The sequence below is a fragment of the Platalea leucorodia genome (genome assembly GCF_965183815.1).
Source record: "Platalea leucorodia genome assembly, chromosome: 10".
NCBI classification, from domain to species: domain Eukaryota; kingdom Metazoa; phylum Chordata; class Aves; order Pelecaniformes; family Threskiornithidae; genus Platalea; species Platalea leucorodia.
In genome coordinates this window covers 25,268,815-25,391,278 of record NC_138832.1, presented here as the reverse complement: position 1 = coordinate 25,391,278, position 122,464 = coordinate 25,268,815, and the positions used below count along the sequence as shown (strand labels likewise).

The window sequence follows — 122,464 nt, the reverse complement described above, 5'->3', positions numbered from 1 at the left end:
AAATCCACCCTCCCCCGCCCCCAAATACAAACAAAAACAACCCCCACGACCTTGTATTTTTTGCCTTTGGGAGCTCATCCCTGTCTCAGCACGAAGCGCAGACGACCCGTATCCCGATTTGCACGTGACGAATCCGTGTTCGGAAGAAATAGCCCAGATCCGTAAGACTGGTGTTATTTTGCGGGTTTTAACAATCGCAACGCAATCGCATCGACCGACGCGTTTGTGACAAAACTCATTAACTTCTAAACGCAGCACCTCCTTGGGTAAAAAAACGTGTTTGAGACTGAAAACAAAATGATGATTCAGAGCTCCCACTCCTGATGGAGCCGTGGGGGAAGGAAGGAAAGTGAAGACAAACAGCAGCAACATCAAGTGAAATTCGCCTCCAATTCCGAGCACGTGCCTAAGAGACTCTGCAAGTCCACACCTCAATCCTAGGAGCGACTAGCCCTTTTCTGGAAGGACAAACTTCCTTACTTCAAAGTCCTAGACCGAAGGCTCCACGGAACAGAACGTGGACCGAGCCACAGGACACCGTGCCATCCACGCCCGAACGGCAAAGAAAAATCACGGAAAACTAAACTTAAGTATCAGTTCCCATCGAGCTTCATTCCTTACGTTTCCACTGGCACCTAGGTGCTCAAAAATGAACTCTACTGACACCGCGTATTACTAACAATTTACTTCTGCGAATCAAAACAAAAGGCTATTTCCAGCTCGCCCATCCAATTAGCACGACCAACCAGAAGTGAAACACCGGAGCCTAAAGAAGGGAACAGGCAGCTCTTCATTTCTCCTAGAGCAAAGTCTGTTCTTTTGCCTGGAAGGCAAACATCCGTAACGCCCAAGGGAGCACTGCAGGAACGAGGTGCGCTCTCTTACCTGCAGTTTGTCCTCGGCTTTTCTGCACGGGCAGCAGATTTGCCTTTCCTCTGGCTTTGATGTGGCGCACCCGTGGCGTCCTTGAACCGGCAAGTGTTTCTCCCCGCTCCCGCAGCCCCAGACGCGCCATTACCTGAGCAGCGAGCGGAATCAAGCACGCAGGATTTTCTGCACGGGACGCAGAAGGTGACACTGGAAAGGAGGAGGCAAAAAGAGAAGCGGTTTGCCCGGCAGCCACGACCATAGAAACTACACCTGCCGGCATGGCCCGGGGAACCAACGTGGCCGACCAAAAGCCCCGGGCTCCAAGATGCCGCGAGACGCAGCCCTCCCTGCTTTTGGACCCTGCGGGGACACCGTTCCCCACGACACCGCCGCACGTGGAAGCCCCGCCGAGCCCCCAGCGCGGCTCCGGGCAGCCCCCGCCACCGGCTCCGGCCGGCGCCCCCCCACCGGCGCCGACCCGGCGCCCCCCCGCCGCCCGGCCCCGGAGCAGAGCGGCTCGGCGCCCCCCCCGCCGCCCGGCCCCGGAGCTCAGCGGCTCGGGGCGGCGCCCCCCCGCCGCCCGGCCCCGGAGCGGCTCCAGGAAGCTCCGCCCGCCCGCCCGGCTCCCACACGGCACCGCACCCTCCCCGCTCCGTGCCTCCCACCGCCCTCCTCGGGGCTTTCCCCGCTCACCTCCTCGCTGCCTGCAGCCGCAGCCCAACGACCGCTCCGCTCCGCTCCCCTCCGCCCCGGGCTCACCCTGGCCCCTGCGCGCGGGGAACCTCCGCCCACCGCGCCATTCCCGCCCCCGACGCACCGCGCATGCGCTGGCGAAGCTCCGCCCTCCCCGCGGCAAACCCCGCCCTCTGCAGCAAAGCTCCGCCCTGCACACACCACGCATGCGCCAGCGAAGCTCCGCCCTCCCCGCGGCAAGGCTCCGCCCCACGTGGCAAAGCTCCGCCCTGACACAGCGCGCATGCGCCCGTGGAGCTCCGCCCTCACACGGCAAAGCTCCGCCTTACCACCGCAACGCTCCGCCCCCCGCGGCTAAGCTCCGCCCCCGACACAGCACGCATGCGCCAGCGAAGCTCCGCCCTCCCCGCGGCAAGGCTCCGCCCCACGCCGCAAAACTCCGCCCCGACACAGCGCGCATGCGCCCGTGGAGCTCCGCCCTCACACGGCAGCGCTCCGCCCCCCGCGGCTAAGCTCCGCCCCTGACACAGCACGCATGCTCGGCCAAAGCTCCGCACTTCAGGGCAAAGCTCCGCCCTCCCACTGCAAAGCTCCGCCCCCCATGCACTGCGCATGCGCCAATGAGGCTCCGCCCTCACGCGGCAAAGCTCCGCCTTACCACCGCAAGGCTCCGCCCCCCGCGGCTAAGCTCCGCCCCTGACACAGCACGCATGCTCGGCCAAAGCTCCGCCCTTCAGGGCAAAGCTCCGCCCCCCCCGCGGCAAGGCTCCGCCCCCTACACACCGCGCATGCGCCGGTGAAGCTCCGCCCTCACATGGCAAAGCTCCGCCTTACCACCGCAACGCTCCGCCCCCCGCGGCTAAGCTCCGCCCCCGACACAGCACGCATGCGCCAGCGAAGCTCCGCCCTCCCCACGGCAAGGCTCCGCCCCACGCGGCAAAGCTCCGCCCTGACACAGCGCGCATGCGCCCGTGGAGCTCCGCCCTCACACGGCAAAGCTCCGCCTTACCACCGCAACGCTCCGCCCCCCGCGGCTAAGCTCCGCCCCCGACACAGCACGCATGCGCCAGCGAAGCTCCGCCCTCCCCGCGGCAAGGCTCCGCCCCACGCCGCAAAGCTCCGCCCCGACACAGCGCGCATGCGCCCGTGGAGCTCCGCCCTCACACGGCAGCGCTCCGCCCCCCGCGGCTAAGCTCCGCCCCTGACACAGCACGCATGCTCGGCCAAAGCTCCGCCCTTCAGGGCAAAGCTCCGCCCTCCCTCTGCAAAGCTCCGCCCCCCATGCATTGCGCATGCGCCAGTGAGGCTCCGCCCTCACGCGGCAAAGCTCCGCCTTACCACCGCAACGCTCCGCCCCCCCGCGGCTAAGCTCCGCCCCCGACACAGCACGCATGCTCGGCCAAAGCTCCGCCCTTCAGGGCAAAACTCCGCCCCCCCGCGGCAAGGCTCCGCCCCCCTACACACCGCGCATGCGCGGTGAAGCTCCGCCTTACCACCGCAAGGCTCCGCCCCCCGCGGCTAAGCTCCGCCCTGACACACCGCACGGGGTGGTCTCCAGGGGCGGGGCCTGTCGCTAGGGGTGGTGCCCTTCCCCTGCCGGGGAGCTCCAGGGGCGGGGCCCGTCCCTAGGGGCGGGGCCGCTCCACACCAGGACGGGGGCGTGGGCCGGGGCGGGGCTGCAGCGGAGGCCGAGGCGGCCGTGCCAGCAGCAGCCAGCACCTCCCGGGCGGCGAGAGCGGCGCTTCCTTACCGGGAGGCAGCAACGGCTGCGGCGGCATCGCCCCGCGGGCGCCGCGCTGTCGCATGCCCGGTACCGGCCACCGGCACCGGGGAGCACGTGGACGCCACCGCCCCTGCGCGGCTCCCGGCCTGCAGTACCCGCTTTTGGACGCCAGGCGGCAGCACCGAGGCACGGCCAAAACGCCCCACCGCCCCCGGGCGCCACCCGAGCTGCAGTACCCGCTTTTGGACGCCAGGCGGCAGCACCACACCGAGCCCCGCGCTCCGAGCGCTCCCCGCGGGGACAAAGGACTCGCACCCCGGCCCGCCTTGGGCCGCCCGCAGCCGCCGCCGCCGCCTTACGGGGGGGGGGGGGGGGGGGGCCACAAGCCTCGCCCTTCTCTGCCCCTGCTCCCGCTCACAGCCCACGCAGCCAGAGCCATTGCCTCGCCCCCAAAAAGCACCCAAGCGGCTCGAGCATTTCAGTCCTCTGCACTTGACAGCTCGCAGAGGGCTGCTGGCCCTTTCTCTCCCCGCCCCTCACCCCAGGACCCAGCCGGGGGAAGCAGCGCAGGGAACCTGGTCAATACCTTTGCCTTGGCTCGGCTTTTTTGCCCCCAGAGTAAGCCCCCGGGATTGCTGGATTCATCTGCAGGTGGCATCAGGGGTGGGAGAGTGACACCAGCGAGCCAACAGACCCTGGAGAGATTTTATTAAAAAAAAAAGAAAAAAAAAAGCGACACTGATGACATCCTGAAGGCACGCGAGGAGATACTGAAAGCTGCTTTGTGTGAGAGGGGCAGCTACGATTATCAGGAAGCGGTGCACGCGAGCAGACCGCCGGCAAGCGCGCGATCTGCGAGCGAGCGATACGCCGGTGACCCTCGGGCTCTGCCGCGGTGCCCTCCGCTCATCCTGCGCACGCCCCGGGCTTCCCGCGCAGGGCTTGCCACTTAAATAAGACCTGCGCGATGTTACTTACCACCCTGCCCTGCGGCACGCAAAGGAATTAGACGTGAAACAGGGAAAGCAAAGAGGCCCGTCGGCTGGCCGCACCAGATGGCCGTAGAGCCCTGCCGGTTCCCTCGCCGCTCTGGACGGCAGCGCAGCTCTGCGCTCCCTGCCGCTCCCGCCAGCGAGCGCGGCGCCTGCGCTTTGACCGCCTGCGGCGCGCCAGACTCGGGAGGCTGGAGGGGCTGGTCCGCCGAGGCGGCGGCTGAGCCGCTCGCTTCCTTCGGCTGCCTCATTTGCCGCCTTCAAACAACCGCTTCCACGCTCCCTTTCTTTGTTTCAGACCCCTCTCAACATCTCCTGGCCTGCAAGCCATTTGCAGCAAGCAACACGGCTGAAATACCGTGCTGCTAGAGACCTAGCTGTCGTCTTGCTCCCACGTCCAAAGGCTTTGGGAACCTGAACCCCCTGCTTGTTTTGGCATCGAGACTGCGAGGCGAGAAACACGCCTGGACTCCAACAAGCCAGACGCCTGCCCCGTCGCTCAGCACAGTGCTACGCGGCTGCCCGACCGACACCTTCTGCCGCTAAAACCAGAGCGCGGTTCCCTTCTGAAGAGCCACCGGCAGCGCGGAGAGTCCCTCGCCTTTCCCTGCGCCAGGTCCCCCGGGAACAGCGTCTCGCTCGGACCGGAGCGTGCGGCAGCCTCCGGTCGTCCCAGCCCCTCGCCCGTCCAGAAAGCGCCTGCCTGTAGCAGCGGCAGAACCGCTGCTGCCCAGGGGGGAAAGGAACGGCTCGGGGTGAAGCTCCCCAGGCTGCCCGTGGCCCGTGCGGAGCTGGGGGTCCAGAAGCAAAGGGGTTAGGGGAGGGGTGGAGCAGGGGAGCGGGGGCGCGAGACTGGAGGGCAGGGGACACGGGGGGCACAGCCCAGGGAAAAAAAAAAAAAAAAACCCGCACGGGGGGAAAAACCTTGTGTGGGGGGACGTTCGGGTGGAGAGCACTCGGGAGGGCGGAGAGACACGCAGAGGAGGACAGGGGGGAGGAGACGGACACGGACGGACGGACGGACGGCGGCTATGTGTGGGTACAAAGGTGCACGGGGGGACACGGGTGGGGATGACCTACACCAGGGGGTCCACCCGGCATAATCCACAGCAGATAACTCACCTGGGATAACCCGCAACGGATATTCCGCTCCGGAGAAGGAATCCACGCCAGATAATCCCCAGCAATGCCCCTCAAACTGTCCGCGGTTCACCCCAGATTTGGCCCAAATTGGCGCGGGTTTTTCGTTTGGGGTTTTTTTGTTTGTTGTTGTTCTTCTTTTTTGTTTTTTCTTTTACATCATACAAAACTTGGGGGTTTCTGCTTTTCCAAAATATTCAGTTCTGGGGTTTTCCGGCGCTTTTCCACATCATAACAATGGGTCATTTTTGGTTTTCTGCGTTAAAATGCGGGGGGGCGTGGGGGGTGTGAGTGTGTGCGTGTGCGGTGTGGTGTGTTTGTGCTTGCTTTCCAGCTGCACAAATCCAGGCGGATTCAGCTTTCCTGGGAGCCCCAAACTGTGTTGCTCTTGGATATTGGATATTTTGCTCTTGGACTTGCATATTTTGACACTTTGATATCTTCGACTTCTCTCTTTAGACTTCGGTATCTACTTACAATCCTACCTCTTTAGACTTAGTTATCTGTTTACACTTCCATAGAACCTTTACTTCGATTACACGGGATACCTACTTAGGCTTACTCGGTGACACAGGGTAAGCGTAGGTACCTCTACCTATCCAGACTGACTTCTGTTTTAAATTCCTTCACCTACATCATCTCTTTTTGCATTTTAAACTCCTTTATTTCTTAACATAGAGACAAGTTCTTTTTTATTTTAAAACCCTATCTATTATCTCCATTGAGATTTTTTAATAATTTCTATAACATAGCAGGTACAGGTTTGTATTTTGAAATCCTTTTACATATATATATACACACACATAAAAACGAATATTATTTTTCAATATATATATATAAAGGCGAGAGATTTTTCTCTACTGCAATGCCTCGCACCCGTATTTCCAGTTCTTCACATGGTTAATCACACACACACACACGAGTTTTCAGGCATTTTGGGACTGTGACCCCCCTTCTCTGGGGGGAAACCTCCCCGTGACACCTTCATCCCCCACTCACCTGCTCCTCTGTTTCATCATCACGCCCCCGCCCCCCGTGACGTTGGGGGGCCCCAAATGACATCATCACCCCCCAGGCCCCTCCACACGCCTCCACACTTTTTAATCACCCCCCCAAAAAAGGCACAAAACAAGGAAAACAGCTACTTTAATAATGCCATTTACATATGTAGGCGCCCCCCCCGAAAAGGGGAGCTCCGCCAGAAAAATAAAATGGGGGCAGCCCCCCCAAACGGCTGTAGCCCCCCCCGGCCCCCGTCCCGCAAGCCGGCGGCTGCCCCACGCCGCGGGGGGAGCCTGCCGGGGGACGGTGCCGCACCTCTCGCTCAGGCTCTGCTCTGCCGTGCTCCCCCTCCGTTCCCGCGCTGGGACGGGCTCCCCGGGGCAACGAACCTCCCCGCTCCCTCTTGGCCCGGGACTCGCCCCACCACGCAGCCCTCGCTGCCGCACCCGCGGGGCACCCGCCGGAGACAGAGCCGGGAGCCTCCAGGCACGGGGCCGGCCCCTTACCCTCGGGACGCTTCACGACAGGCAGGCCAACCTGGGCCAGGGGGTACCTAGCGAGCATCACGAGACGCTTGCAACAAGACACCTGAAAAACAAAAAGCCCAAGCGATATTTCAGCATGTGAAAAAAATAGCACAGCAGCGAGTAGAGGAATTCACTCAGAGCAAGGGAGAGGAGAGCAGTTGAGCTCAAGGAGGATTCGAGGTAAGCAGGTCAGCTCCAAATACAAGACATCCTTTAAAAGCTAGAGCGACCTGAACGCTTCCCATCAGCATTAAGACTAACCGGTACGATTCCGAACACGTTCTTCGCATACAAGCACACGCTCTTGCCGGCGTTGGAAAACGTCTCACCCCTTCCTTACGGCACGGCTGCAGGGAGACGACCCTGCGAGGCTGCAGGACGAGGGCGTACCGCAATCAGAATCTACGCTTACAGGTCCGCCGCAACAGCTACGGCCCTCGCAGCTGCTGCTGCACATCTTGCTGGCTCGGTCGACAAAGCTGGAAGCGAAGCGTAACGCTTTCGAGGGTAAAAGGAAAAGCAAAGGACAAATCGCAGCAATTCGCTTTGTACAGGCAAGTCACTGAACTCTTCTAAAATGATCCAAACGACAATTACAGCCACGAAAGAGGAGTTCAAGAGAGGAAAAGGAGAGGTCGGGCAGTAAAAGAGCTCTGCAGGCTGCCACCAGTCAACATTGCACTCTTTTTTTTCTTTTAAATCCACCCCCCCCCAAAATACAAAGAAAAAACCCCATGACCTTGTATTTTTTTCTTTGGGAGCTCATCCTTGTCTCGGCATAGTGTCTTGTTAGAGCATGAAGTGCAGATGATCTGTTGCATTCATTACATTTCAAGTGGCATCTAGGTACTCAAAAAGTAACCACACTGGCAGCACGTATTACTAACGATTTAGTTATGCATCTAAAAAAAAAAAAAAAGGCTCTTTCCAGCTCGCCCATCCAATTAGCACAACCAACCAGAAGAGAAACACCGGACCCTAAAGAAGGGAACAGGCAGCTCTTCATTTCTCCTAGAGCAAAGTAACTCCCAAGGGAGCACTGCAGGAACGAGGTGCGCTCTCTTACCTGCAGTTTGCCATCGGCTTTTCTGCACGGGCAGCAGATTTGCCTTTCCTCTGGCTTTGATGTGGCGCACCCGTGGCGTCCTTGAACCAGCAAGTGTTTCTCCCCGCTCCCGCAGCCCCAGACGCGCCATTACCTGAGCAGCGAGCGGAATCAAGCACGCAGGATTTTCTTCACATGATGCAGAAGGTGACACTGAGAAAAAAAGAGGCAAAAAATCAACCTGTTTGTCACACCCAGCCAACGGTGAAAACACAGGGGAGGATTCTGCCAGAGGGGCTGCATGGAGCCAGGCCGTGCACCTCGGCACCTCCGGCCAGCCGGTTTCTCTCCCCTTTGCCAGGTACCAGGGAGACACCGCCGCCTCGTGCTGCTACTTCGCTCGCGGCCCCTCGCAGCGCGGCTGTCCCAGGACAGGCGGGGGACCCCCACCTCACCTCTGCCCTCAGGAACGGTACCGGGAGAGACCCTCCATGCAGAGAGAGGCGCATGGCATGGATTTAGTTCCCGAGGGAAGATGCTGGGCTCCCCACTGGCAGAAGGATGACTCGCCTCCCTGCTGCTCGGAGCTCCTTGCTGGGGACAGCTGTGCCATGCCAGGTGTGGAGTCCCGCCGACAGATGCTCCAGCAAATAGACCCTCCAGCTAATTGCAGCTCCTGCTCATTATACCTGTAGGTAACTTTGCCTCTGGCTAACGCGTGCTCCAGACAGTGGACACCCTGTCCCTCTCCACAGCTCCTGCTTGCTACAGTTCTGGCTACTTGAAGCCCCAGCTCTGCGCTGAAGCTGCAGTTGATTTCAGCTCCTTCTCCTTACAAGCTCCAGCTATTTGCAACAGTCTGGGCTTTTGACAAGATCGTGAATCAATCACTGTCAAAACTTGAGGATTAGGATTAAACATCATAGTTGTACATTGTAGAAATGTTAATTAGTTTGTATTATTAATTAGTTAATAACTATTCTAAGCAGTGCACAAAGAAAAGCTGGACTCAAACAGGGCGTGCGGGGCCTGGAAAGTGCCCTTTCCCTCCCGGAGACCACCTCAGGCATTGAGTTCAGCCTGGTGCATGCCAGCCTCCCAAACTTCAGGTTCCGACACGACCAGACCCCCACTCTGCGGAGGGTCCACGCACCCTGCCCACCCTCTGCTTTCCTCTGCAGCCCCCAACATCCTCCCACCCCCCTCCAAAACCAGCCAAATGCTTCTGCTTTTGGCCCCCAAACCAGCTCACTTAGTGGCTATTTCTGAGCCCAAAAACCCAGCTGCTGAGCCTGTTCTCAAGTCCCAAAAATGCAGGACTGGACCTCTGTTTCTGAGCCCAAGGCCACACAACTCAATTGGTTTCTGAGCCCCAAAAATAGCCCCATGACCCTGTTATCAAGCCCCAGGACCAGAAGACCTGGTCTCCCTGCTCAGGCCCCGAACCAGCTCACCCCCTCTGCTTTCCAGCCCCCTTTGCAGTCCCCATGTGCACTGCTGGGGGGGGGGGGGACACCGTAGCCACCCCTCAGCCCTGCACCCCCGGGGCCTCACACACAGTTTTGGGGAGTGCCTGGGGACTGCGGAGGGCCCGGCCCTACGCCTCTGCAGGGCAGCACCAGCACAGACAGGGCATCGCTTTACTATTGCCGTTTCGGGCTTTATTTCTCCGGCATCATCAGCACCGCACTCCACACCCCTCAGGCTGAAGGACCGCCGCGGGGAGCCGGGCATAACCACACCGCCTCCTCCAGAACTCACTGCAGCTCTCGCACTCGGCACTGCCGGGAGAATTGGCCAGTTCAGACCCTTCTTCCTCCTTCTCTCCTCCCTTCCTCTTCTGTCGCTCAATTGTCCTCCCGTCTGTCTTATGACTCTTATGAGACGAGGCTTCCTAGACATGTAGCCTCACTCACTTGTGCACTACGCGGCTGTACCATACTTTGGGTTATGCATACAGACCCTGTGGTTCATGTTGGTGTTCTCGCCTGCTGCTGGGTCCCTTGGACCCCCCTCAAATTTTTGGGGGGAGCATCCAGATGCCTGGATCCTCCCCTGTCCCTCCCCCCAACAGTGTGGTCCCCCCAGTGCTCCTCTGTACCCAGAATCCTTCGCCCCAGGATGGGGCAGGGAGATCCATGGCCATGAGCAGCCAGTTTCTCCAGGAGAATGCTGTGGGAAACTGCGTCAAAGGCTTTACTAAAGTCCAGGTAGACAACATCCACAGCCTTCCCCTCATCCGCTAAGTGGGTCACCTTGCCATAGAAGGAGATCAGGTTAGTCAAGCAGGACCTGCCTTTCATAAACCCATGCTGGCTGAGCCTGATCACCTGCTTGTCCTGTATGTGCTGCATGATGGTACTCAAGATGATCTCCATGATCTTCCCCAGCACCGAGGTCAGGCTGACAGGCCTGTGGTTCCCCAGATCCTCCTTCTGGCCCTTCTTGTAGATGGACATCACATTTGCTAACCTCCAGTCAGCTGGGACCTCCCCAGTTAGCCAGGACTGCCGATAAAGGATTGAAAGTGGCTTGCTGAGCACTTTGCCAGCTCCCTCAGTGCCCTTGGGTGGATCCCATCTGGCACCATAGACTCGTGGGTGTCTAAGCAGTGTAGCAGGTCGCTGACCATTTCCCCTTGGATTACAGGGGCTTCATTCTGCTCCCCATCCTTGTCTTCCAGCTCAGGGAGCTGGGTACCCTGAGAACAACTGGTCTGACTATGAAAGACTGAGGCAAAGAAGGCATTAAGTACCTCAGCCTTCTCCTCATCCTCTGCCACTACATTCCCCCTGCATCCAATAAAGGACGGAGCCTCTCCTTAGCTCTCCTTTGGTTGTTAATGTATTTATAGGAGGAGCCAGGGGCCTTGGCTGAGGAGGGGGAAGATGACAGTGACACAGAGCTGTCCCAAGGGGAAGACAGCACCACCAACAGCATCTAGGTCATTCCCTTGGTGCTGGAGCTCTTCCAGGACCCCCGCGCTGGTCCCCAGGAGGAGCCTGGCTGGCCCAGCAGCATGGGCACAGAGGCAGCAGGAGAGGCAACCTGCAGAGCACGTCTCCTGCCCCAGCAGGTCCCACGGACAGCGAGCCGGCAGCTTCTGCCCTGGCCAGAGCTCCTGAGGAAGAGGGGCACCACGCACCTCTCGCTCCTGTGGCACAAGAGGAGGCAAAGGCACCAGCTTCTCCTGTGTTTGGTGAGCAGGCTACAGCAGCAGAGGCAGAGCGCCAGGCGCCTGCCCCGCACAGCCCCACAGCCTGCGCTGCCACTCTGCGGGACACAGCCCAGTGCGTCGTGAGCGAGGTCCTGGGTGAGGCTGCAGCTGTGATCCAGGGACCTGGCCAGCAGCCAGCGGAACAGCGGGACCTGGCACACAGCATGGATGCAGTGACAGCAGCAACAACACCTGCAGCACCTCAGGTCACCGAGTCTGCCTCGGCTGGAGAGCCTCAGGGAGAGGCCAGCACAGCCCCTCTCGTCCCAGCGGCACGTGAGGATGGAGAAAAGATGGTTTCTCCCATGTCTGGAGACCATCGAGAGGCCAGCACAACCATTGGATCCCCGGCAGCACACGAGGCTGAAGTGGCGTCTTCGCTGCCTCAAAACCCTCTGGCAGATGCTGGCACACCCCACCTTGCCCCAGCAGTGGACAATGAAGGAGATGCAGTGGCTTTTCCCTTGGCCTGGGACCCTTGGCACCAGGTGAGCCAGGCGTGCGTGGCTGGCACTAGGCATGCTGAGGCGCCAGAGGCAGGCACAATGCCCGAGCTGTGTGTGGCACTTGCCTTTGCTGGACTTCCTGGGGTCCCTGGCCCCCCATTCCTCTGCGCAAACCAAGGCCCTCCCAAGAGCTGCCTGGCTGTCAGCGTCATCCTGACGTGCTCCACCTCCGGAGAAAAGGCACTGAACAAGAGCAGCCCGCGATGGACCTCCCAGTAAAGAGACACCAGCCAGGCTCAGGACGCCAAGTGCCACCACCCCCGAAAGCCACCAGCCCCGGAGCCCAAGCAACCGGGCAATGCGCCACCCACCCCTGCCGCTGGTCACAGAGCCTCCCCTCTGCTCAGTCTCACGGCCGGGGGCAATCCCAGAGGGCCTCAAGCCTGTCTGGCACCACTGGTCTGGGGAGAGCCCAGCTGGCTCTTCCCTGTCCCCTGCTCCTCCAGCGTGTCCCAGGGAATGATGTCCAGGAGCATTTGTGTCAACACCTTCCCAGGGATGGAGCGGCCTGGAGGTTCTCCCACCGCTCCTCCTTGCCTTTCTGCAAGACGGCTCTGGCAGTTGCTCATGTCGCCAGGAGTCTCCCCACATCAGCCAGCCCTTCCAGAGAGCAGCAGAGCGTGGCTTCACACTGGCACGGCACGGCTCCCCCCAGCCCTGGGATGCTCCCCAGCCAGTCACACAGCCATTTGGTAAACGGTTTAATTAATATACTGAAAGGACCACTGCTGGCCCGAGCTGGAGTTCACCCGCTGCTCTGCTTGGCCGCCAGCCTCTTGTCTCTCTCTTCAGCAATGGTCAGGCGGATGCCCTTTCCACGGGGCAGGGAGATCCACGGCTTGTTGCCCTGCAGCAAAGGAGAAGCAGCCACCTCACATCATGAAACCCGGACAGGGGCAGAGCTCTCCCTCACAGAGAAAAGCAGCAGCAGTCAGCCCCTGCCCACACTGGGCCACATACACATGGCCCTGGCATCGGCCCAGCAGGAGCCCCTTAGGAAGGTGCCAAAGGTGTACAGGCCTACATCTGCTTCTTTCACTCATGGCCACGAAGAATGCACTTTGGCCAAAACCGCAGCACCCCCCTTTCCTTCCCAGACAAAAGAGCCCATCGGGGATGGCGAGGGAGCAGAGGCGTTGGGGCAGCAGGTGCTCTCAGTCAGAGCAGCTGCCCAGGTCACATCAAGCTCTGAGCACTGATGGTTTAAAAAAAACACAGGGCTGCTTCTTGAAAACGGCCCCATTCCTAAATTTACAATGCTTCCCCTTCCCAGAGTGGTCAGCGCAGTGCAGGCAGAACCACAGGGAGTGGAGCCAGAACTGGCGCCAGCACTGGAGCTTCACTGCATGGGAAGGCAGCTGCCTACAGAAGACACCAACGCCTCTCTGCTTCAGCCAGCAGCCCCCAACAACAGGAGAGAACCCACCCGCCTTGTGTCCGCGCAGGCTTACTTTGCCAATAACGAAGATGTTGGAGAGCCTGGTGGCAAAGCTATTGCCATTGGCGTCCTTCACGTGAACCACGTCAAATGACCCAGGGTGTCTCTCCCGGTTGGTGATCACCCCAATACGGCCCAAGTTGGCACCGCCGGTCACCATGCACAGGTTACCTGCAGTGAAGGGAGACGGGTGTGACAAGAGCTGGCACAAGGTGCTGTGGTGAAGCCCTTCCACGTGGGCTCTTTGAGGAGCACCGCTGGAGAGGGCAGGGACAGAGCCGCAGTGGCCCCCAGAGCGGCCACCGGAGCACCTGGTGACACCTGCGTCCCACAGGAACCCTCAGGAGCCCCACAGCACTCTGGCCCCAAGGCCCATACCAACCATTCCCCACCACCCTCTCGCTTGTGTCAGCACCAAGGAGGCGACCCTGTACCACTTGTTCCGGCACTGCTCATGGCTCTGCAACTGAAACCTTCTCGCACAGCCAAGAGCCAGGAATCTCTCTAGGGCTGCCCAGAGCTTTCTGCTCACAGACCTGTGAGAGCCAGGCTCAAGCAACCTCTCCACCAGCTCGCTGCTTCTACCTGGTGCCTGCTTGCTCTCAGAATCGCTCCAAGTCCCTGTGCCAAATGCCCCCCACTGCCAGCACGTGGGAAGAATCCCTGCTCCAGCTGCAAGTGGAGATGCCCCAGGGAAACAACCCCTTTCCCAAGGCTGCCACCACTGTCTCTCTACTTTAGAGCAAAGACGTCTCACATTTGTATTTCACTTCCACACTGCTCTCCATGGTAGGGAAGAGTACAGTGTTTTAAGTGTGATGCAAGACCTACCTGTGTCAAACTTGATGAAATCTGTGATCTTGCCTGTCTCCAGGTCAATCTGGACTGTATCGTTCACCTTGATGAGGGGGTCCGGATAGCGGATGGTGCGGGCATCGTGGGTGACCAGATGAGGGATTCCTTTGGTACCCACAAAGATCTTCCTCACCTTGCACAGCTTGTACTGCAAACAAAACCCAACAGTGCTCAGCCGAGGCAGCGAGCGGCACCATGGACCAGAGGACTCTTGTCCCCCAGAGAGCCACCAGCCACCGCAGGCCTCAGACCCCAAGTGACACTCCAGGGCTCGCAACAGAAGCCCAAGCAGTGACTTGCCCAGCTCACTGCCCCAGCAATCCCACCCGTCGGGCTGCCACATGGTTATGCTACAGCCCCACCGGGAAACGCCTCCGCTTCAGGAACAGCTGCCCACCCCAGGTTTCGGCCTCCCCACAAACGCTGGCTGCATTTTCCCAGGAAAGCCTATGCCAGGGCAGTTTCCTCATTTTGCCCTGAAGCCCATGGTCACACAACAGAGGCAGAGGCTGCCTTTCTTCAGGACCAAAGAGAGATCTGTATCCCTCCTCCAGGGCACCTTGGTTTCCCTCCTGCCTTTCACCCCCGACTCCTTCTCAGCCACTTTGGGACTCACGGGACAACAGAGTGGTAGCCAGAAGTAAAAGCGTATCACGGGGCGGGCAGAGAGGCCCCAAACGTGCACCACAGCCAGCTACAGCACAGTCAGCTCTCCCCTCAGCATCACTGCATGCCCACACAGCCTGCCCTTAGGAAGGACACACGAAGGAGAGTGCAGACTCGCAGCTCAGGCATGACAATGTGCTTGGGTTAAGGAAAAATGTGTGGAAGTCGCTCCCCGACACCCAGGGCCAGAGGGCAGTTTTGTAAACACTTCCGTAACAGACAGAAGGAGTTCACGGCTTTTCCACCCCAGGCAGTACCATGTTTCTGACCACTGTTAGCTTGCTGAGCCCTGCGCTAAGGCTCGCCACACCACAGCAGAGCCACCCCTGCCCCAAAGCTCCCTGTGATGGTAACCCAGCCTGTGCCAACAGCGGTCATTTCAAGCACCAGACAATGCACCTGCATCATCTGGGAGCTGCTCTCACGTCACCAAAAGGTTTCCCCCTGCCAAAGGCTTCGGACCCCAACCCTGAAGGCCCTGATCTTCTCAAGGGTGGCATGGACTCAGCTCTCAGGGAAGAAAGCCAACAGCTCCTGTTCAGGAGATGCCAAAGAGGAAACACTGGCCCGACCAAACCCAATTGGGCCCACACTTACGCCAAGCTGAAGCCCCTCACCTTGGCCTCTTCAGCTGTGATGCGGTGAACAGCAAACCGGCCCTTGGTATCATACACCAAGCGGAAATGCTCGCCTGTCTTCTCGATGCTGATGACATCTGATTTCAGAGAGGGAAATAAAATAGCAGCTGTTATCAGCTACGTTACCCGACACTGTAACTCAGCACGAAGTTCACATTTAAAAAGGCCTAGGGACTGCTGAACAACACTTCAGGCGTGAATGACAACGTCAGTATCTCCTTCTTGACCACAGGCTCACACCTTTTACTGTGATACAGTGCAAATTAGCAAAAACTGCCAAAAGGCCGAGTCTGAACAGCAATTTACGCATATGCAAGCAGGCAGTTATAAGCTACAGATATCTGGCTTTGGTATTCATTGCAGTGCACAACTCCAAACCAAGTAACAACTGCTTATGCTTACCTTTTCTTCAACTCCACCAGGAAAGCATCCTTCCCCCCAGATCATGTCAGCCTCGCAAAACAAACCCCTGCCCAGTGCAGCAGAACTGCCTAAGGTACCTGCCCCAGCCCTCCCCGCTCACCCATGAAGCCCGCAGGGTAGGTGATGTCCGTGCGGACTTTGCCATCTATCTTGATGAACCTCTGCATGCAGATCTTCTTGACCTCATCTCCTGTCAGGGCATACTTCAGCCTGTTCCGCAGAAAGATGATGAGTGGAAGGCATTCCCTCAGCTTGTGAGGGCCTGTCGATGGACGGGGTGCCTGCAAACAGAAGCTTTCTGCTGGGTGCTCAAGCACAACAGCAGCATCAGTTGTCCCCAGGGAAAGAATGCTACTGTTCTGCAACTCTCGCAGCAGCACCCAAGGACAGCCGTGTGGAGCCTAACTGCTAAGTAGGCAGTGACAGGCTCCAGATATCTTTTTTTGGTGTTCACAGCACCTTTCCCCCAAGTCTTGCCAGCCTCACAAAGCAGTGCCCCCAACACAGTACAACCATCTACTGACCCACCCCAGCGAAGGAGAAACACCACAACAAGCAGGTCAAAAGAGAGCAGCCAACAACCCCACCGCATATCCCTTGCAAACGGGGTAAACACGAAAGCTGTTTGCAGGGCCCGTAACAGCAAGTACCCCCCTTCTCCCCCGCACTGCCCAGCTGCCCCAGCTCGCCACCCCCCGAGCAGCGCGCCTGAGCACGCCCGCAGACCCCGCCGGGCCCTGGCACCGTCTGGAGAGACTGCCAAGCCGCCCGGGCCCGCAGAGAACGGGAAAGGCCGCTGCCCCGGGCAGCCCGGCCCCGGCCCCGGCCCCACCCCCGGCCCCGGCCCCATCCCCATCCCCATCCCCGTCCCGCACTCACGAAGACGCCCGTCAGCTTGTCCAGCATCCAGTGCTTGGGCGCAGCCACGCGCTTCAAGTGCTTCTTGGGGCCGCGAGCCTACGGGACGGGACGGGACGCGTTACGGGCCGCCGCGAGGCCCGCCCTCCCCAGCCGCCCCTCCCCGGCCCCACCGGGCCCCCACCCCCCCCAGCCCTGGCGGCGGGCTCCCTCCCACGCCCCTCGACGCGGCGGGAGCGGCGGCGGCCCGCGGCGGGCGGCGGATGGCGGCGGATGGCGGCGGGGAGCGTCCGCGCCGCGCTCTCACCATGGCTGCGCTCCGCCGGGAAAGGGCCGCCGCTTCCGGTCCGCCGCTGATATCCGCGGGCGCGGCGGCCGCGCCGCAGGGGCGCCCCCTGCCGGCCTGGAGGCCCAGCGCCGCCCGGTGCCGGGACAGGCGCGGTGCCCGTCGCCCCACGCGGGCCGGGCCGGGCGCTCCCCGCGGGGCCCCGCTGATGTGCGGGGAGGGGGGCTCTGGAGGGGAGGAGGGGTCTGGAAAGCCCCCACCAGCGAGGTCGGGTGCCCCGTCCGCTCCCCGCTGTAAGCGGCCTCGACGGGGGCCCTCGTCCGCTCCCGGCAGCGGGCGGCTGTGTCGGTGCCGGGGGGGCACGGGGGGAGGGTGACGGGATCCCTCCCGGCCCTCGCCGGTGCCATGGGACAGCCCCCAACGTTGTGCCCATGCGGTTTGGGAGAGGGTGTGAGGGTGTCTGGGGTGGCACATCCCATCCCCTCCCCTCCGGGGCGGGGCGGGGGGGCTCGGAGACTCCGGGTGCCCCGGCTGCCCCGAGAGCCGAGCCGGGGGGGGACACGCGTGCCGGGCCACCGCCCTCCCCTCGCCCACGGCCCCTCCCGGGGTGGAGCTGGGACCCCACGCGGTCCCCCGAACCCGACTCCGGGCCTGAGCGCCCGCTCCCGAAGGCAGCTCGGGGGCCAGCGGTCCCCGGCTGGGCTCCCCGGGGAGGCTGACCTGTCCCTCCGGGGTACCGGGGCACCCCCGGCCCCCCGCCAGGCAGCCGAGTGGAGCGGCCCCGCACCGGGCGGCCCCCAGCGGGTCCCCGCAGCATCGCTCCCGCAGCGGGGCGCGGGCGGGACAGAGGTCCCATCCTCGGGGGTGACACGATGGGGACCCCGCGCAGGCGGCACCCCGGGCGCTGCCGTAAAGCCGGGAGGAGGCACGGGAGCTGCGGCGGGCAGATCCTCCTCCCACCCCGGGCCGCTTCCCACGGGGTCCCACGCGGAGAGGGACCTCCTCGTCCCCGCCCCAGCACCGAGCTGGATGGGGAAAGGGACGCAGCCGGGGGGACAACGGTCCTTCAGATTTTATTAGACAGCAGCTTGAGGCCTCCGCCTGCCTCCCACCGAGGCGGCTCCGCGCTGGGGGCGGGCAGCGCGGCCCCCCCCCCTCCTCCAGCCCCGAGGGCGGCCCCGCCCCACCCTCGACCGGGCCCCGAGCGCTCCCCGCGCCCCCAGCCCGCCCGCAGCGCCGGCCCTCGCCCCCCGTGGGGCAGCCGGGGCGCTCCCGCGCCCAGCGGCACCGGACCGCGGGTCCCCGGTGGGATGGGGCGAGGCGGGAGCCTCCCCCGCCCCCTGCCCCAGCCGCCCTCCAGCCTCAGCAGCCGGCCGGCAGGTCCGCGGGGAAGTCGAACTCGTGGTGGCCGAGCCAGAGCTCAGGCAGCTCGTCCGCCCTGTCGAGGCCAAGCTCCAGCACCAGCGCCCTGAGCACCTCCTCGTCCACCGGGTCCGAGTCGATAATGCCGGGGCCGGCGGCCGGGGCGGGGCGGCTCCCCGCGCCCCGCGGCTGCGTCCCCAGGCCCCAGCCGGGCGGTGGGCCGGGCTCCTGGGGGCGCCGGGCTCCCCCCGCGGCGCGGTGCTGGCTGTTGAGCTTCTGGAGGTGCATGCTGGCCAGGAGGTGGGGGCCCGCCTGCAGGGCCAAGGGGGCGGCGGCAGCCGGCGAAGCCCCCCCCGCGGCGGCCGGCAACTCCCCGGCGGCGGTGCCGGAGCGGTAGGGCAGGGTCGCCGCCACCTCGCGGTCCGTCGTGCCCCGGGGGGGGGACCGTAGCGAGCTCATCTCCTCCGGGGCCTGCGGGGACACGGCGGCGCTCAGCGGGGCGCGGGCTGCCCGCCCCCGCCGTGAATGGGGTCCGGCGGCGTCCCCAGCCGGGGGGGAGGCTGGAGCGGGTCGGGGAGCGGGGCCCCGGCTCCCCCCGCGCTTACCTGGGCGGCCCCGCTCCCCGCTCGGCTCCGGTCCCCGCACGGCCCGGGCAGCTGCCGCCGCCGACGGATTTATAGCGGCTCCGGTGCGGCCGGGCCGCGGGGAAACGCGAAGCGGAGCGGGGCCGGCGGGCGGACGGGGCGGGCTGGGAGGGATGGGACGGGGCGGGACGGCCCCCGGGGGCGGCGCCGGCAGCGCCTGCCCCTCCCGCCCCCGGCCGGCCCCGGTGCCCCCCCCTTCCAGGCTCGGTCCCTCCGCGTCCTCCCCGTTCCGGCGGGGACCCGCCATGTCACCCCATCCAGCCTGGACACCCCCAACCCCCGCCGTGGTCTCCCACCTGCCTCCCAGCCTCTTGGGTGGGAACCCCCACGTGCCCCCCATCCAGGCTGGGACCCCCACGCCTTCCCCCATCCAGGCTGGGACACACTTGTAACACCTATCCATGGTGGGGGGCAAGAAGGGGGTTCAGCTGGCGCCGGGGCTGACGAGGGTGACGTGGGCTGGTGCCCTCAGCGCGCCGGAGGGGGATTTGGGTGTGAGGGGGTCTGTTGAGGGGGCACTGGGGGTACCTCCCGAGCCTTCGTCCCACCTTTTGCACTTTTCTTGCTTTGCACCAAGCTGAGCTCCAGTTGTCTCTCCGCATTCGGGGATGTGGACAGAGATGGCAGAGAGGGTGCTTTACCCTGCGCCTCAGTTTCCCCAGCTGTCTCTGGGTGGGCAACCTGCCTGGTTTAGGGTGCCATATCCCTACAGTCCCATCCCCGAGTGCAGCTCTCCCTGCGCCTCACCTAACCCCCATTTAGTGACACGATGTTTGACACTTGGGGGGATTCCTATTGTTTGTTTGTTTTCCCAATTGTGTTCCTGAACAGCTCGCAGAGCCGTCTGTGCCTGCTGCCGGGACAGAGCATGCGGGGCCCTGAGGTGGCTTGGAGGGGGAAGCTGGCCAGCTTCTCTGCTCTCTCATACCCCACTTTTCTCCTGGCTGAACCATCCCCAGGGCTGATGTCTCCCTGGGCACTGAGAGCCTTTGCTGTGCCCGTGGCAGTGCCAGCCTCCTGCCAGCAGTCACCGCGCAAAGCCGGTCTCCCCCTACCCCACCGCAGCAGGCACTGGGGGACAGGGGGACGAGAGGGGGGACACGGGGGGAAGCAGGAGGGGGTCAGCAGTCACTCCGCAGGGACATGGGAGCCACATCCAGCTGAACTCCCTCCACGCTGGATTTCCTGTTGTTTGGATCAGCAGTGAAAAACAAGAGATCAAAACAAAGCCAGGCCAGGCTTGGAGTCCCTTCGTCTTGCTATTTATTCCAGCGTAATCTAATTAAAGCAACAGGAAATATGCTTTCCCACAGCAACTGGACATCTTTAAAAAGAAATAGCACAAATAAAAGCTCTGCAGGCCAGGTGAAGGAAGGGACAAAGGCAGCAGAGGCCAGGCTCCGTGGTCCCAGGCACCGGGAGGGATCTGCCCCAGGTACCTGTGCCCTTGCTGAGACGCCTTGCTGAGATGCTGAGCAGCAGCTCTCACGGGGCGCCATGGCATCTGGAGGTTCATCAGAGATCTCCTGGGACAGGAGCTGCCACCCTGCCCTGAATCTCCCTCGATACTCGGGAGAACATCCCCAGGGTCTGGCCCCTCCGCACAGGATTTCAGGAGCCCACCCATCGCCCAGGGTGGGGGGTCCGTGCTGCCTTACGTGATGGGGCTGGAAGTGACGGTCACAAACGCAACTGCAGATCTTTGCTTTCCAGTGCTGGCTGGACCTCTGCTGAACACGTGAAGTGCTATGAAAAAGAGCACTGGCAAGGCAGGGTGGGCGCAGAAAGAAAGGAAAGGGCTGGGAGTATTTCAAATACTTTATTTAAAAAAAATTTCCCAGTTAAAAACACAATGGCCGTGCCTTTCTGTAAGAGGCACAGCGCATGCCCCGGGCCCCAGCCGGCCCTCGGCACCACTCCCCGGGTGGGCAGCTCAGAGGCCATGCTCCTCCGGGAAGGCAATGCAGCGCTGGGCGCCAGCTGGGGAGGGTTCACAGCTCTGAGCAGCCCCTCTCTTAAAAAACATTTAAAAGCAGTTGTGAGAATAAACTCTGTGGTGTTAAAAAAAGGAAAGAGAAAGGAGCAAGGGAGGCTCTGCCGGCACTGGAAGGCTGTGGCGGGAGGGCCCACACTCCTGCCTGGGGAGAGCCATGGTGCTCGCAGTGCACAGCAGCTTTTCTTCTTTAAAGAGAAAAAAAATCAACCAACCAACAGTAATTTCTTCCAAATTTCTCCCGCAGCCACAAATTTCACCAGCTGCTCACATAAACACGCCGTCTTCCCCATGGGAAATGCTCTTGCGGAAACCTGAGACTTCCTTCTCCTCTAAACAACATGCTTCAGATTCCCTGCAAATAAAAGGAGGCAGAAAGGGATATTTCCACTGATATTTCAGCCTGACGGAGTGGCCTGGCCAGGCAGGGACAGGGGTGCCACCCCTATGCCTGACGGACCGGGCAGCAATACAGGAATCCCAGCCCCAGCGCAGACCCTGGTCCCCGATGGCCCCTCGCACCCTTCGCAGAGGCTGCTGTCCTCCTCCCAGCCAGACTTGGGGAACTACCAAAGGGAGACCTTGCCACTGCTTCCACTACGAGTTTCGCCTGCAGGCTGATCGCTGGTTCAGGATTCATGGGCCAGCACTGGAGGGGCACACACTCACTCCCTGCTGCCTTGTCCTTCCTCTGGGCTGGATGCACTGCCAGGAGTGTGCAGCATAGAGCCCTCCCTTCCAGCTCTGGAGCGATGCTGTTCCTTCTACCCTCCTGGACAGGTCAGGGGGGTTGGGAGGGACCTTTGAAGACCACCTAGTCCAACCCTCCTGCCATGGGCAGGGACATCTTCCATTAGATGAAGTTGCTCAAAGCCCCATCTTAGTCTGCTCAAAGCAGACTGAGGCCCTTCAGCTTGGAAAAGAGATGGTGGCGGAAGTGCAACAAGGGTCTGTGAAATCACAGACTGGCATTGTGAAGGTGAATAGGAACTAGTTACTTGCTGTTTCAAGAACAAGATAGCACTCAGTGAAATTACCCAACACCCAGTTTTACACAAAAGAAAGTAGCTTTCCACACGCCAGCCATGACACTCACTGCTGTGGACACCCAAAGTCTAAGTAAGTCTGGAAAAGGAATAGAGAAATTAATGGAGGACAGGTTCCTTGGTGGATCCTTAATGTGCATCCAGCAACAACAATGCCTGGCTTGAGAAGCCCTGAAACCACCAAATCCAAGAAGCTGGGTAAAGATACCAGGAAAAGGATATATAAAACCAACTGCCATGTTTCTTTTAGAAATGCAGATTTACAGACACATTTACTGTACATTTACAGATATACCTACTGAGCCTACCTTCCTGTAGTGAGCTACACACCCTCCTGGCTTTAGTAACCACCCTTGCGTTCAGTGACCTTTTTATTAAACATCAAGAAGTTAACACAAGAAGAATGGGTTCTTCAAATATATAAGCAGTAAGTAGAAGCCCAGGGAAGTCATAGGCCCATTGCTAACAACGGCAGGGAAACCAGTTACTAATAATGCTGACAAGACAGAGGTTCTTAATACCTTCTCTAGCTCTGTCTTTACCAGCATAGCTGGACCCCAGATCACAGGAACACATACCTACGGCAATGCATGTGTCCACCCACCAGCAGGGATGGGTGGTCTGTGACCTCTTGCAAAGGTTCAACCCACATAAATCTATGTTAACAGAAGTGGCTGACGTTGTTGCAAGGCCACTGTCTATAATATTTGAAAAGTCGTGGAGATCAGGGGATATGCCTGATTATTGGAAGAGGGCAACTGTCACACCCATCTGCAAGGAGGGCGCAAAAGAGGACCAGGAAACTACAGGCACATTAGTCTTACTTCAATCCCTGGGAAAGTCATGGAACGAGTCCTCCTAGAAACTATTACAAACCAAATGAAGCAGGTGACTGGGAAAAGCCAGCACGGATTTACCAAGGGCAAATCATGCCAGGCTGATCTGGTCATCTTCTACAATAAAAGAACATCTTCTGTTGACGTGGGGAGAGCAGTGGATGTTGTTTACCTGGATTTCAGCAAAGCATTTGACACTGTTTCCCACAGCCTCCTCCTGGACAAACTGGCAAGATACAGATTGGACGGGTGGTCTGCAAAGTGGGTAGGGAGGGAATTGGCTCACAGGCAGCACACAGAGGATGGTGATCAATGGTTTTTACTCAGGCTGGCAGCCTGTCACAAGTGGGGTCCCCCAGGGATTGGTACTGGGCCCCACACTGTCCAACATCTTCATAAACGATCTGGATGATGGGATTGGAACAACCTCCCCAGGGATGTGGTGGAGGCCCCATTGCTAGTGGTTTTCAAGATGCGACTGGACAGGGTGCTAGATAATCTCATCTAGGCTCCCTTTCCCATGAAAGGTTGGACCAGATGATCTTTGAAGACCCTTACAACCTGGGCTGTTCTACAATTCTAATAAGGACAAGGCCCTGTGCTCCTCTGCCCAGCCAGAGGAAAAAGGCAATGGCAACTTTTGCTAACAGGGACCCACAGCTCTGAGCTGATGTGCTACTAACACTGAGAATCCCAAGTGAAGCAGAAGACAGATGACGTTGTCCACGTTGAGCAGTCAAGTGAATGGTTCATCGTTCTAGTCAGCGAGAAAGACTCCAATGAACTTTCCTGAAGTCCTCTCTAAAAAGACCTGTAAGCCTGAAGCAGGAGCATTGGCTTGGACAACTCACTTTTGATAGAGTTAAGAATTTCTTCAATTCTCTGTGGCTCATTGCGGTCTGGTCTGCAGCTTGGTGTGATCTCCAGCACATAATCAGGACCGTACTCTGTGAAGAACTGCAGGGAAGAGGAGAGGAGAGTCAGCAGAGAGGTCTCTGGCTGGCTGAGGCTGGAGGGAGGGCTCCCCATGGGTACCTGTTTGTAAAAAGGCAAAAACATTTTCTCCATCTGAGGGGGACGTGCAGCTCAACTACATCAAAGAGGTGCTTCTGCAGTGTGTGTGCCCACCTGAAGTTTGCAACCGCTACCGATTCAAGGGCTTGGGAAGCCGAGTTCAGTGGTGCAGCCAAAAGCAGTCTCATGTCTATCCCAATGCTTTATTTGGGAAAGCTGTTGACACTCACTTTACACATGGTTACCTGCAAACCTGATTTTTTTTTAAGAACAAAATTCAAGTGCTGCCTATCCGATATCCTTCCTTTTGGCTCCCCTCCCCACCTTGCAGAGTGCTGCATTGACATGACTGTGAAACACCTGGAAAGAGAAAAATCAGTGTGCTTCAAGGTTAATAATGTGTCTTTCCTGGCTGAGTGCTCCAATAGTGTGCAGCTGAGCCCGAATAAGAAAATCTGCAGCATATGGGCCCTACACGATAACACAGAATCGCAAATTATTGCCAGCAGTTTTATTTCACAAGCACACAGTGCTGAGTGAAGAAGCAGACACACCAGGGTTAAAAATTCAGCAGTGAAGTTGCAATCAGTCCTGTTGCTACCCCTGGAGAGCTTCACCACACGGAGAGTAGTCCAGACTTAAAGCTATTGTACTAAAGGTAGGGAAATTCACAGCATTATAGTCTCCCAAGTGATTAATGATACACGGGGCTGGGGTCTTCTTTAAGGACGAGACTGGAGGTGGCAGATCTGGCAACCCAAGACCAACATCTCTGCACTAGCAGGGGCAATGAGGGCTTCTCCAAGTAGACCTCAAATGCCAGTACTGACGAGGAAAATGAAGTGGCTCCTGAATGCTGTAGGTTACACTCCAGTATTTGAAAGCAAACCTGAAATCACGCTGGGCTTACCAGCCTGTGAATTGCAGTGTTAAGGAGCTGCCCGCTCTGTAAGTACATCAGCTATTCACACAGAATGGGCAAAGCAGCTGGGTCAGGCATGCTGCCTGCCCTGCTGCCTGCCCTGCTGCCTGCCTGACTTTTTTGTGGGCCAACACAATATTCCACTGAAAAGGGAGTAAAAGGCAGATTTTGACAGCTGCACCAGCTCATTTGTGCAGTGCTCGGTCACTGTAGACCCAGCCAGCTGATTTAAAAAAATGGAAAAATCTTTCCTTTTTAGCGAGTCAGGGTTTTGATCCATGATTTCAACGCTGCGAGAATGAGATCCCATCTGTCCCCGCAAACCAACGCGGGGCAGCAGAAAGCTGCAGTATGTTGTGGCTGCTCTTAGCTCATTAAAAAATTACCATGACTATTCAGATCAGAGATGGACCCAGGGCCAGCTTGAACAGGAGCCATACCCAGCTGTATCATGCAGCATGGGAGCACATGGTTAGCTAATTAGCAGGCTAGGCCTCTTTCTTCCAAGCTTCTCCATGGTCAGCCCAAGGATCGATGTCTATTTTTCAAGCAGACTATTTTCACAGTTTTCTTAAGTAATCTCTTCTATAGCTCAACATTTTCTTTTCTTCACCTCTGCCTGGAGATCGCTTTGGAAAGGCCCTGCTGAAATACTGAGACGAGAGGAGAACACTGACATTTTTCCTGCTTAAAAAGACTGAAAATGGCTACAGAGGAAGAAGCCAATGTGTTTTGGGAAGTCCTCACTGAGAGCTGGTGCCTCTAGTCTGGTTTGAGTTAGCTCTTGTAGTGTGAACAGGAGACAGATACTCCCAGAGCATACAGACTCCACTGGCAAAACCCACTGACTCCAGAAACCAAGCAAGCTGGCTTATTTGCAGGAAAAAAGGAAATACACATGAAATCTTGACTGCAGCATCCGTGAAAGAGCACACGGAAAACGCACACCTCTCAGTAACTGGTCTCGGCTGCACAACCTGCTGGTTACACAGGCAGTGGCACAGCAGACTTTGTACCGTGGGTCTAGCACATACAACCTGGGAAACAACGAGGCACAGTTAATCCTGATGAAGGCATCATTTTGCACTTCCTCATCCTCTGATTTCTGTGGCATCAAGTGAAACAGAGCACCAATACAGTTTCATGAAACTGTTTTTCAAAGTCTATGTTAAAGGGCAAAAATACCTGGACTTTTGCACTGATGTGGTTTATGGCAGTTGAGAAGCTTTTGGTATTAAATAACTAATATCCTGTAGAGCAGCTTCATGTGTTGAGCCACCCAGCATGGATTGCAGGGCACAGTCATGCAGAAGAGCTTGGGGCTGGCTGGGTTTTACACCATCCCCCAGAAAGCAGGTCAGCAGGGCAAGCCTGGTAAATCTAGAACTGGCTTATCCAAGAGCTCTGATGCAGGTGCTCTGAAGCGAACAGCCCCAGCTGTTCAACACGTTCCTACCCTTCTACTACAGGTTCCTGTGCAGGTGGCAGGACAAAATACGTGTCCAGTCACCCCAGGTCACAGATGAGACACAAGGGCTGAGGCACAAACCAGCAGGGCACAGGGGCAGCAGCAGGAGCCCCTGCCCACTTTTGCTGCCTTGTGCTGGCAGGACAGCCAGGCAGGTAGGCAGATAAGGACAGGACCACCTCTCATTGCCGCAGCTAGAGGTGCTCCTTGTCTCTGAGGAAGCACTAACAAAAGAAATTATTTCAACCACTCATCAACTGATAAAAGCAACAGGCAGCATCTGGGAATCGGCTGAGTTTTGACCCACCACAGGGACCCAGAGAGGCAAATACACCAAAACAAACCAATAACGTTGATTTTCTCTTTGAGGTGGGAGGCTTAAGCCTTAATATTTCCGAAGACAGTACAAAAGAGCCACTTGTACAAGCACCTTGTATCCACTCTCTTGCAGCCTGGAGGGGATTCAAGAGGTGGTTTTCAGTACTTCAGAAAAGACTCATTCTGTTTCTTCATCTCTCAGAACAAGGAGGATGTTACAAGCAGGCAAACTCATGCTTCAGCAACAAAAAAAAAGTGTGCACTACTCACTCATCCATTTATTTGTAGCAGGGGAAAATCTCTCTCTTTCATCCCTGAAAAAAACCTGTCATTTTCAGGGATGAAAAAAACAGTGTTGAGAACCAAGACTCACAAGGAAAGCTAAAATTGCTCTCCTTAATCAGCAGCTCACCTGGAAATTCACAACCGCTCCCTTTTAAAACTCAGGCATGCCAAAACTGAGAGAATCACAAATGTCCAATGCACAATCCCAAAGCCCTGAGCAGGCCAAAAGGAGCTGAAGTTTAAACCAGAGGGAGGCATACCTGGGACTGCAAATCCCTTCCCTTCCATCAGCGGGGTGTCCCAGAGAAAGGAGCAGTGCCCAGTGTAGTACCACAACTGCTGAGTGCTTTGGTGGTCTGAGAGAGGGCGGGAGTAATGGTTCAGGAGATGGGAATGTGGCATGACTGCAGGAAAAGAAGTGTTGGAGGAAGAAAAGAGTAGGCATAGAGGCCAGGAAAAAGGGTGAGAAATAGAGAAAGGATAAGGCAAAGGGGGGGGGGGGGAAGGCCAAAACCATAATGTTCTTAAAGGGGAAGGATATTTTCTACTGAATAATGCCAGATCTGACAACAAGTACTATGCCAATAGCAAAAAAAGTAGGCATCTTATGAAAGTCTAAATTCTGTCCCTGATTTTAGTACAAACAGTTGATTGGTGGACACTGCTGCAGGGGGACCATGACCCACTGCACCATCAGCACTGGATGTTCAAAGAAATTCTATGTTGGTCCTTCCAGACATCCTAAGACTGTTTAAACACCATTACACTGCTGCTTAGTCAAATGCTTTCTGGATCTCAAGACCACAGCCATCTTGTTTTCAAGCCCTTCTCTACAAACTCATGAACAAAAAAGAACCACCAAAAGACCTCCGTGTTTCTGAATACTGACTTTCTTTCACAGTAACTTGATTCCAAGACCCAGAGCTGTAAAGAACATCCCCAGGCCCCTCAATGCTGGAAGAGAAGCAAAGTGCTGAATATAACTGGGTAGAATTTGGCCCATCATCACCAAAAAAGTATGCCAAACCTGAGAGAGCAGTACAATCTAACCACTTCACAGCAAGGTGCTTCAGCAATGATGTGTCCCAGGCCACACACTCTCATGAGTTTCCTTCAGGAGGTGAGCAGAGCCCTGGGGTTGTACAGCAGGAAAGCAGCACCTGGACTGCCTTCAGGCTGCTCACAGTCAGGAATTCTGCACTGATCTCAAAAAGCTGACTGGTTTGACAGCTCAGTTTCCAGGTTTCATGTTAATCAGAATGGGAATTCCTATTTAAAGCAAAGAAAACACAAAATCAGGAAGTACTAACCTTTGTTTCTGTGCACAGGCACTGATAAGCTATCAAACCACTCGTGGTTCTTTGCCAGAAGCAGCAGAAAAATACCTGAGAATCTGACAAAAAGACATCAGTCCTGTGTGCACACAAATACACACACACACACACACACACACAGAAAGCACATGCTGTTTTCCCTTCAGATTATCTTACAGCTGTGTAAATATTTCATACCCATTAGCCTCCAAACCAATTCTCCTCCTTCATGACTTCCCCCCCCCCCCCCCAAATCTGCTTCCACCAGTTTACCTTAAATATGCCAACCCATCCCAACAGCATAACGCAGGCAGCCTGGAGCATCTCATGGAAAGATTATAGAGGGTAAAATAGACTGAAGACAAAGACTCTAAAAATATGCAAAAACAGTCAGCTGTGCTTCTCTGGGAGTTTCTGTTAGGACGCTCTACAGGATTAATGCAAGATGAGGACGTCTCATTCTTAATCACAGAGAAACCGGCAGCCCCACAAAGTGCTAGCCTGGAACTTGCACTAGCAGCAAGGTGAGGAACTATGTTACCTTTGACTGGTTCCATCTAAGGGGGGAAAAAAGCCTTCTCTAAATGCAATGACTCATGGAGTGAGAGAAGGGAACAGAAGAATTCCCATCAAAGTGAAGGGCCACACATTAAATACATAGTAAGACACTCCTTCCCCTGAAAATCTGAAGTCCATAAGGTTTAAACTAACTTGTCAAGTCAAAAATCCAGGTGCGAACGTCACACGGGAATGTGCCTTGTCTAGGCTCTGGAGTAAAGCAATGGCAAAGCACTGCCTGGCATCTGACTGCTCTCTGTCATGCTCTGACACAAGAGGAGCCTGCTAGAAAAGACAGAAAGCATATTTTAAGTTCAGCAAATGGCAGAGCAAGATGGGCTACGGTTCCCAAGAGTGGTGTACAAGTATTATTCCCAACCGTGTCCTCCAAAAACTGTATTTGCCGTCAACTTATCTTACTGTCTTCTGCTCTGACAACTGTGACCAGCAAAGACTGGTCTTACAGATAGCTTTGTTGTAAAGCAGAGCCATGAAGAGAGGCCACAGAGCAAAAGGTCCTCAGTGACTTTAGATATCAACTCCTGAGCTGGCTCATCCCTTCTACAGGCAGCTTGCAAAGAGACATTTGACTTTTAACAGACTCAGGTCCCCTTGTAGAAAGCTCAGGAGTGCAAGAGCAGCAAGTTGCTTCCTGGAGCACTCAGTGGGCCGCAGGTGTATTCACATCTGTACCCGAGGCAGCTGGTAGAGACACTGCACTGAACTGCACACCCTGCCTGCATCCATCAGCGAACCTGCCCCATGGCTGGGAGACTTCTCCCTTGGCAAAGGTGGAGAACAAAAGCTTCATCCTAACTTTGTCCAAGACCTCCACAAGGCAACAGCCCATCTTATGGATGTGGAGTGGGATAAAGTTTGGTTTTGTTTACAAAAGGCTTTCCCGGTTCACTCCGTGGCTTTTTAAGCAGAGCCAAGTCTTGACATGCCCCTCTCCATGCTTCAGAGGAAGCCAGCATACATGCAATCATCCCCACATCCAAGCTCAAACGCAGCCAGGCAGGATGAGGGCCCCAGATGCACTGCACAACACAGGGACACCCTCAAGGGAAGGTGGAGGACACCTGCATCCTGGGCACTGAATTGCTTGATGGAGTTTGCCTTCTCCACATAGCCACCCACCAAACACCCAGACAAGCACTCCCATGACACCTCAGAGTTAAAAGCCCCAAACCAAACCTCCACTATTCTCACCCGGACGTTAAGTGTGTGGGGCCATGTGCTCTTCACCATGAAGGGGCTGGCAAGCAGTGGCACAAGAAGCCAGGTTTTTATGCCCTTGAAAAGCATAGAGGTCTCAGGAAGGCAAGCCTGAGATTTTTCTCCCCATCAGCATCTGCACAGGGAGCTGTGCTCTCCACAGTGACCTTTCCCCAGACCTCAAGCACCAGCATTTCTTGTAGTTGACTTATTACAGAGTCATCTCCCTCTGCTAAGGGCCTATGTGCATGTGCCATTGGACATGGATATTCTGACTGTGCTGTGTCCCAAAGGCAGGGTTCAGCAGCAGGCTTCCAGGAGAGCCTGGTACCTGTACATACCTCACAGCTTTCATCAGAAATCACACTTGTTTCAGTGCTACTGAGAAGCAGGAGGTTCCCAGCCCTGGAGGAACACTCTTTCCTCAGGCAGGAGCACAACACGATCCAGTACAAGCTGTCCCATGCTGGCCTTAAGACAGGGCTTGCACATCCACTCAAGAGTGAGAGGCTAGTAGATCTCAAACTCCTGCTCTTGTGCATGCCAAAGCCCGTGCCATGCCTCACCAGAAGACAGACCAATGTGCTGAACAGCTGAACCACAGGAAGCCTCAATGTGGGGGGTACGCAGGTACCTGGCAGGGACTCTCCCATGAGTTTCATCAACCAACTGGGATTCCCATGTCAAGGGGAATAGATTCACCAGGCACACATTAATACACACAAAGGCCAGGACATAACAGAGGTGGAGAATGGAGTTGCTAAGACAATAGTTGTGAAGAAGACACACACTGGCCCTCACATGCTCAGGCTGCACATGCCCTCTGCAAATGAGCAAGTAACAGCATTTTCCCAGCTGGCCCCTCCTGGTCCCAGGCTCTAACTGTCACATCCAACACAAAGACTAGCCTTTTCATAGCTTCACTGGTTTATCAGCCTCGGCTGATAATTTTCTGATAATGAGTAAAAAGATCCAGCTGGCAACATTTCCAGTTGACTGTTCTTCTGCCATGAGTGACAAGACCTTGGAGGACCACGGACACAAGGAAGAGTTATTGGTCTGACTAAAGCCGCCTCAGCCAAACATGGGGCCAAGTAACCAGAAATTGTTGCATTTGTCTCCACCTCGGAGACAGCACAAGAGCAACCCCAAACCCAGCTTCCTTCTCTTCCAAGAGACATTCAGGCACTGACCCAAACCACTCAAGCAACCAAGTGCAAATCAGCTGGAGAAATCACTCCCAGGTTTCCCGCACATCTGTGCTGCTTCCCATCTTATTTCAAAGTATGAAAAAGGCTTAAGCTACAAACCCAAAGATGCAGTTTCCAATGAGAATGAAAGTCAGCCAGAAAGGCTTTACCAGGGAAGAAAGGATGGGAAGAATCAAATTTTTACACTGCAAGAGGAGCTGCTGGAGTCTCCAGCTGGAGGTCTAAGCCCTGAGAGTTGGGTAAGAACAGCCTGGTAGCAGTAGGGATACTGGGACAAAACAAAACTGAGGGAACCAACCCGAAAATCTGAGCATTTCCTGCGATGGAAATCTTTTTTGAAAGTGGACATTTTCCTAAAGGAAGTGGTGGAAGCCCGAGTGCTTCCATTATCTCAAACCAGATAAAGCCCTTGAGCATAAACAAAAGGGAACATTCCTGTACTGGGTGCCAGTTTACTTTGAAAGGGGAGTTTTGATACCTAAAAGCAAGTATTTTTTTCCACGTCCAGTTTTCATGAGCCAGGCAATTTTCTAATTAATTTATTTTTTAAAATGAAAGTCCTGGTAACTGTTACTAGCCCAATATACCCCTCCCAGGTATCTTTTAACAATCCTCTCACACAGAAAAACGCCACCACATTTCGTCCACACAGTAAGACCTACACGCTGTAATACACAGGCTAGGGGGGCAACGGGCAGGGATAACCTGCCCACAACTCCCCGACTGTTGAAGAGTATCCAGAAGACAGAAAACTTGGATGATGCAGACGGAGACTGCATGCATGTGAATTCTATTACAGGGGTACAGACCTTTGCATCACTTGAAACCTCGGTGCTACAGACACTGGACCCGTCATCCTTGTTCAATGAGGTGGATGAACTTGTTCCAGGTAACTCAAGCCAAGGTGGCAGAGCAGGCTCTCAGGTGTAATTCCCCTGCCTCATTTATGGTAGGCAGGGTTTTAATGAAGAACGGTGGAATTAAAGCCCCTACCTTTAGTGTTACCCCCTGCAAGGTGCATACTGGATCACATCTTGGCATACAACCAGACGTCCCCACCTCGCTCCAAACCAGAGGCTCAGCCAATTCAGCCCTGTCAAGTACCAGATGGAGAGCAAGGAATTACAGAAACCAAAAGGATGGCCCCAAACGTGCCGCCTTGGAGAAGCAGCTACCCCCTTTCCTGCGTGCACTTGGCAAGTCCCGTAAAGCACACTATGCACAGTCAGTTGCTAGCCTTGCACTCTTCTTTTTGCCCAGGGTCTTGCTTGACTAGGACAGGTTTGGAGAAGTGCTGAACACCCACAGCTGCCCCCAGGACTAGCTTAAACATGTAAGTACCATAATAATGCTGAATCCTCTCACAAACCAAGCCTTACATGTTACCAGTGGGACAAATACAGAGACAGCAGGATACTTCTTGGCCATACATCACAGAAAACTGGAAGAGCACCCAGAGAAACTCTGTGTTCACACTGTTCTTTATACTCATTTCCCTGCATCTGCTATCGGCTACTGTGGCAGAGAGGAGAGGATACAGACAGACTGACAGCTTCCTGGACAATACTGCTCACCTGACATATTGAAGGAGGTACCATCCTCCAGATTGCACATTCCCACGCTATTTAAGACCATCGCAACACGTCAAGCAAGCAAAGTCTGGTGTCCAGGCCAAGGGAGAAAGAGAAACACTTGCAGTGGACATAACCATGACACAACTGTTTCTTGCAGCACGTGGGAAAAAAATCTCAGATCCATGGTTTGGGAAGAAAGCTCTTGTGGGCTGGGAAGTGGAAATGACTTTTGCTACAGAGGGCTCAACTCCACTTCCCAGTTCTCTTCAGCTCTGTGGAATAGCTGTTGCCTTTTGAGAATCGCTGTCTGCCGGGCCAGGCGCCCAGCTCAACACCAGCTGAGCCGCCAGCAGACACTAGAACATGCCCCAGCCCACAGGCAAGGAACAACTGAAGGGCTTCACTCACAATCAGGGCTTTGTGACAGCTTTCCTGTGCCCCCCCCCCGCCTCCCAAATGCAAATTGTCCCATTCCCTGCCCCAAGTCCCTTGCATCCCCTCAGAAAGGCCTGGCTGCCTGTTCGCTCACTTCTGGGAGCAGCGGCGGCAGTTGGTGGAGCGGGGATGGGAGCAGAGGTTGTTCAGCAGGTACAAAGTGATTTTTGTTCCCTCGACAGGGCTGAGCTGCCGCTTCTCCTGCTTCTAACCCTCCCGGGGTCCCCAGGAGAAGGGGCATGGGCAGTTCAGGAATGTGACTGTGTTCAGTTTGTGGTATCTTAGCAGGGCCACAGCTTGCCTCTTTGATCCCTGGCCATGAAAAGCGCATAAAAGATTGAATCCAAGAATGAAGACCTTTACAAACTGGCCTACAGGGACTCTGTCTGCCCCAGGACCTCCTCCCACAGTAGCAGTGCCCTGTATTATCACCACCCCCTGTGCTGGTCACTGGCTGGTGGTCCCTTTCATTTAGCTGCCAACACTTCCCTGCCCAACACATCGCGTTCAAAAAGCACTCTGCAAGCACCACTCTGGGGCCCCAGCACTGAATGTGCTGCAGGCTCACTGCTGCCTGGATATATGCAGTCAGCATCTCACACAAAACGCTTGATTCCTGCAAGCACAGTCCAAGCACATGATCACACAGAGGCAAAATCTCCCCAGCTGGGTGCAAAACAGAGCGACATTTAACTGTTCCCCAGTAAATAACCCTCAGGAGGGCAGCAGGCAGCAGCCAGAAGGCCAGGACTGAGAGCCCACTGCTCTGCCTGATGAGCCGGGGCACGTCAGGCCACCTCGCTCACACCGCGCACGAGGATGCTCTGCTCCCTCGGCCTTCCTCATTTTGTAAATCACGCCTTACAAAAAGACCTCAATGTCGTTTATGAAAGCGTTTCACACTAGTTTACTGATGCGTCATTCCATTTCCTCGTGTCCTATCGCTGGTCACCAGAGAGGAGATCAGCACCTCCCCCTCCGCTGCCCCACTTGAGGCAGTTGTAGACTGTGATGAGGGCACCCCTCAGCCTTCTCTTCTCCAAGCTGAACAAGCCAAGTGACCCCAGCTGCTCCTCGTAAGTCTTACAGATGCCCACGGTCCACTAAGATGCCCAGGGACATCAGTCTCGTGCTCTGGGTTTCTTCGCTCCCTGCCCTCCTTCCTCCGTTCCTGCTCAAAGTCTGTTAACGTTACCTTCTCTGGTTTGTGAGCATTTTTGGGGGGACTAAACAAGGCTAACGAGACTTTATAAATGTCTCATTTAGCACACCCAAGAAGACAGAGCACAACTGCACACAAGCACCATGGAGCAGCAAAGCTGTTCAAAGCAAACATGCTCCATCTGATTTGGACGGCAGACATTCAGACGCTGATCCAGCACCGCACGCTGTGCTGCACCGTCATTAGTGTTATGCTGTGTGTAGCGGCGTGAGAGCAACCATGGGCCGATGTACCCCACGGCTGCTGGGCACAGCTGCCCAGGCTCGGGGCGAGCTGCTAACCTAACCCTTCAGTTGCGCAAAGTTTGGACATCTCTGTTTCAATGCAAATGGCCTTGCCGCATCCAATATGAAAACGCAAGGGGGACCCTTACTCCTGGGCAAGTAAATACTATGCACAGCATTATGAAATAATCGACTTTAGGAGGAGGAGGGGGCAGGTAACTGCACCAGAGTTATATTAAAGAAAACAAAAATGATCCTTCAATGTTCTTGTCAAGATGGTTGGTTTCAAAAATTGTTGATCTTGGTTGTGGTTCAAGAGCTAAAAATACAGACCAATGCTGATGGGAAGAAGCAAGAAAACATTTAAAATTGATAATGCAAATCCTTTGAAAAAACTGTAAGCATCAGCCTATGGTTCTGGCTTTCAGGGTACTTGTTGATAGAAACTGCCTAATGCATTTCAGAACAGGATTATTAATGTAAATGAAAAATAGCATCTGGTGCCATTAGCGAGGCTAGAAATTAAGCTCTTGACCTCTGGCCAGAGGATGTGAGCTAGCACCCCTCTAGGAGAGGCAAAAACTTCACACCTGACTGGGGACACACACCTTCCTGACTGTGAAGCAGCCTGCAGTGACCACTTGCGGGCAAAAACACAAGTGTGGCAGCTGGCTTGTGCCTTGGTTCAGTGCAAGCCCTACACGGCTGCAGGGCATTGCATGCACATGGGTAACACATTACAGCCCTAAATCTCACCTTCAGCTGCAAGGTAGTCCCAACCACCAGCAGGCTCTGTAGCAGATAATACTGGGATAAACCTGTTGACAGGGAAGACTCCTCCCAGTGCCTTTTAATTAGCAGCTCATCAGTGCCTCAAAGCCAGGGAGCATACATCCATTTGTTCTACTACTTAGGAGCAAAGCTGTAAGGAAAGGTTCCTATGCCAACCTAAGGGCCGTGCCTCGGGGTACTTCACCTCCTGCTGTTCAAACACAACTTCACCACTTCCACCTGGTAACTGAGGGGCTTCATCCCTGGGGATCTGAACCCCACTGCAGTTCATGTACCCACTTCTTCCAGGTCCCAAAAGAGATGCAGATTCCCTGAAGGCAGGTTGCTGCTCCCTGCTTACTGACATGAATATTACCATCTTTTAGCTGGTACCTGATCCAGAACCGTTCAACTCGTACCAAGGCTGTTTCTTATTACCAAGGTCACTTTATCACCAAGGCTACTTTATTACCTTTGATGAAGCACATGGCCACAGGCTTTAAAATAATCAGACAACTTATCATATGCCAGCATCTCCATGCATTTGTTGTGGACCTGACGTATGCTCTAGCAGAGCACCGTGGATTTCTGACTTGTTCCCGACTCAGCTCCAGCAAACTCCACTCACCCCAGAGCTTTCTGGCTATGATGAACCACCACTCCAGCCACTTCACCTTCACCAGCATTCAATAAGCACTGCAGCTATGCTTCTGATACTCACCGGCTGCTTTGCTGGCTAACATCACCACCCCAGAGATGATTCTTATTAAACCCTCTCTGTGGTGCAGGAGTCAAGATGTGCCTGCTCATGGCAGGCACTTGGTTTTGCAAGCCTGCCATAAAATTTCTCATATAGGTGTCCAAGTGGGAACAGCAGCACTTGGTGACTGCTTCATGCAAGGCAGCCCACGTTTCCCCTCCCTCCGGCTCACTCCTCTTCAACTGCTGCACCACAGCTCCAAGAGACAGGCTGGGCTGATCTCCGGGAACTTGTTGCTCCAGGGTGAACCCTGAGCAGCTCATCTCACCTCATCTCCGGAAACAAAACCACAAGCACCGTTTCGCTGCAAGGGGAACCCAAACAGGTTGGCCACCAGCAGCACCACAACTCGCAGCCAGCTCAGCTCTGCAGCCCAAGTACCGGCCAGCCCAGGAAGGGATACAGATTTATAGAATCATAGAATACCAGGCTGGAAGGGACCTCAAGGATCTTCTGGTCCAACCTTTCTTGGCAAAAAATTCCTTTGACAAGGAGCAGCCAGAGCACACAGGGCCCCACTGTGCACCTTGTGACATCCTGCAATCAACTCATTCCCACGCTGCTCTTAGCCTTCAGGGCACTCGGTGCAGGAATCCACAACAAATACATCGTTCAGAGCAACAACAAACAGGCAAAATCTAACCACTTTCAGCAGTTAATTCCTACAGAGGGACCCACCCTTTTCACTTCCCACATATACGAAAGATCCAGTCTTGTTTAAAACCTGTTTCTGCAGAAACCTGGTTAAAGGATCATATTTAAGCATGACAGCTCTCAAAAAGCACCTTGTAGCTGTAATCACCAGCTTCTATAATGATGAATTTCCAGTTTCAATCCACACAAATGCTTTACTTCCTCAGGCATAGTGGTCCATGGTATCCTTAGACAAAGGCAAAACTGTAATTCTCCTCTGTAGCCACTGTAGGCTTTAACTGCTTTGCACATGCAGGTTTGTTTCTGTAGGGTCAATAACACTGATCTGCAGTTTGAGACCTATTATGAACCTATAGTTATTCCACCCAAATTCAGTCTAGACCGTGTCCCTCCAACCAGCTGTCCAGACCCGCTCAAGACTTTAAAAGTGCCAGCACTGGAACTGAGACAGCTCATATGCGATCTTGAACAGCACCTGACCCCATGGCCCGCTGCAAGACTGCTGGTCAGAAAAGCTTCAAAGTTGCACCTGGTACTTTCTGTAAGTCGATGAAAGCAGGGCTAAAATTTAAAGCCTTGAGAAAGGCCTGGCTCTTTCCTGGCAAAACTACGTGCACATCCTAAAGAGCTCTTTGAGCCAATAGATGACTCCCCCTCCCCATCCTCTCTGTAATTATCTGAGACTGGAGTTTATTGGAGCCTGAGATCCCTTGCAAAAAGATGCGGACGGCCTCGGGTTTTGGGAACAAGCACCCACTATGCTGCTAGGACAGTGTGTTATTGTTACGGGAGTGTTTCAACAAAACAGTATTGAGCGGCAAGGATGCCGTTTCGATTAGGTGGAACGACTCAGCTCTTGCACAAGTAGAAGGGAGGGTTTGTCAAAGCTTTACCTCGTGATCAGGGATCTCAGAGGACAGCGTTCTCCCAAGGATGACACCCGTCAAGTATGTCCAGCAGCGAGCTGTGTTGGCAAGGTTGTAGCCTCCTGTCTCCAGCAAGAATTGTGATTTTGGAACGGGAAGAGAGAGGGAGAGACTTTAGTGGAAGGAACAAATTGTGGAGGCAACACACACAGTTTACATGAATTCAGCTTATTTCATCCACTCAAGCTGTACCCAAAAACTGCATTTTGCACCTGCTGGCTACACAAGGGCAGGTCCGAATGGCACCGTATGCAAGGGCAGACCTCCCAAACTGAACCCCAGTTACACCCAGCGTGGCACGGGCTAGGCTGCTTCAGCCACCATCTCGGACCCAGCACAAGCCCCCAGCCCCGCGTGCTGGGCTCTCTCCTGGCAACAAGGAGGAGTGTTCAAAGGTAACAGGGAGAGAAGTGCAAGGGCAGCAGTGGAGACAGGATTCCTGCTTTTTAATGCCAGCCTTCGACCCATAAAGCATAATATACATGCCCAGCCATTCACCGGTGAGCTCTTCAGCACTGTCATGTTTGAGAGGACAAATATGAAGCTCATTAGTACAACTTGCAACTGCTTTACAAGTAAATGAGGTTGCACAGTCAGTATGGTAATGGTCACCTTCGTGGTAATGGTACGTGAGCCCACAAGGAGAAACTTTAGCTGAAAGCAATCCTGCAAGAGACTCAGAAGTAGTTTTTTTCCAGCAAAGATGACTAAAATAGTAAGAGAGAAAACCACTTTGAAAAGAGAGGGAGACCATATTTTCCAATGTTCCCTTCTCTTTGGGTTGTTTGTGGGTTGTTTGTTTGGTTTTTTTTTTTGCAAGTATTGACTCGTCCCCCAATTTCCACTTCAAATGCTTCCACAAGTTGCAGTGGTGGGACACTCCTTTGGTATTTTCACGAGTGACAAATAGTTGTGCCTCATTTTTTGACAAAAGTTTTGGGGTTTCTTTCTGCCTGAAAGGTGCCATCCCCAGCATACCCACAGACATGCCATAGCAAGACTGAACACTCATAACCTTTCCAAAACAAAGTGCATTAGGCACATCAAATTTTAGGCTTAACATGCTATACCTGATCTCCCCAGCCTCAAACAGGACAACAGCTAGAGCTGATACAGCTCCAGGCACAGAGGTGGAGGGCTCTCCCTGGCACACAGCGGCTTTTGTTGTTCTGAAATGCTCTGTTGCATAAAGCCTGTGCTGTGCTCTCCCCACTGGACAAGCAGACGGTTACGCAGCATGGCAGAGCTAAGCTAACCTTTGCTTTCGCTGGGTACCAGAGCCCTGCCGTACCATGCAGGCAGCCAGTCCTTTTCCCAAGCCCCAGCCTGAATCCAAATGAAATCACTCATTGCCAGATGCCTGAGCTCAGTTTGGGAACACAGCGCTCACTTCTAAAGAGAAGCACTGAAGGGCTGATCAGCAGAGATGGGAATCAGAGGTGCCATTGAGAAGCCAGAGTCAGCTCATCGGGGTCAACAGCCTCTGCTCTCCTCCAGAGGAGCCAAGCAGCCTTTAACTCAAGATCTTAGGGTCAGGATTGAGACTTGCACCTGTCGGTATCAAGGATTTCAGGTCTGTGTGAAAACAGCACCGCGCCATAGAGTGCCCTCCTGACGCTGCCCAGCAGCCACCCTGCTAAACTCCAGTCAGCGCCGAGCCCAAGGGCACACACGCGAGGAGGGCCTGCAGGAGGACAAACCCGCTTCCTTGTCAACAGCGGGATGCGCATGCACTCACCTCCTCCCAGGATGAGAGTTGCTAGCTGCCACTGCAGGACGTACTTCAGGCACTTGCCCACTCCCTCGGGCGTCATGTTGAAAGAGCACATGGGATCTCCGGCAATGGTGTCTGCCCCCAGCTGCAGCACAACCGCGTCTGGGTTGAATGCGGCGTACACCTCCTTCAGCACGCTGCGGAGAGAAGCAGCAGTGGGGGTTACCGCAAACATGGCTCAGAAGGATGCTGGTGGCATGGTCCTGGTCCCTCAAATCCACCAATGTCTCTCAAGGTTTCTGCATTCTCTGCTCCCACCCCCCCCATACCAGTTATGCTCCCTCTGCTCCCAGTTAGCCTTCTGCCTCCGCTACTCTCCTGCAGTAAGTTTAGCTCTCAAGGCACTCATCACAAGGCTGATGAAGGCAAAAGCACCACTGAGAACACAGGGGAGGGGGGACATCTAGTCCCGATCAGCTCAGCGGTAGCATCACACCACACATTTACATTGGCCACCGTGAGTGGAAGGGCTGCAAGCCAAATCCAGGGGCTTTTCTCCCCTGTTAAAGTCATGGTGAAGAGCAGGGTCTGGCAAAACAATCCTAAACTCTCAGACGCCTCTCACCAAGACAGGACAGGACAAATAGAGGAAGGCTCTGTCTAGGTTCTCACTCTCCTCTCTCCCATGTGGCTCTTGAGGCAGAAATACATTTCCCCCAGCTCTAGCAGATGCTGGGGTGCAGCAGGGCCAGTGTCCTGCAGACAGTTTATTAGAAGTATTCTCTCTTGCAGAAGGCAATTGGGCATGTCAGACGTTTGGCTTTGCTCCAGGAGATTTTTAGTATTATGAACACCACAAAGGGAATAATCCCGTTCCCAGCACTGTGCTCCAAAGCCCAAAATACAAGGCAAATAATGGAGAAAAACATGTTCCTTTCACAACAGTGCTTTTATTTTGCTCAAGTAGAAACAGATGTGATCCCTGAAATAAATGCTTTTGCCTTGGTTAAGGGAACCTAAGCATCGCCAGTTCTTATTTGATATGCAATTAGAAACCACTGTGGTGCCAAACGAGAGAGCTGCTTCCCCGTGACAAAGAGCTTGCATTTACCAGCACTCACCCCAAGAAACTTAGCCAGTCACTGCACCCAGACAAGGAACCCCACTGAGCTCGATGTGGTCTGCCGAGGCAGATGCCTGCAGGGCTGAGGCCATCAGCTCTACAAGCACCACAAATTCACTACTGAAATACAGGCACCACTGGGAAAAAACTCAACCAGTAATGAGAACAACTCTGGGAAAAAACTCACACACACACACACACACACACACACACACACACCCACCCACCCACCCACCCCGTGACGAAATATGTGAGCCTGGGGAAAAACAAGATTTCCACTCAGTATGCATATTCACCCTGGGTACGGCAGCACAGCCTGAACGTGCCAAGAGCCTGGCCCCAACACCCCAGGTACCCAGCAGGGCCAGGCAGCTGACAGCTACTTGCACCGCTCATGTTTTGACAGCTACCAAGCCACGTTGTCCACACAGTCCCACCAAGCTAAGCAAACTGAGGCATATGGTGAAAATCACAGTGCCAAGGAAAAAGCGGTCAAATTGGCATAAGCTTCCTTCTCGAAGTGGACCCAAAGTCATCCTCTATTCTGCAGATGTCAAGGACAGGACGGATGAGAGGGGCTTCCACCTCTGCCCAAGGCCCACATTGTACTACTCTTCCCTGGAGTAAGGAGGACTAAACCAGCTTTCTTCAGACACTGTAGGGCTTCTTGACACTCTCTGCTGCTGGTGAGGGCTTTTGTCGCCTGCGCTCAGACCTCTGCAAGCACATCTAGCTCCTGTGAGCTGTCTCTGGGTCCCCCCTTCTCCATTTCCCTCGGACACGTTTCTCTGCTTTTGCTAGACAGGCAGCTGACGCTGGCCAGTTCAAATAGCTCACTTTTTCCCTAGGAAGCTTTACATTCCTCTTGGATCCACCAGAAACGGACAGATGCATGTGAAATAACATGAACAGAGGAAGGTTTATCCCTTGCTAGCAAGGACTGAGGGTCCCCTGTCCCCTCACCAATCTCACAGTGCAAGGACAGACACTTCCACCAAAATGCAATCAGTATCATGAGTCCTTCTATTATTTCCCCAATGAAACTCACTTCAGGCCAAGGCTTCCTACTCTTTCTCAGCAAGGTCTCCCAGCGAGGACAGAGAAGAGTCTTTTAGCCCATCCCTGCAGGTTTTTGCTAGCTGCATGAGGAGTTTTAAACAAAGTTCACTCCCAGGACTTTTTATTTTTAAAGCACATTGCAGACATTACCTAAATGATAAACATCTCCTTGACACGACAGCATTTGTCTGTAGCTGCTGGGATCTCTGTTAATGCAGAAGGGTAGCTTAGCCTGCTTCTTGCCCCATGCTGTGCTCAGAAACAGAGTAATTCTTTCTGGTGTTTTAGGAAATCAGCAGAAGGACTGCTCTGCAGTCTCAGCTCCATCCAGATGTTGACGGACCCTCACACGCATGCAGGCTACAAGCTTGAGCTGACAATAAAGTCAAACTGACCATACAGCAGCAGGTAGTCCCTTCCACCTATCCTTCCCAGCCCCTTCCTTTTGCTTATGATGGACCTGCTCTGATCCCACAGTGTGCAACTTCAGAGACCTGAACTAGTAGAAAGTTGCTTAGCAGGGTTAGTTTTCTGCTAGGTTAACTCCCTGAACTGGTTCATGGCAAGGAAAAGAGGGGAAAGGAGTGGGCAGCCAAGGATAAGGCAGTGGGAACGGGACTCTCTTCTCCTTCTGGCAGCATGCCTCAGGGAGACCAGCTCAGTCATGCTGTCAGAGCTCCAAGCCTGCCTGGGAACTCCCGATACACCTCCCTGCAATGGCAGGCTAATCCCAGCTAGAAAACTGACTCTGCATCGAGATGCATCATGATCTCTCACCACCTCACAGCTGTGGATGCAGGAACTTCTGACTTGTGACAGCTGGCTCCAGTGGGATGGTATCCCCATCACTGTGGCCAGGGCACGGTGCGGCCAGCAAGGACCGTGCGATCTGGGCTGTGCGCTCATTTGGCACATGTGCAAAGGGGATGTTCTGCCCCCTTTCTGTTCCTGAACTAACCAACAAGTTCAGGGAAGCCTCATGAGCAATGTAGGGCCATGAAGACAAGGTGACCCCAGCGGTTCCTTTCTGGCCCTGGCAGAGCGGTGCGCCAAGGCAGGGCTGCAGTGGAGATGAACAGACTTCTCCAAGCTCTTTCTTTCAGCAGTATCCAATTCACTGCCCCCCCGGCCAGTCCCTGAAGGAAGCAGCTGACAGAGAAGTTGCCTTTTGTTACCCCCAGAGAGGTCAGAAGAACAGCTAAAACAGTCAGCAGCTGACAGGGAGGATGGAAGAGGATGGGCTTCTGCAACTGCTCAAACAAAGCCAGAACGGCAGTCAAAATTTCACAGCCCCAGTGAGATTGCCACTGGAGGAGGACCAGTGCCACACAATGTTTCCTCCCATCAGTGTCAGGAGATGGCCAGCAGCACGGGAAGGAGCTCCCCAAACTGGAGGGCTTTCCTTTACCTGGAAATACAGGCAAGATTGTGACTTACACCTCTGACCTCCAAAAAGCTGCATCCAAACCCCACCAAGCAATCAAGTTACATCTGCTGTCACCTTAGCAGCAACGCATGGGCCTGCCTGCTCCTCCTGCCCACGCTGCAGGCAGACAAGACCCAGAGCCGCCCAGGGCGCTGCTGCTCTCAGAGCCAGCAAGCGCTCCCCACACCAGCTTGCCTCCTGGCTCCCATGGGTCTGCCGCCCTGCTGCCGACTGCCCCGCTTTGTACACGTCCTGGCGAGACCCACGATATGCCACGGTGATACACCACAAACACCACAAGCCCCATCCGTAAGCTAAAGAAAGCAGCCAGACTAATTTTGTCAACTGAAAAGTAGGTTTGAGCTGGGGGTCGTGCCCAAACGCAGTGCACACATAATGCCTGCCAGCGCAGGCACTCAGAAAGCTCCATGATCCAGTCGGTTAAATTGGGCCTTTTCCCCAGGTTAAAACTTGGGACCTTTCAAAAGAAAGCAGGGGTCTGGAATTTCAGACTAGTTCCATGCCTACACACCGCTAACACAGCTCCCCTGCAGCACATACAACAACAGGCCAAACAGAATCCAGATTTTCGGTGGGTTTGTTTGGGTTTTTGTGTGTTTTGGTTTTTTGGGTGGTTTTTTTTTTTTTTTTTTTTTTGGGGGGGGGGTGGGGGTGGGGTGGGGTGGGGTGTTTGGTTGGTTGGTTTTTTAACTTTTTTTTTTAACATTCTGAACAATACTAAAGGACAAATAGCTGATTAGTTATCTCTTTCAGCTATAACTAATTGCAAGCTTATCAAGCAAACTACTACAGCCATTCAAAATAACTCAGATTTCTCTCTGTCTTTGGAGCAAAGATAATGCTTTTGAATGTCTCTGGATTATTTCTAAGTTTACTTTTCTGCACTTGCAATGTTTCTCACATCTTGCATTTTTTTTTAGTCTTCAAAAGGTTAATATTTAAACTCCAGGTAAAGTTACTGACATATTTTCAGAACCAATTTCATTCATTGATTTGAGCAGTTTTGGAAGGTGATCAAGCAAATCAGCTATTCTGGATGCTTACAATTAGCCAGACTCATCATAACGTTCTCTTTTGATGGAGAGACTACCTGAGCAGGTAGGCTCCCAGAAGGCTCTTAGTGGGAACATACCTTGGACACATCTCTGCACAAGCAGAGTATACTACAGAAATTCAGCATCCAGCTCTGGTGCTGTCACTCTCATGGCATCTCTGAAACTTTTCATCCCTGGCTGCCGTTGTCTTCAAATTTTTAAAGACATCAGATTTTCCAGAAATTAAATAAATAATGTCACACTTTGGCCCCCTTTCCTCACAGCAGCTATTAGTAACAATGTACTTTAATTGGAGCCTGTGTCATTCAACTTCCAAAAACAATAGGCAATTATCTGTGTGCCACACCACCTCAAAAGCAGGATAGGAGTTTATCTACTAGAACTAAAGCAATCAAACACAAGCACTGTAATTTATAGAGAGGCAAGTTCAAAGCGCCCATGCTCCGAGACGCCAAGAGCAAACCTCCTCCCCATTTATTTATATTGCTGTGCTGCAGCAGACCAGCCTCCACCGAGACTGGGAAGGCAGCTGTCCCGGGCACCAAGGGAGGCGAGACTGTTTTGCACAGCGTCTCCGTGGCTGTTTGCTCTGGGAATGCCTGATCTGGCAGTGTCTTGGCAAGGAGCAGAGGGCTGCCAAGGAGCAGGTCTCCTCTCACCAGCAGGGGACACAGGAGAAGAATACAAGGAAAGGCTCTGGGCAGGGTGCGGTCAGCCTGCAGAAACCCATGTCGGAGGGAGTCACGCACTCCAATCTCACCACGGGTTTGGGAGGCACAGGCAATCATCCTCAGACATCAGCTGGATGAGACACTCAAAGTCACGCCCATGACTGTCTCCCAGCCAGGACAGAACTCTTCCTCTTTGCCAACGAGATCTCAAAATTTCTTTGTAGATGCTTTAGTTACATGCAGCTTGGAACCTATGGTTGGCTTCGATGTCCTTCAACTGGGAATGCATGCAATGGGCTACTCCTGACTGGGCTCCTAACCCCTACTCAGCCCCTAAAGCTGCCCTGCCTTTTGGAAACACGTCCCTCAGCAGGAAGAGGGCTGCTCTACCACCATCAGCGACAAGCACCAACAAGCTAGCAGGAGGCACGGCCACAGCATGACTGCCCTAATGGGCTACAGGTCCGGAGAGGTTTCAGCTCTCAGCTGTTAGAGCTGAGAGGTGAATGTGCTACCGTGTCCTACAGCCTGATGTTCCTCTCCCCTTGAAAAGAACAAGCCCCGCAGCCCAGTTTTGACACGGGCAATGGCTTGTGAGGTCCATCACCAACTGAGTGACACAGGGGCCTGCTGGGAGGCAGCTCAATCACCAGCAGACATTTAGCCTTTCATTCTTCCAGTATAAACAAAAGGTGCTTGGAAAACACTTTTAGCTCAGCCCCAAGATCTCCCACAGATGGTCAGGGTTCAGAGCATTTATTTGAAGAAAAAGCATCTAGCCCTAAGTCCACAGCTAAAAAGTACATGTGCCTTCTCTTAAACACACAAGGCTGACCGGTGACAGAGACCCTCCAGCCACCCACAAATGCCTCTGTATATTCAGTTTGCCTAAGGATTCGGACAAAACCTCTGAGACCTCTTAAGATCTGTGTTCATTGTAATAAAAAACTGTAACAGGGGAAGGGGCAAGCCTTAAGGAAGGACTGTAATTAAAAATAGTAAATAAACAAAAATCTGCCCAGTCTCTGTTCTCTAAAATCCCATCCAAGTACACTGTATCAGAGCAAGAGGGCTTACGTTTCACAGATCTGGTAATATTTCTCATCCTGAATGCCATCTTGAATAGGTACATTCACGCTGTAATAGCGACCTTTCCCCAGGCCCACGTCTGTTACATCACCGGTGCCTGAAAAACAGAAACATCCCATGGTTAATTACGAGGGAAAGGAGATCAGCAGCAAGAGAAATGTGGGGGATGTCTCATATGACAGCAGAGAGCCAGGACCTTTGGCGTGTTTATGGAGAAGTCCACTTGCCACCACCAATAAAGGAGGGGTTGGATGGACTTGGTTCTTGCCCTCTGCCCAATTCTGTCATGCAGCTTTGAAGGGCTGCAGGTGGCCGCCCAGCAGTGGCTCTGCCCAGAGCTTAGTCACAACCAGAAAGGGGGAAATGCCAAACATGTACCTCCCCCCTCTTTCCTTCTCCTGGGTGAACACGAGAGGCAGCGAGACACCTCTGCTGGACAGAAGGGATAGGACTTGCCTTTGCTGAGGCCTCGGCAGGGATGCGTGAACCGAATTAGCACAAACCTCACAAGTTCAACTTGCCTGGGAAAAATCCTGGTGAAAACTTGTGCAGAGAAACAGTCATGACTTTTGAGGTGAAACTAAAGGCATCTTCAACTCCTGTCAGAAAAGGGAAGAGAAAAAAGCTTTCATGCATCATTCACATAAATGACAGAGTCTAAACATACAAACAAGCCACTTAATAAACACAGGGCAGCAAGCAGAGCAGGAACAGAACGGATGAAGCAGAAAACCAGATGTGCCTCAATAAATCCATCCTTAATCAACAGAGACCCGAATTCAACTGCAGCAAAGGTCACAACTGAAATAAATTTGGCGGGTCTCATGCTAATCAGTACTGAATGGATCTTAATACCTCAGGTCAATGCCAACGTTAGCAGCACTCGCCTGCACTGCTTGGCCTGCAAGGCTGCGGGAGGGAGCTGAGCAGGGATGCCTTGGCCAGAGCTTGGCTCTGATTAGAACCAGAGCTACTGGGAGCTCTCGCTTTTTCTCAGCACTGCTGCAGTTCAACATGCCTTTTCTTTTCCTTAAAGACATATTAAAATAGTGGGGGTGGGGAGGGAAAAAGAAGTAACAAGAAACTTAACAGAAACCAAATGTGGGGGGAAAACTGAGCAAAATGAAACACACCATAAAATTTAGGAGAGCAGGAAATGTTAAATGGTGTTGAAATAAAGTCCCTGAAGGAGAGAGCCGTTTCAGCAAGGCCAGCTCTGGCTTTAGTTTTATAGCGTCAAGCCTTCTTTCAAAAGCACCGTTTACTACTGACTGCTTCCCTCTTGCACTGGTGGCATTAAACAATTAAACACTGTCAGCAGCTGTTCTGCCAGGATGGGAGACAAGGGACTGGGGGAAGTTCTTGCTGGCAGAGGGGATTACTGGAATGGGAACACGCTGTTTGTTGCTTTAGGTATAAGACTGCTGCCCAGACCCTCAAGAGAGGTCTGATGAGCGGCACAGGACTAACCCACAAAGCAGGACAAGGCAGAAATGGACTGAGGGAACTTGACTGCACTGAAAGGAGGCAAAGCCATGGCTGTTGCAGCAGGTAAAGCCCTACTGCTCCAACAGGCCTTCACTTCTCCCATTCCTCCCCGAGTCTGTGCGGATGTGCTGTTTGCAGCCTGCGCTGGGCCTTACCATCCCCATGATGCAAATCCAAATCGATATAAAGGACACGGTCAAATTTCTGGCGCAGCCGCAGGATCCCCAAGACAGCGTCGTTCAGGTAACAGAAGCCAGAAGCTTCATCTCTGTGAAAACAATCTCTGTGAGGTCGAACATCACTAACGCAATCACCACTAATTTCGGCATTGTCACTTTTGCTTTGCAAGTCTCCACCTTGCAGGGGCACAGAGGAGGATGAAGAGCCCGACCAAGGCCCAGCAGCAACCAAGGGATGGGTCAGGAGCAGCTCAAAGCATGGCTGGGAAGCACAGAGAACATGACTGCTTGTGCCAATCGCTTCTCAACCCTGCGCTTGCTGGCAGCTGGTAAAGCACCAGTTGGCCCTGCTGCAGAGAGGCCCTGACCCCTGGGGGGCTTGGCAGGGTACCTCTGACCATTTCACTGTTGCACAAACAGAACATTAGCTTTCTTCATCTGAGATATTTTAAAGAAGTTCAGAGCCACTTGACTCAAACCCACTCTCGCTGTACCTCCTCTCCCTCTGCGGCAAGAGGACAGGCCGCTGGACAGTCCTGCTTGGCCATTTTCTTGTGAGCGCTGGATAGGCACAGGCAGGCAGCTACTCCATCCCTGCTGTCTGGGTGACAGCTCTCAGGAAGGTCCTGGCAGTAAAAGGCTGGTCCAAGGCAGTCACAACACTCTGCTGCTCTGTTCCAAAGTCTCGGGGTAGGAAGGTTAAGCCTCTCCCAAAAGCAACACTCTCCCTTCCTCCCCAGGAAAATGCAAACAGGATGCCCCACGTGCAGTCCCTCACAACACAACTCCCAGTTCAGCCAGAAGAGAGCCCCAGCAGCTAAACAGAGGACAGATGTTGCATGGAAAGATTTATCCCTGATGTACATCAGAGGGCAGCTTCCATATTGCTGGCATCAAAGGAACAAGAAAGTTTCTTAATCCCTACTCCAGACTTGCTTCGAAGTCAAGTCCCCATCACCGCTTGGCACTAGCCCATATGCACTCTTAGGTCAGTCCTGGATAGCTGATTTAAACCAAAGCTTTATAGTTTGCAACAGGAGTGTCCAAACCCCTCTTCCCCAGGCTCAGATGACTCCAGGATCTAAGATGTGCCTCTTGGAAATACTTCTTGACTTTCAGCCACAGCACTCAGCTCATTTCCCCTGACACTCCCCTGCTTAGCAAACAGCTGGAAACAGGGAGGAGCAAGCATGGGATGGCAAAACTGCACTTGCTCTCACTCCCTGCAAATGTCATGGAGCACAGATGCTTCCCAGTGACTCTGTTCATTTACAGTGATGCTGAGAACTGGGATGTTAGCAGGTATCCTGGGAATCTTCCTCAATTGTGATTACACACTGTACTCCTCCCCTCCTTCCCAGCCTGCAAGGAAGTGAACTATGTCATGTCTCGGGCACTCTCTCCATGCTGTAACACACAATCTCTTTCAAACTCGAGGCCAAGCAGAGCAGGACACTGGCTTGGACAGAGGCTGACCAGAGTCAGAGCTGCAGCTCAGGGCCAGCACTTGGGATTTCCCCCTGCACAGATCCAGGCAGCAGAGCTCAGACTGTCACTGCTGGAAGGGAGGGCAGGGCTGGGTCAAGAAAAGGCTCAGCATCTCGCCCTCTGCCCCAAAGGCATCCCAGTGAACTGGGAGCTTCAAAAGCCCCAGGTGACAGTGATTACCATTCCTACCTTTACGATCTTGGAAAGTAACTAAGCTACCAGACAGCAGGTCTTTTTTGACAAAAGGACATGTATTTTGCTAGGACGCAGCTCCTAGCACCAGGCACCTGCAGTTGGGTGTGACACCCAACTGGTCTGGCTGGACCTTCATGCTGGCCTGGCACCTACCACAGATGCTGCCTACCCTGCAGCATCCCACGCCACCTCACTGGGGTGACTGGGAAGGCTCCTTTGGGATCAGTAAGCATTAAATGCCTTTTTCAAACAGACTGTTTGCTTCCCAGAACTGTGCTAATAGCACAATAGTGGCAGCAACACTGCTAAGATTTCTTCTGTTACAGGCATTTTATAAACTATGCAATCAAGATAAAAGACAACAGAAGATTTTTAAAAAGCCATCCCTCCTGCAAAGAGCAAGAGGGCTCAGCTCAGCCAAGCTGAACTCTCTCCTTTCTCAGCAAGCCGTAGCTGAACCCATATTCAGCAAGGTGCTGACCAGGAAAAGGGTCCTGATGAGACCTTGCCATCACTGGAGTTTGCACACCACTGTTACACCTCCAGAGTTTCTCTGCCAGGTCAGAAAAGTCACTGGAGCAAGAAGAGAAACCTGTGCACTCATGTACAAGTTGTTAGGGTTAGACACATGGTTCATGCTAATTTCTGGGGCTCCCCAGGGAAACAGAATGGCACTGCAAAGGCCAGTTAGCTGGGGACAAGGAAGGGTGCTGTCTTGTCTGCATTTGCAGACAGGCCTCATGTTTTGGGAGATGGGGGACAACGAGTTAAAATAAAACATACATCCATGGAAAATGGGGAAGCCATGGAAACAAATTATTTTAGCACTACAGAATCACAGGATTCAGGGATGAAATTTTTACTTCCTCTCCTGTTGTTCTGGAAGATCACTGTTGACATTACAGCTCAGAGCAAACAGTCACCCACAGAGCATGGGCAAAACCAGAGGTCAGTCCTGCGCTGTTTCAAACCTCTTACTGAGAAACCAAAAAAGCCACACAAAATTATTTGGACAACATGTTGCCATGTTCCCATTCTCTTCCAAGCTGGGAGCGATGCCAATCGTTTGCCTCTCCATAGCCCTTCTCTACAGACTTTGCAAAATCAATTCTCACTTGAACTCCCAGAGATAACCAAGTACCAATGGATGGCGGGACACCTCTGAATATATCTGCCCCAGACCTGCGCTGCAGTCCATGATAGCACCAGGACTGGGCAGTAACCAGCCTACTCTCAGGCCTCTGCCCTACACTCTGCTTCTTCCCTATCTACCTCCTGCCTTCCCTCACTCCTCTCACACCTTGCTCTCTCTTCCAGCTGGATCACTGCACCCTGAGGGTTCGCAGGGAAGCTGGGGGCTAGGAGGCGGGGTTCAGACACCAGGTGAGAAAACACAAGGGAAGAGATTGTTTTCTTACTTCTTTGCATGATGCCACCCTCCAGGCCAGTTAATCGCTACCTTGCACTTGCCGTCCAGCAGGCACTGGGCTGCAGTGATGGTGGCTCCTCCCACGGCTGCCGCATACTCAAAGATCCCTTCAGTAGCCGGACAGTCATAACCTGCAGGTGAGAGTCTGTGCATCAGACACAACGGGTTTTTTCCTCTGGGGGAAGCACATTTTCTTTGTTTTGAGCTCTCTCTCTTTAACCGTGGCTCTAACTTTCTGTTCCAGGTGCAATGAAAAAGCCACGGCACAAAACCCTCACAACAGGTATCAGATTTGGACTCACACAGCAGATTTAGGGGGTGTAAGTAGGAAAAAAATTCTATTGGGTTTGCGTGGCAAGGTTCTTGTAGTGGGGGGACTACAGGGGTGGCTTCTGTGAGAAGACACCAGGAGCTGCACCCATGTTGGACAGAGACAGCTCCAAGACACACCCGCTGCTGGCCAAGGCTGAGCCCATCAGCAATGCTGGTGGCACCCACCGCTGTGACAGCATATTGAAGAAAGCGTAAAAAATGCTATGCAACAGCTAGGAGAGAGGAGTGAGAATATGTGAGCAGAACAACTCTGCAGACACCGAGGTCAGTGCAGAAGGAGGGGGAGGAGATGCTCCAGGATCCAGAGCAGAGATTCCCCTGCAGTCTGTGGTGAAGACCATGGTGAGGCAGGCTGTGCCCCTGCAGCCCATGGAGGTCCACGGTGGAGCAGAGATCCACCTGCAGCCCATGGAGGACCCCACGCCGGAGCAGGGGGATGCCCGAAGGAGGCTGTGACTCCGTGGGAAGCCCACACTGGAGCAGGCTCCTGGCAGGACCTGTGGACCCGTGGAGACTGGAGCCCATGCTGGAGCCATCTGCTCCTGAAGGACTGCACCCTGTGGAAGGGACCACACTGGAGCAGTTTGTGAAGAACTATAGCCCATGGGAAGGACTCATGTTGCAGGCGTTCACGGAGGACTGTCTCCTGTGAGAGGGACCCCATGCTGGAGCAGGGGAAGAGCGTAAGGAGGAAGGAGTGGCAGAGACAACATTTTATGAACTGACCACAACCACCATTCCCCATCCCCTTGCACCGCTCACTGGGGAGGGAGGTAGAAGAGCTGGGAGTGAAGTTGAGTCTGGGAAGAAGGGTGGATGAGAAGAAAGGTGATTTTAGTTTTGTTTTCAATTCTCACTATCCTACTCTGTTACTAATTGGCAACAAATTGAATTAATTTCCCTAAGTCGAGTCTGCTTTGCCTGTGATGGTAACTGGTGAGTGATCTCCCTGTCCTTATTTCAACCATGAACTTTTCCATTGTATTTTCTCCCCTACCCTATTGAGGAGCAGGAGAGAGCGAGCATCTTGGTGGGCACCTGGTGGCCAGCAAGGCTAACCCACCCCAAAAATCAATAATCAAAATGTTTCCTTGCACTCAGATCATTCACAGACGAGTCTTGAACCAACTTCTGACCTGTGTGCCTGGCCAGCCCGACCTACTGGTCCCTCATACCAATCTCGTAAAACTACTCTCAGTTCTCTGGCTACTCTACTAGGAAAGCCCTGACAGGGTCACTGATGTATCTCCCCCCTAAAAACAGACATCCACAAAGGAGACAGGCCTAGGTACACTGTAGATCTGTAGTTAGAATAGGATCTTCACCTATTCCTACAGCAGCCTCCCTGGAGCTGTTCCCCAGCAAGGTGTGACCCCAGGGCTGCTCCTCTGCCTGCAGGCAGATCAGCTTCAGAAATGTAAAGGTCAGATCTCAGGGAGACTAACAAGATAAGCACAGAATCTGCACCACTGCCTCAGTGCTGGATCACTCCTCCTGTTCCTGAGACTAAGAGAGTACCCACAGCCACCTCGCCTGCTTTAACTACTGCATTGCTCAGGTTGTCTTAAGTCCAGGCAGGCAAGAGCCCTCTGCTCAAGATGTAAGCAAAGTCACCAGGCAAACAGCAGCTGCTCTGGTCCCTGGCTGTAGCTTCAGGCCGTTGTTCACGCACACCCTCCACCACAACAGGTTTGCAGCAGCTAGTCTCAGCTCTGTTCCAAGGACAGCATGCCAGGGCCTTCTGTCCAAGAGGATCTGCCCGAGATCCTCAAAGCAGCAGCAAAAGGCAGTGGCTCCCGGTATGCAAGGGACAGGCTGAGCTGCACCCAGCAGCAGCCTGAGGCTGACAGTACCCTCTGCTGGCAACAGTGGAAACGCCAGCCTGACAGGTCACCGCTGGCTGAAGGGGTTCAGCAACACCCCATCAAAGAGTGTTTCCCTCCACAAACAGCCCAGCAGCCCACCTAAGCTCACCCCTCTGTCTAACCTCAGCTCCAGCAAAAAGCATCCTGGACACGATACCCAGTTAATCTCCCGCTGAAGATACGCATCCTTACCCAGTCCATACTCCACGGACTCCGGATGGTCATCATCCCCCTCCTCGCTGACCTTCTGCAGGTGCTGCAGGTAGGCGTCTGTGTGGAAGCTCGCCATCTCCTCCATGGAGGCCACTTTTGGCTTGACTATCCTAGACAGAGGGGAGGAAGGGAGTGCGTCAGGACAAGAGGCTCCAGGCTTCAGCTGGAACACCCAGCTTTAACCTCCTCAGACTAGGAGCCTCTTTTTGGCAGTTACTGTTGAAAAAGCAAACGAGACTCCCTCCTCCTCTTGCAGCGGACTGTCAGTTTGAGTGAGAAAGCTGCCCAGCTGAGCTGGAGTAGGCCTTTCCCCCAGCTTGGCACTGTCTGCTGTGCCCATCCCAACAAGGAGTATCTGCAGGTGCTGCCTGCATTAACCTTTCCATTTTGCTTCAAGTTTTTTTTCCCTTCTCTGCATGTTCTCCCAGTTTGAGCAATCTCCAGCAGATCCAACATTCTGGTTACACACAGAGGAAATAACAGAGTGAAAACGCCCAGGCCCAGCCCAGTGCTGCAGCAGGACACCAGCCTGCTGGGTCAAGAGCTGAGCAGCACCTCTTACATGTTCTTAACTCTGCCTGTGTTCAAAGCAGAGACTGTCTCTGTTCTCAGTAACTCGCTTATCACCTTTCCCGGGTTTGGGGTGCTTTGCAATCTGCCTAAATAAATCTCGCGACACGTTGAAGCACTCTCCAAACCTCAGGCTCTGGCGGCGCATGCTGGCAACGCAGCACAGCTCCGTGGCTACTGGAAGAATGCTCCCAGCTCCGCGCTAACCCAGGTGCTGGGCACTTCTCACCCCACGCCAGGGCGAACAGCCCCTTGGGTCCATCTCTGTAATGGTACCTGCAGCCATTTCCCAAGCATACGCTACCAAAATGACCAGAAAGAAAAAAATCCTTTCTAAAAAGTCCCAACAGGACTTTCTGGCCCCACTGAACAGGAGCGTGGGATTTTTTTTTTTTAAATATTTTATGAGATGCTATATAAGAGAGGCTGAGCTAAGCCTTTTCTTTCCCTTTATATCCCCCAGTGTCAAGAGCCTAATGGAGCAGGAGGGCTTTCACTGTTCTGCCTCAGACCTCGTCTTGTCTTCTCTCCTGAACAGCACCAAGACCTCAGAAAAAGTCTCCCGAATCAATGACAACACAGCAGAACAACATGGTCCCTCTCAGCACCAGCACTGGCCAGTGGTTTCGGAGCAGTGCCACCAACGATGGTTTCTACACCATCACTTCTGCTCAGAGCCACGAGAGCAAAGGGTGACAGCGCGCTCTACAGAAAAAGCACAAGGCAATTTGTACTCCATCGGATCAGGAAGGGTAACCACAAATTACACCTGCCGTAACTGCCATAATCTTGTCCATTTAGCAAAACAAGCAGACTTTCCTTAGATCCTAGAAATACACGCTGCCTGGGCTGCTATAATCATGCTGCCAGCAGGGACAGTGTAAGACCTGCAGTTACTCAGTATCTTCCAAACCTTAGCAGAAAAGAAAACATTCTCTTCACTGAAAATGGGAGCACTTACTTCATCTGGTCAAGTAAGGAATACGCTTCAATCAGCGAATGTACCATACTGGCCTAAAGAAAGAAGAATGAGACCGTGAGAGCAGCTCTCGTGCCCGTGACAGAAGCACGGCAACCGGGGGCTAAACGACTTGCAGCGAAGGGGTAACGGCGGCGCCTGGCAGCAGCACCGCTAAACCGACGGCGGCCCGAGCGGGGGCCGGGACAGGGCCTCCCCCGCGGCGGGCGTGCGGCACGGCAGGGCGGGCGGGGGAGCGCGGGGACGGCACCGCACCGCACCGCTGCGCGGGGGGCTGGCAAGGGCCACCCGCGTGTCCCGGCCACCCGCGTGTCCCGGCCACCCGCTCCCGCCCGGCCAGAGGCGGCGAGAGGGGGGCGGGCCCTCCCCCTGCCCATGGCCGGGGGTGCCCCCCGCCGCTGCCCCTTCCCCCAAGCTCCCCGTACCCTCCCGCTGTCCCAGGTGCCGGCAGCCTGCCCAAAGCCCCCGGACCTGCCCGCAGCCTCCCTAGGGGCCCCTCCGACCCCCGGCCTCACCACTGCGCTCCCGACGCCCCCACGCCGGGGTCCCGCAGAGCCCGTTAACCGCCCCCCCCCCCGCCTCGCAGCCCCCCGGCGCGGCGCTGACCCGCTTGGGCACTTTGCAGAGGGAGTCGCAGAGGGCCACGTACTCCGGGCTGTACACGTAGACCGGCGCCGCCGCCGCCATCAGGGCCGCCACGCCGGGCCGCCCGGCACTGCCGCCCGCCCGGGGCACGCCGGGACGGGCGGCTCCGGCCCCGGGGCGCGCCGGGAGGGCCCGCCCCGCCCCAAGGCACGCCGGGAGCTGTAGTCCCGCCCTCACCCGCGGCCCGGGCCGCCCGCCGCGGCCGCCCCCCTCCGCCGCAGGGCCGGGGACCCTCCCGCCCGCCGCCCCGCCCGGCCCGGCCCGGCCGCGTCAGCAGAACAGGCCGCGGGCTCGCGTTAGAGGCTTTTTATTGGGGCCCCACCCCGCGCAGCTCGGGGCGGCGGGGTTTCTTTAAAAAGGTAGGAGAGGAAATAGAAAGGTGAAGGAGCACCAGGGAGTCTGGGAAAGAGGGAGGCTGGTGGAACCAAGCTCTGCCCTCCCCGAGACAGAAACAGGGACAGCCACCAGAAAAAAACCCGAGATCAAGGGGATCGCGCATCCTCCCGCCGCCAGGCTGAAGGCAGTAGATTAAAGGAAAGGCGTGAACGGAGGCAAGCCCTCGCCTGGGCGGCAGGCGAGCCCCCTCCTTGCCCACCTCGCCTTTCCAGGTGCCCCTGTACCACAGGCACGAGGCTCTGGATGTGGGAGGCCAGTCAAGGGGCGATGTGGATGATGGTCCACCTACACCAGAGGCGTTGCCAGGGTCAGAAAGGCACCCCCGTATCACAGCCACCTCCACGAGGAAGAAAAGACAGGTTATAGTTGTAGGCGGCTCCCTTCTGAGGGGAACAGAGGGTCCAATATGCCGGGCAGACCCTCCTCTTAGGGAAGTCTGCTGCCTCCCTGGGGCCTGCGTGAAGGACATCACTTGGAAACCTCCCACCCTGGTACAGCCCTCAGACTGTCACCCATTACGGCTCTTCCATGTGGTGAAGCCACAATGCATAGCCCAAGGGCCATCAAAAGAGACTCCAGGGCCTTGGGACGGTTGGTAAAGGAATCTGGAGCAGAGGTTATTTTTTCCTCTGTCCTTCCAGTTGCAGGCAGCGACGTTGGAAGAAACAGATGGGCCCAGTCTATTAATACATGGCCCCATGGCTGGTGTCACCGCCACAATTTGGGGTTTTTCAATAAAGGGATGGCCTACATGGCACCAGGCTTGCTGGCGTCAGATGGGATTCACCTTTCTCAAAGGGGGAAGAGGGTCTTTGTTCATGAGCTGGCAGGGCTTACTGACAGAGCTTTAAACTAGGCTTGAAGGGGGAGTGAGACAATAACAGGCTTGCCCGTGACAAGCTGTGGGATGACATGCCAAGGTTAGAGGGATAGGGTGCTAGCGAGGGCCCTCAGCCTGTTGCTCTGAGACATGCTGGGCACGCTGGAGCACACTTGAAGTCTTACAGAGATAAGCCAGGGGCTCCTGAGGTAATAGGAGCCAAGAGGGAAACACCAGTGAAATACCTCAAAGGAACTAAGGAGCGTTCCTCTGAGAAGGTGACACAGCCGACAGCCCAGCTGAAGTGCCTCTACACCGATGCATGCAGCATGGGCAACAGACAGGAGGAGCTGGAAGCCACCATGCTGCTAGAAAGCTATGACCTCGTTGCCATTACTGAAACTTGGTGGGACGAATCCCATGCCTGGAGGGTGGCTATCGATGGCAACCAGCTGTTCAGAAAGGACAGGCAAGGAAGGAGGGGCAGAGGCGTTGCCCTCTACATCAAGAAAGGGATAGAGCGTGAAGAGCTGTCTCTGAAGAACAGCCACAAGCAGGATGAAAGCTTATGGGTAGGAATCAAGAGACCGAGGCAACAAAGGGAACCTTGTGGCTGGTGTTTACTACAGACCACCCGATGGAGCGGAGCCTATTGACGAAGCCTTCGTACTCCAGCAACAGGAGGCATTGTGCTCACAGGCTCTCAACCTGCTGGGAGGCTTCAACCACCCCAACATCTGCTGGAAAAGTAGCACAGTAAGCTACAGGCAATCCAGGAGACTCCTGGAATGCATTGAGAATAACTTCTTAAGCCAGGTAATAGATAGCCCTACCAGAGGGGATGCGATACTGGACCTGTTGGTCACCAATGCAAGTGAGCTAATCGGTGACATCAAGATTGGAGGCAGCCTGGGTTGCAGTGATCATGCACTGGTGGAGTTCACAGTCCTGAGGGATATGGGTCAGGTGAAGAGTAAAGTTAGGATCCTGAATTTTAGGAAAGCAAACTTGCAGGTGTTCAAGGAGTTAGTCAATAGGACCCCCTGGGAAACTGCCCTGAGGGATAAGGGGGCAGAACAGAGCTGGCAGATCTTTAAGGACACTTTCCATAGAGCACAAGAGCTCTCGATCCCCAGGTGTAAGAAACCAGGAAAGGAAGGCAAGAGACCAGCATGGCTGAGTCAAGACCTGCTGGTCAAACTAAAGAGCAAGAAGGAAATGCACAGGCAGTGGAAGCAGGAAAGAGTATAGGGACACTGCCTGGTTGTGGGCAGGGGTTGTGGGATGGGGTCAGGAAGGCCAAGGCACAGCTGGAGCTGAACTTGGCAAGGGATGCAAAGAATAATAAGAAGGGCTTCTACAGGTATGTCAGCGAGAAAAGGAAGGTCAAAGAAAGTGTACGCCCCTGATGAGCAAGATGGGCAAACTGGTAACAACGGACGAGGAGAAGGCTGAGGTACTCAACAACTTTTTTGCTTCAGTCTTCACTGGCAACCTCTCTTCCCTCACCTCTCAAGTGGATGGACCACAAGGCAGGGAACTGGGGGAGCAAAGTCCCTTCTGCTGCAAGAGAAGCTCAGGTTTGAGACCACCTGAGGAACATGAACGTACGTAAGTCTATGGGATCTGAGTTCCAAGGGAACTGGCTGCTGTAGTTGCCAAGCCACTCTCCATGATATTTGAAAAGTCACGGCAGTCAGGTGAAGACCCTGGCAACTGGAAGAGGGGAAACATTGCACCCATTTTTTAAAAGGTTAGAAAGGAGGATGCCGGGAACTACTGACCTGTCAGCCTGACCTCTGTGCCTGGGAAGATCATGGAACAGATCCTCCTAGAAGCTATGCTAAGGCACATGGAGGACAGGGAGGCGATTGAACACAGCCAGCATGGCTTCACCAAGGGAAAGTCCTGCCTGGCCAAGCTAATGGCCTTCTATGATGGAGTGACTACATCAGTGGACAAGGGAAGAGCTACAGATGTCATCTATCTGGACTTCTGTAAGGCCTCTGACACGGTCCCCCACAACATCCTTCTCTCTGAATTGGGGAAAGATGGATTTGATGGATGGACTGTTTGGTGGATGAGAAATTGGCTGGATGGTCACATCCAGAGGGTAGTGGTCAACAGCTCAATGTCCAGATGGAGATCGGTGATAAGTGGTGTCCCTCAGGGGTCTGTATTTGGACCAGTACTGTTTAGTATCTTCATCAGTGACATAGACACTGGGATCAAGTGCACCCTCAGCAAATTTGCAGATGACCCCAAGCTTAGTGGTGCAGCTGAGATGCTTGAGGGAAGGGATGCCATCCAGGGGGACCCTGACACGCTCGAGAAGTAGGCCCATGTGAACGTCATGAGGTTCAACAAGGCCAAGAGCAGGGTCCTGCACCTGGGTTGGGGCAACCCCCGGTATCAATACAGGCTGGGGGATGAAGGCTGCAGAGAAGGACTTGGGGGTACTGGTGGATGAAAAGCTGGCCATACGCTGACAATGTGCGTTTGCAGCCCAGCCAGCCAGCCGTGTCCCGGGTTCATCACCCACAGCGTGGCCAGCGGGTGTAGGGAGGGGATTCTGCCCCTCTGCTCTGCTCTGGTGAGACCCCCCAGAGCCCTGCGTCCAGCTCTGGGATCCCCAGCACAAGGAGGACATGGACCTGTTGGAGCGGGGCCAGAGGAGGCCACGGAAATGGTCTGGGGGCTGGAACCCCTCTGCTAGGAAGAAAGGCTGAGAGAGATGGGGTTGTTCAGCCTGGAGAAACAAAGGCTCCGAGGAGACTTTATTGCAGCCTTTCAATACTTAAGGGGGGCTTATAAGAAAGATGGGGACAACCGTTTTAGCAGGGCCTGTTGCAATAGGACAAGGGGTAATGGTTTTAAACTGAAAGAGGGGAGATTTAGACTAGATACATGGAAGATGTGTTTTTTGATGAGGGTGGTGAAACACTGGCACAGGTTGCCCAGAGAGGTGGTAGATGCCCCAACCCTGGAAACATTCAAGGTCAGGCTGGAGGGGGCCCTGAGCAACCTCATTTAGTTGAAGATGTCCCTGCTCATTGCAGAGAGGTTGGACTAGATGACCTTTAAAAGGTCCCTTCCAACCCAAACTATTCTATGATTCTATAACCCCAGTCCCCCCACCACTCTGTGGTGTGTGCACGCCTGATCCCCATCAGTCCAACCACATTATCCTACGTGGGGTTTGACCTGCAGGATTAGAGCAGAGCTGGGACCCACCCTAAAGCCACCACCCCTCTCCAGTGCAAGGCTGTGGGAGCTGGGGCAGAGGCCAGAGCTGAGCATTAAGAGCACATCTGTGATGGCACAGCTAATGCCAAGCCAAGCAGCCAGCTCAGAGCTGCTTCACAGGACATGTATGAACTCGGGAACCCATGACTTAGCCATTAGCAACGCTGCCAGGGACAGAGCAGACGGCACAGAGGGGCTGCCACCGGCATCCCCAAGCCAGCCAGAAGCCCTGTCCTCACAGCTTGCAAGTAACAGGGATCTGTTACCGCCTTGGGATGCTCCTGGCTCCCACAGCCTCCCCAGCTCTGCACACAGGACCCCTGAGGGGGGCATGATGGGCTGCCTACTTCCACACAACACAGCTGCGGCTGGCTTGGACTGCTGTGATTTTGGGTGTGCTGGGAGAGAGGCTCAGGCAGCATCCCCTATTCCTCTAACAAAGCTTTTCCATGAGCAGCAGGAAGAGCAAGAGCTCCAGCCTACACTAGTATAAACCCTGCAAATTGGAATAAAAAGCAGCACAGAACAGGTTAAAAAACCTCAGATCTGCTGGAGGCAGGGAGAACATGAGCTGGCCAGGGAGCATGCTGCAGTGCCAAGCACACACGCCTGGTGAGGGCAGCCCTTTCCATCTCCCTCAAACCAGGCCCCTCTGGGCGTGATGGCCCAGGAGGAGCTGTGCAGGCAGACACTTCTAACACAAGCAGCCTTCAAAGCTCAGCCTTTCCCTGCCAGCCCTTGCTTCCCAGGCTGCACGCAGGCACAGGTCAGCTTAGCATGCGTGCATCCTGCGGAGCTCCTCGGGAGAGCCACTCACCCACCGAGAGGCCAGGACTGGGAGGAGAGATGGCCACGCAGGTTGCCTGCAAACTAGCCTAATGCCCATCTTTAAATGGTGTATGAAATAACCCTCCTGTGGCATCTGCAACCCGGGGAGAGGAGCTGCGAGAGCTACTGCATGGAGCAGCCATCGGTGGGCAGGAAGTCGTACACGTACATGGCCGCTGACTTGGACAGGTAGGTCATGGTGCCAAACCGACCGCTCGGTGCGCTGTCGTACAGCAGGCTGCAGATGCCCGTCGTGGGATCCCTTTCCAGCATGTGGTCGTCAGCGCCCAGGGCTTTCTGGATTTTGGACAGGGAATGAGAAAGGCAGCATTAGGAATAAGGGCAGCACCCTCACCAGCTTCCACCCAAGCATCCTCCGTTGCACTCGCAGTGTGACACATCGATGGCGAGCAGCGGGAGGAGGACACTACGTCTTTGCTGTGCCCCATCAACACAGTGGGGACAGGCAGGATCCTCCAGGTGGGTGAACCCTGTGTAGCTGTGGGGAACACAGCCAGCAGCCCTGGGTGCAGGCTGTGGCCCCTGCGTGAGGCCTCGCCCCTACCTGCTCCTCATAGAAGAGGTCGTTGGCCATCTGCAAGATCTTTTCTACAGCTATGATGCCGCCGATGGTGTGCACCTCCATGTCCACCAGCATGGTGAGCACTAAGATAGCCTCCACCAGCAGCTGCCTGTACTCTGGCTGGGGCACACGGTTGAGGACCGACTCCACATGCACTGCAAACTTAATTTCCCCTGGGGTCATCTGCAAGGAAGGAGAAAGAAATGCACCTAGAGCACCGTACCGCCAGCACAAGTCCTGAGCTATGCTGGGTACTCGCCCAGGGCAACCCAGCACCCAACACCAACCCACCTGCCCTGTTCCCCCTTCACATAACCTCCTACCTCTCTGGTTGTTGAAGAGGGGAGAACAGAGCCCTCCACGGAGAGGCCATGGCACTGCAGAACAAGAAGGAGAGACTACGGCTATGGCCTGGAGAAGCACTGTGCTAAGACATGTAGGCCCAGCCCACCAATTCGCTCCCACTTGAACATTGGTGCTTGCTGCCCACACACCCCAGTTCCACCTCCTGACTCTTTGCACAGCATCATTCCTTTCCCATCAGTTCAGCATCAGCTGAAGCCCCCCTGCACACAGCACAGGGCTCTGCTCCCTGGCTTAGCATGCCGAGGATGAGTTCCAGCCCTGCCCCTGCCTGGCAAATGTGTAAAGCACCTGAGCAGACCTGGCCCCCCTCTGCAAGGGTCAGCACAGTATGAGGTGGGTCCTGCGTGCCTACAAGGCAGCTCCAGCTCTTCCCCAGCTTTCTAAGGCCAGCTGCAGGCCTTGTCCATGAAGCATGTATCTACATAACATCATGGACCAGCCCCAGGTGCTTAAGTCCCCCTGGCAAGGCCAGCGCCTGGGACCACAGGCTCACAAACATGGAGGGGAGCCAGCCAGATGTCCAGCTCACCTTCTGCAGGACCTTCCAGACCTTCTGGTAGAAGCCCACAGGGACACGGTTGAGGGCCCCATCCAGCCGCCGTCTCCGCTGCCACTGGCCCTGACGGCTGTCCTTACTGCCCTGGTCTTCCAGCATGCTTGAAAAGGAGCCCTTGCCCAGCAGCTCCGAGTGCCCAGCGGACTGGGCAGACAAAACAAGGACCAAAAAGACTGCTGCAAAGTTAAATACCCCACAAGAACGCAGCCCGCTGCTGCCCAAAAGCTTGTGCTGACCCAGCCTGGTTCCCAGGGCAGAGCTACCACCCCCGGCCCCCAGCAAAGCCCACCCTGCAGCCCCGGCTCCCTACAGCACCCCCCAGAGCACAGCCCCCTTCTGCAGCCATGAACAGGACAGACCCCATGTGTGCAGCCAACAAACGCAGGTTACCAGAGAGGACTTCAGGTCGGTGTCCCCGGACTGCAAGCCGAGGGGCTGAAGGAGAAAGGGAGAGACAAAAATCAGACTGTGCTGGAGCAGGGCAGCCATCACAGCAAGCAGAGCAGCAGGAGCACGGACCAAGCTCAGGTCACGGGGCAGTTACCCCTGGGGCTGCAGTTAGCTGGAGACCGAGAGGTAGTTTCAAAAGGCAAGCTGCAGAAAATCTCATGTTAGCATCAGAGGGGAAGGACTGTGCCAGGGCATGGAGCGGCTGCGGGGCCCCCACACGCCGGTGCTGTGGCAGCAGCGGGCTCATGCTGGCCAGAACGCAGGAGCAGGGCTGCTACTGCTCTGTTGGCTGCTGGCACAGGCAGGGATTTAGTCTCAGGCAGACTGGAGGGCCAGCAGCAAGGTCACTGCCTGTGGACGACCCTCCTTGCCACATACATGGTCCCTCTGTGATGCCAGGTTTCACACTGCAGCAGGTTGGCCATAAACCTGCTGCGTCAGCCTGGTCCCCACAGGTCCTGTCTCTTTGAGGACGGGACCCTTCCTAGAGTTCACGACTCCTGGACACACACCAGGCACCGAAGGAGGTCCTTGTCATTTGTAGCTGGGCAGGAGCCTCTTCCCCCAGAGAAGAAATAGCTAGGGAGGCTACAGGCAGGATCTAGCGATCACCAGTGAACTGCCTGGCAGGGCCACTGCTGGTCACAGCACTGGAAACATCATGCCATCCTGCTCAGCAAGTTTTTGTGGGTATAATGGGATCTGTTCGGCCATAGCAGCTATGGAGCACAGCTCCCAGCTGGTTGTAATGCCAATACACCCATGGCTTAGAGAAGCCTTCCTCCCTGCCAGTCCAAATGTGTCTGGTCCCACTCAAAGGGGAGCTTCCCGAAGGTTGTGGGGCAGTGCCAGCTCTGGGCCCCCACAGCATGTTAAGCCATGCCGACCTCTTCCCAGGGAGCCAGCCTCCTTGCCCTGTCCTGAACAGAGCAACCCTGAGCCTGCTGAGAGGGGAAGCCAGCTCATTGCTGCAGCAGCTTGCTCAGCGGATTTGTTTAGGAAAGCTCATTAACTCATGCACTCTCGGAAGCTGCCCTGGTGTGTGGTGTGAGGGATAAAAGCTGAGGCTGCAGGAGGACCAGGGTGGCTTCACCTTACTCCCAGTCAGAGACTGCCTACGTTTATCCAGTTGCTGCAAGAGAAGAAGGAAATGAAGTTTCTGCTGCTGGAAGAGGCTCACCAAGACACCAGCCACGCCTGGCACACCGCGTGGTCCTCCCCACCCCTGCACCTTCTCAAGCACCCCTGTGCTCCCCCTGTACTGCACTGCCAGAGCAGCCCCCACCCCCACTAACAGATTTACCCTATTCTTCCCCCACGGCAGGACTGGAGCCAAAAGGAGCTCCTGGAAGTAGCTGTAAGCTCTCTGAAGCCCAGGAGCGAGCTTCCCTCCTGCTCTCCCACCAATCCTGCCTGTCCTGTAGCTGCTTGTCATCCACAAAACCTGGCAGGAGCAGCCTGCACCACCTGCCCTCACCTGTTTGATCTCACTTTTCAGCTTGACGATGCCGGCACGCTCAGGCTTGGTGGCCCCAACAGCCCCCACCTCACAGATGGAGATAGCGGTGGTGAGTGACGAGTCGACTGATCGCACTGGAGGGGAAGAGAAGTCTAGAGTGGGTACCATGGCTCAGGGCATGGACGACCATCATTGCTGCTCAGGCACTGGTACCTCTGCACACCCTTGCCCTCTGTCCCAACCAGCACCAGAGATCCATGAGCACAGCACTGAACTGCTTCAATTCAGGCCTGACTGGGCCAAGTGTTGAACTAAGCAAAGCCCCAGAGGCCACAGGACTCAGGCTCAATCCCTGGAAATTGGCTCAGCACCACCCTGCTGAAGAGTACGGCTTCTCGCTGGACCACTGCAGTGCAGAAGCAGCTGTGTTGAACATGCAGGAGGACAGGGACGTCCCCCACAGGTGGGAACACCTGGAGCTGGCCATGCTCCACACCAGGACCCAGCTTTGCCCAGAGACAGTCTCACAACCCTGCTGAGAGACTCACCGCTCCTTTCTACCCCAAACTCCTTGCCAGAGAGGATGTGGTAGAGGAGGCTCTTCATGTCTGACGGGCTGAGATTCATCAGGTTCTCGGTGGCTTCTCCAGCTGGGGAGAACATAATTGGGATGTTGTACCCCATATCACAGCCCTCCTAGGACATTTCTACCCTGCACCCCATTCTGTTAGCAGGGGAAGCACTGGTACAGGAGCTCATTCTCCAAGGACGTGCACTAACTCCAGCTGTTGCCTACAACAGGGCCTCTTCCCCATGCCAGCCCAACGCATGCCTGAATAGAGACCACAGTGAAATCACCCGCCTGTGCTGCCCGAGAACAGTCCCAGCTGCAGACCCCAGCACTTTCATGCAGGGTCTTGTCCTGGCGCTGAGCTGCCCATTTTTAACAGCACTTCTCCTTCCTGGCTGACAGGGCCCCAAGCACCTCAGCACCCACCCCAGCCAGGGTGCCGTCCCCACTGCACGTACCTGAGCAGCGCAGGGAGTGCGCCAGCTCCGTTGCCATCACCTGGATGATGAGCCCTATGCGGATGCGGAACATCTCAGCGAAGAGTGCGGGCTGTGTACGTATGTACATGGCCAAGTACACCATGATCTCCTGGAGGGGAAGAGGCAGATCACCCCACTGCTGCTTGCCAGGGCAGACACCCAGCTGTGGGGTCCCCTGCCGCCCCAGCCCCTCACCTGGGTGAGGATGGACACACTGAGGTTCTTCTCGCTGGCTTCATCAATGAGGCGAACAAGCTCCTCATAGGGGATTGGGCTGGGGAGGGAATGAATTGCAGAGCAGGTGAGAGGCAGCAGAGCAAGCCCTGCATCCCTCCTGGTCTGTACAGCACAGAGAAGAGAGAAACCAGCTGGGGACAGCCACCCAGAGCCGCGCCTGCCCACGGACTCCAGAGCAGCGGGCTCACATCCAGCCCCAGCCCAGCACGCGTTGGGAAGGAGAGGTGCCACACTCACGCAGAGATAGTCTTCTCGCGTGGCTCCGGGGGCAGCCCCACCGTCAAGTGCTTCTGGTGAGACAGGAGGGCAGTGCAGGCCTGGAGACAGAAATGGTCACCCCGGGCGTCACCAACAGCTCAGGGTTTGCGGCCTCAGCACAAGGCAGAGGGAGACAAAGCTGATGCAGCCACAGTTAGCTGGCCCACTCTGCTGCCTCCTCCCCCACGGACCTCAGCCTGCTAGAGGCCGGCTGCATCGTTGTTACCTCGTCCAGAGCTTCCACCTTCTTCTTGAGGATGCCAGAGATGTAGCGGATCAGGGCCCACTGGCGTGTGTTCCCCACCCGCACGTACAGCTCAGTGAGAAGCTCCTTGACAGTGGGGCCAGGCTCACTATCAAGCCCCGTGTGCCACTCGGGCCCCCTGCAGCAAAGGAGATGCTGGGTTATAGCCAGCAATTTGCCCTGCAGCAGTTCCCTGGCAGCTCCCAGGCTTTGCGGGTTGGGATGCACGCACGGCTGCGCCGTCTCTCTCTGCTCAGTGAGCCAGCAGGACTTGGAGCCCATCGTACTTGAGTATGTGGAGCATGTAGAGGATGTCCGCTTGCTCCTGCAGCGTGGGGCAGATGCGCAGCTGGTCCACCAGTGCCTTGCAGTCCACGTTGCCATCCTCATCACGGGGCAGGTTCATCTCTGCGTGGAGTGCGTGGCTCTGGGGGAAGGAAGACCCATGCTCCTGGTTACCACCACCAGCACCCTGCACCAAGTGCGGTCTGGTTACGGATCCAAGGCCATTCTCCCATGGATATTCACCCTCACCGAACACCAAGCCTTCCCCGTGCAGCCCCGCAACCATGGCTCCAGCTGAAAGGATGCTCGGCCAGCCTGGGAGGGACAGGGCTCACCTTGCCATCCACTTCATGCTGGTGGGGTGAACTCAGCAGCTTGACCGACTGCTGGGATGCCTGGAAGATCTTGCTGGGGACATACAGCCCAACATCTAAAAGAAAGCCAAGGTTGGTGCAGACACTTTTCAACCCCAACCACCACTGCTGTGCCCCAAACCACCCAACATCTGACACTCTGCTCCCCCAGCAGCCCCTACAGAGAAGTTGGATGTGGGAGAAGCAGCCCCTGCCCACCCAGTTAGAGGAAAGTCACGGGGAGCTGCCATCACTTATTGTTCAGCAGTTTCCATGAGGACTGCACAGACACCAACTCCAAGATACTCCATGGCCAGGACTAACACAATGGACGTAATGTGTCTTTGCCCAGGCAAAGCCTGGGTTGGTCTGCAGCCCACGGCACACTCCCCTGGGGCCCCCAGCATCACACAGCTGGGAAAGCTCCCGAACCACCTGAGCCTCACCCCTGGGCTTGAGCAAAGGTGCTGAGGGTGCTGGAGTTACTCACTCTGGACATGAAGGTCCTTGGCCTTGGATGCCAGGGACATGAGGTCGCGGGTGGTGTGGACAGCAGCCCGGAAGCGGCTCAGCCCTCCCCGCTGGGCGGTGGGAGGGAGGTTCGACTGGGGAACCGTGCGCTGCAGCAGGTGGTCCAAGTACTGAGCAACCTCATCGTACGTGTCCGCTAGAAGGGGAGGCAGAAGGGGGGGGGGGTGTCAGCCGCTTTGCGCCGGGGCACCTCCAGACCCCAGAGAGCTCCCCAGCTGTGCCTCAGCGAGGGCGAAGCTTTGCTGGCTGCACAAAGTGATAACGTGGGGCTAGTGCCGGCAGCCAGATGGACAGATGGAGAGTGCCAGCAGCCAGGCTCACAAAGCACAGCAGCCGTGGCACCCCTGTTCCTGCACTACTCTGCTGCCTGGGACACTGGCTGCCAGCTGGGGCCAAACTAGGACTCCCTCTGAGTCCGACCTGGATGCAGCGTGTGTCTGGTCCAAACCTGTGCAAGGACAGCAGAGTCTGCTCAAACCCCACGGTGAAACCCTCGCGCTCTGTCCCTCTGGGGAAGAAGGGGAGGCACAGCCAGGGGCAGCCTGTCCAAGCAGAGACCACTTAGGAGCACCCCAGCACAGCAAGGGCCTCATCCAAGCAGGACTCCAGCACGGTAGCAAGGCAGGGTGGGTTTTGCAACAGTTATTTCTAATTAGAAATTTCTAATTCTAGTTATTTCTAATTAGGAGTTAGAGGAGGAGTTAGAGCTCCTGCCTTGCTCTTTGCCCAGCCTCCGGCAGCTCCCATTGCTCCCAACACCACATCAGGAGTGCCAGAGCCACAACTCGCTAACTGTGGCATGGAGGAGAGATAACAGGAGATAACAGCACTGCCCAGCAGTGAGGGGGATGCCCCATGCCAAGGCAATGCAATACAACACAGAGCTGTCGATGCCCTTCCAGCCAGTGGGCCAGGGCAAAGCCTTGCTGCTCTCCAGCTGGCAGACAAGCTGCCCCAGGAGGTGAGCTGCAGACTGCATCCGAGGCCGACAGCACAGCATCCCCTTTCCACATCTGATGGGGATGCCTCATGCCAGCAGCTGAAGGCTCGGCTGGAGGAGTCCCCCAGACATCAGGCCTGAGAACATCATCCTGCCTGCCTGCAGCATCTGACCATAGGAAGAACTTAAAATTAAGCATCTTCTAGCTGCTGGAGAGAGGCCAGGCAGGCCCTGTCTCCCATTGGGGCTGGGGGGAAGCAGACACCTTGGAGAAGCCCGGGTGCAGCCTGCAGACTGCAGGCAAAGCGAGAGGAGGGCAAGAGAAGTAAGTATTCAGAGTCACAGCAGTGCAAACATTGGCTACAGGAGCAGCAGAGGCAGAGCAGACTGATGGGAAGGCTGGGAAGATGACCAACACTAGATCACGCAGGCGGAGGACGTACCCAAGGCCTTCTTGCAAGGGGAGCAGTAAAACTTGCACCCCACCATGGTCTCAGGACAAGGTGGGTCCATCATGCTGCCATGGGCCAAGGCCCTCTCAGGCACCCTATCCACAGCAGCAAGGCCTCAGTTTGGCACCCCATGGAGCACTCTGCCCAGGGAGGGTCAAAGGCTTCGGGGAAACAACACTCAGAGATCGCTTGGGGACATGGTGGCTCTTCCCCACCATCTCAGGCACTGTACCATCACTTTCTGCACCGTCACTTGTTCACCAAAGATCCTCAGCCAAATCTCCCGAGCAGAGGCAGGTTGCTGAGCCTTCATCTCTTCCCCTCGCAACAACCTACAAAGGTTGGAGCAGCTCGTTCCAGAGCATCCTCTGTGCTCTCCATGGCCACGTCCACCAGCCTCAGCCCCGTCTGGCTGGGAAACCCCTCTGGTGAGTGGGCTACAACAGCTGCATCAGTTCACCCAGTCCCACCCCACTGGTGTCACCATGAGTGTCACTCAGGCAAGGTTAATTGATGGAGGGTCAGATGGGAACAGAAACATGGTGAGAACCCAAGTGTATGAAGAACACAGTGTCGGACACTGGCACGCAGGTTGGGTGTTATGGGTTTATGGGTGAGTTTGATATTTGGCACGCCACAGCAGCGACTGGCCTGTTCCCCCTTACCATCCTCTGCTATCTGCAAGCCATGCAGCCACTCCTCGGCGTCTAGCTCCTCAAAGCTGTCAATGCTGAACTTGTAACTCTTGGCAAAGACCTTACCCTCTGGCCCAGGGTCCATAAAGCTGAGGTGCGTTCGGCATGACGTTGTCAGGAACTCCGACAACTTACCCGTCTGGATCCTGGGCGAGAGGAGGGGAGGTCACACAGAGAGGAAGGGAGAGGCAATACCCTTGGCTTTGCCTCCTGGATCCAGGGCAGGCCCTTTGGCAGGGAGAGACGCACTCGCCCAGGAGAGTACACACGCCCCAGTGCTTGCTTTAGCTGCCTGCAACTCCTCCAGTCACAGGTGGGCATGGAAGGCCTGTCCAAAAGCTATTAGAGGGATCCTGCAGCCATGGGTTTAATGGCATGTCCTCCCTTGCATCTCCTCTGTTGGGATTGTAGCCCCAGGTGCACTTACAGCCTAGCACACCCCAATGTATCCTCCACAGCTTGTTCCCCAGCAGCTGATGCTCAGACCCAGCAGGTACCCTCATAGCCAGGCTCTCGGAGGCCACCAGCCCTCTCCGCTCCTGCACCCCAGGAAGCTGTGCTCACCTTGCGCCACCGAAATACCCGTCCTGCAGCTTCCGCAGTGTTGCCAGCACCGTGGGGTGCACGCTGCTGCCGGTTTCATCTGTTGGGGACAGAGACACAGTCAGGCTCTCCTGCTCAAACAGGCATTCAGACACGCAACACGCCACGGCATCGGCCAGACCCTTGCTTTGGGGTGTACAGACAGGCTGTGGCACCAAAAGCACCACCCAGAAAGAGAAATTCAGGACTGTCCAGGCTGGATTCCAGCAAAGCCAGGCCAAGACGCACTCCAGGCTCCTGAGACTTCACCTTGGGCTGAAGCCGACAGTAACAGACAGCAGCACCCAAACAGCCCCCTGCTCTGTCCCTGGCTTTCACATGAGGCAGCGGAGGGGGTGCTGCTGTCGGGAGCAGAAGACACCACAGCAAAGGGCATGCTCAAGACATTAAGGGGATTTCAAGTACATAAGGAGAGCCAAAAAGGCCTGAAAGCAAAACAGAGTCCCTTCCCTGCACCAGGCTCATGGGGAAGCTGTGAGCTGCTTCAGAGAAGCCAGTTTTGCTCTGCACCACTGCACAGTTCTCTGCTCCTTCTGGTTTGCTCTTTTCCCCTCCCTATCGTCTAGGAAAGCCTTTAGCAGCGAAGAGTTGAGTGAAGAGTTAAGATGCAGGAAGAGCCCCAAGAACACTTTTACAGGAGGATTATTTTTTAAGTCTTGCTCCCAAAAGGCCTCTCAACAAGCCTAGCTGCCCAGAGACTGAATACCTCCATGCCAGCAAACATCCCTTGAGCTGCAGGCACTCATGCTTGGCAGGCAGCCACACTAGCTGCCAGGACAGCTGCCAACTCAGTGTGGCTCCCCTGAGCGGTAAGCTCTTTACAGGACGCTACTGGTTGTTCCAGCCCCACCACGTCCCCGTTACTGAGACGGTCCCACATCTGCCCTCCCCCTTCCTCCTGTAGAGGCTGCTTCCCAGGGCTGCTCTAGCTAAATGCCTTGTGAGGCTGGAGGATCCATACCGAGCATGGTGTGGGAGATGGGGAAAGTGATGGTTGGCTGCCCAGTCATCCTCCAACGGCTGCAGAGGTATGAGAGGTCCGTCCTCAGCATCTCCACAATCATCTTGTTGTCGAGAGCCAAGTAGAACTGCTGCTGGTCTATGAACTGTGAGGAGAGCAGAAGATGTGAGCGGCCCTTCCCGTAGCCGCCAGGTCCCTCTGGTGCCACCCACATCTGCCCACAGGCACTCAGCCAGGCCAGCCACACAGTGCATGCAGGGGAGATGCTCCTTTGCACCGACAGCTCATCCCACCTTACCTCATATGTGCCAGTACAGTCTAGCAAGGAACCCTCAACCCCCAGGGCAGCTACTGGTCACCAACAACTACAAGGCGATAACACTACAGCTCAGCAGCAGCATCACCCAGGCCCCACACATCTGGTCCATGCTGTGCCTATCCAAAGCAAATACGCACTTCCCACAGCACCAGGCTTGCAACCCTTCTCGTCCCCACACCATGCTGGACAGGGGGATCCCCGTCCTGCCATCAGCCTCCTCCTGGTGTCCTTGTCAGGGCGAGCAAAGAGATTTTCACCCAACACGGATCATTAGAAGGCTGAAACCATCTCCTCCCAGCACGCACACAGCCAGGACCACCAACTCTGTTACTTCATGCCACAGAGCTGGGGCTGCTCCACCCTCCCAGGCTGTTCAGAGGGTGTTGGGCCACCCCTGAGAATAACTCAAGTGCTCAGCCAGTGGAGAAACCTCCTGCCCAGTTCCAGATTGCATGACAGCTGGGAATGAGACAATGCAATGCCACCCACCTGCGGGGTAAAGGTAAAGATGTTCTTCCTGATGTTGTAGAGCTTAGAGGTCCCAAGGACGCCCATGTGCCGGTACGGCCGTCCCGTCAGGCACATCTGCTTGTTGCGGCCTAGTGGGGTAGGAGGAGGAGGTTCTAATGCAAGCCTCCTCACAAAAGGGGATGCAGCAGCAGAGACAGGCTCCTGTGCTACCAGCCAGCAGGAAAAGGCTGGTTTGTGGCTGGGGTACCCCAGGACCCTGTGTCAAGCTGGCACAGCTCTAACGGACAGTGATACTCTGTCCCGCAGCCCTGCCTAGGGGGCTAGAGACACCCAGGCCCTCCCCAGGGACTCTTGCTGAAACAGGAACATACAGCCCATCCTGACCTCCGCAACATGCCACACACATACATCCAGGTCTTTGGGGATGTCAGAAGATGGGGCAGGGCCAGGGGTTCCCCTCTGCACAGGGCTGGCCTCCCAAAGCTGACAGCTCTATCAGCGTTCCCATTGCTCCTGGATTACTCCCAGAGCCCAGGACGGTGCAGCAGCAGCATCGCCCCTTGGTCACATCAGCCCTGGCAGCTGCCAGGCTGCTCCCCTGCCCCCTTTGCCCATGTCACACTTGGCCTTTTGGTGGCTTAAATTAGCCAGTGTGAGCAGCCTGTGGTGGATCGGGTTTCTGCTTTGGCCCAGGCTGGGTCTCCAGCTCCTGCACAAGCCCCATGCCCAGGGGGTTGCAGTGTCAGGGAATGAGTGTGCAGAACTCTGGAGTGCACTCTCCCCTCACACTCAGCGCTGCCAACCCCTCAACAACAGCCGTCCCGCCTGAGATACAAGCTCTCTCAGCCAGGGACTGGCAGGGGACCCTTCTCTGGGGTCTGGCTTGCCTCCCCCATTGAGATCTGGGTACAGGAACAAAAGCTGGCTCCTGCCCACACAAAGTCCATCCTATGTGGATCAGAGCCTCTGCCTGTGCCTAGGGCGACTGTGAAACTGCAGTGCCAAAGCTTTATCCCTTTCAGAATCACCCTGTAGAGCACTGCCTGCCACCCCAGTTCCCCTTGGGCAGGAGTAGCTTTACCAGGCCCAGGAATGGGTGGCAGAGCCCTCATCAGCCAGGCAGAGAGCAGCAGGGCAGGACATCAGCATCTATGAGCAGGAGTGCCAGGCGATGATGGGACAGACCCTTCTGCACCCGCTTTGCTGCCTGAGCAGGGAGCCCAGCTCACCCAGCCGGGCGTAGATGTGGCTGAGGATGCGAGCAGGCTGCACTCTGATGGGGTAGACATCTGCCACAGTCTCCACGTCGATGTCCTCCTTCCTCAGGATGGCCTTGATCCCCTCCGTCTCTGCCAGGATGCACACTGCGGAGGGAGGAGGACAGGCTCAGTGCGGCAGGGGCGCAAGGGTGTGTTAGCACTGTCCCCGGCCTGTGTGCACATATACAAGGTGGCACATTACGTAGAGGCAGCTGTCTGGGGTCCCTTTGGGAACCAGTTCCCAGTGCAGAGCTCTGCCTTGCTCTTCCTAACACTCTCTACACCCGAGCCTTCCCTGCTCAGCGGCAGGAGAACAGGACAGTTTTCAACCTCTCTGCAGAGGAGGCTGTAGCAGGTGATATTTCCCTGGGGCAACACAGGGTGGAGTGGAAGGACTTGCACACCATCTTATACCCACCTTGCCAGGGCTGAGATCTGGCTGCACTGGCAGCCACCCAGCAAGCAGAGCCACCCCAGAGCCACCCCCGTGAATTCCACGCAGGCAGAGTCCTCAGGTCTGCCAGGCACAGGGGTTTGGGACCGGTCCCTTTCGCTCACCTTGGACCACCACATCGGGCTTGGGGACAGTCGCAAACCGGCGGTTGAGGGGATCTATTTCACCAGGAGCCAGAAACCCCTGAGGAAAAAGAGGTATGAGGAGATGAACATTTCATGGGCAGGGTAGAACGGGTGATGCCTATGGACAACCCACCTTTAAGAGGTCCTGGAGGATGGAGGTGACAACTTTCCCCATGGTAGGTGGCTCAGGGTGACAGCATTTGCCCTTTCAGAGCTCAGAGTCTGGCCCCACAGCCCTCCCCATCACCAGGGGTGACCGTACCTCAGCCATCAGGCAGCCCAGGATGTAGAGGGACTGCCCCCACATGAGCGGCAGCTTGCCCATGGGTATCCTGTCCACAGTGTGGGGGTTCCTGTACTCCTCATCCACCTGGAAGACAAGCCAGGAGGTCAGAGAGAGATCCACAGACACAGGATGCTGAAGGAAGCATCATCATTGCATTTTGAAGTCCAGCAGTTTAAGGCTTAAAACTAGAGCCTACGAAAAGCATTTGCCACATAGCGAACATCCTGGCTACATTCCTCCCCTCTTCTCATGACTGCCCCAGGCACCCGCGTCAGGCAACAGATCAGCTGCTCAGACCGCGTTTGGGTTCCCAACGCGGGCCATCCCACGGGAACAACTGATATGCTCCAGGAGCACCGGGGTAATGCTCTTGGATGGTGGCAGGGAGAGCATCTCTCCTGTACCACCTGGGCACCAGGAGGCTGTTGCTCTCAGCCCAGGCCCACCCAAAAACCCTCACCACTGAACGGGAGCTCAGCACAACCTCCTCAGCCCAGGTCTGCGTGTCCTGAGCTCTCACAGGACTCTGACTCCAGGCCAACAGACTGTCAGCAAAGCACCCTTGTATATGGGGGCAAGAAATGCTTTGGGGAAAAAAAGCAGTTTATTTATCCAACATGGTTTTATAACAGCTCCAAGCCACACTGTTTATACGTGGGGTTTCCATGCACTACATGTGCTGCTTTACTAACAATTTGGGTTAATAAGCAGTTAAAACCTAATTATCTGGTAATGAGACATTCTTACTCCCACTGTAGCTCAGGACCACTCACCTTATCCAATGGGACACTGTACAGCTCTGGCATCAGGTGCACCCCATTCTTCCCCTTGATGAGAACCCCCTCGAGGGCTTCCCGGTACTCCTGCACCTGAGGAGAGAGGAGAAGGGATCTGTCCCCAGTCATGGCTCCCTGCATCCCTCCCCCACACATCTCCCTTGCCAGGGACTTCTTTCCACCGGCCCAGCAGGTCCTGCCTCCCTTACCTGCTCCATGTTTCCACTGAAAATCCCATCAATGATCAAGTATGCCCAGAAGAGAGGCCACTCACACTCGATGTTCTCAAACAGCTTCAGCTCAGCAGGTTCGTAGTAGAGGCGGTTGGGGTCCTGCAGGGAGGGCGTGACAGCGAGGCAGGTGGTGGGTAGCAGGGTCCCCTCAAACTGACAGGGCTCCTACTCCCCCTGAGACCCCAGCCTCAAATGCCCTCCCAGTCCTCCTCTGTGGATGATGGCTGAGACAGAGCCGAAAAGCAGTTTCACCCCCAGGCTGTGTCCTTTCCACCAGACAACCCCTCCCAAGCTCCCTGCACTGATGCTGAACGGACTCACCCTTCCTGAGCAAAGGGAGCCTACCCAGTCCCCAGGAGAGCACCCCAGAGCCTTGTACAACAGCACGACATCCCCCTCACTGCACTGGGGACGCCTGCGTCCCCTTCGCCTTGCCTGCTCTGCCCCAGCCCCTCAGCGCCTGCCTCCTCCAGCATCACCAGGCTGGCCCAATCGCATGCAAGGGCTTGGGCTGGTCACGCAGGGCCAGAGAGCAGGGTCCCTCCTGCCATTTGGTGTGGCTGTGAGCCTGACACGAGGGAAGTGGTCAGGGAGGAGAGCTGCCTTCACCAAATCCTCCCACCCCAGATGTGCGTGGGGTAGTGCCCCAAGGGACTGATGCTTGACCCTCCCTGCTAACTGCTTTAACTCTGCTACAGAGCAGTGAGAAGCTAGCCTTAGCAGACTGTCAGGCAGAGAGGACAGCAGGGACAGAGGGAGCAATGTTTTCTATAGCACCTGCACACTGGCCACAAGCTCGCAAACTCCCATTTGACTCCAGCCAGCTGCAGTGCCTCTGCAGGCAATGCTGCCCTTCCCATGCCTTGCAGATCCCCAGAAGTAATCTGCGGCTTTGCACGCAGGCAAAGCTCGTGAGCACTGGGAAAGTCAGACTGGAGACGCTGCTGCTCTTCTCTGGCTCTAGAGAGACGCAGCCACACACGCTGCCTATTATGGTCAGGTCTGAAGAGGCACAGCAGAAGAGAAGCATTTAGAGGCACTCATACCCAAAGGAGCCCCACCAGGTTATGGGCCCAATAGCCAGTGATGATTTAAGAGCCTCGAAGTACCATTTCCTGGTTCTGTGGTTATCAAATGCGACTGTTGCTTATAAAATTTTCCTGTTTTCCGTCCCCAGAGCAGCAGAAGAAAGTCTCCGCTCGCTCTGCTGGGAGCCAAGTGTGGCAGTACACAAGCTGCCTGCTGTCCCGGAAAGGCAGAAGCAGCTTTGTGACCTCCAGTGCCGCCGCAGAGCCAAGGCTGTCAGGAAGGAGCACTGCATGGTCACCTCCACAGGCCTCCAGACCTTGCTCAGTGCTTGTGCAGCCCTGGGAGAGCTGGGGAAAGAGCCCACCTCAGCAGGGCTCCTACACAGGGCAGTAGTCCCATCGTCCCCCAGCCTAAGAGATACACAACACCACCAGGTCCCAAGATGCAGGCAGCGCCAGGCTCTGCCCATCTGCTATGGGTGTGAGTGGGATGTACCACCTCTGCAATGGGCTCTGGTATTTTGGGAAGCCTTGCCCAAACCCATGACACTGCCTGGGGCTACTCAGGGCTCTCATCTTCCCAGTGCTCCCCACCACGGCCTTTGCACTGCACCTGGCAGGGCTGCAAACGCAATCCAGGGCAGCTGCTGCTTGGCACTCAAGTTCTGGCAGGTGGCAGGGCTGGGGAGTTACCTCTTTGGGGGTCCTGTATCCATCCCGGAGGAAACGGCAGCAGCCATAGCGCCCCTGGAAGGGAAGGAAAGAGGTGCTGAGCAGGAGGCACAGCGCAAGACACCTTGTACCTTCAATGCAGCAGCATGGGGGGGGGTCTCCTCCAGCCAACACCCCCTCACTTGCTCATCTAGTGCTCAGGCATCACGATCACAGCCTAGGGCCACAGCACACAGGACTGTTTCTTTGCACACCCCTGCCACAGGTCACGGAGACTGGGAGAGGACATGCCCCAGTACCCCCTCCCCGAGCATGTTTTTGGGGAGAAAAGGGCTACAACAGTTTGGACTGTAGCTGTCTCCCAGAAAGGGTGAGACAAGGGCAGAGCCGCTCACCTGCAGCTTCGTGATGATCTCTTGCTTGGTGATTTCCACCAGCTCGCTGTCCTCCACAGCAAACGCTGGGTAGGAGATGACAGAGAGGACGCTGGCATCCACCTCCTTGGATGTGGAGGCCCTGGGCAGCATCGAGTGGAGGATGGACTGGGTGAACGGGAAGGAGGGGTGGTTAGGTTGCCAGGCCAGGCATCGTTCACACCGCAACCCCAGCAGATCACAGTTCATGCTGCAATGGTGTAAAGCCCATGCAGGTCTCACCTGGCAGTGCTGCACCTCGTCCGACAGCACCCGTATCACTGACTGCGGGCCTCCCTTTGCTCCAAAGAGATCCAGCTCATCCAGTGCCTCCAGGGCAGCCTGCAAGCAGGGCGAGACCCAAAGCAGTGAGTCCTCCGTCACGCTGCTCATCTGTAAGAGCTCTCACCCTGTGCCAGCCCCTCTGTGTAATGCACTGCCCGAATTTAAACAAATTTAAACCCTGCTGGGGCTGCAGAGCACCCCTGGTCAGAATGTGAACACATCTTCAAAGCCACAGGTAGCCAGACACCAACAGTGCCCTAGACATTTCTGCCACACTCCCCAATTAATTTCTCACTCCCAGTTCAGGCAAAACTCCGGCAAGAGGGGCACGGTTTTATCCCAGCACACAAGAAGAAAGGTCTTCCTCCCCAGGAACCTATCACTGCATGGGGCATTGAGCCTCAATAGTTCAACAAGCCCAGCCTTCCCTGTAAAAAGGCAGCACAGGACCACCGGTGCTCCCTGGCACCCGCCCAGCACCTCTCCCCGGCTCACCTTGGCCATGCCGACAGAGCTAGCATTCAACTCGGTGATGCCCTGGTTCGTCTTGTCCCCACGCTCCCATATCCCGAAGTCCTGTGCAGAGGCAGCAGCACATTGGAGCAGGCATTGGTTCACAGCACACCCAGAAAGCTTTCAAATCCCACCCATCGGTGGTGCTCCCAGCAGGCGCTGTGGGACTCTGCCCACCAGAGCTCTGAAGGGACTCACAGCAGCCCCTAGACACCAGCCCACCACATGCACCCCCGGGGCACGCTCCCCTTCCCCAGCACGAGCTACCCACCGCGGTTTTGTAGGCTGCTTCAATGTAGAACACAAGGTTCTGGATAAAGTTAACTTCATCCAGGCTGTGAATTATGTGGAGGCCTGAAGGAGGGGGAGGAATTCAGATTAGTCACCCCAAGCCCACAGGCATCCCCAGGAAGGGGCTGCAGTAATCCAAGCCAGACCCCTCCTCCTCACTGCACGCCTGCCCTGCAGGAGCCACATCCTGGCTGGCTCCTGTCCCCACTATGGCAGCTCTGGGGCTTCAGGTAAACAGGGGCTCTTAGAGAGACAGAGATCAAGGGGCCCAAATCTACCTCAGGTGCTGTGGGCGTAAGAAAACGGTGAGGTTGGGAAGCTGTTGCAGCAGCCTGGCACCCAGGAAGCTGCACCCAAACTGAGAACGTGGAGAGCCCTGGAGATCAGCATGGTCAAAGCAGAAATGGCATCCGCCAAGAGCATCACCTGAGGCCGTCATTTGCGCCAGCATGAGCAGGTAGAGGGAGGTGGCATCCATCTGTAGGTGACCCCACTCATGGTCCCCCACCACAGTGGCACAGGTGTGGGTGTTGTACTTGGCATGCAGGCAGTCCTTGGTGCTCTGGCTGTACTTGAACGCCTCCACCTTGTCCACCTTGAGAAGGGCAAGGAGATGCAAGGGTTCATCAAACTCTGTCTCCAGAGAGGTCTGGCAGCCCCAGAGCCAAGGGCTGCCCTATGCTGTCAGCCCAGCATGTGGAGCCACGCCTGGCAGGGCAGAAATCCTACGGCCCCCAGGCTGAGCCCCTCCACGAGCCAAGGCAGTGAATGCAGGCTCACGTGCCACCCTAGCACAGGGCTGCAGCTGTGGAGGGCCCACAGCCACAGTTGCACTGTGTAGAGAGAAAAGGGCCACCCCAAATGCCCTCAGGGAGAAAAGCTGCAAAGTCCCAGCACCAACCAGGCCACAAGAGAGGGAGCAGCTGGCAAAGGCTCCACTGGCCACCAGCCTGCAGCACGGGGACTTCCATCACACCAGGGACAGATGCCAAGTCAGAGCTTATTTCAAGACTTGCGGGAAGGGGGCCTTCCCTCTGCTTGTCAGGGAAGGCTGGGGAGAGCCAACACAGCTAGGACCAACAGTCTTTGTGGCAGAGCTGGGCTTTGAGGAGACCACTTGACGCTCAGAGGCGCTCCCCAGCCCCTACCTGTCTCATCATGCACTGGAGCAGCCCCCGCATCAGCTTCACCACACTCTGCAGGAAGAAGGAAAACAGCCTCGTTAATCCCCATGCAGCCAGGAGAAGCCCTGACTCAGGATCAGCTGGCCGCTGACCTTTGCAGGGCTCCGGCGTCTGTAACCGGAGCCCCTGCTCACATTTCCATGGCCCCTGCTCCCTAGGCAATAGCAGAGGGAAGCAAGATTTCTTGGCCTGTCAGCAAGGCCGAGCTACTGTGCTGTGCAGGGGGAGGGAGGGCACAGCTGCAGGACGCAGCTCCCCAGCCCCGGGGAGAAGGGCTGCGTCCCCAGATCACCACAGAGCCAGAGGGCTGGACCCTCGGCTGGGCTCCAGCGTGCTCTGGGAAGAGCAGGCTCTGGCATCCCTTCCTATTGCCCCCCGCGCCTGGGGACAGCCCCATCCCCGTTCTCACCGCACAGCCTCCCCTGTGGCCTTTCGGCCCCAGAGCTGGGCCGTGCCAAAAGCAAACCAGCCGGGAGGCGACAGCCGCCTCCCCAGTACCACTGGCCAGACTGGGATGGCCGGCACGGGCCTTCCCTCCCGCCGGCTCCCTCCTACCTGCTCCAGCTCGTAGGCCTTGGCCTTGTCCTCGTCGCGGTCGGCGTTCTTGCGGTAGGCCAGGCCCAGCCCCCAGACGGCCAGGATGCTGTAGACGTTGTCCCGCACCCAGGCATCCCGGTGGTCGGCGCTGGCGGGGAGCAGGCCCGTCACCGCGTCCTGCGGAGGGGACACACCGAGGGGCCGCGGCCCCCTTCCCAGTTAACCCCGCCTGAACCCGGCCTGCAGGGTCAGGCGGCGGCTCCCCAGGCCCAGGGGCTGGCGGGGCGCAACGGCGCCCCGGGGCCCGCGGTGAGGCGGTTCCCTCCCGCTCCCCGGGCAGGCCCCGCACCTGGTGCCGGAGGATGGTCTGCTGCACCAGGCGCCCGTAGCCGTCCAGCCGCACGCCCGAGTTGCTCCGGCTGCGCATGATGGCGGCGGCAGCGGCAGGACCGGGCGGGCGCGGCGGGCACCGGCACCGGGGGGGACCGCCCCGCCCCGCCCCGCCCCGGGTCCTGGCAGCGCCCCCGCCCCGCCCCGCCCCGCGGCGCCGCCCGCTCGCTGCCGCCCGCAGCGCTGCCCCGAGCACCGCGGCAGCTCCGCAGCGGCCTCCGCAGCGGCCTCCTCGCCCGCGCTTCCCGCGCTCCCCGCCGCCGGCGGCGGCCCCGACCCTCCGGGCGCTCACTACCGAGCGGGCAGGACCCGCACCCCTCGCGGGCCGGCGGGGCGGGGGCGGCGGGCGGCGCCCCCTGCCGGACGGAGGTCGCGCAGCGCTGCGGGCGGACAGACGTACCGGTGCGCACCTATGGGCGGACACACGGACATGAGTACCGGTGTGGGATTGTACAGACGGACATATGGACATGCATGCCGGTGTGGGCGCATGGACAGACACGCAGACATGCGTATGGACAGAGACATGGACATGTGCATAGGTGTGGTCATACACGTGCAGAGGCACGGACACGCACACAGAGGCGCAGGCATACACCCACGCGTATAGGGGCAGGCAGACCCGTGCACACGCACACACACAGGTACGCACGCATGCACACACCTGCCTGCAGGGGCACACGTGCACAGGCAGACCCACATGCGCGCACACGCACGTGTGCACACCTGTGCATAGGTACTCTTGCACTTCCATGCGTACGCAGCACACACAGACACATGGCACATACAGGCACGCGCACGTATACACATGCAGAGACAGGGATACACGCACATCTGTGTACATCCACATGTGTGCACACATACACATACCCACATACGCACATCTGTGCATACATGCAGAAACACACATACACACAAGCACACACGTATACTTCCTGTGCACATACATAGTCATGCATGCACACACACACACGTACACACACACAGGCACAGGCATATATATACACCCACATGCATAGGTGCAGGCAGACCTGTGCACACGCACAAATGCTCGTGCACGCACAGGCGCACTGGCAGCATGCGGGTGCGGTGGGCTCCTGGGGACCCCAGAACCCCTTGCCCCAGGAACCCGTTTGGGCAGGTGTGGGCCAAGCGGGTGCTGTGGTGGACTCAGCACCCACCCGGCGAGAGGCAGGAGCCTGCGGGTGCCACATGCCACCCTGTGCCGCCCTGGGGCGCATGTGGCCCTGGCACCCGTGTAACCTGTCTTTGCACGGGCAGGCAGGGGCAGGACACTGCTGGACGCGGGCAGGGGGGCAGCGGGTTTATTGCCTGAACAGAGCATCCGGAGCAGCTGAGCCATGAGTTGCCCCGGGGGGCTCGGGGGCACAATCCTGCCCTGGCTCAGCCCCACAGAGCATGCAGCTGCCGAGGAGTCCTGTCCTGGCGGTGAGCGCACAGTGCACCCTGGTCTCTGGTGGTCCCAGTGCAGGGTGGGCTTTCCTGGGGTTGCCGGTGGCTGTCAGCACTCGTACTGTGGTGGGGCACAGCGCCCAGCCCTGCGGGGCAGAGCAGCCATGAGCACTGTGCCAGGGTCCCTGGAAAGGGGGCATCCCTGGGCTGGGGGCACTTGGGGTGAGGGGCAAAGCTGGGCTCTGCTGGGGCTCAGCCACAGTGGGGTGCCTAGGCTGGGGGCGCTGGGACTGGGGGACACCGGGACTGGGGTGCACGAGAGGTCCCTGAGCCGAGGGCAGTGGGGAGTGGCGTAGGGGTGGGGAGTCCCAGGGTGGGGAACTCCCAAAGCTGAGGAGGCTGGTGGGGTTGGTGTGGGGCCCCACAGCTGGGGACATTGGGGTACATGGGGAGGGTCCCAGGGCTGGAGACACTGTGGGAATGGAGATACGTGCAGGGTCCCAGGGATGCGGGCTAGGCTGGGAAGGGGGTGATGCAGGGGACGGGCAGGGGTCCCCGCTCACCTGCAGGCCCTGGTGACGCACTCGAGGCCGTGCCGGCAGTGGGCACCCAGGGGTCTGCTGCCCACCATCCTCCAGAAGGGTGTCATGCGGGGCAGCCGGGGGGCCGCATGCCCCCCTGCCCCCCGGGGCTCCTGCAGCACCCAAAGGGGCGGATGGGGTGGGGAGGGGGGTGCCGAGCCCCCTGGCCCCTGGCGCCTGCCCCCCGTGCCCGGACCCACCTGGAGAGAGCTGGGGAGAAGCAAGAGGAGGGAGAGGAGCAGTGCCAGGCTGGTGGCAGTGCCCGGGGGGGCAGGGATGGCCCCGCTGGCCCTGCCACCTTGGCCGGTGCCTGGCGCGACGGGGGCTGAGGCTGCCATGGTGCCGCTGACTCCAGCCGTCCGGTGCCTCCGCTGGGCACTGCTCCTCCCCGGTCATGGCCCTGCACAAATATTTGAGTGGCCCCGGGCGGCGGGACAGCCCCTCGTCACCCCCACCCCCACCCCAGCTGGGGACTGCCAGCGCCTCTGTGGGGCATCCACAGGGCACCGAGTGCCTGGGCATCACCGTCTGCCACTAGCTACAGCCCCTGGCAGGGTGCCTGGGGGGCAGCTGTGCGCCATAGCTGGGTGAGCTCCACACCCAGTGCCCCCGTGCTGTGCCCAGCCCAGATTTGCCCCAGTGCTGCTAGGGTATGTGGGGCAGGTCATCTCCTCCCTGCCTGGTGTCACCCCAGAGGATGGGATGTGCAAGGTGGCAGTGCCCGCTTGGGAAGGGCAGCAGGAAGAGTAGTGAATGGGGACCTGGTAGTGACAGAGCAAAGCTCCAGCGTGGGGTTTGGGGCAGGAGAAGGGGCTGGGAGCAGGGCAGGAGGGGGCAGAGATGCACTGGCTGGCCTGAGGGAGAGCGGGGGACTGACGCAGCCCCCAGCACGGGCAGCAGCCCCCTAGGCAAGACCCCTGCCAGAGTGAGGGCACGTCCCCAAAGCCAAGGCTCCTGGTGCTCCCCACAGGGCTGGCACTGATAGGGTGCCAGGCTGTGCCTGAGGGGTTCACACGACTGTGGGACCCGCAGGAAGAGCCACCCCCCCGAGGTGCACCAGGGCACTGGGCCAGGGGCCCTGCACCCTCCACCCAGCTCTGTCCTGGCAGCCCTGGCGCTGACGCAGGCACGGTGGCGGGGTCAGCCAGGGACAGCAGCTCTTTCCCTGAACTGCTACTCCTCTGTCCCTTTGGCAGCACCTACTCTGCACCAGTGCAGAGGAGATCACACTGCTGGGGCAGCCCCTCGGTGCCTAGGGGTACCCTGGGAAGGGGTCTAGCCTAATGGGCACAAGAGCCCACTGGCACGGTACATACAAGGACACAGGGCTGGGACAGACAAACCCCAGTGCCCATCCATCTCTGGGCACCCAGCAGGTCCGAGAGGTACCCGCAGCAGGCCGGGGTGTGGGTCCCTGCCAGGGGCAGCACTGGGCATTGGCATCCAGTGGTGCCCAGGGCTGGGAGTGTACCCAGCTCCCATGCCTTTCATCATCACTTGCCTGGATGAGTCAACACCACACGCTTAATGATTGACAAGGGAAAATCTTCCCCCAGGGTCAGGTCTGCGAGCTTCCAAAAAAGCAAAAGACGTTCCCTCCCCACAGCCTCCTGGCTGGAGGTGGCCAGGATGCAGCCAACTGGGGACAAGGGGCAGGAGAGGAGCCTGGAGCTCTGCAGCTTCTCACTCTGCCAGGATGGGGGAGAAAGCTTGGGGCTGGTGGGTAGGGGAGGGATGAGGGCTGTCAGCACTCTGCCCCACAGCAAACGCCCACAGGAGGGAAGAAGTGCTGAAACATCCCCATGGAGCTTGGACCAGCAACAACAGATAGGGCTGGAGGCCAACTGAGAGACGACATCCTGGGAAGAGCTATGAGGTGAGGATGCAGAGGCAGTGACAGTACCCAGCTGGCAGGTGGTAGTGCCACCGAGCACTGGGGACAAGGATTACAGCTGCTACCCATGCCTCGCTGCTCGAAGAAGGGGAACTTTGCCCCAGCATTGCAAACACAGGGCATTGAGCCAAGGAACAGGCAGGTTTGCCTGCAGACACCTTCCCAAAATAACCCTGGCAGCCAAATGCCTTGGCCACGGTGGCAGACAGCCCAGAGAGATCCAGCTCATTGGCCCCCCATGGTCCCATGGGAGCTGCCCCATATAGGGGGATGTGGGGCATCTCTTGTCCCCAGCACCACCAAGGCAGCTGCCTGCAGCCACATCTCGTCCCCCCTGCCCCAGGGGAGCCTCTTCTCCCAGCTCCTGCTTGAACCAGCTGGGATTTACACTCTGCACACAACAGGGAGCGGCATCCACCCCCTTCAGTGCAAGCACAAGAATGGCTGCATGGTGACACAGTCTACATCAGCCTGTCCTGGGGTGCACCCACTGCACCCCAGGGACAGAGCAAGAACAGGCCAAGATGGTCTTTAGCAAAATCCATCAATTTATTTATTTACACAGTCAGCAATAAATAGAGGAAAGCCAGGCAGCAGGGGTGCTGGGAGCAGGACCGACCCCTTTGGGAACAAGGGCAGGCCAGGTGCTCAGCAGAGCCCAAGCCCCGTGGGACAGCAAGGGTGCGAGAAGGCAGAGGGACACCACGACGGGGGGCCAACCCCTGGGACAGGGCAAGACCCAAGCCCTGCTAGAGGGCAAGCCAAATAGGTGAAGGACAGGGGTGGCAGAGGAAGCAGCGGGCAGAGCCCAGCATAGGTAGCTGCCTGGCCCCAGCACTGGGAACAGAGCTGGCAGCTCAGGTCCCTCCAGTTTTCACAGCCCCCCAGAGCAGAACTGCAGGGGAGGAGAGGGGCTTCCCCCTCCCAGCCCAATTCCCAGCCCAGTGAGATGCTGCCGCAGCTGGGACTAGACAGGATGGGGTGCATGTGAGCTGGGAAGGAATCCCACAGGCAGGGTTGCGCCGGATACTGATGGCACCAGCTTGGTGCCAAGCTCGGGGACACCTGGACCACTTGCCCTCCCTGCCCTGGCTCCACCAGGAGACCCCTCAGCCACCTCCCAAGAGCTTCGTGCTCCAGTTCAGGGACCCAGCTCTTCTCTGGGAGCATCGGGCCAAGCCCTCCTGCCCCCCAAAAACAGGCAGTGGCCGTGGGGCTGCAGAAAGGACAGATGCCATTGGTCAACCGCTCCAGCACAGGCTCCTGCCTTTAAAAACCTACAATTTACATAAAACTGCCATTGTAAAACCTTCCCGCAGAGCAGTGCCACACAGGGAGGGCAGGTATGAACCCACCCCAGGCAGAGCAAGACAAACCCTAAAGTCCGGATCCGGCAGAGACAGGCAGAGCCTGGGGGTGATGTGCCAGGGCAGCGGGCGTTACCGGCAGGTGCAGGACTCTGCGATCATGTTCTCATACTCCTTGTAGAGGATGCCACCGTCCCGCTCGATCATGAGGACGCTGATGGGGCTGTAGCGGTAGGGGACGCAGGAGGGCCGGGGCACGTTGGCATCCACCAGCTGATGGACGAAGCTCTGCACCACGGCGTGGTTGGGTGCGTGGTAGTCGTAGCGGAGCAGGCGGGGACAGGCACCCTTGCAGTAGCGTGGGTTGTAGCGGTGGGGAGCGATGATCCAGTGGTCCCAGCCCAGCTGGGCAAAGCTGACAGGGAAGGGGCGCAGGGAGCAGTCACTCTTCTCCCCTCCCTGCTCCCGCAGGTAACCGCGCAGGTCGTGGGCCAGCGTCCCCGTGTCACGCCGGTGCCGGCGGGGCTCTGTCACCGGAGGTGCCAGCCCAGCCTGGGTGTCGTTGAGATAGAGGAGGAGGAAAGGGTGGCTAGGGGCCTCCGGGGGATCATGGCCCCCCGCCCGGCTGGCATGCACACAGATGTGCTGCAGCGCCAGGCTTCCTGCTCTGCTGTTCCCTGGCACCAGGTAAGGGGTGACGTCTGCTTCAGCCCAGCCGTGATGGGGTCGGGTGGCAGGGCTGAGCAGCGCCCTGGGTGCCTCGCCGGTGGCCGCCAGCTCCAGGGCGCAGAGGAGGCGTCCACGGGCCAGCAACAGGCTGGGCAGGTAGACCACGGTGGCTCGGAGGAGGTGCTCGGCCTCAGGCTGGCCCTCCAGGTGGTAGGTGAGGGGCTGCACGTACCAGCGACCTGCAGGGAAGCAGTGGTCAGTGTCCCCCTGGTATGGCACAGCAGGCACCGTGCCAGCACAGCCTTCTCTCAGGGTGCTGCCGCAGCCCTGCATGGCGCAGTGGAGCCTGTGGCATCACCACCCTTAAAGCCTGCAACAGGCAGGTGCCCCGGCACAAAGCGGGAGCCTCAACAAACAGCAGCTGTGTGCCGCAGCTCGCCCGTGGGTGAAGGGCAAAGAGCGGCTGGGACAATTCCTATCCTCTGCACCAACACCACTGGCCTGGCACAGCATCGGGCAGGATGGGAAGGGGAGAAGGGCACGCAAGGCCAGCGATACCCTTGCCCATCTCACCCCTGGAGCAGGGAGAGCCTGGGCCCCGTGCCAAGGGGGACCCCATGGCCGAGGGCAGCCCTGCAGGGCACAGGACGCACCAGCCCTGGCCAGGACACTGTAAAGAGGGGGAGGGAGGCAGGCAGAGACCCCCCCCCAGGGCTCCAGCCCGCCCCACCAGCTCTGCTAAGCCCCCGCACTGCCCTTGGTGCCCTCCTGCTCCTTACCTGCCCAGGGCTGACCCCCATGGGAACTGGCCCGGACCAAGCGGATGGTGTTGGTGCCCAGGCTGCGGCCGTGGCGGGGCCGCCCTTCGCGGTCAGCGGCACGCCGGTACAGGTTCAGCATGTAGCGCAGGGGCTGCCCGCTTGCTGTCCCTGCTCGCCAGCCCCGGCTGCCTGGTGCCCGAACTTGCAGGGCCTGCAGGAGGGGCAGTGGGGGGACAGCAGGCAGGGAGCCGGGGGGCAGCAAGGACCGGTTTGCAGCCCGGGAAAGGGGCACAGCAATGAGGAGGAGGAGGAGGCTGGTGAAGGGATGGAGCAAAGCCATGATAGGTGTGAGAGTGGTGGGTGAGCGGGGCAAGGTAGGGCTGGCCAGCAGCAGAATTAGGGGAAGCCTGCAGTCATGCTTCCCCCAGAGAGGCAGAGCTGGTTGTACACACCAGCAAAAGGAGACCCCAGGGTGCTGCCAGCTGCTATCAAGCCAGAACAACCATGCCAGCTGCTTCAGCTTGGCACAGAAACAGAAAGGTGGGGGGGGCTCTGTATGCAAAAAGGGGTGCAAGTTCCAGACTAAAACCCAGACCAGGGGCAAAGCCAGCCGGACAGGAGCCTGGCTACAGGGGCTGTAAAAGTGCCGGGGTGGGGGAGTGGGGTGGAGGGGGGGGTCGTGAAGTGGGGTGGGTGGGAAGGACCAGCTCACTCAGCCCACCTGCTCCTGGCCAGCCTCCTCCTGCAGGGTGAGAGGTCCCCGCCCCGGGACCCATTTTAAAGGCATGGCCCCAATCAGGGCTTAAAGGGCCAGGAGCTGCCTGAGTCCCAGAGGAGGGGGGCTGGAGCCCGGCGGTGTGGTCCGCTGGAGCCCCTTCAACTCCCCCCCGCCCCGTGCCGACACTCTGGCAGCGGGCTCAGTACCCTTGTGCCCATTGCTGCAAGCTGGTACGCACTGCCCAGAGCAGGCACAGAGCCTGGGGGTCCGCTCCCAGACCGGCCCCAGCAGTGCTGACTGCGGCCAGGTCAGCCAGTGGTAGCCACGCCGCAGGCATCACCATGCCTGCAGCTTCACCAGGCTTGGCCGTCCCAGCTCCAAGGTCTTTCTGCCAGCACCTGCCCAAGGCTGAGGCGTTGCAAGGGTGATGCCCACCTTCTCACTGGCACGGGTCATTTGAGGCATTGCCCTTACAGGGGACATTGCCCGCCAGCCCCAGTGCCGCTCTGTGGTGCTTGCCCGAGGCAGGCTCTGTGGGTGCCCCACAGATCGGGGTGCGGGCAGCCGTGGCCCATGCCCCTGGCAGAACGCCTGGCGCAGTGCCCAGCCCCATAGGACACCGCTGCTCTCCTGCCGGGATGGAGAGGGCCAGGGGGTGGACACTCTGGTTGGGAACCACTGGTGCAGGCATAGGAACATGGGGGGAGCTGAGGGGTGTGTTGGTGCCTGCCTTGCCCTGGGTGCTGCCCAGCCTTCCTGGTGCCAGCCGGTAAGGGCCATGTGGGGTGGTGCTGGGGCGGGGGGGATGTGGTGGTTAATGGGGTGTGGGGCCACGTGACGAGCCAGGGCGCAGAGCCCTCATGCCTGGCTGGGCAGCCCTGGTTACTCATTTGGGAAAGGGCACGGGGGCAGCCAAGCTCAGTGGAGGCTGGGAAAAGTCCGGGCATGGCAGGAGCCAGCCATGAGTAGGGGGCATGGCAAGGGGGGCGGCAAGGCCACGGGGGGAGAGCAAGAGAGTTGGGCCAGGGGTGGACATGTCGAGGCCGTGAGAGGGGGGCCGTGCATTGATGCTAGGTGGACTCCAGCACCACAAACAGCCTGGGGACCACCCCATCCCTGTGCCCCGGGACCCCCTGGTGCAAGGACAGGGCACATGTACTGGGCTGCCTGCAGCCGGGCTGGGCAGGCTGCAGGCAGGGTTCAAGGCAGGCAAGACAATGCCTGGACAATGACTGCCAAGGAAAACTCGAGGGACCCTCTCTGCGCCGGGGCTGAGCAACCCCGGGGTAGCTTGCCAGCCCGGCACAGCAAGCCCACCCTCCCGGACCGCGGCGCTGCGCCCGCCCAGCCTGCAGGCAGCCATGGGCCGCGGGCGTTGCTGGCGGGGCAGAGCTTTCCGGGCCGGCTGTGCTGTCTGGGAAGGAGATGAGTAAGAGCCGGGGCCCCGGGCGGGAAGGGGAGGAGCAGGACTCCCGGGCTCCCCCGGGAGCCAGCGCCGATCCGCTCCCACCGCCCCCAGCTGCTGCCCGCCACCTCCTTCCCCTGCCTCAGTTTCCCCAAACGGGCACAGCAGCCCCTCCTGGACTTGGTGGGGGAAAGGCAGAGGCGCAGCACGGCTGTACGGCCACGCACGCCGCGGGGTGCCCGGCAGGACAGGGTGGGGGCCGGAACGGCCAGACAGGAGCCGGCAGTGCGTGCTCGCCTGCAGGCAGTGGGGCTCAGGGCGCCAGCGTGATTGCCGGGGCGGGGTGCCGCGGGGAGACTTCTGCCCCGGGGAGCTGTGGTGGGTGCTGCATCACGCCTCTGCCACCCGAGCAGGCATCCCCTCGCACCTGCGTGAGCGCTGCCAAACTGCTGACCACACCACGCTGCCGTGCTACGTTGAGCTGTGCCAAGCTGAGCCATGCCACGCCAGGCTGAGCTGTGCCGAGCTAGCCCTAATGGTGCTGGTCCCTGGAGGTACCATACTGTGCTTGGCCAAACTGGGTCGTGCTGTGCTGAACCATGCCAGGCCAAGCTAAGCTACACCAGGCCGTGCTGTGCTGAACCGAACTGTGCCAGCCCTGCTGGTCCAAGTCAACCCGAGCTGAACTGCACTGAACGAAACTGCACCAGGCCAAGTAGAGCCAAACCAGGTCAGGCCCCTGGCCATGCCACGCTGTACCGAACTGAACTGTGCCAGCCCTGTGTTGTGCGATGCTGACCTGAGACAAGCCAGAATGTGCCAACCCAGCTGAGCTGCACTGAACCATGCCGGGCTGAGCCATGCTGGGTCAGCCAACCCATGCTGAGCTGAGCCAAATTGTGCTGGGCTGAGCTGTGCTGTGCCATGCTGAACTGAAGTGTGCCAGCCCTCCATGTCGTGCCATGCTGGGCTGAGCTGGACTGAGTTGAATGATGCTGGCTGGGCAGTGCCAGGCTGAGCCAAGCAGCTCAGTGCAGGTCCCTGGGCTGAGCTGTGCTGTGCCAAGCCGAGCTGCGTAGCACGGTGCTGTGCTGTGCCATTGTGTGCTGAGCCATGCCAAGCTGTGCCATGGGCTGTGCTGTGCTGTGCCATGCTGTGCTGAGCTGAGCTGTGCCGAGCTGAGCTGTGCCGTGGCTGTGCTGAACTGGGCTGAGCTGAGCTGAGGCATGCTGAGCTGAGCTGTGCTATGGCTGTGCTGAACTGGGCTGAGCCGAGCTGTGCCAAGCCAAGCTGTGCCAAGCTGAGCTGTGCCGTGGCTGTGCTGAACTGGGCTGAGCCGAGCTGTGCCAAGCCAAGCTGTGCCATGCTGTGCTGAACCATGCCATGCTGTGCTGTGCTGAGCCGTGCCATGCTGTGCTGTGCCTAGCTGAGCTGAGCCATGCCATGCTGTGCTGATTTGTGTCATGCCAAGCTGAACTGTGCTGTGCCTAGTCAAGTCAAGCTGAGCCATGCCAAACTGAGCTGTGCCATGCTGTGCCATGCTGTGCCATGCCGAGCCAAGCCATGCCGTGCCGTGCCGAGCCGAGCCGAGCCAAGCTGAGCTGTGCCGTGCCATGCCGTGCTATGCCGTGCTGAGCCGAGCCGTGCCGTGCCGTTCCGTGCCTAGCCGAGCCAAGCTGAGCTGTGCCATGCCGTGCCATGCCACGCCGTGCTGAGCCGAGCCGTGCCGCGCCGCGCCGATCGCCGCCGTCCCCCCGCGCCTCATTGGCGGCGGCGGGGCAGCCCCGGTGCCGGCCCGGCCCCGCCCCGCCGCTCGGCTCCGCGCCGCTCAGGGCGGGCGGGCGGGGGTGTCATTTCCTCCGCGGTGCGGTGCGGTGCGGGGCCGGGCCGGGCCGGGCCGGGATGGGGCGGTAGCGGCCATGGAGCGGGCCGAGGGCCGGCCCGGCGCCCCCCAGTACATGCATGTGCAGCTGCAGGGGGGCGCGCCCTGGGGCTTCACGCTGCGCGGCGGGCTGGAGCACGGCGAGCCCCTCATCGTCTCCAAGGTAGGCGCCGCCGGACGCGGTCCCGCGTGGGCTCCGCGGCATCCCCCCGCGAGGAGCCTCCGACCCGCGGCGGGGCGCGGGAGGGCGGCGGACGCCCGGTGCGCGGCGGCGCCGGGGGCGCGGGGAGCCCCGGCCGTGAGATCGCGTGTCCCGGCGCGGCGGGACGGGGCCGTGGCCGTGACCCGCACCCACGTCCCCCCGCGACCCGCCACCCCGAGCCGCGGGGGAGAGTGGGAGCGGGGACCGTGGGGGCCGAGGGGGCGGAGGGACAGCCCAGGCCCGGCGGCAGGAAGAAATTCCTCCGGCACATCCGTTGGGCTGGCGGCGGGGGCGGCCCCCGCGCCCCCCCCGTCCCCGTCCCGCGGGGCGCGGCCGGCGGGGGGGGCAGCCCCCCTTCGTGTGCCCACCCGTGGGCGCGGCGCCCATGGGCACCCCCGGGATCGGGCTCTGCGGGGACGTTGGGGACCGCGGTGGGGGGCACGGGGGTCCGCCCCGTCCCGGCACCCCGAAACGCTTGGGCAGGGCCGCGCCCGGGGCAGGGGGCTGGTGTCGGGGTGCGGTGCCGAGCGGCGGAGGCGCAGGACCCGGCCGCCCGGGTCCCTTCCGCAGCCGGGAGCGGGGGGAGCGAGGGTGGGGCCCCACGGCCGCGACGTCCCGCCGCGCAGGGGGTCACCGACTCCCGTGGCCTCGCCGGGGCATCGCCCCCCGGGAAACCCGCTGGGAACCGGGCAGCAGCCGGGGGTGCCCCAGCGCCCCGTCCCCCCGCGGAGCCCGGCCAAGCCCCTGTCACCGGGCGGTTTGGCTGCCTGCCCGCCTGGTGCCACCGTCCTGCCGGGCCGGGGTGCTGGCGGGCCGGGCTGTGCCGCGGCCCCGGGGCTGCCTCCCCGCCCCGAGCCGGGCTGGCTGCCCCCCCCGGGGCCAGCCCTCCCCGCCCTGCGCCGGGACGCGGGCAGCATGGTCTGGCTGGGGGAGCTGGAAAAGTGGCTCCGGTCCCTGCTCTGCGCCCTGGGGTGGCACCGCCGGCGGGCGGGAGCTGGGGCCCTGCTGGGGGCCGAGGCGGCCGCTGCCCGCCCCCCGACTCGCTGCCGGGCCTCGGGGCTGTGGGTCCCGACGGGTCCGCCGGCTGCTGGAGGGGGGAGCAGGGGGGCCGGGGGACGATCCCCACCGCTGCTCAGAATGGGGGGGGGGTCCTTGTGGGCCGGGGGTGCCGGCCCCCGCGCTCCCCCGGCTGGGCCGCTGCTGCCGCGTGTGCTCTGCAGACAAAGGGGGCTTGTTCCAGTGCTCTGTGCATTCAGGGGAGGGTCCCCCGGGGCGCCCGCTCCGCCGCGGCTGGCCGAGGTGTGTGCGTGCCGGCCTGTGCGGGGAGGGAGCAGACCCCTCCTGCGGTTTGGGGGGCCCCAGGCCCCGCGCCGGTAAGGGGAAGGGGGTCCCAGCACTCAGTGAGACAGTTTGGCCTCTGAGCCCGGTCCGGCTGAGATCTCTTCCTGTGGCAGGGTCCCACGGTGGGGCTGGTGTGGGCTCCGTGGGGCTGCTGAGTGCCCCCCGGCACAGGGCCCCTGGGAACGTCAGGGGCAAGAAGGGAGGTCAGCTCGGGCACTGCCGTGGCTGTGACTCCTAAGACGAGTCTCTCCTGGGGCAGGCAGATATTCCTGTGAGCCAGTTGGTGCCCACCATTAGGGCCCAGAGTGAACACCAGGGGTGGTGTCAGGGAAGTGCCTGGGACTGGCCTGGCCAGGCAGGACAGCAGGCGGCAGGGTTTGGCTGCCAGCACTGAGTTCACTGGTGGCGAAGGCAGAACAAGGGGCAGTTTGTGTCAGATTTAGCTCCTGGTGAGCGATGCCAGGGCTGAGCCGTGTCTGTCCTGGCACACGTGGTGGCCCAGACGCGGGTGCAGCCCTGGTGATGTCCTGCACCGGGCGGGGGGGTGCGACAGGACCCGTCACCACTGACTCAGCCCTGTGGCTGTGGCAGGACAGGGTGGGCACGTGGCTGGGCAGAGGACTGGGGTGAAGGTGCAGCCTGCCCTGCCTGCCTTCTCTGCTGGAGCTGCCCGTGGTGGGCAGCAGCGTGGCAGGGGTTAAACCTGGGTGCTCCAGTGAGTGCATGGTGGGACTGGGAGCCCTTGCAGGCAGCTGGGGCCCCATGCCAGGAAGGCAGCCCCACTGCTGACTCCTGGGTGGGAGGGCAGCTGTGCCCAGCTTTGGCATGGCATTGCAATTCCCAGGTCCCTGAAAAAATGGGAGAGCTGTGGGGCGTTGAGCACAGCCGTGCCAGGCAGAGCCATGGGGCAGTGCCGGGGTGGGCAGGAGGCCTGGCTGCCCCTGTCTGGCTCCCCAGGTGCCATGTCTCCCACAGGCAGGGGGGTGCTCCCTGAGCCCTGCCTGGGACCACGGCTGGGAAGGGGCGCCCAAGGGCACGTGCACGGTGGCCAGCCTGCTGGGGAGCCACGGGTGCCCCCCGGCACTGGGGCCTGGCTGCCGCCCAGGCTGGGCTACGGAGACGGCGCTGCGGGCAGAGCTCGTTTCTCTGCCGGGCCGGGAGCGGCAGGGCAGGGTGAGGAGCCCATGGGCAGGGTGGACGCAGGAGTCCCGGCATGGAGCCAGGCCAGCTCTGCCCATCATCCTGCCGGCAGCTGTAGGGTCCGGCCAGGTCAGGCTCCACATCCATGCCAGGCATGGGGGCACAGGGCACCCCAGGTCCTGCCCCATGCGCCTGCATGCCCGGTGCCGGTGCCACTGCCGCCACGCAGCCCAGCAGCTGGGCTCACTTGCCAGCCCAGCAGTGTGAAGGGCTGGGCATGGCGATCCCTGGCCATCGGGAGCAGCAGGGTGAGCAGAAGTAAGTGCCAGCACCGGGCGCTCTGCCTGCCCCGGCTGGGCACTGTCCATCCCAGGGCTGCCCGCGCTGCACCTACCTGTTGGGGCAGAGGGGATGGGCTGGGGCCCCTCTGTGCTGGCAGCACCGTGGCCCTGTGTCCTCCAAGCCATGGTGTTAGGGGGTACCAGGCTCAGTTTGGCTGTGGATGCCAGGATAGGGTAGGCATGTGCCAGGCATAGCTCGGCATTTGCCCTGCTGTTGGTTCCCCTGGTCGCACACGGCATGATGGAATCCTTCAGGCATCGAAATAACCACGGGTGCCCAGGCAGGGCCGACGTGGGGCTGGGAGCAGCGGCAGGGGGCTGGCATCCGTGCCGGACAAAGGGCCCTTGTGCTGCCCGCGCCCGCGGGGGAATCTGCTGGGACGGGACATTTTTCTTCTCCCCCCCTCCTCGATGCCCTTTCCTTGCTCAGAAATTCATGTGACTGGGGCAGGGGGAGAGCCCGGCACTGCAGATCCCTCCACAGTGCCTGGGGCGCAGGCACCCCCTTTCTGAAGCCTCTTTCTCCCCTGGCACCCAGCAGCAGCAGCACACCCTGTGGGGTGTTCTGGGGGGCTGTTCCCCCCCTGACGCCCCTCTCTGTCACCCAGGTGGAGGACGGGGGCAAGGCTGCGCTGTCCCGCCAGCTGCAGCCGGGCGACGAGCTGGTGAACATCAGCGGGACGCCGCTGTACGGGTCGCGCCAGGAGGCCCTGATCCTCATCAAGGGCTCCTACCGCACCCTGAAGATGATCGTCCGCAGGTTGGCAGTGCTGCGGGTGGGGGTACGGGGGGGGCGGTAGTGCCGAGGACAGGGTGCATCGCCTGCCTGGGGGACTGGCGGGAGCCTGGCGGTGCCCCTGTCTCCAGCCTGGAGGTGCCCCGTGCTGGGATGGGATGGGGGGCAGCCCCACCATGGCTGCCAGCACCCCATGGTGGGTGGGGGTTCCCCAGCCCTGTGTGCCGCCAGCAGAGCCAGGGCAGTTCGGCGGGCTCGCCACCCCCTTGCTGGGCGGTATCCTCGAGCGTGGCCGCTCCTCTCCCTCCCTTCCTGCCTGCCTGCCTGCCTGCTGCCTGCCTGGGAAAGGAAGGAGAGGCAGGGCTGTGCAGTGCCTCCCCCCCAGCCCGCATCCACTCCCCGGCTGCATCCTGACTGGGCTCCAGCTCCAGCGGCACCCAGGGGCTGGGGCGGCACAGGGCACTGCCCACGGGGCAGGGGGTGCCACGGGGCTGTGCCGGGGCTCAGCATTATCCATGGTGAGTTTGGGGACTCTGGGGGGGGAGGGACCCCTGTGTTGACCCCGCAGCTCATCCCTGCCACCCTCCCTGCCCACCCGGCAGATGCTGGGGCAGCACCGGGCACTTGGGGGGAACAGGAGGTGGCATCTGCCCACATGTCTGTGCGGTGGCACTGGACATCACTGCCTGCGTGCGCTGGGGGGGACTGGAGACCGCCACGGCTGCCTGACACAGGGAGTGGGACGGGGCCTGGCACAGGACCTGTCCCCGGGGACGTGATGTGGCTGGTGCTTGCTGCAGATGCTGAGGGACCGAGGAACAAGGGGAGAAGGTCAGGCTTGCAGTAGAGACATTGATGTGGCCCCAGGGTCCCTTGGTGTGCCCTCGGAGCCGGTCCAGTTGCAGCAGGGACCCTCGCCCTGCCGGGGCATTGCCTATGGACTGCGCTGGGGCCACGTCCTCAGTCCCCTGTTGATGCTGGCAGCAGGGACGCTGCAGGCAGGGGAGCCCTGGCAGTGGGGGGGAACTGTGGGATCCCCCTGCCCAGTGCCGGCTGCTGGCAGGGCTGGACCCTCCTTGCCGCTGTCCCCCTCAGGCGGGCGCTGGCCTGGGGGGGACAGGAAGCCCCGTAGGAAGTGACTTCAGCCCCGGTTCCTCAGCCCGGCTTCCTCCCCATTCTTGTCCTCTCCTGCTGTTGCTCTTGGCAGGAGGAGCGTGCCCGTCCTCCGGCCCCATTCCTGGCACGTGGCCAAGCTCGCCGAAAGCCGCCCCGACGCCCCCGCCATGCACTGCCCCGCTGACGCCTTCAGCCTCTCCTGGCCCTCGGGGTGTGATGTCAGGTAAGACCCCCGACCCACCCCCGGGGGCACCCATGGGACTGCGCAAGGGGAGGGGCGGATGGGGCACCCGCTTGGGTCGGGGTGGGGGTGCAGAGTGGGTGCTCGCTTGCTTGCCCCATGCCGCTGTCAGGCATCCCCCCATGTCCTGCTGCCGCGCTGCCCTTTCCCCTGCCTGTTTACTCACTGGTTCCCGGCAGGAAGGGGCGGTGGCTCCACCAGAGCCGGCCAGGAGCTGCCGAGTCCCAGAGCCCCCCTGCCAGAGCGGGCAGGTCCCAAGTGGCCGCAGCCACGCACGCCCTGTGTCCCCTTGCCCTCTCCCCCTGCCGGCATCAAGGCAGCCTTGGTGCTGCCCCCAAACCTGGGGGTGAAGGGCAGGTTGGGGCTGCACCAGCCTGTGTCCCCCTGTCCTGGGGGGGGTGGTGTATGTGGTGGTGGGGTGTTGGCTCCCCGGGATCTCGTGCCCATTGGAGGGACTGGTGGGGAGCTGGGTGGGGGGTGGCAGGCGCCCCTAACACCGGTGTGGGGCCGGGCGGCAGCGAGCTGTCCCTGCAGTGGAACCCGCTGTCCCGGCACTGCAGCACCGACCGGAGCAGCTCCATCGGGAGCATGGAGAGCCTGGACCAGCCCAGCCAGGCGTACTATGAAGGGGACCCCTCACCCGTTGACCAGGGCATGTACCACAGCAAGCGGGACTCTGCCTACAGCTCCTTCTCTGCCAGCTCCATCGCCTCTGACTGTGCCCTCTCCCTCCGCCCTGAGGAGGCTGCCTCCGTCGACTCCGGCCTCCAGGGCCCCTGCAAGCTGCCCGACGGGCGCTACCTGACCACGGGGGCTGAGCTGCCTGCCAGCCAGCACCCCGAGGCCTGGCGGGCCCCCGTGCCCCCCCAGCCCCCTGTCAGGAGGGACAGCCTGCGGGCAGCCCCAGCCGGCAGAGGGGACAGGCGGCGGGCATCAGTGTCAGCAGACATGCTGCATGCCAAGGGCCGGTGGATCTCTGACACCTTCCTCTGCCAGCGGGACGGGGAGGCAGAGGCAGCGGGCGGGAGGACGCCGGCGCCGTACCCCACGAAGGACCGTCTCTCTGCTGACCAGTATTACATGCTGAGCTCCCACCCGGACCGGTGCCCGGCTGAGCCATTCCTGGGGCAGAGTGCGGAGCCTGGCGACCGGCTGTACCCGGATGGCAGCGTGCACCGAGTGCCGGATGCCACGGTGGCGGGTGACAACCTGTTGCTCTCCCCCCTCAAGGGCCACGTGCCACACCGACACAGTGCTCCCGAGCAGCTGCTGGCCTCCCAGCTCCGCTCCCTCAAGGTGGGCACCAGCAGTGGGCGAGCCTCGCCGGCCCCTGATGGGCACCGCTGGACCCTTTCCCCGCTGCACCCCGAGGGCAGCCAGCCGGGGGCTGTGGGGGCTGGCCAGGACCCCCTGCTCTGCCCGGAGCCGTGCCGCCGCCTGCCACCCTGCCGCTGCTGCCCCGAGCCGCAGCAAGCCTGCGGGCAGGACGGGCGGGGGGCCAGCCTGGCGCACAGCACCGAGGGGCCGGCCGAGGAGGAGAGCCGGGTGGGGGGCCGGCGAGCTGGGGGTCCTCCCCACCGCTCCGCTCAGATGCGCCGCCGCAGCGACCGCTTCGCCACCAGCCTGCGCAACGAGATCCAGCGGCGCAAGGCCCAGCTGCAGAAGAGCCGGGGTCCCAGCGCCCCGCCGCCCGGCGAGGAGCCAGTGGAGGAGGCGGACGAGCCCCCCGAGGGCAACGTGCCGGTGGAGGCACCCCGCGCCCCGGCCGAGCGGCTGAGCCCCGCGCCGAGCGAGGAGGGCAGGAAGCCCGGCCGCTCCGGGGACCGGGGCATCCCCACCCCTGACCCGCTGCCGGTCCCCAAAGGGCCCCCGTCCCCTGAGCGGGTGGTGCCGATGGGCCGGGGCCGCTGGCGCTGGTCCCCGGAGCGCAAGCTGCAGCGGCAGCGCTCGCCCAGCCCCGGCGAGCTGGAGGGCTACGGGCGGGGGCCGGCGGCCCCCAGCTCGCCGCCGCAGGGCGGGGACGAGGCCATCCTCCTGCCCTTCGCCGACCGCCGCCGGTTCTTTGAGGAGAGCAGCCGGCCGGCGCCGCCCCGGCACGGCAAGCCCCCGGCGGGTGATGCTGGTGCCTTCCAGCCCCCCGGCCCCGAGCGCCGGGACGCCCACCGCCTGCCCGTGGACCAGCCCTATGGCTCCCCCTCGCCCGGCCGCCCCGGCTCCGCCAGCCCCTACGCCGAGTGCTGCCGGGAGCAGCCCCCCTGCTACAAGCCGCTGGGGAGGCCGGTGGAGCTGGAGTACCTGCGGGGCCTCTCCTACCCTTACGGGGGTCCCCTGCGCCCCGAGCCCTGCCGCTACTGCGGGGGAGACCCGTGCCCCCCGCCGCTGCCCCGCGGCCATGCCTGCCGTTGCCACCCGCAGCCCTGGGGACGCTGCCCCGACTGCTGCTGCCCGGCCCCCCGCTCCGGGAGGGAGGAGAGTGATGCCTGGCCCCCCCGGAGAGCTTTCGCCCCGGTGAGTGAGCCCCACGGGACTGTGTTGGGGAGCAGCCTGGATGGATGGGTGGGGGTTTGCTGGGGAGCCTGGGTGCTGGGGAGGGATGCTGACCCTGCTTTCACACTCCCTTTCCTTGCCCTGTGCAGGAATTTCCTCTGGATGAGTGGGAACCGCCGGCAATAACCAGGAAAGCTAGCCAGTCCATCAGGTGAGCCCATGCTGGGTGACCCATGGGCCAGTGGTGGTGCCAACAGGGTGCCGAGGTGTGCATGCCACTCGGTGGGGACCGCCGTGATTTTGGCTGGTGATGTGCAAAGCACTTCCCTTAACACCCCAGCCACAGCCGTGCTGTGCCCTGTGAAGCGGGGTGCATGCTGCCTTGGGCAAGCAGGGCCCAGGTATGCAGGGAGGTGCCCATGGGGGGGTTGGTCCCTCCTTACCCATCCCCAGGGGGCTGGGGGCATCTCCGAGGGGCTGTGCCCAGCGCAAGGAGCACTGGGAGAGTGTGGGCTTCCCCTGCCAGCAGGTCTGGGTGACTCCAGCTGGGGAAACTGAGGCAGGGGTGGGCATGAGCTGCCAGGGGGGGTGACCGTCTGGGGGGATGCATGCCCCCTTCTCTCCTCAGCGAGCTCTCCCGCTACCAACTGGGCTTCCCGAGGCTCGGCCCCTTCCGCCCCTGCTTTGAGTCTGCTGAGCCGGAGTGGCCACCCTGCTACCGGGCCACGTCCACGCACGACCTCTCATGGGATGGCAACCGCCTGGCCTGCTCCCCGGAGAGCCCCCCGGACCCCCTGCACCGCCCACTGCGGGGCAGAGCCTTCTCTGAGAGCCACCTCAACCTGGAGCCTGCCAGCCCCCGGGGCTGCAACCAGAGGGATCTTCTCCGTGCCAAGCTGGACCCCCCCGGCATCCCCAAAAAGAAGGGCCCCCCACCTCCCCGACCGCCTCCCCCCAACTGGGAGAAGTACAGGCAGCGCCGGACATCCCAGCGCCTGCCAGATGGTTCTGGGCAGCGCCTGCCAGATGGTTCTGGGCACAGCTCTGCATTCACCACTGCCCCGGTGCCAACCCGCAGCATTGCTGAGGCTGTGCGTGAGCGGTCGCAGAGCCTCACCGGGGAGCAGGGGGGCCGGTCCCGGGGGCACGCCGCTCGCCCCCCTGCCCCGCCAGGTGCCTGGCCCCGACCTGAGCCCCCCGGATTGCTCCGCAGGACGCCCGAGCCCGATGTTGGCAATGCTGAGATTTGCAGGCAAGTGCCGTCGCGGTGTGGGGGTGGGAGCGGGGCTGTGGGCACAGCCTGGGCACGGGGTGGCTTTTGGGGCCATGTGGCCCTTTGAACCCTGCATTGGTGCATCCTAATCCACCCCTTGGGGCGGGCTGCAGAGTTTTCTCGGGGTGGGGGGTGTCCCTGACCTCTTTCCCTGGGGTTGGCCTGGCCCTGCATGTCCCAGTCCCCCATGAGCGGGCAAGGAAGCTGACGTGGGTGCCCCTGGGTGGGTGTCGACAGGGCGGCAGGTGCCGGGGAGGAGCGGCCAAAGGCAAAGCACCCCTGGGAGATGGAGGAGCAGCCCCAAAGGCTCGGCCGGAACCAGGAGCGGGGCTGGGTCGGTCCCTGTGGGGTGGGTGAGTGCTCCCTCCCCCTACATGGTGGTCCCGGCCCCACCATCCTGGAGGCACCCAAGCTCAGCCCCGGAGCAGCGGAGGAGGTGAGCTGCCAGGGGGACCGGCCCAAGCCCTGCCGCGTGGACTCAGAGGAGCTGCTGTGGGACGTGTCGGGCAGGGACCACTCCCTGGCTGGCATCCTGGCCCCGTCGGCCCCCCTTGGCACCGCCACTGAGGTGATGGGTGAGCTGCAGGTGGCAGGGGAGCGGCAGGCCTGGCGGGAGCGTTTCCAGCAGGACTGGCGGCTGGAGGCCCTGGCACAGGACAGGTAGGGCTGGCGTGGCACCGGGCACCCTGCCGAGCACAGGCTGCACCCCGCCACCCCCGGCGCTGAGCCCCTGTCTCTGCAGGCAGGGCTTTGAGCCCATCTCGCCGCCCCCCGGTAGTACTGCCAGCTCTACCTCCTACCCGGCGTATTACGGCATGGCAGCAGCCAAAGCTGAGCCGCTCGGCAAGGTGAAGGAGCTGCCAGAGGTGGTGGAGGGAAGCTCGGAGGACGAGGAGGAGGAGGTGGACCACAAACTGGTGGAGAAGAAGGTAAAGCAGGCACTGCTGGGGACGGTGCCCCCAGGGTTCCCCACTGCCATTGGCCAGGTGCTGGCAGGGACCAGGGGCATTGCCGGATGCTCATGGGGACCGGGGCATCATTGGTCGCTCGCGGGAACTGGGGGCATTGCCGGATGCTCATGGGGACCAGGGACATCGCTGGGTGCTCACAGGGACCAGGGGCATTGCTGGATGCTCACAGGGGCTGGGACATTGCCTGATCTCTGCGAGGACCACAGGCGTTGTCAGGTGCTTGTGGGGCCTGGGAGCATCACCAGATGCTCATGGGGAGCAGGGGCATCACCAGATGCTCGCAGGGACCAGGGGCATTGCTCAGTGCTTGCAGGGACTGGGACATTGCTGGATGCTCTCAGGTACCAGGGGCATCGCTGGGTGCTTGCGGGGACTGGGGGCATCACTGGGTGCTCACAGGAACTGGGGGCATTGCTGTATGCTCATGGGGTTTGAGACATTGCTAGATGCTTGCAGGGACTGGGGGCATTGCCAGTAGCTCATGGGAACCTGGGGCATCGCAAGATGCTCATGGTTTGTGGAGTCCAGTGCAGCGTGGCACACCTGCACCCGTGTGCCAGTCCTCCAGTCCCAACAGGGGGTGTCCCCAGTTGCCCCTGACCCCTTCCCTCCGGCAGCTGCAGCTGATCGAGAGCCTGAGCCGCAAGCTGGCGGTGCTGCAGGAGGCACAGCGGGGGCTGCAGGAGGACATCAGCGCCAATGGGGCGCTGGGCGAGGATGTGGCTGCCCGCCTGCAAGCCCTCTGCACGCCGGGGGAATTTGAAAAGTACCGCCTCTTCGTGGGTGACCTGGACAAGGTGGTCAACCTCCTGCTCTCCCTCTCGGGGCGCCTGGCCCGGGTGGAGACCGCCCTGGGCAGCCTGGGGCCACACGCCTCCGCCGAGGACAAGGTGGGCATGGGGCACAGTGGCACCCGCACAGCGTTGGGGCGCGGGACCCCCCACCAACGCTGCCCGTCTCACCCGCAGGTGGCCCTGCGGGAGAAGCAGCGGCTGCTGGCAGCGCAGCTGGAGGATGCCAAGGAGCTGAAGGAGCACGTGGGGCGGCGGGAGGAGGCGGTGGGCGCCATGGTGGCGCGGTACCTGCCCGCCGAGCACCTCCAGGACTACCAGCACTTCATCAAGATGAAGTCAGCCCTCATCGCTGAGCAGCGGGAGCTGGAGGAGAAGATCAAGCTGGGCCAGGAGCAGCTCCGCTGCCTGCGTGAGAGCCTCGGCCAGGCCCCCAAGGGCTGCTAGCCCCCTGCCCAGCCTCTCCCTGGGACCCTGGCTGTGGCCCCAGCTTGCTGCCAAAGCAGATCTGGCCCCTCAGGGGCTCTCCCTGCATCCATCCATCTGTGCAGCCCCTGCCTTTTATTTATTTTTCTGGTTTACCGAGCAGGGGAAGGAGTGCCAGTACAGGCACTGGCAGTGGGGGTCATGCCACAGAGCTGCCCTGGGCCCTATGGCCACCCAGCACCCTGTGGCCCAGCGGGACCAGATGGACGAATCCTGCCATCTCCGCTCTCCCCCAGGTCTTTCTGTGCCTGCGGGGGTCCCTCCACCTTGTCCTGAGCACCAGTGCCTGTCCCGCAGCTGGTGCTGCACCATGTGCCTTAAACACCCCCTTCGGCTGCCCCAGGGCATCCCCACACAGTGCCTGGAAGGGTTAAACCATCCTTGCCCTCCGTCGTGTCTGTTTGTCCAGCTCTGTCCATCTGTCCGGTGGGAGCGGAGGAATTTCGCCCCCGGCATCCTCTTCCTCTCCATTGTGTCCGAAACAATGGCCCTGGCCAGCAGGTCCTTAACCCGTTCCCTGCTGTCCTGAGGCACCGTGGGGACCCGAGGCGGGTGCTGGTGGGTGCTGTGCACCCCTCTCCCGGGGAACACTTTGGTGGGTGCCGCTGGGATGGTGCCCTGCCAGGGGATGGGGTGCTGGGAGCAGTAGACCGGGGGCTGCAGGTGCCCCCTGCCACCAGTGCTGTGGGCATGGGCATCACCCAGTCTCTGCCCCTGCACCAGGAGGGATTAATAGAGGAAAAAAACGATAAGGATGAAACAGGGCACCTGTCCCCCTCCTCTGTGCTGCAGCAGCCCCAAATAGCACTTAGACCTCACCCTGGGTCACCCCAGCGCCTCGCTGCTGTCTGTCTGTTCCCACGGGACAGGCAGGTGCCTCGATGCTGATTTTGCACAGGAGTTTCATGCAACTGGCAGCAGCTTGGCATGTGTGGGGGGAAGCGTTTTGGGGAGGCAGGGTGGGCCTCACCCCTTTTGGGGGTGGCCACAGCTGGGCAGCCCAGCTCCAGGGTGCAGGCAGCACCCATGCCTGCCTGCTTGGCACCTGCAGCAGCCCCCCTGCGTGGCTGCCCCCCCCCCCCCCCCCCCCGCCTATTGAACACTACACCCCACACCTACCTGGCCCTACCCTGGGACGGTGCCTGGCAGGAGCGGGGTCCCCTGCATGCCCCCCGTCTCAGCCACCCCCCGTGCCTGCCCGGGGACACTGCTGGGACCAAAGACTGCACCCACTGGGAGCTGTGGGACATGCTGCTCGCAGGGGGGACCAGCAGCCCTCAGCAGGTCGCTGTGCCGGGGGAGGGTGCCGGTGCCTGTGCCTTGCTGCGTGCCATTGTGCCTCTCTCACACTAAAGCTGCAGCAGCTGCTGCACGACTTTCCGAGTTGTGTCTCGTGTGGTTTGTCCCTGCATCCCCAGCCAGCAGCACCGGGACTGGTGAGTGCCCGCCGTGGGGGGAGTGCTCCAGCTGGGGTGAGCCAAGCCCTGGCAAGCTCTTGGGACCCAAATTCCCCCATAGCACTGCAGGCACCTGGGGTGCAGCCGTGGGCAGGTGAGTCCTCTGCACCCAGTGCCACCAGACTGGGTCTGGGCAGGGGGCAGTGCCTGGACCCCTCCCCAGGTGCACATGGAGGGGGCACGGCGTTTGAGTGACGCTTGTAGCGTTGTACCTGGCACTCAGCCACAGCATCGCTGCCAGAACGTTTAGGGTGGCACCGGGGAGGGGGCGGCCCAGGGGGGGTGGCAGTGCCAGGGAGGTGGCACGGTGCTGCTGCTGCCGAGCCGGCTCTGGGGTGCCCTGGTTCACCCCAGCACGGCAGGGTGGTGCGGGTGGGTGCGGCCACTGTTCCCTGGTTGGCCAAGTGCCTTCCCCGGGGCCCCTGCGTGCCAGCCGGGCACCGCGGAGCGGGGCCTGGCCCCCCCTCCCCGTGCAGGGGCAGCGCGGGCCCCCTGCCCACGCCTGGCAGCCCCACGACCCGGGCAGGGCCGGGGCAGCCGCGCTGCAAGGGCGGCGCTGGCCGCTGGATGGCACCAGCACCCGCGTGTGAGCACACGCACACGGGCGTGGGCGCGTGCGCACGCACACACATAGGAGTGCAGGTGTGCGTTAGCACACGCCCGTGGGGGCGGGCGCGGGCGCGCATCAGAGAGTGCATGCACATGTGTTGGAGCGTATGCCCACGCACGTTGGCACGGAAACACGGGAGGATGCTTGCGTGTGAGGCCGTGCATGTGAGGGTGAGCCCATGTGCACAGGGGTGAGTGTGCCCGAGCGCATGTGAGCACACACCGGGATAAATGCATGCACGCACATGGGAGCATGTAGATGAATGGCTGAAAGCACGCTGAGCGTGAGCACGTGGCTGCATGGGGGAATACAGGCACACACACGTCAGTGCGCTCAGGTGAATACACGCAGACACAGGTGAATGCATGCACATGCGTGTGAGCACACATGCACACACAGGTCAGTACGCACCGCGCGTGTGAGCACATGTGCACAGGGAGGAGCACAGCCCCGTGCCGGGGAGCACGAGCACCAGCGGTGAGTGACTGCACGTGCAGGTAAACACACATGTGGGTGAATGTGTCCACGTATGTGTGATGTGCACATGTGAATGCATGCACACACAGGTGAGCAAATGCATAGGCAGCTAAGCACATATGGGTGAATGCATGCACATGTGGGTGAGTGTGTGTATGTGTGCATGGGCAGGGCCACTTGTGCAAGCCCATGTGTACAGATAACCACAGGCACACGGGAAGAGGGATGCATGCAGGTGTCTGTGCCCCATCGCCCGTTTGAGACCTGCTTGCCCCTCCATGCGGCTCCCACTGCTGCCAGGCAGGACCATGAACCCAGGGCACGGGGGGCATGGCTGGGCTGCTGGGTACTGGGGCCCTCAGTGCCTGCGCTGGATGTGGCCATGAGGTGGGGGGTCCTGGGGATCCCTGCGTGGGACCCCAGGGGAGCTGTAGGCCAGCAGGACCCTGCATTGTAGCATGCAGGGCTGCTGGGTCTCCCGGAGGTGCAGACAGGATCCAGACATGCTGGGGCAGCCCCTGGCCCTGCTGTCTGCCTCCCTGTCACTATAATCTCTCCATTTTGCAGATCGCCAGTCCGTCCCCCCATACCCCGCACCTCTGGTCCTGATGGACCAGGACGTGGGGGAGGATGAGGATGTGGTGGGCAGTGGTGCTTCAATGAGAGCCAAGCCCCCCCACCAGCCCCCTGCCCCGCATGGGAAATGGGGAGTCCCAAAACACGGAGGTCCGAACCCCGCAGCCGCCCCCCCTGCCCCCCTGCTTATCACAGCCAAAGGGCAAAGCCATGCACAAGGGGGGGGCACAAGGGAGCCCCAGGCCCCCTGCCCCTGGGCATGGCCCATCGGGGTGATCTGCGGTTTGGGGGGATGTGGGACTCCTGTGTGGGCCGGGCCAGCTGCCAGCATGGGGGTCCCAGGGCAGCAGTGGGTGAGGGCTGGGCACCCCACACTGTGGGGCTGGGGCCCTGTGCACACTGTGGGGTGGAAAGTGGGGCAGAAAGCGGGGCCAGACCCTCTCTCCCTCCCAGTGGTGTGTTTGGGGGCACACCCCCACGCGTGCACACGTGCGTGTGAGCTCCATAGGCATGCTTTGGAGCATGTTCCTACACAAATACACCTTTGTGGGGTGTTTGCATGCATGTGCACTGTAGAATCACAGAATGGTTTGGGTTGGGAGGGACCTTCTAGTCCAACCCCCCTGCCGTGGGCAGGGACACCTTTCAGTAGATGCAGTTGCCCAAAGCTCCATCCAACCTGACCTTGAACACTTCCAGGGATGGGGCATCCACAGCTTCTCTGGGCAACCTGCTCCAGCGCCTCACCACCCTCATCGTAAAGCATTTCTTCCTTATATCCAACCTAAACCTACCCTCGTTCAGTTTAAAACCGTTGCCCCTCGTCCTGTCGCTACAGGCCTTGGTAAGAAGTCTGTCCTCATCTTTCTTAGGAGCCCCCTTTATAGATTGAAATGCCACAATAAAGTCTCCCGGGAGCCTTCACTTCTCCGGGCTGAACAACCCCGTCTCTCTCAGCCTTTCTTCCTAGCAGAGGGGTTCCAGCCCCCAGACCATTTCCGTGGCCTCCTCTGGCCCCGCTGCAACAGCTCCATGTCCTCCTTGTGCTGGGACCCCCGAGCTGGACGCAGGGCTCCGGGGGGTCTCCCCAGAGGGAGCAGAGGGGCAGAATCCCCTCCCTCGCCCCGCTGCCCACGCTGCGGGGGATGCACCCAGGACGCGGCTGGCTGGGCTGCGAGCGCACGTTGCCGGCTCACGTAGCTTGTGTGCACGTGTGAGTGTGCGTATAAGTAAGTGTGTAGAGGTGTCAGTGCGTGTGCTTACCCGTGTCTGTGCATGCCGATGCGTGTGTGGCCATATGCACATACAGTCGCGTGGAGGTGCTGCATGTGCTCGCCCATGCCTGAGCTGTGCGTGCCTATGCATGCATGGGTGTGTGCACACGTATGTGCATGGCCGCAGCGTGTGTGCTCGCCCATGCCATCCATGTGCATGCTCTCGCCCTTGTGGGTGGTGCACACGTATGTGCACAGCGGCGGTGCATGTGCTCACCCGTGCCTGTGCACACAGACGTGTGTGGGTGCGGTGCACATGCTTTCCCCATGCCTGGGATGCGCATGTGTGGCTGTGTTCACACGTATGGCCACGGCAGCCGTGCGTGTGCTCGCTCATGCCCGTGCATGTGCGTGTGCCCGCCCGCGCCCGCGTGGATGGTGCACACGCCTGTGCGCGGTGGTGGTGCGTGTGCCCGCCCGCGCCCGCGTGGATGGTGCACACGCCTGTGCGCGGTGGTGGTGCGTGTGCCCGCCCGCGCCCGCGTGAGCGGGGCACCTGTCCGCGCAGGGCAGCGGTGCTTTGCTCGCCCACGCCGGGGAGCGCCCGCCCGGGCGCTGCACGCGTCTGTGCACGGCGGCGGTGCGGGTGCTCGCCCCTGCCCGCGCGGGCGCCCGCCCGTGCCCGCGTGCTCGGGGCCGTGCGTGGGCCGCCCGTGCCGCCGCGCAGCAGCGCCCGCCGCGCCGGAGCAGGCCGGGGCTTGCGGCGCAGGGCAGGGCCGGCGCTGCCTGCAGAGGCACATCCCGGCGGGGCCGCGCTGCGGGGCCGGGGGGGCTGCGGGGCGGCGGGCGGGGGCCGGAGGAAGAGCGACCTTGCACAAGCGGCGGCGGCGGCTCGGGGTGTGCAAGGTGTGTGCGCGGGGGGGGCCCGCTCCGCCTCCCCCCTCCCGGGCGTGCTGCGGGATGCTCGGCGGAGACCCGGCACCCGGCAGCCTGAGGTTGGAGGGGGGGTGCGAGGCCCGCAGCGGGGGGGGGGGGGCTGCGCCCGGGGGAGGGGGGGGACGGCAGCGCTGCGGTGCCCTCGCTTCCCCCCCCCCCCCCCGCACCCGCCCCGAAACGCTTGTTGCTGCGCGGGGAGACGGCAGCACGTTTGCCGGCAGCCGCGGGGCGGGCGGCGGAGCCGGCCCGCGGGAGCCGCGTGGGGCCGGGCACGGCGCCGTGGGGTGCCCCCCGCCACACCGGCCCGGAGACGGCAGCCCTGCAGCCGGCCAGGCTCGCTCGCCCAGGTAGGTGTCCCCCCCGGCCGCCCGCAGCCCCGGGGTGGGCAGGGATGCCGTGGGGAGGCGGCTTCCCCCGCATGCGGGGGGCCCCGCGCCCCCCCCATCCGCAGCCACCTGCTTGGGACCGGCGAGCCACCGGCGCGGCGCCGGGAGATGTTCCCAGCCCTTCCCGGCTGCCGGAGCAAGGCGGATGGCGGGAGGCAGCTGCTGCTTTTCATGGAGACCCCCCTCTCCCCCCACGCCCGGCCACTGAGGGCAGCCCAGCACCCTGGGGATGGGCACCGGAGGGGGGGGCTGGCGCAGGCTGCGGCAAGGGAGGTGCACCCCAGTGCCAGGGCACGGGGTGGCCGCCGCCTCCCACGGCGGAGTGAGGGATGGTGTTGGGATGCCAGGCAGGGTGAGGAAAAGTTGGGACATCGAAAAAAGGCAAGGAAGGAAAACTTTGTCTGCAAGGAAGCCACCCTGAGCAGCATTCCTGGGCGAGGAAGCACCGTCTCTCCCGATTTCCAGGATTGCACCTCCTGGCTGGCCGAGCCAGAGAGGGCGAGGGGCTGTGCACCCCCTTTCAGCGCTTTTCCTCCACTCCCGTGTGTCCTTGTCCTCCCAGGGCTGTCACAGGAGGCGGCGGAGCCCTAAGCCAAGCTGGGTGGGAAGATGGCCGAGAAGCTGGTGCCCGGCGACCTGTTCCTGAGGAAGACCCGGGAATCGGTGTCATCCCTGGACTCGGACAAGCTGGCACCCATCTCGCCCGAGGCAGGTGGTGAGGAGTCGTCCGACAGTGAGGGCGAGCAGGAGGACAGTTCCCACAAGCTCATCCGGAAGGTGTCCACCTCAGGGCAGATGAGGAGCAAGGTCAGGGGCGCGGGGCTGGCTGGTGTGCGCGGTCCCTGCCGAGAACGGGGTGAGGGGGTGGGGGGTTCGCCCGCTCTGGGGTGTAAATCAGTGCCAGGCACTTGCTGCTTGCAGACCCAACCCAGCCAGTGCCCGGGGCAGTGCCAGGAGGGGTCTGGCCCCCTGTGCCCTGCGGAAAGGCACATGCAAAGGTGCACACCCCATGGTGGCAGGGTCAGCATTGGTCCTGTGGGGCACAGATTTTACCTCACCGTTCAGGGACAGGGTCTCTCCCATACCTGGACCCACCCCCCCCCCCGCCCCGATTGCCTTCATCCCATGTTTGTATCCCCTGGGTTCCCCCCACCTGCCTCTGGGGAAAAGGGGGCTTTTTTGGGAAGGCTCTGCCCCACGGACGCTCTGGGAGTGAGATTTAGTGTCACTGTGGTGCTGTAGGCTCCTGGGATCCTGCACCCTGCTGCAGGCAGTGCGCATGTGGGGCCTGGTGGGCGGCAAAATGGAGTCGGCATCTTTCCTGGCGCCCTGGATTAATTTGGCTGTGCCAGCTCTCCTGCGGGCCCCGTTCCCGCAGCCTTCGCTAGATCCAGTCCCTTTTGGTGGTTTGCTGGGTGGATGGGGACACCTTTGAGGTCAAACGTGACACCGGCTCTTGGTATGAGGGCAGCTTGTGTGTGTGTGTGTGCATGCAGCTTGCTCAGAGGAAGCTATTTTGGTAGGACCTGCAAAAATACGGAGTGTGGTGCCTTCTGGCCAAACAGGAGTGGGTGGCCGTAGGTGTCCTAGGTGGGGATGGTGAAATGGCCAGGCACCTCCTACCTGAAGTGCAGGGAGAAATAACCTGGGTGAACGGCCAGGTGGGAAGTGGGGAGAGGAGGAAGTTTGGGGGGGGGGGGGCGTTTGGGGAGGGGGGATCTGGGCACGACGCGGGGAGGATGCTCTGGGCGATGTGCCGGGTGAGCGGTCCCTTTGCATCCCTCTCCCAGCTGCAGGAAGGAGGCGGTGGTGTGAGTCAAGGCGGTGCCTGCAGTGCCGGCAGTATTGAGGGGGCTGCTGCGCCGCGGGGGGGACCCTCGCCCTGGGGCCATGCCAGAAATCCCGCCGCAGCCGGCTTCCAGCCCCAGCCACCCCTTGGTGGGGATTTGGTAGCTGTGCTGCCCTGGGGAGGGGGGACAGCTGAGAAAACATGGTGGGGGGATGCAGTTGTGGAGCAGGGGGGTGCCCCCGGGCTCTGGTGTTGGGTGCTGTGGGCATGGAAGGATGCAGCGGGGATGGAGCGGTGTGCCAGGTCTGGTGGCAGCTTGGGGCTGGGGCAAGCTACTCTCCCGCTGGCGCAGGCCTGGCTGTTGTGCCAAGCGTGACGCACTGGCACAAGGGGGACAAAGGGCATTTGCCCAGGGGTGCGGAAGTCTCATGCTCCCAACTTGGCACCGTGGGGTTTTCTCACTTGGCAGGAGACGTTTCCGGGGCAGGCAGCACTGGGGGGGCTCTTGCTGAGTCCCTCTGGCTACTCAAGGAACGTGCCTCAGTTTCCCCTTCTTTGGAGCAGGCTGGCACCTCCTCTGCCTGCTCCAGCCTGGCTGCCAGGTGAGGGTCGTGGGCTGTGCCGGGGTGCAGGGTGCTGTGCGGGGAGCACAGTGGGAAGCCAGTGGGCTGGAGGATGCTTAGCACTGTGCGCAAGCCCTCAGCACCCTCCTGGAGGGGTGGCAGCAGCCACTGGAGTTTGCCATGCAGCATTTGCCGTGCCAGAGGAGTTTGCTGTGCTGTGGGGCATGGGGGATGTCACAGGGGGTCATCAATGCCAGGAAACCTGAGAGAAAAGGGCAGATGGCCGGGCTGCACCCATGTCCTGCAGCAGCAGCGCAGGGACACGAGCGTGCCCCAAGCCCCCAGCCCAGGCGTCAAAGCCCCTCTGTGCCATCAGCAGGTCCGGCCTCGCCGGCTTACAGGCTATGCGTGGGGAAAGGCTGAGCTGCCAGCTCCCTGCCTGCCATGGTTGCTGCCTGCATCCTGCCCGGCGTCAGCAATTAGCCATGCAGGAGGTGATGCTGCGTAGCGTGCCGAGGGAGGCGGGCGGCATGATGGATGGGCAGGCGGAAAGGATGCGGCTGGGTTAATGGTCCGCGGAGCTGGGAGAGAGGAGGAGAGAGGGGTGAGAGCTGGGCAGGGCTGGTGCTGGAGGGGGCTGAGAGCAAGCTGTGTGTGCACCCTTCCCCCTCCCCCAAATCTAGGTGTTTTCAGTGTTGGGGTTCAGGGTTTCCCCTGAGGATTACTTTACCTTGGTCCGGATGGGCAGGACCACACTTGCCACCCTGGCTCCTCGCCAGATGAACTTCTTCCTTCCCTATGGAGATGAGGATTTTGGGATGTGATTGCTGATGCCATCCAGGTTGGGCTGTCCCTGGCTCAGAGCTGTGCCGCGGTACACGTGCTGCCCGTCCCTCTGGCCGTGGCCACAGCTGCAGCCGGAGGGATGGGCAGCACATGTGCTGTGGCAGACACCTTTCCGAGCTGCTTCGACACCCCTGTGCACCCATGTGGGTTTGGGATGGTGGGGGAACCATTGCCTGCACTGCAGAGACTGGGGCAGGTACCTAATTAGCACACAGTTAATGAGTGAGGAGGAGTCTAGTGCCAGGGCTGCAGCTACCAAGAGATAACCAGGTTAGCGGGGCGGGGGGCGGCCAGGCTGGCCTATTTTTTGGCCGTCGGTTGTGGTCGGGGTGCTGGAGAGGCTCTATAGGAGCCTGCCATGTTGCAGGGCTGGAAGGGTCGGGACCCCCAACCCATTGCCCACCCACACTGACTGGGGGAACCCTGGTCCCTGGTGATGGGAGCAAGCAGCTTCCCCCACGCCAGGGTGTTGTCCAGCCCCGTGGGGACAGGAGCGGGCGAGGTTTGTTTTGGGATCTGCTGAATCCTTCCTGATTGCTGCTCCCCATTCCCAGCACCCCCCCAAAATGCCTCTTTCCCCATTCCCTCCTCAAACCTCCCCATCAATCACATCTCCCCACTCCACACCCCCAGCTTGGCTTTCTCTGGGCTGTAATTGCTGGGGCGCCCCACAGGGCGCTTTGTGCCGGCTTCTGCGTGGAGGCGTCGAGGCCATTGTGCTCCGTGACAATGACAGCTGCCAGGCGCAGGTGCCCCCGCCGGGCTGAATGGCCCCAGGACGGATGGGGTCTTGCTACCGCCCCCTTCTTCTCCTCCTCCTCCTCCTCCTCACTGTGGCCAGGGGCTGCTGGTTGCCTGCACTGGGTTTTGGGAGTACAAGGGCAGAGCGGGAGGGGGATGCTGTGCTGCACTCCGGCACTGGTCCCTTTAGGGCTGGGCACGGAGGGAAGGGGCAATGGGGAAGGAGGGAGTGCCAGCTCCAGGGTGCATCAAGACATTTGAGGTGCTGGCAAATGGGGAGGGGGGGCACATCCTGCCTGCGTGGGCCGGGCACTCGGCTCCCGGCGCTGCCTCGGCACAGCCTCTCCCAGCAGCTGAGCGGAGGCAGGGAGCAAGCCAGCAGCTCTGCTCTGTTTGGCTCCAGCTGCAAGGAGCTGCAGTGAGCGACTGGTCTTGGGGTGCTTGCACCAGAGCTGGGGGGCTGCAGGCACCAGGTGGGGCATGGGGGGGGTGCATGCCAGGGATAGGAGCATTGCCCATGGGGTGGGCACAATGTGCATGGCCATGGTGGGCAGGGGCGTGGCTTGTCTGCCCTTTAGAAAGGGGGATCATGTTCCCGAATTCTTGATGCTGGAGTACATCACAGACACTTGGTGGGGCTGGGGGACCCACCAGCATCCTCCTGGGGGGCTGGGGGAGGTCGGTGGGGTTATTGGTACCCCGAGGAACGAGTGCTCTTGGTCCTTACTGGAGGCACTGGGCACCCCGCAGGCTCAGGGTGCCCCAGGGATGGGGTGAGCGGTGCCTGTGGATGTAGGGGTGCTGGGGCAGCTGCAGGAGGCCTGGTAGGGCAGTGCTGCAGAGCCAGGCTGTGGGGAATGCTGCCTGCCGAGGGCCAGATCCTGGCTAAAAGACAAGGAAAGCAAGGTAGGGCCCCTGGGGCCAGGCCTGGAAACCTCCTTCCTGCAGCGAGAGGGTGGCACGTGGCTCCTGGGCAGCGCGTCCTCCTGGCTTGACTCTGGTAAGGGACTGGAGCATCTCTCATACAGGGAGAGGCTGGGAGAGCTGCGGCTGTTCAACCTGGAGGGGAGGCTGGGGCCAGGGGGTCCTCAGCGATCTGGACAGATATTTGAAGGGGAGGGTGCAGCAAAGAGGGAACCGGGTTCTTTTCGGTGGTGTCCGCCGATGGGACAACAGGCACAAATGAAAAAAATAGGAAATTGCATCTGAACACAAGAAAACACTTTTTCTACTGTGAGATTGGTCAAACACGGGCGTGGGCTGGCCAGACAGGCTGTGGAGTCTTCATCCATGGAGATATTTAGAACCCACGGGCTGAGTTTCTCCATGATCCTGGGCAGCTCCAGGTGACTCCCCCTGGGCTCCATCCCAGAGCTCCCTGCCAGCCACAGCCGCACTGCAGCCAGCCGACACCAAAGCCCATCTCCACCCCGGCTGTGCCCCACATTGCTCCCAGCCTGGCGCCACGTGGCCTGCCGGGGGCTGGTGAGGGGACTGGCCGGTCACTGGGTCACCCCCTGCAGTGGGACCGTACCACAGGGCACAGTGATGCTGCCTGGGACCGTCCCTGCTGAGGAGGCTGCAGCAGGGCAGGGGAAGCTGGGCTTGCTCTCGTTAATCAGGGCTCGCCGAGCTGCTGCCTGGGGTGTAAAGATAGCCCCAGTGTCGCCAGCCGGATGTTTGTGAGGTTTCTCAGACACGCTGCCCTCTCCCTGCTCACATTTTCCATTATGCAAGCACTGCTCTTGCCTGTCAGCGGCTGGGCAGGGTGGGAGAGCTGTGGCAGTGCCCGCCAGTACCCCGGCACGAGGGGCAGGGGGGGACTGGCACAGGGCGGGCTGGTGCGGGATGCCTGCTGGCGGGATGCTTGGGGACCAATGTGGCTGTAGACAGGGAAGCACAAGCTCATTTCTAAAAAGCAGCTGAAGGTCGTGACTGCTGGAGGATGAGGTGTAGAGGAGATTGCCCTTCTTTTGGGGGCTTCTTCCCTTATTCTTGCCCATTAAGCCTCCATCCCCTTTTGATGGCCAGAGGGGTGCCTCGTGGCACCATGTAATGGCATGTCAGGACCCGTGCTGGAATCTCCTTTCAAGGATCCCCCAGCACTGGGAAGGGGGATTTGGGGTCTTACAATGGCGGCAGGCTACATCCTTGGGGAGCGTGGATGCAGCTGAGCCTGTGGGGCTGTGGCACCCCCAGGGCGCTGAGCCCCCCGGCTGCCTGGTCCCGGAAGAGCTCTGCCATATCGCAATGCCTGATAAGGTTTCCAACTGACTCCAGCCCATGGGTTGCCCAGCAGATGCTGGTGGCCCTGTGGCTGGCTGTTTGCAGGGCTGTTGGCTCTCCCCTGCTGTCCTGGTACCCGTCAGCTCAGGAGGGGGATGAGCTCTGACCCAACCGGACCCTGGCACGTGCCTGGTGGGCTGCTGCGTTTGGAGGAGGGTGGCTGCCTAGGATGATGCTGGTGCAATGCAGGTCAGTGTGTTGGCGGGTGTTCGGTCCCCTCTCCTCCTCCCTGGGCAAGGCATCATGTTGCCACGGGGCCAAGCAGATCCCATCAGGACTGGTGTAGGGCTGCAAGCCAGGTGGGCAGCCAGTGTGGTGCCCACCAGCTGTATGTGCCAGCATTCCTGAGTAACTCAGCCTTCCTGGTTCTTCTCTAGCAGCTCCTTCGCTGTCCAAGCTGATCCCAGCAGGAAAACCCTCCTGCCCCAGCTGCGGTCAAGCCTGGCTGCACTACAGGCTCTTCCCGGGGATGGTGGTGGCAGAGCTGGGAGAGTGGGGTGGGGGTTCAAAGCAGCATCCCGGGGCTCTGCCTTAGGGCCAAGGGAAGAGCTGGCATTTTGGGGTGCACCCTGGCCTGGAAGAAGCCCTGCTGGGGTGCTGTTCTGGAGGGAAGCAAGCTCCCTTGGGCTGTGCCTCAAGCCCCCTTGCCTGTGCCGAGCACATAGCCAGCCTGCAGCATGATGGCCCCTGGAGACCAGCCCGGTCCTGGCGGCGCACATTGCCAGTGGCCAGCCATCCTCGCAGGGGTATTTTTGGCTTTGTCCCCTCCAAGACCGCAGTGCTGCTTACCCTCCGCCAGCTGTGGCTGAGCCGGAGGTGACAGTTTCTCCGCAGACCCCGGGTGGTTTTGTTCTTGCCTTCACCGCCCCACCCTGCGCCTCTGGGACTTCCCTGGTGCTGAGCACATCCCAGGTGGTGCTGAGCACCCCCAAGCTGGAGAGAGCAGGGAGGGTCCCCAAGATGGGGCAAGGGAGGGTGGGAGCAGAGCCCTGCGGAGGGGTGCCAGCCTCGGGCTGGTGGACAGGCAGGTTGCACATTCCTCTGGGCACTGGCATGGCGCGTTGCTGCCTCTGTTGCTGGGGTGGAGCCAGCGTTGGCTCTGCTGTGGCTCCTTGCAGCACTGGATGGGGCTTGCCAGCCAGAAAAGCTGTGGTTGGGGTGAGTGGAGGGGCTAGGGCTCGGTTCGGGGTGCGAGTGGCACCCCATGCTCGGGGCTGTGTAGCGGCCAGCACAGAGCTCCCACCCCAGTGGCCGGGGGCTGTCACTGCCTCCGAAAGCTCTTCGGGAGGAAGAGGCAGCTCCCTACCCTGTGCTGCAGTTGTGGGGCTCCTGCTCCTGGGAGCTATAGGGTACCTAATAGCCATTTGTTATAGGGGATTGTATTATTGTGGTGACACTGAAGCCCTGGTTGGGGCTGCGGGGGAGCCAGCATGGCAGGGGTGATGCCACCCTGGCACATCCCACCCGCTGCTTGCCCCGAGTGCCGGCCTTTGCCCTCCCCACCCCTTTCCTGTTTGCGAAGGGGAAACGACGGGCTGCTCGATGCTGCCCGCCGCAGCGTGGCTTCCTACCGCGTGGCCGGGTCTGCTGGTGGCCTTGGCTGTCAGGTGCATACCAAGTCTCCTCCTGTCCCTAGCGCCAAAAGCAGGGGTCCAAACCTGCTGAGCCACTGAGGAGCTACTCCCGGCACAGCGCAGCACTGGGTGCTCCTGGCTGAGACCCACAGGCAAAAAATTGGGGGTGTGGGGGTGGATCACCCCAGTGAGACCCTGAAACATCCCTCTGGCACCCCAGGCAGAGAGACTCATGTGCCTGCCCAGGCAGTGTGGCTCAGCCAGGCTCCATGGCTCATTTCGGAGAGGGAACCTGCCTCCTTTTCCCCAGGGAGGGGGCTGGCTGGTCGGCCCCACCCTGGCAACACTGGTATCAACTGAACCTGTGCCCCACCATGTCGGTGCTGGGGGTGACAGAGCCTGGATGGGCAGCTGCAGGCATAAGGGGTTATGTGGTAGGATGCTGTGCATGGCGGGGCAGAGGGCTTGGGCTTTGCTGCCATGCCTGGGGCACCCTGGGCATGTTTTGGGAAGCACCCAAGGGTGGATGTGGGGAGAGGTGCCCCCCAAGCTTCTCTGCACCAGCATTGCTGCCCCACGCTAGGATGCTGGTGATTAGTTAGTCTGCACTGGGCCAAAACTGAGGCACGTCCCCCATAACCACGGCACTGCGGGTGTGGTAAAACTCTTATGGGTGTCATGGCAGAGGTGGTGGGGGGCTGGGGCTGGCACCCTGCTGGCAGCCACGTCGCTGTCCCCGGAATGGCTGGGACTGTGACATCCTGGGGCCGGGTGATGCCTTGTTGCCACTGGCTGCCAGAAGAAATTGCTGCAGCGGCCGCAGCAGCGCGGCTGGGGGCGTTTCAGCTGCGGCCCCCTCGCAGGAGGGGATGCCTCCCCCAGGCAGCCTTCCTGGCCATGTCCTGCCACCCACGTGGCCCTGGAGCCAGGCAGAGCTGAGCGCCCGCGCCCCGCTGCAGCGCTGGCTCCGGCCCCTGCTGTGATAGCCCTGAGCCACTCTCACGGACCTGCCTCTTCTTCCTTCTCCTTGTCATCACGTTCTCCTGCTCCTCACCATCATGGGCTCCCCCATGCCGCTCCTTGCCATCACATGCTGCCTGTCCTTTGCAGCAAAAGTAATGATTGCAGCAAACTCGGAGCCTGTGCCTGCATCCGCTGCCTGCAAACAGGTGTGGTGGAAGTGGTGTTTGTGGCTGGATCCCACCTGGCTGTGGCAGGACCCTGCCCTGTCCCCTCCTGATGTGGGGCAGGGACTGCTAGGGTGCATGGTTTGTATGTGGATTTGGAGGTCGCAGCTGGACCCTCCTGGAAGGCCGTGTTCCCCTTGCTGGCTGTGTCGCAGCTCTGGGGTCGCCATCTCCTCTGTGTGCTCTTGCAGCTGAGAGGCTGGGGAGGGGACACGGTGCGTCCCTGGGTGCTGGCACTGGGGACGCCAGGGCTGTTTGAACTTGCACCGACACTTGCAGGCAGCATGGGGACCGACCACAGCCAAACCCTATCCCTGTTGATAGGGAGCAATAAAGGCTGAAAACATCTCTCTCCGAGCTCCGGGCTGCAAGCTGGAAGAGAGCCGGACACATCCCGGTGCATGCCCTGGGGGGCTTGGGGAGCGGTCAGGCATTTGGGGGAGTTGAGGCTTGGGGAGCACCCCAGGTGGGGTTTTGGCTTCTTTGTGACCTTGGAGGCTCCTGCTACTCCTGGTGCTCTGGCCATCTCGTTTAGAGCTGTGGGGCAGTGGATTAACACTGAGGCCAGGGGCCGGTGTGTTTGCCGACTGGTGGGTGCCTGGGTGCCACCTCTTACAGCACATGGGCTGGGCATGGGAGCGCGGAGCCCTGGGGCTGCAGTTCTCTCATGATGCCCTTGGTGCCTGGTGCTAATTCGCTGTTAAATGTGCCTTGTTGTCATGTGCCGGGATCTGATACAACCACTGTTGCGGCTAATTGCAGAGGAGCAGCTGAATGGGGCTGCCGGCGGTGTTTAAAGAAGATACAATCAAAGATTAGGCAGTGCCAGAGCATCTCTGCCACCCCGCTCAGCACAGGCTTGTAGCTGCGTCGCAAACACTAATTAATTGAGTCTTGTAAACACCACTGCGAGGAGGGTAAATATTGGCAGGTGCTGTGAATCGGGGAGGGCAGAGGACGGGCGGCCAGGTGGCAGGGATGCGCTGCACTGCAAGGGGATGCTCTGCCTGCGACGGGCTGCCCTCGGTCCCAGGTTGTCCCCTCTGGGGACTGCAGGTGCCAGGCGGGGCTGGCCATATCCTGACCATCTGCTCTCCAACCTAGCAAAGAGGCTGGGGCTGCAGTGCCTGAGTAATGCCACCTCCAAGACGCAGTCCTGGTGGCTCTGGGGTGTCGGTATCACCTCCAAGGGAGCTCTCCCGGCCCCAGCTCTGCCCAGAAGAGCCTCAACCTGCTGCAGCTCCCCAGCAGCCAAGGGGATGCTCTGGGGATGGGGAGGAGGCAACTGGCAGCAGTGGCTCTGTGCTGCTGGAGACCTCCAACTGCTGGCACTGCTGTGCCCGGCCATCCCCCCCAAATCGCATAAAATGCCAAGTACGCAGGGTACGGCGGGCGATGGATATCATTTACCCTGCTATGTCCAGCACAGCGTGAGCCCCAGAATGTCCCATCTGTGCTCTGGGCACCGCTTAGCTCCTGGGGACCCAGAGACCGGTATCACTGGAGGGTGGGGGGGTGGCTTTGGGGGCCCTGGGGGCTGCGGGAGCTCATGACCCTGTGGTCTCTGCAGAAGAGCGTGAAGGAGGGGCTGTTGCTGAAGCAGACTAGCTCCTTCCAGAGGTGGAAGAGGCGATACTTCAAGCTGCGGGGCAGGACACTCTATTACGCCAAGGATGCCAAGGTAGGCTTGGGGGGACTTCCAGCGTGCTCAGCCCAGGGGGACTTGAGCCTGCAAGCCCGGGTAGGAGCCCAAAATCCTTGCGTGGTGGACTGGGTCTCCGGTTTCTCCTTCACAGTCCCTGATCTTTGACGAGGTGGACCTGTCTGATGCCAGCGTGGCCGAGACCAGCACCAAGAACATCAACAACAGTTTCACGGTGAGGAAGGTGTGGGGCTACCCACCGTGCCCCTCCACTTCAGCACCTCATGGGGAGGCACCGCAGACCCCTCCCCGCAGAGCTGTGGGGCACCCCACAGCATGGCCTCGTGCTGCAGGAGGTGGCACTGGTGGTGGTGTGCCGGGGTTTGCTAGGGGCTGCTCTCCTGGGGGCTGGCTGGCCACGGGGTGGCCTTGCGAGGGGACACAGGGACAGTGGCTGTTGCAGGTGATCACGCCATTCCGGAAGCTCATCCTATGTGCAGAGAATCGGAAGGAGATGGAGGACTGGATCAGTGCCCTGAAATCTGTCCAGAAGTGGGAGATCCATGAGGTGATGCAGGCGGGGGGGCTGCGTGGGTGCTCGTCTGTGAGTGGGTACCCCTCAGGAACTGGGGGTGCCTTTGGCTGCTGGACGGGAGCTGCTGCCCTTGGTGTAGCCCCATGGGGAGGACAGGAGCTGGGAGTGGGGCTGGAGGGACTCAGGGGGGCTAGGAGGGAGGGAGTGCCAGCTGGGGGTCCGAGGGGACTGATGGGCAGGGCTGTGCCCCCCAGCAGGCCACGCAGTTCAACATGGAGCACTTCTCAGGCATGCACAACTGGTACGCCTGCTCCCACGCCCGCCCCACCTTCTGCAACGTGTGCCGCGAAGCCCTCCCGGGGGTCACCTCTCATGGCCTCTCCTGCGAAGGTCAGCGCCAGGGTCCTGCTGGGGGGTGGGCTGGGGCCGGGACCGGGGCAGGGGACCCTCTCCGAGGCTGGCCTGGAGCAGGAGGGATGCAGGGCGATGCCCACCAGCTGCCGGGACAGCACCATCACGAGCTGCGGAGGGGCTGGGGACCAGGGCTGTGCGTGCCTTGGGGACCGTCCCTGCTCCTCACCTGCTCCCCCCTGCGCAGTCTGCAAGTTCAAGGCACACAAGCGCTGCGCCGTCAGAGCCACCAACAACTGCAAGTGGACAACCCTGGCCTCCATCGGCACCGAAATAATCGAGGACGAGGATGGGGTAAGCAGTGGAGTCCCTGTGGGGGACCCTGGCAGGACAGAGCCACCAGCAGAGCTGGCCTTGCTGTGCCCAAATCAGGAGCAGAGGTGACCCTGGCACCCAGCTGTCCCCTGCACTGTGTGGCCTCTGGGCTTGACTCTGCGGGGACATGGCCTGGGGACACCTCTGCCACCTGACGTCAGTATCCCTTATTACTTTCCAAGTGGGGCCACCCCCAAATATTTACTGGGGACACCCCTGCCCTGCCCCACGCACTGGTGGCTGCAAGGGGCCAGGCGGGGATGAGAGGGCATGGGGGGGGGTCCCAGGGCTGCCTTGCCCTGCTGCGGGGCATCATCCCCTGCCCACCTCTTCCATGGCGCCTGGGGAAGGGGGTGGCCTGTGTTGCTGTCCCTCAAGCACGCGGGGGCAGCAGGGGTGATGTGCCGTTGGCGACTGCCCCTCTCTGCAGGTGGCTATGCCCCACCAGTGGCTGGAAGGGAACCTGCCTGTCAGTGCGCGCTGCGCTGTCTGCGACCGGACCTGCGGCAGCGTCCGGAGGCTGCAGGACTGGCGGTGTCTGTGGTGCAAGGCCATCGTAAGGATGTTTTTGTCCCTGTCCCCCCACCACGGCGCAGACAGCACTGCCCCTCCTGGGTGCATTGCTGGGGAAGCTGAGGCCGGGGGCTTTGATGCTGTGTCCCCTAGCTTTGCTTATGCATGTCTCTTTTTGTCCCCAGGTTCACAGTGCCTGCAAGGAGCTCTTTGGCAAGAGGTGCCCCCTGGGCCAGTACAAAGTGTCCATCATCCCGCCGACTGCCTTGAACAGCATCGATTCGGATGGTGAGTCACGGAGGGGACAGGGCTGGGCTGCGGGTGTGGGGGACAGGCTGTTTGGGACAGGGCTCTGAGCTCCTCTGCAGGCTTTGACTTGTGGCACTTTCCTGTGGGGCACCAGGAACACCACCATCAGTAGGCTCCAGAGTCAACGCCCCTCCCTGCCACACCCTTGGTCGTAGGCTGCTTATTGCCTTGCGCTCTGCCCCAGGGCTGCGGCGGTGCCATGCTTTGGGGTGGCACTTCTTCCCCGCATGTGGCTTCAGTTGCTCCTGCCAGGCTGCCTCTTGCGGTGGCCCTGGTCATGGTCCCTCTGTGCTGGAGTCAGCGACGCCAGCCCTGAGCACCTGATGTGGGGTGCCCCCTGTTGCACCCCAATGGTTCAGCACCTTGCAAGGCTGGATGAAGCCCTTGCTTGGGCTATTTCTCAGTGTCTGAACCTCATCTGTTATTTTGGTAGTGCAGAGCACAGCTTCTCCCCGGCGTGGGTGGCTGCGGGGTGCTGGGGGGAGAAGCAATGTGCGGCCCTGGGGGATCCCCCCCACCGTCTCCCTCACCCTCTCCGGAGGGGCCCAGCTGGCCTCCACCAAGCAAAATCTGTTCTTCTCCTCCGGATATTTCTTTCCTCGTTCTTTAATGATTTTCACCGCTCGGCTCAGCCGGTGGCTCATCTGCTTCTCGTTACTCATCAGGATGCTGTCAGGGTAACCATCACGCGGCTTCTCCTCCGGCTTCAGAGCCGCGGCTGCTCGCGGCTGTCTCCCCTGTAGTGTCTCTGCCCTGTCCCTCTCGTGGCAGCCCAGTCAACCGAGGCCAGCACGGCTGCGGGACCTGCAGCTGTGACTGCTGCCGAGCCCGACTGGGCTCTGCTACTGCGGGAAGCAGCCCGGCAAGGCCTCGGCCCCCCTCCTCCTGCCACACTCTTCCCCCCCGGTGTATGGGTGCCGCTGGCAGCGGGCTCTTCCGCGGCAGCCCACGCTCTGACTCAGCAGCCCCCGGTGTTTTGCTTTGCCGATCTGCTCTGCTCAGCTGGGTTGGGAGCGGAGATCGAGTGATGCCCGGGCTGGGTGGCGATGGGCTGCAGGGATGCTGCTCCCTGGGCGGTGGAGGCACCGGCCTGCCGGCTGCACCCCGCGGGGCTCTGGGTGCAATGGCTGTGGGGCCGGTGCCAGCGGCAGCGAGGGCTGATGCTTTCCCCGCTGCGGCAACGCCGGGTCTGCCAAGGGAAGGAGCCAGCAGGCACCGGCCCGTGGCCTGGGATGGCCAAGATGTGCCTGAGGCAGGTGCGGGCTGCAGGCCAGCTATCGATCTTCCTCTGCCTCGGGCACATTTCATTCCCCATCTCATTTCTTTAAAAGCACGGTGCTGGCTGCCAAGCCTCCCAAGGCTTCTGCGTCATTCGCACCTACCCCGCCAGAGCCCTGGTAGGAGCAGGCAGCAGAGCTGGGGGTGGCAGTACAGCCCCCCGGGGCTGCAGCTGGTCCCCTGTGGTCATGCCAGCTGCCAGTGCCGCCCCTGGGAGCACCCCCAGGTGAGAATGTGCCCCGTTCCCACATGGTTTTGCTGGGTTGGTCCCAGCTGGGCTGTTGGCACAGCAAGGAACTGACCCTCCTGTGCGCTCACCACCCCTTGTGCCCCTTTTGGAGTGGCAGGCCGGGGACATGAGTCAGCTCAGTGACACACTTTGTGCCTGCAGGGACAGTGGTGGAGCAGGAATCTAACTTGGATCTGCCCTAGTGCTAGCCTTGCCAATCCCTAGCCCCGTCTCACCCCATCCCGATTCCCATCCCCATCCCCATCCCCATTGCCATCTCTTACTCTTCCTCCCACCCCTCACCATCACCTGGGCACTCCAATCACTGTCCTTCCTGCCGGGCCCCAGCAGCCTGCGGGTCGGGCACAGCGCTGTCAGGGTGTCCGTGCAGCCTCTGCTCTCCTAAGGCGTCTCCATCAGTGTCCTTGGTGGGGTGGGAGCCGGGGCTGGGGACTCACGCGCTTGGGCTCCCCACAGGTTTCTGGAAGGCCACCTGCCCCTCGACCTGCTCCAGCCCTCTCCTGGCCTTCGTCAACTCCAAGAGCGGGGACAACCAGGGCGTCAAGTTTCTGCGCAAGTTCAAGCAGTTCCTCAACCCAGCCCAAGTCTTCGACCTCATGAACGGGGGCCCACACCTGGGGTAAGCGCTGGCTTGGGCGCCCCGGGGTGGCCCTGGCGGGTGCCCGGCACGGCCCCCAGACCCTCTCTCCTGTCCCCACCTTAGGCTGCGCCTCTTCCAGAAGTTCTCCACCTTCCGGATCCTGGTGTGTGGGGGGGATGGCAGCGTGGGCTGGGTGCTCTCCGAGATCGACGCCCTTGGCCTCCACAAGCAAGTGAGCGGGAGCGCCTGGCCTCGCTGGCACGGGCTGGCACCATCCCCAGTGCTGGCACCTGCCGCAGCTGGGACCCCCCCCGTGTGCTCCGGGGTGCTGCGAGCGGAGGGCGCGGCGGGGTTGAGGGTGTCACAAGTGCCCTCGGGTGTGGCTCTGAGCCCCCCCGCCCCGTCCCTCTCCCACAGTGCCAGCTGGGCGTCCTGCCCCTGGGGACCGGCAACGACCTGGCGCGGGTGCTGGGCTGGGGCAGCCTGTGCGATGACGACACCCAGCTGCTG

At 59.5% G+C, this 122,464-nt stretch overlaps 7 protein-coding genes across 14 annotated transcripts in view; 2 read left to right on the top strand and 5 right to left on the bottom strand.

The window, feature by feature from the left end:
- Positions 1 to 12,399: 12,399 nt before the first annotated feature.
- Positions 12,400 to 16,933, bottom strand: RPS4X (ribosomal protein S4 X-linked). The gene is made up of 7 exons (XM_082323501.1): positions 16,901 to 16,933; positions 16,615 to 16,692; positions 15,836 to 16,016; positions 15,292 to 15,389; positions 13,985 to 14,156; positions 13,167 to 13,324; positions 12,400 to 12,562 (listed from the first exon to the last, which is right to left on the bottom strand). Exons 1-7 carry the CDS (start codon positions 16,901 to 16,903, stop codon positions 12,461 to 12,463), a joined length of 792 nt encoding a protein of 263 aa, XP_082179627.1. The 5' UTR covers positions 16,904 to 16,933; the 3' UTR covers positions 12,400 to 12,460.
- Positions 16,934 to 18,120: 1,187 nt separating this feature from the next.
- On the bottom strand, positions 18,121 to 18,984 carry CITED1 (Cbp/p300 interacting transactivator with Glu/Asp rich carboxy-terminal domain 1). The gene is made up of 2 exons (XM_082322999.1): positions 18,847 to 18,984; positions 18,121 to 18,712 (listed from the first exon to the last, which is right to left on the bottom strand). The coding sequence occupies exon 2, from the start codon at positions 18,698 to 18,700 to the stop codon at positions 18,242 to 18,244; it is 459 nt and encodes a 152-aa protein (XP_082179125.1). The 5' UTR covers positions 18,701 to 18,712; positions 18,847 to 18,984; the 3' UTR covers positions 18,121 to 18,241.
- Positions 18,985 to 21,239: 2,255 nt separating this feature from the next.
- HDAC8 (histone deacetylase 8) lies at positions 21,240 to 55,257 on the bottom strand. 3 transcript variants are annotated; one of them, XM_082323615.1, is made up of 11 exons: positions 55,137 to 55,257; positions 54,513 to 54,565; positions 52,961 to 53,091; positions 50,560 to 50,701; positions 47,435 to 47,547; positions 46,313 to 46,390; positions 45,780 to 45,888; positions 39,372 to 39,544; positions 37,601 to 37,695; positions 23,612 to 23,795; positions 21,240 to 23,014 (listed from the first exon to the last, which is right to left on the bottom strand). In XM_082323615.1, exons 1-11 carry the CDS (start codon positions 55,215 to 55,217, stop codon positions 22,929 to 22,931), a joined length of 1,245 nt encoding a protein of 414 aa, XP_082179741.1. In that variant the 5' UTR covers positions 55,218 to 55,257; the 3' UTR covers positions 21,240 to 22,928. The 3 variants fall into 3 exon arrangements, with proteins under 3 accessions (XP_082179741.1, XP_082179742.1, XP_082179743.1); XM_082323616.1 differs by having other exon boundaries at positions 23,612 to 23,717; XM_082323617.1 differs by lacking the exon at positions 55,137 to 55,257 and having other exon boundaries at positions 50,601 to 50,701.
- Positions 55,258 to 57,134: 1,877 nt separating this feature from the next.
- Positions 57,135 to 79,811, bottom strand: PHKA1 (phosphorylase kinase regulatory subunit alpha 1). Of its 4 annotated transcripts, none has more exons than XM_082323611.1 (33): positions 79,684 to 79,811; positions 79,353 to 79,511; positions 78,762 to 78,809; positions 78,040 to 78,208; positions 77,594 to 77,676; positions 77,305 to 77,385; positions 76,768 to 76,866; positions 76,507 to 76,653; positions 76,133 to 76,186; positions 74,388 to 74,510; positions 74,176 to 74,271; positions 73,379 to 73,486; positions 73,096 to 73,174; positions 72,508 to 72,642; positions 71,297 to 71,406; positions 70,489 to 70,633; positions 69,489 to 69,567; positions 68,895 to 69,070; positions 66,797 to 66,973; positions 66,289 to 66,383; positions 65,956 to 66,095; positions 65,651 to 65,807; positions 65,404 to 65,483; positions 65,125 to 65,203; positions 64,909 to 65,038; positions 64,428 to 64,529; positions 63,898 to 64,013; positions 63,514 to 63,552; positions 62,361 to 62,405; positions 61,944 to 62,114; positions 61,372 to 61,425; positions 61,031 to 61,231; positions 57,135 to 60,762 (listed from the first exon to the last, which is right to left on the bottom strand). In XM_082323611.1, exons 1-33 carry the CDS (start codon positions 79,759 to 79,761, stop codon positions 60,589 to 60,591), a joined length of 3,729 nt encoding a protein of 1,242 aa, XP_082179737.1. In that variant the 5' UTR covers positions 79,762 to 79,811; the 3' UTR covers positions 57,135 to 60,588. The 4 variants fall into 4 exon arrangements, with proteins under 4 accessions (XP_082179737.1, XP_082179738.1, XP_082179739.1 ...); XM_082323612.1 differs by having other exon boundaries at positions 68,991 to 69,070; XM_082323613.1 differs by lacking the exon at positions 57,135 to 60,762 and having other exon boundaries at positions 61,112 to 61,231; positions 61,944 to 62,143.
- A 5,240-nt stretch (positions 79,812 to 85,051) lies between these two features.
- Positions 85,052 to 86,689, bottom strand: BMP15 (bone morphogenetic protein 15; the record flags this gene model as incomplete). Its single annotated transcript, XM_082322898.1, has 2 exons — positions 85,052 to 85,827; positions 86,368 to 86,689. The coding sequence occupies 2 exons, from the start codon at positions 86,687 to 86,689 to the stop codon at positions 85,052 to 85,054; spliced, it is 1,098 nt and encodes a 365-aa protein (XP_082179024.1).
- A 3,696-nt stretch (positions 86,690 to 90,385) lies between these two features.
- Positions 90,386 to 102,815, top strand: SHROOM4 (shroom family member 4). Of its 3 annotated transcripts, none has more exons than XM_082323671.1 (10): positions 90,386 to 90,517; positions 93,987 to 94,138; positions 95,322 to 95,453; positions 96,032 to 97,979; positions 98,108 to 98,169; positions 98,587 to 99,210; positions 99,469 to 99,891; positions 99,974 to 100,160; positions 100,820 to 101,092; positions 101,171 to 102,815. In XM_082323671.1, the coding sequence occupies exons 1-10, from the start codon at positions 90,392 to 90,394 to the stop codon at positions 101,438 to 101,440; spliced, it is 4,197 nt and encodes a 1,398-aa protein (XP_082179797.1). In that variant the 5' UTR covers positions 90,386 to 90,391; the 3' UTR covers positions 101,441 to 102,815. The 3 variants fall into 3 exon arrangements, with proteins under 3 accessions (XP_082179797.1, XP_082179796.1, XP_082179798.1); XM_082323670.1 differs by having other exon boundaries at positions 95,990 to 97,979; XM_082323672.1 differs by lacking the exons at positions 90,386 to 90,517; positions 93,987 to 94,138 and adding an exon at positions 94,502 to 94,632 and having other exon boundaries at positions 95,990 to 97,979.
- Positions 102,816 to 107,794: 4,979 nt separating this feature from the next.
- Positions 107,795 to 122,464, top strand: part of LOC309595718 (diacylglycerol kinase delta-like) — a gene marked incomplete at its 3' end in the record, with an annotated part of 15,341 nt that continues 671 nt past the window's right edge. The window contains exons 1-11 of the mRNA XM_082322976.1: positions 107,795 to 107,942; positions 117,692 to 117,802; positions 117,918 to 117,998; positions 118,227 to 118,331; positions 118,556 to 118,688; positions 118,897 to 119,003; positions 119,455 to 119,580; positions 119,723 to 119,825; positions 121,831 to 121,993; positions 122,078 to 122,186; positions 122,372 to 122,460. Of these exons, the coding sequence (XP_082179102.1) occupies positions 107,931 to 107,942; positions 117,692 to 117,802; positions 117,918 to 117,998; positions 118,227 to 118,331; positions 118,556 to 118,688; positions 118,897 to 119,003; positions 119,455 to 119,580; positions 119,723 to 119,825; positions 121,831 to 121,993; positions 122,078 to 122,186; positions 122,372 to 122,460 (1,139 nt within the window). The 5' untranslated portion in view covers positions 107,795 to 107,930. The remainder of the gene's footprint in view (positions 107,943 to 117,691; positions 117,803 to 117,917; positions 117,999 to 118,226; positions 118,332 to 118,555; positions 118,689 to 118,896; positions 119,004 to 119,454; positions 119,581 to 119,722; positions 119,826 to 121,830; positions 121,994 to 122,077; positions 122,187 to 122,371; positions 122,461 to 122,464) is intronic.

Bases quoted from the DNA above. Each gene is read 5' to 3' on its own strand.
- RPS4X (XM_082323501.1), bottom strand. The intron at 13,325-13,984 runs GTAGGTCTTGCA...CCTTCACTGCAG, and splicing joins TTTCATCAAGTTTGACACAG to GTAACCTGTGCATGGTGACC. The intron at 12,563-13,166 runs GTAAGCCTGCGC...CCTTTGCTGCAG, and splicing joins ACATCTTCGTTATTGGCAAA to GGCAACAAGCCGTGGATCTC.
- SHROOM4 (XM_082323670.1), top strand. From the start codon at position 90,392: ATGGAGCGGGCCGAGGGCCGGCCCGGCGCCCCCCAGTACATGCATGTG. The intron at 90,518-93,986 runs GTAGGCGCCGCC...TCTGTCACCCAG, and splicing joins AGCCCCTCATCGTCTCCAAG to GTGGAGGACGGGGGCAAGGC. The intron at 94,139-95,321 runs GTTGGCAGTGCT...TGCTCTTGGCAG, and splicing joins CTGAAGATGATCGTCCGCAG to GAGGAGCGTGCCCGTCCTCC.
- HDAC8 (XM_082323615.1), bottom strand. From the start codon at position 55,217: ATGGCGGCGGCGGCGCCGGTCTACGTGTACAGCCCGGAGTACGTGGCC. The intron at 39,545-45,779 runs GTAAGCCCTCTT...TTCTCTCCGCAG, and splicing joins TATTACCAGATCTGTGAAAC to CGTGCTGAAGGAGGTGTACG. The intron at 23,015-23,611 runs GTGAGTTGTCCA...CCCACTTTGCAG, and splicing joins AATTCTTAACTCTATCAAAA to ACCACCCGTCCAATCTGTAT.
- PHKA1 (XM_082323611.1), bottom strand. From the start codon at position 79,761: ATGCGCAGCCGGAGCAACTCGGGCGTGCGGCTGGACGGCTACGGGCGC. The intron at 74,511-76,132 runs GTAACTCCCCAG...CCCTCCCTGCAG, and splicing joins GATACAGGACCCCCAAAGAG to GACCCCAACCGCCTCTACTA. The intron at 65,204-65,403 runs GTGAGTGTGGCA...TTCCCTCCCCAG, and splicing joins CGCGAGAAGACTATCTCTGC to CCCAATCCCCTATGAGGAGC.
- CITED1 (XM_082322999.1), bottom strand. From the start codon at position 18,700: ATGAGCTCGCTACGGTCCCCCCCCCGGGGCACGACGGACCGCGAGGTG.